At 41.3% G+C, this 121,896-nt stretch overlaps 2 protein-coding genes, 1 long non-coding RNA gene and 1 pseudogene across 7 annotated transcripts; 1 reads left to right on the top strand and 3 right to left on the bottom strand.

The window, feature by feature from the left end:
- Positions 1 to 223: 223 nt before the first annotated feature.
- On the bottom strand, positions 224 to 13,994 carry PNO1 (partner of NOB1 homolog). Its single transcript, XM_033239275.1, has 7 exons — positions 13,687 to 13,994; positions 13,299 to 13,448; positions 10,924 to 11,007; positions 10,362 to 10,422; positions 10,023 to 10,140; positions 2,992 to 3,062; positions 224 to 1,702 (listed from the first exon to the last, which is right to left on the bottom strand). Exons 1-7 carry the CDS (start codon positions 13,891 to 13,893, stop codon positions 1,635 to 1,637), a joined length of 759 nt encoding a protein of 252 aa, XP_033095166.1. The 5' UTR covers positions 13,894 to 13,994; the 3' UTR covers positions 224 to 1,634.
- A 159-nt stretch (positions 13,995 to 14,153) lies between these two features.
- WDR92 (WD repeat domain 92) lies at positions 14,154 to 68,491 on the top strand. 4 transcript variants are annotated; one of them, XM_033239271.1, is made up of 11 exons: positions 14,154 to 14,563; positions 23,697 to 23,797; positions 26,549 to 26,679; positions 30,056 to 30,157; positions 32,955 to 33,070; positions 34,493 to 34,627; positions 37,125 to 37,222; positions 40,472 to 40,640; positions 47,994 to 48,159; positions 50,263 to 50,496; positions 68,142 to 68,483. In XM_033239271.1, the coding sequence occupies exons 1-11, from the start codon at positions 14,261 to 14,263 to the stop codon at positions 68,381 to 68,383; spliced, it is 1,797 nt and encodes a 598-aa protein (XP_033095162.1). In that variant the 5' UTR covers positions 14,154 to 14,260; the 3' UTR covers positions 68,384 to 68,483. The 4 variants fall into 4 exon arrangements, with proteins under 4 accessions (XP_033095162.1, XP_033095165.1, XP_033095164.1 ...); XM_033239272.1 differs by lacking the exon at positions 14,154 to 14,563 and adding an exon at positions 14,590 to 14,857 and having other exon boundaries at positions 68,142 to 68,491; XM_033239274.1 differs by lacking the exons at positions 47,994 to 48,159; positions 68,142 to 68,483 and having other exon boundaries at positions 14,255 to 14,563; positions 50,263 to 50,355.
- Positions 22,084 to 50,310, bottom strand: LOC117099770. Of its 2 annotated transcripts, none has more exons than XR_004443994.1 (5): positions 50,171 to 50,310; positions 39,906 to 40,113; positions 30,041 to 30,112; positions 26,262 to 26,378; positions 22,084 to 23,422 (listed from the first exon to the last, which is right to left on the bottom strand). It is a non-coding gene; the product is annotated as an uncharacterized LOC117099770 (long non-coding RNA). The 2 variants fall into 2 exon arrangements; XR_004443995.1 differs by having other exon boundaries at positions 22,084 to 22,266.
- Positions 62,512 to 62,690, bottom strand: LOC117099769 (annotated as a pseudogene).
- Positions 68,492 to 121,896: the final 53,405 nt, after the last annotated feature.

Below are 121,896 nucleotides of genomic sequence, written 5' to 3'. Positions count from 1 at the left end.
CAGTTGAGTATTTTGCCAAAAAAAGCATTAATGAATGAATCACATTTTTAAAAACATTTAAGTATATCCAATCCCGCGTACTGTACAAACTAAAACAGTGGCATATGTAACTGATAGAAAGGAAATAAGCTTAACAATTTTTCTTTTAGTTCCTACATGAACTTTCTAATATCCCATCATTGAAGTTTACGTTTTCATCAAGGGTTTTAGAGATGCACAAGAGAAGTATCAAAGTCACGTTTAATAAAGTAAGTTCCTTCCATTTTACAATGTATAATCATACTATTTAAACATGCAGAAACTAGCTAATCTGAATTGATAGAGCACAGTTTTTTGGGTGGGAAAAAACATTTATCTCACCTTTACTAGAGGAAACAGACTTACGATGGTTCTATTTTTCAACTTTAGAATTATTCACTCAGTAGAAGCTGTACTTCAAGTACCCAACCATTCTGTTTTTCACTTTGAATGTAATCTTCAAAAATTACGTGAGACATTCAACATACTTTATTATAAAATAGGCTTTGTATTAGACGATTTTGCCCAAGTGTAGGCTAATGTAGTGTTCGGAGCACTTTTAAGGTAGGCTACGCTGTGATGTTCGACGTTTGGTATTTTCAACTCACAATGGGCTTATCTGGACATAAACCCATCGTAAGTTGAGAAGCATCTGTATACCCAACATTGGTTATGTATACTTTCATTAAATACTCATTTGAAAAATAAAACTTTCTTCACATCAACCCTGTGATGTAGGTCTTTAATTTTTAAAACTGCAAAACAGGTTCCAAGATGAGCTCTTATTGATGTATATGGTGTAGTACAGTATAGCCAAAACCACTGCTTATGACCTCTCAAATATTCACACATCAAGGCCAGGCACAGTGGCTTATGCCTGTAATCCCAGCACTTTTGGAGGCCGAGGGGGATGGATCACTTGAGGTCAGGAGTTTGAGACCAGCCTGGTCAACATGGTGAAACCCCATCTCTACAAAAAATACAAAAAATTAGCCAGGCATGGTGGTGGACACCTGTAGTCCCACCTACTAGGGAGGCTGGGGCAGGAGGATCACTTGAACCCAGGAAGTAGAGGCTGCAGTGAGCTGAGATTACACCACTGCACTCCAGCCTGGGTGACAAAGTGAGACCCTGTCCCCCAACAAATATTTACACATCACCCAGTAGTAAGGAAGGGTTATCATTCAGAGAGGTTTTTCTGAGATAATCTATTAAATTACAATTATAAAGAAGAAAATGTTTATACATTTTTATGAAGTTATAAATTTATAAATATAAAAGTATAAATTCATATAGAGCTGTTTTAACTTCTTGTTTAAAGAAGTTTCCCTCTGAGGATTACAGACTATGTAATCTGCTACATGTAATTTCAGATAAAAAATTATACCTAATGTGTAAGTATAACAATCAATTTTTGATATTTAAATTATTCTAAAACCTGTTGAGTGTGAATACTCTTAAATCATTCTTTTCTGTTTATGCTTCTGGCTGAGAATGGAAGAAGGGACGGAGGCCTCAAATGACTAAAATTCTTCAGACGGTTTCTTATGACCGACCACTCATAAAGTATTTTTCTCCAGAGTCCAAAGGCAAGATAAAAAGTCTCTGACTTGAAATCACAATCGATCTGCTGATCTGCTAGCCACAGCTCGAATATTGCCATAAACCTTGGAAGGAGGATTTCCTGCAAAGGGGGAAAAAAGTATTTACACAAACAGACTCACATTTATAGAGCCTACAGTCGCCCCTCAGTGTCTAAGGAAGACTGGTTTCAGGACTCTCACAGACACCACAATCCTTGAATGCTCAAGTCTCTTATATAAAAAATATGCACATTAACTACACACATCCTCCCATATACTTTGAATCATCTCTAGATTACTTATAATACCTAATACAATGTAAATGCTATGTAAATAGTTAATACTGTATTGTTTTAAAATTTGTATTATTTTTAATTTGCCGTGATATTTTTACATATTTTTCTGAGTATCTGATCTGCCATTGGTTTAATCCACAGATGTGGACCTTGCAGACACAGAGGGCAGACTGTACATGAAAAAGGGTCTAGAACCCTAGAAAGAACAGACATTTTCTTGAAATTACAAAAAAAAAAAACCTTACAGGAAATAATACCCAAATATTCTCCAAAAAATATTTTAAACTTCTAAGAGTGAAAGGCACTGTGTTGTTAAAATATTTCAAAAAGAAGCCACTGAGGCCTGGGAACCAGAGAATCCCAATTTTCTGAGCAAGCCGCTAAGATCCTGTAACTCTTATCAGAAAGTACTGACTGTGCTGCGGGATCAAGAAAATGGGTTAAGTGGATCAATTAAATTAACTGAAGCTGTTCAGCAGCTCCTCCTTGGTTGAACCTAAAATGTGATGTTCCCTGCTATTCTCTGCACCTTATCAGGAAGGCAGCAAAGATTTAAGCAGTATTACCCAATAAACACTTTCTCTTCTCTTGCAGACAAATGGAATCTAAGCAAAAATATTTCTACTTCTGGCTGGGCGCGGTGGCTCACGCCTGTAATCCCAGCACTCTGGGAGGCTGAGGTGGGCGGATCACAAGGTCAGGAGTTCGACACCAGCCTGGCCAATATGGTGAAAGCCCGTCTCTACTAAAAATACAAAAATTAGCCGGGCGTAGTGGCATGCACCTTTGGTCTCAGCTACTCAGGAGTCTGAGGCAAGAGAATGGCTTGAACTTGGGAGGCAGAGGTTGCAGAGAGCCAAGATCATGCCACTGCACTCCAACCTAGGCAACACAGTGAGACTCAGTCTCCAAAAAAAAAAAAAAAAAAAAAAAAAAATTCTACTTCCTTCTCTAGGTCCACCTTTGCCAGCTCCCAAGGGTTTCTACTTGCTATCTTTAATATTACCCTAAATTGCTTTGCAAATGTAGTTTTGACTTCCGCAATGAACTCCCTATCCCTCCCAGAGAAAACACCAAAGAAAAACTGCTATTACCCAAGATTAGGTTGCAAATGGCAGTTCTTGCCATCTTGATGTTTTGGAAGGAGCCAAGGATGTGAACTTTCCTGAAAGAAAGAAAATGAGACAAATGAGTGGCTGGGATGCAATGACTCACACCTGTAATCCCAGCACTTTGGAAGGCCAAGGCAGGTAGATGGTTTGTGGCCAGGAGTTTGAGACAAGCCTGCACAGCATAATGAGACCCCCATCTCTACAAAAAAATTCAACAGCTGGATGTAGTAGCACGTGCCTGTAGAGTGCCAGCATGCCAACCTGAGTGACCAAAACCCTCTCTTAAAAAAAAAAAAAAAAAAGACATTGTAAACAAAAAAGCACTTCCTTACCTAAGTCCTGTACTCCAAAAATGCTGGAAAATCATTATTTGAGTCAGATTCTTTAATGAGGGCAGTGGTTATGGCTGGACAACTCCACAAATATACTAAAAACCACTTTTTAAAAGGGTGAATGTTATGGTATATAAATTGTATCCCAATAAAAATTATTAGAAAAGAGAGAATTTTTTGAAAAAGTAAAGTGTGTGAAGATTATTCGTTAATGATGGCTCCCATCCCATGAATGCTTTATGTGCCAGGGCTTTCTATACATGCCCTCATTTAATCATCACATGACCTTCCTGTTTTACAGATGAGGAAAGAAGTTTAAAAGAAATCAAAAAGCCTGCCCAAGACGACACACTGGCTGAGCTGGTTACTGAAAACCCATAAACGCAACACTGTACTCAATTTCAACATAATTGGTTTTCAACTGCAACGTTTTCTAAAGATTATCTAAATTTCTTCAGGGCTCTGAGGATCATTTAGACCCTTTTAATGGACATTCTTTACTGAATGACAAAACTGACAAGATACAATTTTGCCTTTTTGAGTCCATCTTCCAAACTGTTTTCACTGTGCCCTGTACAACAGTTATCAGCTAAAGCTTCCATATCTTCAACCTCTCTTAATATTCCCTTCACATTCTGGCTTTAACTAAGGCCAGATCTCAAATGGTTGCGTTTTTCCTCCACCAACCAGGTACCTCTGGGGGCTGGGGAGGAGCAGGTGCCTTCATGCCACATCCAGACCACATGCTCTCCCTCCAACCTCCCTGAAAACCCTTTGGCTTTGGATCCGCTCTCAGGCCACATCACCCCCACCCTGCCTGGCTGCGGTCCTCAGCTGCCCCTGCAGATCACCTGTGAGGACATCAGCTCCTGGCTTGCTGTCTTTCTCCTGCTATTCCCATCACCATGCTCGATCATGTCAATACCCACGAAGATGATAATCCCAACATGCCAGTCTCTGAGGTCCTTGATATTCTTTATGCCAACATGGGGTACTGTCCACCCTACTCCGGCCTCTTACATCCATGGTCACAACCTGGACTAAGTCATTACCAAAAACTGCAACCCCTCATCATTTCGATTTCAAACATCCAACTCTCCCTCCACCACTTTCTGTCATTCCAGCTCCTATCAACACAAGTAAGCCTTCACTCCCACCCCAGGACCTCCCATCTATGGATCCTACCCACCTTCACTGCCCCTCGCCCTCTCATATCCCACCTCCTTCCTCTGCTCACAATCACCAATGACTTTCTATTCACTCAGAGTAAAAGCCGAAGTCCTTATGAGGACCTGAAGACCCTATTATTTTTGACCTCATCTACCACTCTCCACTCTCTCCCTTTTGTCCTTGGCCAAGCCTCCTCGCTCACTGCCAGATGTGCCCTCTACTTAAGATCTTTGTGCTTTCCCCTTCCTCTGTAACACTCTTTCTCCAGACACCTGCAGATGAACCAAACAAACATTTACAAATGCTCCTTCCCCAAACTCCACTAAAATGACAATAAAGATATAAGCCCAAAAGGAAGAAGAGAGTGATAACAGTAGCAAAGTCCAGAAAGGTGGAAAGCAGATGGAGGAGATGGAATTGACTGTGCAGACCCAAGTCAACTGCTGCCTGAATCAGCAGCGGGAATATCAAGAAGCAGAACTCCGGGAAAGAAACTCCAAGAGGCAGGGGACAGGAAACCCAGGATGATGGCTGTGCAGCCAGAATGCAGGCAGAGAGCATGGGGGGGTTTTGGGAATAGACATCTCCAGGAGAGATGTCTCAAATATTAGATGCATTCAAATACATCAAGAGGAGATACAATGTATAGCTTCTTACTGAATTAGTACGATGAAAGATGAAAGTGAAGAAAGGAGATAGACACAGAAGAGTTACTTCTTCAAGTAAAAACAATGCTGCAAAAGAAAGATAAGGCAGTCACAGTATTTCACCTGGCTCAGCTATAAGTACACTGAGCACTGATTTCTGTTTTCAGGTAATACTGAACATTAATCTAACAAAAACCACAAGGGGACCATCAGGAGGGCAAAGAAGAATAAATCGGAGTGTCAGAAAGGCTGAGTGTGCGTGGTCGAAGTAAGGGAGTGAAACACAGCTAAATCTTCATCTTTGATGGTAGAATGTCAATAGTGAATCTGAAAAATAAAACTGTATATGAACTGTATATGAAAAGGCTGTATATGAACACAATATCTGGAAATACAGAGGTAAATAATTTTTTAAGATAAGCTAAAAGAGTTGAAATTGGTTCCCCTGAAAAGGGTGAAACGGAGGTAGGCAGCAGACTTTTTTTTTTTTTTTTTTGAGACGGAGTCTCACTCTGTCACCCAGGCTGGAGTGCAGTGGCCGGATCTCAGCTCACTGCAAGCTCCGCCTCCCAGGTTCATGCCATCCTCCTGCCTCAGCCTCCCGAGCAGCTGGGACTACAGGCTCCCGCTACCACGCCTGGCTAATTCTTTGTATTTTTAGTGGAGACGGGGTTTCACCGTGTTAGCCAGGATGGTCTCAATCTCCTGACCTAATGATCTGCCTGCCTCGGCCTCCCAGAGTGCTGGGATTACAGGCGTGAGCCACGGCGCCCGGCCAATTTTTAGCTTTTTAAAACTATGTGTATGTTTAACTTTTATTAAAATTATTTAAAACAGAGCATGACAGATGAGGAAATAAAGACGAAAAGAACAGATAAAGTGGGAGTAGTTTTGCTGCAGAAAGCCAAAGTAATGGGGCAACAGTTGGAAAGGAATGGAGGCTTCAAGATACAGAGGCAACATCGTTTCCCATCTGCTATGTTAAATATACCTGGAACCAATTGTTTTTAGTTTTCTATCTGGCTCACATTATACTGTATTTTATCAGGTTATTAGCAACTCATCAAAAATAACTTTTATAGGTACATAACAGCCCATCTTACAGCTTTATTATAATTAATATAAACTTTTAAACGTGGATTTCCAACTAGCCTGTCTATAGCAAAAGCAAGAGATAGTACATCTCTTAAATTCAAGTGGTCTGTAATTTAGTTTGTAAGAAAACACAAAAGATATAAGTAATTCAGTAGCGACATTATTCACAATAACCACAAACTGAAAACAACCCAAATGTCCATCTACTGTGACTGGACAAACAAAATATAATACAACTGACTTTTGAGTAACAGATTTGAACTGCACGGGTCATTACACACAAACTTTTTTCAACACATATACTGGAAGATATTTTAGAGATTTGAAAAAACCCCAGAGAGGAGCTGAGTATTGTAGAAATGTAAAAAAAAAAAAATTAGAAAAAGCTATGTCATGAATGCATAAATTATATGTAGGTACTAGTCTATCTTATTTACTACCATAAAAAAAGTTAAAATTAATCAAAACTTACACACACAAACACAAGCCATATATGGTGCCATCTGTAGTCAAGAGAAATGGAAACAAATGCAAAGATGCAGTATTAAATCCTAACTCCATAAAATTATCTGTAGTACATACTGTACGACAATTTCACAGCCGCCTCCTACCGCTCTTGTGGTGAGCTCAGGTGTTTCAAGTATCCACTCAGAATGCCATGTGATGCTGATCATCTCCCATGAGCAGTTTTGACTCTCCAATAAATTGTCTATCACAGTAGAAAGTGATCTCTCACGGTTCTTGCCTATTTTTAATCTTAGTGCATACTGCAAGCTTTGGGACCATGTGACCTGCACAACGTGGGTCCCACACAAAGTGCCACTCGTGATGTTGGGAGTGCTCCAAAGAAGCACACAAAAGTCATGACACCTCAAGAAAACGCTGAATTGGCCGAGTGCGATGGCTCACACCTGTAATCCCAGCACTTTGGGAGGCTGAAGCGGGTGGATCATGAGGTCAGGAGATTGAGACCATCCTGGCTAACACGGTGAAACCCCATCTCTACTAAAAATACAAAAAATTTAGCCAGGCGTGATGGCACACGCCTGTAGTCGCAGCTACTTGGGAGGCTGAGGCAGGAGAATCCATTGAACCCAGGAGGCAGAGGTTGCAGTGAGCCGAGATTGCACCATTGCACTCCAGCCTTGGCGACAGAGGGAGATTCCATCTCAAAAAAAAAAAAAAGAAAAGCTGAATTGCTGGACACGTACTGTTGACTGAGGCCTGCAGCTGCAGCTGTCACCACTTCAAGATAAATGACTATACCATAGGACCCATTGTAAAAAATGAAAACAAAATTCATGAAGGTGTCACTGCAGCTACAACAGCAGATGTGACAACACCTGCAGTTTTGCCAAATACCCCTTTATCTTCCCCTAGGCCCCCAGGCAAGACAGAACAGACCATGGCAATAAGACACCAAATTGTAAACAAGACCTAAGACCACCCGGGCAAGGGTTGTCACACACCCTACACTTAAAGAGTAAATGACATTCTAACTGTCACAGGATATTTTTTTCTCTAGCAGCTTAACAAGCACTGGCCTTGTGATAAACAATATTAAAACAATTACAGCTCACCAATAGCTAGATACAGATTGACCCCAGCTTCCCTCTTCCCACACTCTGTTCCACGAACCGTAACTACAGCTTTGATTCGACAAGAGACTGATCCCAGTAACATTCTCCTGATAAGAGATCACTGACCATGGACTGGTTCTACCAGCTTCCAAAGGCAGTGCATTCAGTCTTCACATCCTTGTCCCTACTTCATCTTGTACAGGACCTAACTGTCACGTATTTTAAATGTTAAGTCTCCACCCCAAAGCGTCCAGGGGTCGTATGTTACATTTATTCGGTATACAAGCATTAGGACCCCTCTTATATTCATAGCTCCTCCTATAACCTGTTAAATAAGTATACTGGCCAACCCATTCAGCATAAATTCCTGTCTCATTCTTTCCTCCTTCAAAGAGCCTGCTTTTGGTCTCTGCTGAAGGCTATACTTCAGAATGGCCACCCTGCAGAATGCAACCCTTTATAAGAAATAACGTTTCCTCTCCAAATTTATAGATCTTGTGATTTTTTTGTTGACAATTTCAAATTGGAAATGCACCTTTTATGTGGGTGCAGGATTGTTCTAAGAAAGACTATCTACAGACTCTAATATGATGGAGAAAAAATTAAGTCATTATATGACAACTTACAGCAAAAGGAAAGTGAACGATCTAAAGCTGGAGAACTTAATGCCAGCAAAGGATGGTTTGATAATGTTAGAAAGAGGTCGCTTTAAAAATGTCAGGATAACAGGAGAAGCAGCTTCTGCTCACCAAAGGGCAGCAGACAAGTTCCCAGATGCCATTAAGAAAATCATTGAGGAGAAATAATATCTGCCTGAACAGGTTTTTTGTGCAGATGAAAAATGTCCTATTCTGGAAAAAAATGTCACAAAGGGCAATTATTAGTAAAGAAGAGAAGCGGCTGGGTGCGGTGGCTCAAGGGCTGGGCGCGGTGGCTCAAGCCTGTAATCCCAGCACTTTGGGAGGCCGAGACGGGTGGATCACGAGGTCAGGAGATCGAGACCATCCTGGCTAACACGGTGAAACCCCGTCTCTACTAAAAAAATACAAAAAACTAGCCGGGCGAGATGGCGGGCGCCTGTAGTCCCAGCTACTTGGAGGCTGAGGCAGGAGAATGGCGGGAACCCGGGAGGCGGAGCTTGCGGTGAGCTGAGATCCGGCCACTGCACTCCAGCCTGGGCGACAGAGTGAGACTCCGTCTCAAAAAAAAAAAAGAAGAGAAGCAAGCACCAGGATTTAAGGCAGGAAAGGCTAGGCTAACTTTACTGTTTTGTGCAAATGCAGTCAGGTTTATGATCAGGACTGCTCTTATCTATAAAGCTGCTAACCCTGATCCTTGAAGGGAAAAGGTAACACCAGAGGCCTGTTGTCTGGATGTACAAGAAGGCTTGCACAAGGAGAGCTCTTGTTCTGGATTGATTCCATCGATGCCTTGTCCCTGAAGTCACGAAGTATCTTGCCAGTAAGGAATGCCTTTTAAAGTTCTTTTGCTATTGAACAATGTCCCAGCCACCCAGAACCCCATGAGTTCAACACTGAAAGGCAACAACGTGGTCTCCTTGCACCTAAACACGCTCTAATTCAGCCCCCAGAACAGGTAGTCATAAAGATCTTTAGGGTTCATTACACACAGTGCTCTATGGAAAATAGTCTCAATGCTATGGAAGAGAACTCGATGGAAAGAACATCATAGTCTGGAAGTACTACACCACTGAAGACGCTGTCATTATTATGGAAAGAGCTGTGAAAGCCTCATGCCTGCAACTATAAATTCCTGCTGGAGAAAACCATGTCCAGAGGTTTTGCATAACAGTGCAGGATCTACGACAGAGCCAAACAAGAAATCATGAAAGAAACTGCGGATATGGCCAAAAATGAGGGGTGAAGGGTTTCAAGATACAGATCTCAGAGAAATCAAGAGCTAAGAGACACTATGCCAGAGGAATTAACAGAAGACGACTTGATGGAGGTGAGTGCTTCTGAAGCAGTGTCGGGTGATGAGGAAAGATGATGTAGAAGCAGCACTTTAGACTTATGATATTTTCAATTTACAATGGGTTTATGAGGAGCATCTGTACTGACAAAAATTTAGCAGCAACATTATACATAAAATACAACTGTTACGACTTTCTTAACACAAAAGATCAAATATAAATTATGACAATAATTTTCTCAAGATCAGATACTTACACATCAGCCAAAACTATCCGCGTCCGTGTCACATTCTCTATGGTGAATTTGGTTTTTCCTCCTTTGCCAGCGATTCTTCCTATTGCCCTGGATAGATGGTCTCCCTTTAGGGGTTTAACTAAACAAGAAAAGCAAGATCTTAGGAGGCAAGCCATTCTAGTGCACCACCCACATCCACATGAAGTTTAATTATAAACTAAATTTCTCTAAATGACACAAAGTGTATATATACATATTGAAAAGTTGCTAAAAATACAGCTCAATTGATGCTATTAGAAAATTGAGTCACATCACAATACAAAGTCAGCGACACAAGAGCACAAACCACCACACACTCACCATCTGTAATTTCAAAAGACTCTAGGAAGAGGTCATCCAACCTGATAAGGGCAAGTGCATCCTATAATATAAAACAAACACTGTGAAGCCCTTTCCATTTGCACACCTGAAAAAGAGTAAAGTGCAAAGCACTATGGAACGAAAATCCACAAACTGTAGAGCTAGAAAGCTTTTTTTTTTTTTTTTGGAGACAGTCTTACGCTGTCGCCCAGGCTGGAGTGCAGTGGCGTGATCTTGGCTCACTGCAACCTCTGCCTCCCTGGTTCAAGTGACTGTCCCACCTCAGACTCCCGAGTAGCTGGGATCACAGGCTTGTGCCACCACACCTGGCTAATTTTTTTTGTAATTTTAGTAGAGATGGAGGGCATCACCATGTTGGCCAGGCTGGTTTTGAACTCCTGGCCTCAAGTGATCCACCTGCCTCGGCCTCCCAGAGTGCTGGGATTACAGGTGTGAGCCACTGAGCCGGGCCATTTTTTTTTTTTTTAAATGCCTAATCCATTGAGATGTTCACACTGAGTATTTTTCAAGTCCCCATTTTAGACATCATAGAATTACTCACCTCCACCTGAAAGCCTAGAATAAAAGCTTTCACAAAATCAGCTGCTTTTGTCAGAGCACTAACATCCTTGGTTTCTTTACAAGTCTGTTAAAAAACAAAAAAGGGTACAAAATACCATTGAGAATCAAACAGAAAATGTCCTAACAAAATACTAGAAATGTCCTTTCCCATTATCAGAGAATTTCCTTCACCACCACCTTTCCCTAATATATTCTGTATGACATAGGTTCTGGTTGGATAAGTGCTATATTTTATTGGCAAAACAAAACCTTTCCAGCTCCAAAGCTTGGCTGTTCCACCCAAAGAGTGTTAAATAACTAACCACATTATATGATCAGATTTTGGAGTTAACAGCAAGACTCCTCTGGCACAACCCAATTTCTCGCATTCTGAAGAACCTCTACTTTCTGTCCATCCCTTCAATGCCCAAGCTTGTCCTCTTCTCTTCTCTCTCAAGGCAGTCTTCCCTGGGATTCCTGACTTAATCTTCTTAGTTATCATTTACATGCTGATGTTTCTTAAACCAATAGCTCCAGGCCTAACTACCTGCACCCGCTGACTGGGGAAATAAAGAATGACAGAAGCACTGAATCTGTCCTCAAAGTTTATTTGAGAAATGCAGAAATAACTGTTATTCATAAAATGCCTACCACTGTAAATAACACACACTGTAAATAACATGCACTATAAATAACATGCTTTACACACCATAACTCTAACCTTCACAACAACTTTGAATGTTAAGTCATACGACTACCTTTGCGTGTGAGGAAACTAAAGTACTAAAAAGCAAAAAAGCTAAGATTCAAACACAGGTCTGATTTCAAAACTGTTCTTTCCACTGTACCATGCACATTCACAATCTAGTTGAGGAGACCATGTACTCAACAAATTTAAAACCATATGGGCTTGTGTAATGGCAAAGTCCTCCGGGCTTTCCCATTTAGAACTAGACCCCAGTTCCAATCCTACATGTGACCTTAGACAAGTCTCCTAGTTACTTTAGGTCTTGAGTTTTCTCATCAGTAAAATAAGGAGGTCAGAGTAGAAGATCCTGAGTGTTCCCTACTAGTATAATAGGAAGTTTCTCTTATTAGCCTGACGACTATGGCCAAGTTTCCTCACATCTTTAAGATGGGAATATCCTGAAGACTAAATGATGTAGAGCATGTTGTAATACCACTACGTGTCTGGTATATGGCAGCATCAATAAATGTTAGTGGAATCCAAAGTGATTATCCTGCAATAAATAGGACAGTAAAGCACATGAAAAGTTTAGGCACTGAAGATATGACTGAAAAATGGACATTCTGGTATGAAATTGGTACCCAGAAAAGAAAGCCCAAAGTAAATTAATTTTAAATGTCTAGTTCCTGGATTGATGGCATGGAATTTAAAATACACATATATAGGCTGGGCAGGGCAGCTCACACCTGTAATCCCAAGCACTTTGGGAGGCTGAGATGGGCGGATCACCTGAGGTCAGGAGTTCAAGACCAGCCTGGCCAACATGCTAAAACCCAGTCTCTACTAAAAATACAAAAATTAGCCAGGTGTGGTAGCGGGCGCCTGTTAACAGTGAGCCGAGAGCGTGCCACTGCACTCCAGCTTGGGTGAAAGCGCAAAATTTAAAAAAATATACACACACACACACACATATGTGCATATGTTTCTTATCAAATAATAGTTTTATCAAAAAAGCATCATTAAAACACAGTCATGCACTGCATAATGACATTTTGATCAATGACCAACTGCTCATACCATGGTGGTCTCATAACTGTATAATGGAAAATATACAGAAATCTGATATATGGCACTGGATACTGGCAATGCAGATCAAGTAGATGAAATGACTGATATTCAGTAATGGTGCTGGAACATTTCGTTTTCCATATGAAAAAATATATAAACAAATATACATATACCATCTAGGTTTGTGTAAATACACTCTACAATGTTCGCACAAGGACTAAATCATCTGACAAAACATACCCCAGAACATATCCCCGACGCTGACTGTATATACTTCTTGTAAAGCAGCAAGTACTTATGTTCATTATTTACTTATTTCTGTTTATGACAATCTCTTTACTCGACCTTTTCTCAATTTGACACAGAACATTACAAAAGATACACAGAAGCAGAGCCAGTATTTTGGTATGATCGCAGAACTATTTTACAAATTCAATTAATAGTTGTATCAAATGCAGATTTTAAGGCATTTGGGAATTCAAACTCAGTATGGTAAGTTTTTAAACTGGACAAAAACTATTCAACAGAATAAGTCCCATTAACTAAAGTCTATTCACGCCTTTTCATCTCTGTAGGAGAGAAAGCCTGGTGTATTGGGAAATGGTTGAGATTTTCCTTACCCTGATTTCTACATTCCTTGATTTCAAGTTAAAGCGTATCTGAAGTCCCAAATGTTCCACAATAGGAGTAAATATCTTCATCCAGTTTTCTTTCAACGGTGTGTATCTGTTAGCTGGGACTGGAATTTTCCTTGTTTCTTCTTTTCCACTCTGTAATAAAAGAACACACAACTCAAAAGGCTATGGAGGGATGGTGATGGAGTTGTAAAATGACATCTGGTCCATAAAGGGCTGCCTTTAACTGAACTAGTTACACTTCAAAGAATCACTTCTCTCTGAGCATCGCGGTAGAACAGCCCCACCGCAGCTTCAACATTCCCCAGAGGCCACCGGCTTGATCCGCGTCTGGCCCTTGCCTGGTTGCTGTCCTAGCGTCCTAGCCACATACCAGGAGCTCGTCCCCACAGAGGGGTGGGAAGACGGGCCTCTTCGCCGGCCTGGCCTCCTCTGTGTCCATCCGGCCCGCATCCCCGCCCTCTCCCGCTGCGGACAGCTGTTCAGCCCGTCGTTTCTTCGCCCGCCGGCCACCCTTGCGGGTGACCTGGGTAAAGCCCTCCTCTGCCCCGGCGCTCTGCGCTTCCATTTCGGATTCCATCCCCCGGATTCCTAAGGCGCTTCCGGCTGAAACACGTGCGCTGCTGCACCTCTCAGGAGCCAGCCTATGCCAACTAACCCCGCAGCTCCGCCCCTTTCCTAAAACGTCACAGGCCGGGGACCTGCAGGATTTGGGGCCAGGGGGAAAACGGGATTTCGGCTGTCCTAAGGTATGCCTGATGCTCATGGTCTCACTCCAGGCGTCCAACTCCCAGCCCATGTATTTTATAATCTCTAATATGTATGTGTGCGAAAGGCAGTGGGTAAAGGCAATAAAGAAATTTGTGCTGTTGTGAAGGAACTTTCTGTGCGATCGCCGGAGCACATATGGCATTATCTGGAGATAACTACAGCCAACTTCCTAGGGCATGTGGGGCAGAATACGGAAAGCGGGAGGGACAAATTGCCGATGTTTGGAGTCTGGTTTCCAGGTTGGTGTTTTGGGGGCTCTGGGTGTGGCGGTTGGCGGAACTGAAATCGGCTGCACCATGTCGGCCTTCGAGAAGCCTCAGATCATCGCCCATATCCAGAAGGGCTTCAACTACACTGTGTTTGACTGTAAATGGGTGCCCTGCAGCGCCAAATTTGTGACCATGGGCAACTTCGCACGGGGTACCGGCGTCATTCAGCTGTACGAGATCCAACACGGGGACCTGAAGCTGCTTCGAGAGGTGGGTGCCGGGTCGACGATCCGGACTGCCGTTGGGCGCGAGTGCGGATCCTGGGGTCTGCATTCCTCTTTGCCAGCGCCTTCGTCCAGCGTCCCCCAAAGCATGGCTTGAGCCGCGCGAGACCAGAGAAGCTGACCGCCGACTGAGGAATGTTTCCCATTTAAAACCTCTTTCTCATCCGCGGGGTAGTTCCTCCGCGCCCACCCCTCCTGCCACCCCAAGTGCATTTCAGCCAAAGCGGGCACTAGGATGCCTGCAGTGTGGTTGGAAGAGGCAACCTAACACATTCGACAGGTATCAATTGAGTGCCTGGTATTCCTAGGCATGTGAATGGCAATGTCCCCGATCTCATGGAGTTTGTTTTCTAGTGGGAGAGATACTCAGTTCAATAATCAAAGCAACGATACATAAGTACAAACCGAGATGAGTTGTCTCACACAAAGGAACACGGTTACGGTTCAGTGAGAGTGAAAACAGATTTGGGATGGGTGAAAACAGATTTTGGTATGTGCGGGAGCTAACTAGGCCAAACTAGGAGTAAAGGACAAGGTTTCCAGGGCTTCTGCACATGCAGAAGCTCAGTGATGGGAAGAAGTTTATCCTCTTAAGAAACTAGAGGGATAAGCAGGAACCAGACATTGCAAGATCTGTAGGACATTCAAAGGATTTATGCCTCTTTTCTAAGAAAAACGGGACACGATTGAAAGGATTTAAGCAGGGTGTGGAAAGATTAGGTTTACAAGTTTTTGTTTTTGTTTTTTTGAAGATTACTAGTGAAAGAATTAGAGAATAATGACAGTAACTAGCATTTTGTAGCTGTTTATAGTTTTTAAAAAGTCTTGATTTCGGTTACCTGAAAAAAAAAAGGTCAGTCATAATCAGATCAGAGTTGTAATAGACTACAAGTGCAGGGTAGGTTAAGAACTCTGGGGATCAAAATCTATGGAGAAAATCGGCTTGGAGGAGGTAGGATTAAACTGGTAGATAAAGGATGGATACAGTTTGGACTGTTAAGCCTAGAATAAAAAGTATGTAAGACCCCATTCCGCTTTAAATTTCCCTGAATGACAAACATGAAACATGGCTTATTCTTTTCTACCTTTCCTTATATTGGTCATCACTTAGCTTCCAGTAACCAGTGGCTTTTTTTTTTTTTTTTTTTTGGAGACAGGGTCTCAATCTGTCACCCAGCCCGGAGGGCTGTGGTGCAAACACAGCTCACTGTCACTGCAACCTTCGCCTTCCCAGATCAAGGAATCTTCCCACCCCAGCCTCCCGAGTAGCTAGGACTACAGGTGTGTGCCACCACACCTAATTTTTTTGTACTTTTTTTTTTTTTTTTGGTAGAGATTGGGTTTCGCCATGTTGTCCAGGCTGGTCTCCGACTCCTGGGCTTAAGCAGTCTACCTGCCTCGGCCTCCCATAATACTGGGATTACAGGCGTGAGCCACCAAGCCTGGCTACCTGTTGCTATTCTAATGTCCAGTTCAGATTATCTAATGTATGATGCCCTTCCTGATTTCTACACAAAGTAAAATTTCTTTACATTGCATTTTGGGTTGTTTTTGTTTTTTGTTGTTGTTGTTTAGAGATGGCGTAGCTCTGTCCCAGTCTGGAGTGCAGTGGTACTGTCATAGCTCATTGCAGCCTGGAACTCCTGAGCTCAAACCATCCTCCCGCCTCTGCCTCCCAAAGTGCTGGATCAGGTGTAAACCACCATTTTTTTAAAAAAAGGCATTTAAAGGATTTATTCCTTTTTCTTTTCTTTTTCTTTTCCTTTTCTTTTTTTTTTTTAAGACGGAGTCTCGCTCTGTCACCCAAGCTTGAGCGCAGTGGTGTGATCTTGGCTCACTGCAACCTCTGCCTCCCAGGTTCAAGTGATTCTCCTGCCTCAGCCTCCCTAGTAGCTGGGATTACAGGCGCCTGCCACCATGCCCAGCTAATTGTTTTGTATTTTTAATAGAGACGGGGTTTCACCATGTTGGTCAGGCTGGTCTCAAACTCCTGACCTCAGGTGATCCACTCAGCTCGGCCTCCCAAAGTGCTGGGATTACAGAGATGAGCCATCGCGCCTGGCCATTTATTCCTTTTTCAAAGAAAAATGGGACATGATTGTTTTTCTTTTTTCTTTTTTTTGAGACAGGGTCTCACTCTTGCCTAGAATGGAGTGCAGTGGCAGGATCAGGGCTCAGACTTGTGACTTTTTAAAATAAGAACAGGCCTGGTGCCGTGGCTAACGCCTGCAATCTCAACACTTTGAGAGGCAGAGGGGTGGATTGCTTGAGCCCAGGAATTCAAGACCAACCTGGGCAACATGGCAAAACTCCGTCTCTACTTTTTGTATAAAAAAGAATACAAAAATTAGCTGGGCATAGTGATGCGAGCTTGTAGTCCCAGCTACTTGGGAGGCTGTGGTGGGAGGATCTCTTGAGCCCAGGAGGTCAAGGCTACTATGTTTGCACCACTGCACTCCGTCCTGGGTGCAGAGAGAGATCCTGTCTCAAAAAATAATAAAATGAAAATATATGATTTGTACGTATTTCAAAAGTACACTTACTCCATCAAGTGGAATAGAGTACTTTGTCTTTCATAGAGACTCTGGGAAGTTTCAGCAAATTTTAAAAAGATAATTTTCTTTTGCAGCAAAAGTAATATGTATTCATGAGAGAACATTTAGAAAATAGGAAAATGAAATATCACCCATAATCTCAATGCCAGGAATAACCACTAAGTGTGTTTTCACCTGGATCATTTAGATCTTTCTTTCTACCATGAATTATCTGAGAACACACTATTTCAAGGTACTGTGTTTAACAAGGACCAAAGGTATTTAAAAGTTGAGTCCTTTCTTCTAAAGAGCCTACTGTCCAAAAAGAGGGTACAACTAATACAGAAATACCTTTTAGAACTTACAGTGGGCCGGGTGCGGTGCTCACGCCTGTAATCCCAGCACTAAGGGAGGCTGAGGCGGGCGGATCACAAGGTCAGGAGAGTGAGACCATTCTGGCCAACATGGTGAAACCCCATCTCTACTAAAAATACAAAAATTAGCTGGCCGTGGTGGTGGGTGCCTGTAATCCCAGCTACTCAGGAGGCTGAGGCACGAGAATCACTTGAACCCGGGAGGCAGAAGTTGCAGTGAGCCGAGATCCGCCGTTGCACTCCAGCCGGGCAACAGAGGAAGACTCTGTGTAAAAACCAAACCAAAACAAAAAAGAACTTACATTGTATTTGGCTGCTCTGGTGCAATGGAAAAAAAGATTAAAAATATAGGTTAAATACTGTTCCAGTAACTCCCACTCCTTACTGTGCATCAGGATCATTTGAGTGCATTTTGTGGCTTGTGTGTATGTGTGTGTGTTTTAAAACATTTGTGCCTTGGTCCCACCCCTAGAAATTCTGACACAGTGGTACGTCTTTATTGCATCTAAGTAAGGTTTAGAAATCAGAATTTTTTTAAACTTCTGCGAGGTGATTCTAATGAGTCCCAAGGCTGAGAACCATTGAGCTAGATGGGTCACTTATTAAAACATTAGGAAACAGACTTGATTTATCATTGTAGAGCTACCCGTAAGTCATGTGCTTCAAAGCTCATGCATCTATTTTTTTTTTTTTTAATTTATCACTGACTTGGAGCTCGCAAAGCCCGTGCATCTAAGAAAAAAAGATGTAAAGGAAGCATATCAGTCTTTGTCGAAGTCTTCTTTATCTTAGTTCTAAAAGGATAGATAAGGAGTGGAGGGCAGGGCCTCCGTGTTCAGTTGAGCAGTTTTTTGCACCACACAAAGGTGTCTGGCTGAGTGCTCAAATGGGAGTTAAAAGCTCTTTTTCCTTCATTAAGGCTTACATGTGTGAGGCTTCATCAGCCTCTAAAGGGCAACTTTTTTCTAATTGGCACAAAGATACCATATGGTCTAGGGATGGCCCTGAAAAACGGAATCACAGTTGTAGATGTTTATATTAAAAAAAAAGCAATAAGCTAATAAAATTCTGCTTTTTTAGTCCCTGTGCTACTAATTTACTGCTTATTAGCATTTGGTTGGCTAGATCTTTTAATGTTAATTAAGTATTGCCAGGATGTGGAGGAGGAAGTACTGACAAGCTGTACTAGACCCACCCACATGCAGAACAAAAATAGCTCACACAGAAATTATTGATCTTGAGCTTCTTTATAATCATTTTAACTTCTTATTATAGCAAGAAAACGAACAGCTAGGTCAATTATGACCATCATTGATGGCCATTTTCAGTATCATATAGCAAAAATTGTTAGTATATACAGATTTTCTTTGTTGAACAATTTTTGCAAGATAGAACTTTTTTTTTTTTTTTTTGCCAGTTAGTTTTCTAGCAAGAAAAATTTTGATTTACCACCAACTTATTTTCATCTTTTCTTTTCCGTAGATAAACTATCTAACGGGGCAAAGAGGGAACCCTTTTGTGAACTATGAAAAATTAGCTTCACCTTTGTCCTGTTAATTTAGCTATTATTATTATTTCCATGAATGTCTGAGGAAAGAGGAAACATGCCTACTTTGTAAGTCCATTTTCCAACAGAGCTCAGCCCTTCTGAGCAAAGTGCCGTCCTCAGTGCACACAAATAATCAGTTTTAATACGTTTAATATGTTCAAGATGTACAATTTGAGTTTAATTTGGTTCTTACACAACAGACCACTAGTGTCTATAAATATCTTTGGGTTTCTTTAATATAAGAAAAGAACAAAGAACATGAGGGAAGCATAATATCTTATATTTATATCTTGTAAAGACATGAATGAAGGTAAAAACCAAAGGACAGAGATCTGAAAGTAGGTTTAATTCATGCCATTGTACCATTTACCTTAGCAATCAAGATTGGAACATTCCTTTGATACTTCCAATAACTCTCAGGTTTACAGAATGAGGACTCCAATAATAAAATATTTATTTAATCGATTTACATATAAACCTGGAGGCAGCCTAGTTTAAAAGAAAAAGCCTGGGTTCTACCTGGCTCTTGGGACCTTAGGCAAGTCACTCAGTCCTCTGAACCTGTTTTGTCATGTTGAAAGTGGTGTTCTGAACACTTAGTTTGCGGTGTTCTATATATTAGAAAAGGGATGGTCTAGACTGGAAGAATATCTAAAACGTATCTGATATGTAGGTATTCAATAGCTAGACGCTATTTTCATGATTGCATGTCAATGACACCAGAAACTGAACAGTTTGTCAGAACCCTGGCACATGAAAGTATGGTAGGAGAAAAGAGAGAACAAAGAAAGTGAACTCCAGCCCTGGTTTGTCCGTCCCTAGTCTCAGGGCTGAGAGATTCATGGATGGTCATTTATACCTTCATTCAACAGATGTTGAGTGCCTGCTATGCGTTAAAAAAATTAGGCAAGGCTCTGCTCTCATGGTGCTCACATTTTAGAAAGGGGGACATAATTGCGTGAATAAAATATTTTTGTACAGGTGTCAAAGAATCTGTACATTGCGGTGCTGTTTTTGGAACACCATAAAATATTGGAGTAGTCAGTTCCATCTTTGCACAGGGAAGAGATTTTCAGCAGAAAAATCTGACTCTATATACATATAGATATCTGATTTTTACATCACAAGTAACCACACAGTTTTTAAGTCTTAACTTCCAAGGTTTTTTATTTTTATTAATTTTTTTGTTTTGTTTTATTTTATTTTATTTATTTATTTATTTTTTGAAACGGAATCTCTCTCTGTCGCCCAGGCTGGAGAGTGGTGGTGTGCTCTTGGCTTACTGCAACCTCCGCCCTCTAGGTTCAAGCAGTTCTCCTGCCTCAGCCTCCCCAGTAGCTGGGATTACAGGTGTCCACCACCACGCCTGGCGAATTTTTGTAGTTTTAGTAGAGATGGGGTTTCGCCATTTTGGCCAGGCTGGTCTTGAACTCCGGACCTCAAGTGATCCATCCTCCTTGGGCTCCCAAAGTGCTGAGATTACAGGCATGAGCCATTGCGCATGGTCCAAGTTTTTTTTAACTGGTGTTCATTTGCTAGTATTTTCTACCAGGCAAGCTAAGAAAATTATTTTTTTAAAAACTTTAAAATTTGAAAAAAACACATCCATCGGCTTTTGTTCTTGGCGAATTTTCTAATTAATGTATTATGTTAGTAACAGAAGATAAGTGTGTTCCAGGAGTATAGTTTGAGATTCTCTAGTCTACAGGGTCTAAAAGTGAAAGCCGAGTAAAAGAATAACAGGGAGGAAAGTTTTTGCTTCCAGTTTTTTATTACCAACTGTAAAATTTTAGAAGACTGTAGGGACCAAAGAGTGTAGGTTAGTTTTTACCTCTTCCATGGCCTAGGAAGCACAGAAACCCTCATCAGAGGTTTCAGGGGATAGCAGTGGAATTCTGGGAAGCAGAATGCTTTAGTTGGTTGGGGGGAAGAAAATGGGTGACCAGTCTTCCCAGTGCTTCTCTGAGAAAAATGTTCCCAGAGAATTGGGTCAATAGATGATGCAAGCTCTGCACGGCTTCTAATCCCCTGTCTCCTGGAACCACATTGCTGTGCATCAGGACTACCAGCTTCTTACCTCAGAGGGTCTGCTTCCACCCTCTGCCTCAGAACATGGAAGACATTATCAATGACTTAGAGCTGGCAAGACCCAGGTTCAGTGTGAGACCAAGGGGAGGGAGAGGTGGATAGCTGTTTCATCAGTTGGTGTAGGTTGGAACTCTGAATTAATTTCACCGTAGAAATCATGCCCTAATAGTGATTAAGTGCTTTAGCACTGTATATATATATATATGGTTTTTTTTTTGAGACGGAGTCTCGCTCTGTCGCCCAGGCTGGAGTGCAGTGGCGCCAGCTCACTGCAAGCTCCGCCTCCCGGGTTCACGCCATTCTCCTGCCTCAGCCTCCCGTGTAGCTGGGACTGCAGGCGCCCGTCACCGCGCCCGGCTAGTTTTTTGTATTTTTAGTAGAGACGGGGTTTCACCGTGTTAGCCAGGATGGTCTCGATCTCCTGACCTCGTGATCCACCTGTTTCGGCCTCCCAAAGTGCTGGGATTACAGGCTTGAGCCACCGTGCCCGGCCAGCACTATTAATATATTTTTAGGTACTTTGAGGAGAGCGGAAAGGTGAGGAAAACATAAATTGGAGTTAGAAACTGTGTGTGTTGTTAAGTTGACAAAATTTTGATCCTCTGTGTTGCCCCATTTTAAGATACTCTTTTTCATAAAATTGGGGGAAAATGGGAATAAACGAGTATTAATTTTCTGGTGCAGTGAATAACTGATGCCATCTCAGACCACTTGTGCATTAAAAAGAGAAACATTCTGTGGTTCTGTGCTTCTCATCAATAGGGTCTTTTACAGACGTTACTGTAGATGACTGATTTCATTAACTAGACAATTCTGAGGAGGGTATGAATGCTTTTAGACTTGGCCATAGTAACTCCAATTTATCCAGATCACAAATAGTAGGAAAGTTCAACAGTCTGGGAGTTTCCAAAGCCCTATGACATATAATGGTATCTTCTGAATCAGAGAAAAAAAGTTGTTATAGTTTGTGTTAAGTGACTTTTATTTTATTCATGGAAATTGGTATGTATACCTATATGGAAATGCCTGGATAAACACTGAAAGAGGCAGGGAAATTATTTTTAAAATTATTTGAAACAGGCCAACCTGGGAGGGATGAAAACTGCAGAGTTACAAGGGGAGATGTCCTGGAAACTGGAGAACCCTGCAAAAGGAATAAAGTTTATCTAGATGTATTGTTAAGTGAAACAAATCAGATGACAGTGTACTGTGATTTGCCTTGTATTGAAACAAACGCGTGTTTGTAAATGCGTAGAAGATCTAGAAGGATGGGGATTACTTCTGGAAAGTGTTAAAGGGACTCACTTTTTCCTTCCATCCTTTTGTTTTGTTTGAATTTTTATAGGGAGCAGGTATTACTTTTATAAACATTAAGAATTTAAAAATGTAACAATTGTTAGAGACCAAGAGAGATAGTTTTGCCCCATTGAGGCTGACAGTCAGTGGGAAGTGTTACATGGCAAGAGTGTGGTGTGGGACAGACATCAGTGGCCTCATCTAATTCCAGATTCCAGAGATCTCAGGAGCCAAGGCAGCAGGAAAAGCAGTTAGACTGTAGGAGGGACTTTAGTGACCTGGGCAGGTAGATTTGGCGGCGGGAGGGGCCGTGGAGAAACCAGAAACATCAGGAAGTAAAAGAAGGTGAATAGAAGACCCAGGGAGGTGTAGGAGTAGTATAATGAATAAGTATATTTTGGAGCAACCAGATGGGAACTGATATTTGAGTTGTTAGCTTTTTGAGGGACTGGCCAATCTCATTCATCTTTGTATCCTTTTTTGCCTAGTTCAGTGACTTGCATGTAGTAGCAACCATTAAATGTTGAATGTTGTATGAGTTGGGCAAATCTGTAAAGCCCTATGCTTTGGTCTCCTTTTATGACAGGAGAGTATTGTATTAGATCCTTTCCAAGGACCTTTTTGGCTACGTAGTCTTCTTCACCTGATTTCCATAAGCCCCATACCTTAAGTAATATATTTGTATGGGATTGTTTTACTAATGTGATTATATATGATACTTGGAGCAGTAGCCTTTTAAAGTAAAGAAACCTTAAAAGATTGGCTGATCCATACCAATAGTAGTGCCTTGATACACACAGGTTTATAAATCTCTCCGCATTGAAAAGGTCCCAGAGAAAGTGGGACATAAACATCTTTAGTTTATAGGGTTCTGCAGGGAAAACTGTAAGAGACACGTAACATTTTTGTTCCCATAACCATCTGGAAAGATAATATCTTCATTATGTTCTCATTTCTGCTGAGGATCTTAAAGAATATCACATGAAGTGCTGAAACTTTCATATCTGCAATAGAGATTGTAGAGCTGTCAGCATTTGAATGTCTCATTAGTGAGAGGAGAGGAAAGGCAAATTAACACTTTTTCTTTTTGACAGTTACATACTTTAAAGAAAAATGACTAAAGGAAAAAGTGTATGATTATTTTCATCAGAAGATGTTTTAATTGCCTTTTATATTGTCTTATTTAAATGCCATAATAGAGCCGTAAATATGATATTAATAGATTATAAATATCTGCTTACATAAATAATATATCCTGTCTTCCTCCTTTCTATCAAGATTGAAAAGGCCAAACCTATTAAATGTGGAACATTTGGTGCAACATCTTTACAGCAGAGATATTTAGCTACTGGAGATTTTGGTGGAAACCTTCATATATGGTAAGATGATTTAGTCAGTATTCAGACAGATGAGACAGGCAATTTATTTGATAGTTTTATTACTCTTTCTCTGAAAGAGAGAATTTTAATTTTAAAATCTTTCTTTATATGTTCAATTTTAACTATAAAAATATGAGAATTATCTCTTAATACATATTTCTAGATTTCATATTCAAAATCCATTTAAAAATACTAACCTATTTTTCTTTAGATATTTTGGATAATATTATCAATGCTTATTTTCACACATGCTGTTTGGTGCTAGCATTTAATGCCGTGTATTTGTAAATAAAGGTCTATTCCCCCTCCAACTTTAAAAATACAGTGTATAAAAATGCACATGAATAACATTGAAAAAGTAAGTATTAATTATTTATATTTCAGCAATAGATTTAGCACTGCAGAATGTTTGTTTTTTCAAGCTTTAACATCTAAGCACAACTTTTTAGAAGCATATCTGTTGAACAAATCAAAATAAACTTGTTTTGAATGAGCAAAATCACAATTCTGCCAAATGCCTTTTTCATATTTTACCTAGAGTTGTTTCTTATTTAGAGTGGAATGAATTGAAATTCCTTTTTAATTACTTTGCAGGAAAATCTATTATTGTAATCATTTATAGTATACAGCAGTGTTCTAAAATATTATGGAGAAAGTTCTAGAGTGTTCTAGAAAAACTATCTTTCCTGCATCATGTTTTCTAACATGACCTTTCTTGAGTCTCACTTAGAACCTGCTACTTTATAATTACATTACTTTAACATATTTATCTGTCTTAGAATCATAACATTAAACAAAATGAAACTATTTTAATTTCTCCTTGCTTTAACTCCTTAATAATTAAATTAACATGTATTCGTTAGTTCTTAGATGCTTTGTCATATGCTTTGAGAGATACTGGGAGAGAGGCAAGTTTGAATGCTATTTTAAAAAATAAATATATTTCAACACCAGAGTATTCAAAATATTAAATAGTACCATTGACCATCTTTCTAATACAGTTTCCTAGTATAGTACAGATATTACCAACTTACTTTCATTGATAAATCTTATAATTTCATGTTAAAAAATAATGTTTTAAAGTCTATAAAATAGTAAAATAGTCATTTCAAGTAGAACCACAATCTTGTTTAATCTCTTGATTAGTTCATAGTGATGGTAAATGTAATTTCTAAACTAGGTTGAAATATCTCAAAAAATTTTTCTTGTTTTTGAGATGTAGTCTTGCTCTGTTGCCTAGGCTGGAGCATAGTGGTGCAATCTTGGCTCACTGCAACGTCCACCTCCCAGGTTCAAGTGATTCTCCTGCCTCAGCCTCCCAAGTAGCTAGGATTACAGGTGCCCACCACCACGCCTGACAGTTTTTTGCGGTTTTAGTAGAGACAGGGTTTTGCCATGTTGGCCAGGCTGGTCTCAAACTCCTGACCTCAGGTGATCTACTTACCTTGGCCTCCCAAAGTTCTGGGATTACAGGCATGAACCACTGCACCTGGCCACAGATTTTTTTATTAGTAAGGTTTTACTAATAAATCTTGGCCCAATAATAAATTGGGATTTTATTTCATGAATAGCCACATTCATTTTAAATATCCGTAAGTTATTGAAAACTAAATTATTAAGAGAAATATAAATAGAAGTTCTAGTAGAAAAGCAAAAGAAGGGGAGAAATGGAGATGGGCAAGAAAAGGAATGTGTGAGGATCACCTAGTCAAGCCATTCATTGCCCAGTAGTGCAGCTGTGGTAATCAATACTTTCCTGAATGCCTTTCTGTGAATTGACCTATTAGATGAACTTCAGCCTGTCTTTCAGTAGTACATATTGTTGTACGATGACACACTGAAAAATACGTCAGTAGATAAAAATCAGTGTGGACTTCAGTGGGAAAATAGTACCTTATAAAGGAAGAAATGTGTACAAAGTAAGCACTACTCATATTTTATGCTTTAAAAAGGTCATAAGATCCAACTACTGAGGCCTACTTTGGAAGAATTCTATATCACTTCGAATTTACATATATATATTTTTAGATAGAAATATACTAGCTGCATTTTAACAAAAGCCTTTGCATATTTGGTGGATGGAATTTAACAATGAGTATGATGATTTAGTAAGGCCAGCTAATGGTGTCCATCTTCTGTTCACTTCCCATATTTTTGTAACAGCCACTGAAATCCAGAATTGAAAAAAATTGTCCTGAGAGCCAGGTCCTCAGATACATGGTTGGTTTTTTTCTTTTTTTTTTATTTTCCTGAAACAGGGTCTTGCTCTGTCACCCAGGCAGGAGGGCAGTTGCATGATCTCAGCTCACTGCAGCCTTGACCTCCCTGGACTTTACTGTATATTTGAAGCAGTATGTTTTCAGACTTCAGTGTACCACAGTCATTGTTTTGGGGACCCATCTGAGATCCTGATTCCTTATGTTTGGGGAGAAGCCCTTGAGTCCACATTTATCAACAAGCATACCTGGTAATTCATCTGTGGGGGTCTTGGATAGATCGTCTTTGAACACTACGTATAGTGAGCTCAGGATTGGAATTTCAAGTTGAATGATGACAGTTCTCATTGGGGACTTGAAAGAAGCTGAATGGAGAGAAAATTTCAAAAGTGTAAATAAATGTATAAACTATCTTCACAGCAAAACCTTAATTTCTATACAAAAAAAAATCTAACTGTAATATGTATTTTTGAATTTCAGTAGCAGACTTAAATGTTTGGGACATGTGGTGTAAAAAGCTGTGTTTGTTGTTTAGGAATTTAGAAGCTCCAGAGATGCCAGTATATTCTGTAAAGGGCCATAAAGAAATTATAAATGCCATAGATGGCGTAGGTGGACTAGGAATTGGAGAAGGAGCACCTGAAATTGTGACCGGCAGCCGAGATGGTGAGTCCATGTATTCTATGTATTTTGTTTATTTATTTTAATGGAAATCTCTATGCAGCAGTATGTCCTCTCTGAGTAAAAATCCCCTTCAGTTACCTTGACTCCCTAAATCTAACAGTCTTGCTGCTACTTTTTTAACAGGCAAGTTTGATTGCTTATCTCTCGATTGTTTCAGACTTTTGGGTATTTGGAGATAGATTCATAGCACTTCTTAACACTATTTTAGTGTTGAGCTGGTTCAACTACTAACAATGATGGTTTCCTCTGAACCCTGAAGGGTTTAAAATGTCTTTACAGGCTTTTGAGGCAGCTGACGATATAATGTGGGTGGCAGCTTTTCATTTTCTTTTTTTAAAAGGCAGAATTAGTACTTGTGAAAACTGTCATATTGACAGCTGGTTGAAAACTGAAGTTCTGTGATCCATCCACTGGAGAGTTCCAAAGGCACCAGCTCAGCTCTTCCACCCTCCAGTGACCAACAAGGAAGGGACAGGTCTTTTGGTGTCCAAAGTGGTACTGCATGACTTTAATAGAGTCAGAAATGTTATTGCTTCACGAGGGGTACACGAGAAATTTGGTACCTATTATAATTGATTTGGCTAGTTGTTTAATGGCTGCTCAAGACCATGAAGAAATTGCTTTAAAAGAAAAGTGAGATATAATTTTCTAATAGGTACTCAAGAGCAGCTGTGTTTTAGAAATCACTTATTTTTTTTTACTCATAAAAGCAATATCGAGTATAGAGGGAAAAAATAGTATTCAGTCTACCACGCTACCACAACCATTAGATTTTTCTTTTCCTTTTAGGTCTTATATATAATTTTGCATAGTTATAAGTGTGAATATGAATTTGTATCTTAGAAACTTTTTTCATTTAATGTTTTGTCATATGCACATATTGCTGTTTCCACAGTTATCATTTTAATGACTATATAATATTCCATCATATGGCCATTCCCCTATAAGCCTTCAGTTTGCTTTTTTAGTTGTCTTATGAGAGTGGCTTAAAAATAATGAGTAAATGAGTATTGTCATATGTGTAACTCTTTTGGAATAAACATATTTTATTTTATGATTTAAAAAAAAATTTAGTGGCTCGAGCCTGTAATCCCAGCACTTTGGGAGGCCGAGACAGGTGGATCACAAGGTCAGGAGATCAAGACCATCCTGGCTAACCCGGTGAAAACCTGTCTCTACTAAACAAATACAAAAACTAGCCGGGCGAGGTGGCGGGCGCCTGTAGTCCCAGCTACTCGGGAGGCTGAGGCAGGAGAATGGCGTAAACCCAGGAAGCAGAGCTTACAGTGAGCTGAGATCCGGCCACTGCACTCCAGCCTGGGCGACAGAGCGAGACTCCGTCTCAAAAAAAAAAAAAAAAAAAATTTATTGGGCCAGGTACAGTCGTTCACGCCTATAATCCCACAACTTTGGGAGGTCGAAGCAGACGGATAACTTGAGACCAGGAGTTTGAGACCAGCGTGGGCAACGTAGTGAAACCCTGTCTCTACTAAAATACAAAAATTAGCCAGGTGTGGTGGCACACATCTGTAATCCCAGCTACTCAGGAGGCTGAGGCACAAGTTTTGCTTGAACCTGGCAGTGGGAGGTTGAAGTGAGCTGAGATCACACCACTGCACTCCAGCCTGGGCAACAGAGTGGGACTCCGTCTCAAAAAAAAACAAAAAAGTTTAAAATTTATTGGCAAACGTTCCAAAGTGCTTATTTATAGTCAGCTACAGTAGATGAGGTAGATTTCAAGTCTACCCTGTTAGCGTTGATTTTCTTTTTTTCTATCTTACTTTGTAGACAAAATGGTATTCCTTTCCAATTTGTGTTTTTTCTATATTTACTGGTTAATTTTGTTTTATGAATAGTCTGTGTTTTTTGCTCATTTATCTTTTGCAAACTTACTGTAAATCTTATCAATGTGTATAAATCCTGTAGAGAAAGATAATCTCTTATCTCTATATATAGGTTTTTTTTTTTTTCTTTTTTCTTTTTAAACAGGCTTTTGCTGGGTGCAGTGGCTCATCTCTGTAATCCCAGCACTTGGGAGGCTGAGGTGGGAAGATCACTCGAAACCAGCTTGGGCAACATAGGGAGATGCCATCTTTACAAAAACTTTAAAAATTAGCCAGGCATGGTGGTATAGTCCCAGCTACTTGGGAGGCTGAGGTAGGAGGATCACTTGGACCCAGGAGGTCGAGGCTGCGGTGAACCATGATCGCATGACTGCACTCCATCCTGGGTGACAGAGCAAGACCCTGTCTCTAAATAAATAAATATTAAAGTCAAGCAACCTCTTAATGATCTTTATTTTATCCCTGGAGGTAAATCTAATGTTGTACCTCCACCTTTCCTGAGTTATTTTCCTTTTAAGGATTTTTTTTTTTTTTTTTTTTGCCCTTTTCTTATTCTCTCTCAGGTACTTGCCTTTTAGCCATTTTATTACATACATTTGCATTTCTTGTAGGTAGTGACACTATTTTAGTAAGTAGTCCCATAACATGAATTAAAACGAGGGGGTTGAAATTAAATTGGGAATTTGTTAGTTTCATTTAACATTTTCCTCTTCACTATTGCCACAGGAAAATTAAACTTAATTGTATATGAAATAGTATTCTAGACCAGGCACAGTGGCTCATGCCTGTAATCTCAGCACTCTGGGAGGCCGAGGCAGGTGGATCACCTGAGGTCAGAAGTTTGAGACCAGCCTGGCCAACACGGCAAAACCCCATCTCTACTAAACAAATACAAAACTTAGCTGGGTGTGGCGGTGGGCGCCTGTAGTCCCAGCTACTCGGGAGACTGAGGATAGAGAATCGCTTGCACCTGGGAGGCGGAGGTTGCAGTGAGCCAAGATCATGCCATTGCACTCCTGGGTGACAGAGTGAGACTCCATCTCAAAAAAAAGAAAAGAAATAGTATTCTAGAACTCAAAACATAAGAAACCATTAATTCAAAATTAGAGTGTATTCATGCCGATGGTTAAATGGGTAGTAAGGAAAAAAGCAAAAATGAAAGCAACACTGGTATTTTCCCTAATAAATAACACATTTGTTTTAGGCTCATGATTTGAATTACATAACATTCACATTTGCCTTGTCAGTCATCACTTGTAGATAACTTAGGAACACTTGTTGGCTTTTCTGTGTGTCTATTAATTTGGAAACCAAGCCAGATAGTCACATATGGGTGATATCTCTGATATTAAGTAAAACTTACCCAATTAGAAGTCAGAACAATGTGGATATTTTCAGATGTCATAACATCTGTCATATTGCCATGTACACAGGAAGTCATAGAAGAAGAATGTAGTAAAGAAACATGATCATTCACTTTTGAATTTTTGCCAACTCACTTTTATGCATGGCAGGAACTGTGAAGGTATGGGACCCAAGGCAAAAAGATGATCCTGTTGCTAATATGGAACCTGTACAAGGAGAAAACAAGAGAGACTGTTGGACTGTGGCATTTGGTAAATTATTGAAGAATTCTTGCATTTGAATTATCAGATGGTAAAAAGCACGATCCTGCAATAAATTTCACACTAGTCTCTTTATAGTCTGTTTTGTGGATTATTTACTGAGGCAAATATACATGGTGGTTAGTGTCAGCCTCTGGATCCTGGATTTGAATTCTCATCTGCAATAAGTATATTGGCTGTGTGGCCTGGAGCAAGTTACCAAAGTTATCTGTTCCTTGGTTGTTTCATTTATAAAATGGAATTAATAATAGAATTTACTTAGTTGTGTCGTCATGAAGATTCAATGAGTTAATTACATGTAAAGTGCTGAGAATTGTGCTTATTATTATGTGTTTCTGTTTAATTAGATAATATTGACCTAATTTAAAATCAGACACCATTAAAGGGGATAAACCAAGCCTCAGATGCAAACGGTAACCTAACAAATCATACATTACACTGTATACAGAGTATGTTTATTTTCTAGAAAATAGTTTGCCATTGCAAAGGTATTTCTTATCATTTTGATAACTGTGTTCCTTTATTAATTTACTTAAAATGAATATTGATTTTGTAAGACTAATTGACATTTGCCCTTTGATATGGTTTGGATCTATGTCCCCACCAAATCTCATGTCGAATTGTAATCCCCAGTGTTGGAGGTGGGGCCTCGTGGGAGGAGATTAATGAGGGCAGAGTTCTCATGAATGGTTTAACACATCCTCCCGTATACTTTAAATCACCTGTAGATTACTTATAATACCTAATATGATGTAAATGTTGCGTCAATCGTTGTATTGTTTAGGGAATAATGACAAGCACAAGAAGTCTGTATATTTTTAGTGTAGATGCAAATTTTTTTCCAAATATTTTCGATCCATGGTTGGTTGCCTATAGATGCAGAACCCATGGATAGGGAGGGCTGATGGTAGAAGAGAATAATAGTAGGAATATCCTTAGAGATGGCTCAGGACGATGGCCAGAGGTGTTATGATGGCCTGAAGATCGTTCTAAGTTTTTGACGGTTTTTGCAAGGAGGAGATGAAATCCGAGCTTTAGGACAATGAACTAATGGTATTTAGCGGGAGTGATGGCTGGCACAGTGAATATGAGTTCAAGAGCGCTTTGCAGTATTCCAGGGAAGACCTAAGTTACAAGCACTGAGAAGGGAGCAGAGTGGATGATTCAGAAGATAATATTATGCAGAATACATAGAATTGGGGAATTTGGGAATTTTTTTGGATATGAAGAACAAAGAAAAGGATTATGTCCAAGATGACTGAGTTTTCGGGCTGATTGTGGGGTGAATGATGTTATTATACAAGGGGTGGGATAATTTGTAAGGGAAAATGGTAAGGTCATTTTGGGACATCATGAGTTAAAGATGATGGCATACCATCTAGTTGGGGCCCACAGTGGAAACGCAGGGCTGGAGTTTATGAGAAAAACAAAGTTAGAGGCAGTAGAGAATGAAAGCTTGGGGACAGGATGCCCAGAGAGCCTAGCACAGTGACAGGGGCCGCCTCCTCACTTAACACTCTTTCCTCAGCAAGAGGTACTTGGAAAAAATCCTTGAATTCCAGGAGGATGAGTTTAACGACAGATTATAAACTTACTTCAGGTATGATCTACTAAAAATATGTTACAGTGTGCTACAGCTTATTTTCAGATTTCCTTGTAAAGATGGGATCACACCAGAACAACATTTTTCAAGATAAATTAGTTTTAAAATTTCTGTTTGCGTTCAACTATAATTACTGCCAAGAAAGCAACAGAAGTATAACTGTGTTTATTCTCTGAGACCCCTTTGTGTTTGAGTTATAGTTGGCCTGCTAGCCTTTGCAGATATAGTATAAAGCATTTTTTTTTTTTCTTTTTTTTGAGACGGAGTCTCGCTCTGTTGCCCAGCCTGGAGTGCAGTGACGGGATCTCGGCTCACTGCAAGCTGCACCTCCCGGGTTCATGCCATTCTCCTGCCTCAGCCTCCCGAGCAGCTGGGACTACAGGCGCCTGCCATCACGCCCAGCTAATTTTTTTTTTTTTTTTAAGTAGAGATGGGGTTTCACTGTGTTAGCCAGGATGGTCTCCATCTCCTATAAAACATTTTCTTTAAATTGAATTCAATAAACGCTTTCACATATCCTTTCAGTATGGAATTACAGTGAATGAGCTTGTATTAGTCCGTTTTGCATTGACTTCCTTTATTGCTATAAAGGAATACCTGAGACTGGGTAGTTTGTAAAGAAAAGAGGTTTATTTGGCTCATGGTTCTGCAAGAGTATACAAGAAGCATGGTGCCAGTATCTGCTTCTGGTGAGACCTTGGAAGTGTCTGCTCATGGCAGAAGGCAAAAGGGGAGCAGGCATGTCACATGGTGAGAGGGGGAGCAAGAGAGAGGGGAGGAGGGAGGCGCCAGACTCTTGAACAACCAGGCCTCGCATGAACTGGAAGAGCGAAAACTCATTACCACAAAGACAGCACTGAACCATTCACGAGGGATCCAGCCCCATGACCCAGCACCTCCATCAGGCCCCCCCTCCGACATTGGGGATCTTACGTCAGCATGAGATTTGGGGGGACAAATATCCAAACTCTTATCAGAGATTTAAACAAACCAAAAAACTAATGGGTGATACCACATTAATAATCTTGATGTCCTGTCAGGACTGGTAAGATGGGATTCTACCCAGTGTGATTTTTAAAATCTGATTTAGTATAAACTGTATGTATAGTTTCATAAGATTTCTTTTAAGCAACCTTTATAAGAATGCATTTATAAGGATGTGAAATGTTGTATCTTGATTTCCAGGCAATGCTTATAATCAAGAAGAACGTGTTGTTTGTGCTGGTTATGACAATGGGGATATCAAACTATTTGATCTCAGAAATATGGCATTACGGTGGGAGACAAACATCAAAAATGGGGTAAAGTACATTCTGATGCTTTTGGTTTCTCTGCGCATGTTTCCATTCACCTCTGAACTACTACAAAAGGAAGACACCTCTAGTAACTCATCTCAGTCAACCCCTCTGCCAACGGTTCTTAACTTTTTGGGGCCAAACCCGTTTGAGAATCTAATGAAAATCCTGAATCCTCTCTTGAGAAAATGAGCTCACACCCACATGTGGTATGTACAGTGCTGGGGGAGTCACCAGGCTCACACCCACGTGTGGTTTGTACAGTGCTGGGGGAGTCACCAGGCTCACACCCACGTGTGGTACGTACAGTGCTAGGGGAGTGACCAGGCTCACACCCACGTGTGGTATGTACAGTGCTAGGGGAGCCACCAGCCCCTTCAGCCTGTCTGCAGACCCCTGTGGGCCATGTAGTAAGATTTCACAATAAGCAAGTAAAAGGCCTTTTTATGCCAATACAGAAAGCCTGAAACAGTAGTCACCTCCCCAGCTCAGTTTTTGGTTCCTCAGTTGTACACCCTTAGCAAAGAATATGGTTTCCTCCTGTTTTCTGTCAGCCTTTACTTAACTGTTAAATAACATAAAAAGTTAAATAATGATTCCCCAAAGGCATTCATTGAGCATGGGAACCCAAGATAGTTTTGTTGATCTTACTAATGGGAAAAAAAAAAGGTTTTTTCTTTTTTTTTTTTTGAGACAGCGTCTTGCTCTGTCGCCTAGGCTAGAGTGCAGTGGCGTGATCTTGGCTCACTGCAAGCTCTGCCTCCCAGGTTCACGCCATTCTCCTGCCTCAACCTCCCAAGTAGCTGGGACTACAGGTGCCTGTCACTATACCCGGCTAATTTTTCATATTTTTTAGTAGAGACGGGATTTCATCGTGTTAGCCAGGATGGTCTCAATCTCCTGACCTCATGATCCACCCTCCTTAGCCTCCCAAAGTGCTGGGATTACAGGCGTGAGCCACCATGCCTGGCCAGAAAAAAAGAATTTTTTTTTGAGACGGAGTCTCACTCTGTCACCCAGGCTAGAGTGCAAGGGCGTGATCTCAGCTCACTGCAACCTCCGCCTCCCAGGTTCAAGGGATTCTCCTGCCTCAGCCTCCCAAGTAGCTGGGACTACAGGCACACGCTACCACACCTGGCTAATTTTTGTAGTTTTAGTAGAGACAGGGTTTCACCATGTTGGCCAGGCTGGTCTTGATCTCCTGACCTCATGATCCACCTGCCTTGGCCTCCCAAAGTGTTAGGATTACAGGCATGAGCCACTGCGCCCAGCTGGAAAAAATTTTTTATGGTAAAAGTTAAAAGAGAAAATGATTGTTGGAGTGCTTTCACATTATCTGACCATTTTAAAGCTGTTTTACTTAGTTTAAAAGAGCCTCCTGAGTTAATACTGGTGAGATTACCAATAATAAATATTCTCTGTTTTCAGGTATGTAGCTTGGAGTTTGACAGAAAAGACATAAGTATGAATAAGTTAGTAGCCACATCTCTGGAAGGAAAGTTCCATGTTTTTGACATGAGAACACAGCATCCAACCAAAGGTTTTGCCTCTGTTTCAGAAAAGGTAAATATGAGGGAAATGTCTTTATATGAAGAAGAATGATAGCTTGGTTTAGACTGATAAGTAGAATTAGTCACCAAGGTTTCTTCCAGGTCTTTATGTGAGGGGAGCTATTTTTGATATATTCCTGTGAGATCTTGACAAGTTTTTCTGTGCAAAGAGTACTTCCCCAAAGTTTATCAACTTTAGACTTCTTGATTATAATAAAGATCTCAGTTAGGTAGGAATCTTATTTTGTAGTTTAGGAGCAATTAGAAGAAGCCTAGCTGTTAATAGGAATTTGATCAACAAAACCCATCCTCGTGTTTCCTAATAAGTATATAATATTTGTGCTAATACCTGGTTATATATTTTTCAAAATATAACTATATGTACATGATGTCATTACATTTTATTTTATATTCCAGTTTGCTATATTAAATGAAATTATTGAAAGCACTGAGTACTATGATTATAGTAGATGTTCGAAAATATTTTATTTACTTACTTAACTTTGCCTTGCATTTGAGGTAGCTGAGAGGGAAATATGGTATTACAGCATTAGACCAATAGATGAGGAAAGCAGGGCAAAAGGAAAATACTGGTTTAAAAAAAAGATAGTTTCTGGACTGGGGGGATTACAGAAAATTCATGCAAAAAGATCCTGTCATTCACAAGAAATGGATTGGAAATGTGATTTGAGCTTCCTCAAGTATAAAAAGAAAGAAATATCAATTACGGATTCCTTGTTTCCATAAGATTAAAATATACAAGTTGCTCATGAAGTAAGAATTTCCTCCCTTGCTTCTCTCTCTCCTGTGGATTCAGTAGAATTTTTGAACCTTCCTATTTTGTCTCATTATTATAATTGTGTGTAAATTATTGTCACTGCCTTATGAAAATGAAATTCTTAAGATAATTATAAAGTATTGGTTTGCTTTTGTCATTTCAGAATATATTAAATATCTATCAACAACATAGATCGCTTTACTAAACTGTTACATGTATAATTTGCAACACATATATCATTATCTATAAATAATAGTGTCATCTCCAATTTTTTGTTTTGTTTGTTTGGCTTTTATTTTTTTTTTCTTCTTTTTTTTGGAGACAGAATCTTGCCCTCTTACCCAGGCTGGTGTGCAGTGGCATGATTATGGCTCACTGCAGTCCTGGGCTCAAGTGATCCTCCTGCCTCAGCCTCTCAAGTTGCTGGGAGTATAGTCACACACCACCGCATCTGGCTAATTAGAAATTTTTTTTTTCATAGAGACAGAGTCTTGCTGTGTTGCCCAGTCTGGACTTGAAACCTGACCTCAAGTGATCCACCTCAGCCTCCCAAAGTGCTGGGATTAGAGGCGTGAGCCACTATACCTGGCCTAGTTTTTAAAAATTATATTTAGTTAACTCAGTAATTGCCAAATCTGCCAAATAGATGACTCTGGTATATTTTAAGAGGTCATTTCCCCTCTTGCTTTTTGTGTTTTTCTCAACTTCCTGAAGCAGAAGAGAAGTTTAAGCTACAAAATAAAATGTTTCAACAGCTTGAACCTAATCACTGGGAGACCGTTACACACTTAAAATATGTGTTTTGAGATATGAGTCTTTATCAGCTAATGGTAATTCTCTCAAAAGACTATTGAAATCAAAGGTCAAGACTAATCACTCACTAAAATGTGGTGTTCTACAATAGCCAGCCCCGCTGCTTCTACAAAGCAGCAGTCATTCATTCCCTCCCACCTCCTTTCTCTCCCTCCCTCTGTCTCTGTCTGTCTCCTAAACTCCCCCCAGTTAATGCAGTATTGCCAGGATGGATTTACGGGTTGCTATTGAGGTGCTAACAAACTGTTAACCTTCCAGCTGCTGGTTTTTAGTCTAATGTGAATGATAAAGACCTTAGCTTATTATGACCGTAAACATTGTCTATAAGTCCTCATGGTCCGTATTTTGAAGACTGGACAGGTCAGTGGCAATACGTTGAAAATAAGGCTCTGGGAGCTGTTAGTTAAAATCCAGTCTATAAATTTTAGTTAAAATTCAGTCTAGAAGAACTCTATACTTATTGCTGAGTTTTGCTGTGAACTTCAAACTGTTCTCAGAACTAAAGTGCATTTTTAAAAATTCAGTCCACATTTTTTGTATATATAAACAAAAGTATATATTTTTATATTTTGAGTGTTTTCCCCCTCAGAATGAACTAGAGGTATTAACATATGTAAAATCTATTCATAATGTATTTGGTACTGTAAACTTAAATGGACTTTAAATTTAATACCTGTCTTTTTTAAAATGCAGTAGAACTTTGTTTTATAAAGCAATAAAAAAAAAATGATGCTTTTTCTAATTTCTTATGTGCTCCTATAAATCTCTATAGCCATTATAAAGAAACATGCCAGAAAATAACCTTAATTACTTTTATAACCATTGAAATTATAGTAGTAAAAGTTCTTTATTTGCAGAGTTTCTCTTCCAGGGCACCATTTAGCATATAAACCAGTTGTGTGCCTCTTGTTCTGTTTAGGCTCATAAATCTACTGTGTGGCAGGTCCGACACCTGCCGCAGAACAGGGAGCTCTTTCTGACAGCTGGAGGCGCCGGCGGCCTTCACCTCTGGAAGTAGTAAGTCTGCCAGTGCACACTGCTCCTTTTAAAGTTACCTGTGGGTGTAAAGTAGGATTAGATTGAACTTTTTTGTCTTTTTTTTTTTCCTGCTTTGACTTAGTTCATTTTGATATGATTTAAAATTTCATGGTATTACATAACTTGTTTTCTAAGCATTTTGTATAAATACACTACATTTAGTAAAGTGTACACTAATCTTCTTTTGATACATTAAGTCTATTTATCATTTTAGTTGTGTCTTCTAAGGATGTAAAAGTTGGCCCAAGACTTTTATCAGATATTATCTTGAAGTGATTAGAACACTCACTGCCTCTAAAAGATGGGGAAAGGGTTCCTTGCCTAAATTTAGTAACATCATTGTGATAGACCCCAACAGAGCCTGAGGCTCCTGATTGGTCTTCAGGAAAGACCTTATTACTGAGTTTGCTTTCTGCATATCTAGGCTGGGTGAGTTACAGTGAATGCTTTACTATGCACGCTACTCTCTGAATCCCAAGGGCGCTAACATTGTAGCTACTAGATCATTTGAAAGGTCTGATATACTTGCTCAGGGTTGGCCTGTGAAAAGGAGAAAAAGCAAAACAAAACAAAAATTAAAGATCTGATAAAAATTGAGTTAGTGGTATTTCCGAATACTTTATTAGCTAAGCAATATGTACTTGGAGGGGAAAAATTACATCTTTCTTAAACATCACTCAGGGAAAAAATAGCAAGCCTATAAATGAAGGATCTTTCAAAAATAAAGTTTCATTAATAATGTAAGAAGAAAAACACGATCCTCAATATATCTGGGACTTTCACATTTATAAAATTCTTCTCTGTTAGCTCCTTTGAGAAGCTGGAAGGGGTTCTGAAAAACAGGGCTACAGTTGGAAAGTACTTGTTAAAGTACTGTGTGCAGGGATACCGCTGACAAAAAACCAGAGTGAACGCTTTATTTTATATTTTCTGACAGAGTCTTGCTCTATTGCCCAGGCTGGAGTGCAGTGGCATGATCTCATCTCACTGCAGCCTCCACCTCCAGGTTCAAGGGCTTCTCCTGCCTCAGCCTCCCGATTAGCTGAGATTACAGGTGCCCACTACCATGCCCGGCTAATTTCTGTATTTTTAGTAGAGACGGGGTTCCACCATGTTGGCCAGGCTGGTCCCGAACTCCTGACCTCAGGTGATCCACCTGCCTCGGCCTCCCAAAGTACTGGGATTACAGGCATGAGCCACTGCGCCTGGCCAGGGTGAATGCTTTAGATCGAAACAGTATGGTTATGGCAAAACTCTGTCTCTACTAAAAATACAAGAATTAGCTGGGTGTGGTGGCACACGTCTGTAATCCCAGCTACACAGGAGGCTGAGGCACGAGAGTTGCCTGAATCTGGGAGGTGGAGGTCTCAGTGAGTCGAGATCACACCACTGCACTCCAACCTGGGCGACAGAGTGAGACAGAGCAACAGAGACTTTTTCTGTCTCAAAAAACAAACAAACAGTATGATTTCTGTGAGTGAAAAGCAGAGGAAAAGTTTGAGGCGTTCTGGGAGAATGTGGGGTAGACAGATCACTTGCTACTTTCCCTTCTTCTAGCACCTTTGCCCGTTGTTCTTCCCTGATTCCACCCCGGTCTCCTCCCTACGTTAGGCTCTACCCGTCCCCTTAGTGAAGCTATGTGGTGGCACATCACTATTTTACTTGGTGACCAAATCTTTAGGCTGCTTTCTTGAAGAACTAGTCCCAGTTTTCTTTGTAATCCACACGTGGATTTGTATTCCATGAGACACACAAACACTTTTGCAGCTGGAAGTTTTTACTACAGTGGATTTAGTTCTGTCAGTCAAGTTAGGTCTGTATGTAAATTTGAAGTTTAGTGCAATGTAAACTTTACACTTAACCAGAACAGATGTGCAGTCTAATCTTCAAATCGGTTTGGAGTTTTACTGTCAAGTATTGTACCAGCAAAGGGAATTGGTTTAAGCACAATGATATTTAGTTTTATTTTCATATGCCAGTCTGTCTTGGTAGTAATGCAATTAAATTGTAAATATTTATTGGCCACTGAACCAACAGCTCCTAGAAGAAATCATCTAGTTATTCACAACTTGTTTTTTGAATAACTTCAACATGCTGATTTTTTTTTGAGTATTATTTGAATCATATACACATATTCTTTTAAAACTTCAACAGGTAATATGGAAGGTTTTAAAAAATCTTTATGTTATCTTTTGAATACTAAATAACTGCAGCCTTTGCCAAGAGATATGTGAAAGATGTCTGTATTTAAACCGTTTATTCATCTGAATGTTTTATTTCTTTTCATTAGATTGATTTGTAGGGTTTGAGAGGAAGAGAAAATAGTAGCTCATCTACCTGTAGATTCTTCTTCCATTTCCATTTTGCTTCTGATTGGCTTTGTGCTTCTTACGTTCTTGGCCTTTGCCAGCATTTATGAAATAAAGATGTTGTCATAATTGATACTAGTAGGTTTTAAAAGCCTTCTGAGGAGTGATGCTTCTGTATTTTATTAGGAACACATCTCCATTGGGGAGGAGTGTTTTCTTTCCCCTTTTCAAATCTAGACCAAATGGGATTTATGACTTTAACCTTCTGCTTTTCTTACCATATAAATTTATATTTTCAGCTGAAAAAAATCAAATGTTCTCAGAACCACTTTTTTCTTGTTTGAAACAATTACATTTAGGTCTAACATCTCCACTCTGTGACGCCTTCCCATAGAGGTGGTATACAAAAGGTCCTTAGGCTTGGGTCTGTGTAATGGAGCTTGGGGGTTAGAAGCTGGCATTAGTTTTTCATTCTGGAAGTGTTTAGATGAAGTTCTGCAAATGTTACTCATAGCCATTGCCTTTGCACATTGTTTGCCTGTGATATCCAGCAATCTAAATCTGGAGAAAAATTACAATAAATAAAAGATTATCAAAAGCACCAAGTAAATGTATTAAAGAATCCTAGATCAACCTAGAACTTTCATATTAAAAGAGAAAACGTAGATACATGTTGAACAGAAATGACTTTTAGAAGTTTTTAGTAGAACTAATAACCCTTTTTATGACATGTTTTGGGGATAGGATTGAGGTTGAAATTGTCTCTTTATTTGCAAACAACTCAGTATTAGAAAGATTCTGTAAGTATTTATTAGTCACAGTAACCAACTGAGAAATAGAGTCATTGAAGTGTATGTGTAGAAATAAAATGGTGAAAGCTAAGATTTATGCGCTCTTAACATTTTGATCTTGTTTTCAGTGAATACCCTATTCAGCGGTCAAAGAAAGATTCTGAGGGAATAGAGATGGGAGTTGCAGGTTCTGTAAGCCTTCTGCAGAATGTTACGTTGTCCACCCAGCCCATTTCAAGTTTGGATTGGAGTCCAGATAAAAGGGGTCTTTGCGTCTGTAGTTCATTTGACCAAACGGTAAGAGTACTAATCGTTACGAAACTCCATAAAATTTGACTTCAAGACTTTGGACTCACAGAATTTAAGATAGGTTCTGGAATCTTCTGACCCTCATTGAACAAAGCTGGATTTGGCTGATGACAAAAGACCCCAGACACAAGCCCCTGGGCCAGCCTCCAGCCTCTCGGGGCGTGTTTGCCGACTTGCCTGCTGCTGCATGTGGGTATCAGAAGCACCGAGTAAACTGTCTCCAGGGCCAGTTCTTTTCTTCTGTCTTCCATTTCTAAGTCAATAGTTGTCTATAATTAAACATATTTCAGTTTTGTTATATGTCCCTGAAGTTCTATATTTTATCTTTATGCTTGTGTTATGTTTTAGTGTCTATAATGTCGTGGTGGGAATCATTTCATTTGGTTTAAAAGAGTTTGCCTTGGAAAAACTGAATTAACCTTCAGAAATACATTTTGAGAGATTTCAGTGTCAGTAAGTTTGTGGACATAATATTATTGTATAAAATATCAAAATGGTGGGCCAGGCATGGTAGCTCACGCCTGTAATTCCAGCACTTTGGGAGGCTGAGGCGGGCGAATCACGAGGTCAGTAATTCGAGACCAGCCTGGCCAACATGATGAAACCCCATCTCTACTAAAAATACAAAAAATTAGCTGGGCGTAGTGGCGGGCACCTGTAATCCCAGCTACTCCGGGAAGTGGAGGTTGCAGTGAGCCGAGATTACACCACTGCACTCCAGCCCTGGCGACAGAGTGAGACTCTGTCTTTAAAAAAAAAAAAAATCTCTCTCTCTCTCTCTCTCTCTCTCACAAAATGGCACGGTTGGTCTAGATTTGGGTACCTGTTTTCAGCAATTTAATTCATAAAACAAAATGCTATGATTTATAAAGCTCTTTTTTACTTAAAATACAGGAATTGAATTGGTGAGACTTTTCGTTATTGACTGTGGTAAGTGGTGGTGAAATGTACAAGATTGTAGGGGTTTTGTAATCTTATTTTTGGTCATACTTTAAAAATGCGTTTACGAATAAACTTCTGTTTTTGAGATCTACGGAAGCTTTGATTCTGTTACCTTAACAGTAGTAATAAAGTTAACATTGTTACATCATTTTGCCTTATAAATACTTAATTAGTAGTTAATTCACTTTGTTTCTTTAATGTTCACCTTTAAGCCTTTGGAATTATTGACTTTATCACACTTTCATTAAGCCTACCCTCCCCCACCTCCATTGAAGAGAATGCAGCCACCTAAAACATTCATAATATGTGAAATATATGTGATTTCAGGGGATCATGGAGAGTCACTTATTTGGAATATTAAGAAAATAAAGGTTTTTTTTGTTTTAGTTTCCCAGTGTTTTATAGAATAATGCTGTGGATATAATTATGAAGGTAAAAATTAAATTGAACTTTAAAAAAGCTTATATCTGCAGGTTTTTTAAAAATTTGCAATGAAAAAAAGGAAAATTCGTAGAAGTCTCTCTTAGAACACTTGTATTTGGTAATAGAGTCAACAACAAGAAATACCTGTATTTTATGAAATCTAAGATGTCATCGATACCACTGATGCTATGCCATTCAAGAAAACGGAGCCAACTAAAACATTCATAATATGTAAAATGTATGTGATTTCAAGTCATCATGGAGAGTCACTTGTTTGGAGTATTAAGTTGAGAAAATTAAGCATTTTTTTTGTTGTTGTTTCCATTTTTTTTTTTTTTGAGATGGAGTCTTGCTCTGTTGCCCAGGCGGGAGTGCAATGTCACGATCTCGGCTCACTGCAACCTCTGCCTCCCGGGTTCAAGCAATTCTCCTGCCTCAGTCTCCCGAGTAGCTGGGATTACAGGCATGCGCCACCATGTCCTGCTAATTTTTGTATTTTTAGTAGAGATGGGGTTTCGCCATGTTGGCCAGGCTGGTCTTAAACTCCTGACCTCGTGATCCGCCTGCCTCAGCCTCACAAAGTGTTGGGATGAGAGGTGTGAGCCACTGCCCCCAGCCCCAATGTTTTATAGAACAATGGGATATAATTATGAAAGTAAAAATTAAATTGAACTTTAAAAAAGTTTATATCTGCTTTTTCTTAATTTGCAAAGAAAAAATGGAAAATTTGTGGAAATGTCTCCTAGGACACTTGTATTTGGTAATATAATAGAGTCAACAACAATAAACACCTGTATTTCATTAAATCTAAGATGTCATTGATACCACTGATGCTAGGCTGATATGATGAAACTATGATCAAATGCTTTTTTTTAAAATCACTTACTGTTTGCTTTATATTAATTGAGTGTTCTTTTTATTTACACATAGATTTTTTTTCCATTATGTATCACTTGTGTGCATCCTTAAAAAGAAAAATATATACAGGAGACTATTATTCTAAGTAAAGTAACTCAGGAATGGAAAACCAAACATTGCATTTCTCCTAAGTGGGAGCTAAGCTATGAGGATGCGGAGGCATAAGAATGACACAATGGGCTTTGGGGACTTGGGGAAAGATGGGAAGGGGATGAGGGATAAAAGACTACAAATCAGGTTCAGTGTATACTGCTCGGGTGATGGGCGCACCAAAATCTCACAAATCACCGCTAAATAACTTACTCACGTAACCAAATACCACTTGTTTCCCCCAAACTTATGGAAATAAAAAAATTAAAATAGAGGAAAATTTATACAAAATAAATTTGGTGTGCTATTCCTCAGATTCCTTCATATTCAGAGTTTAATTCTTCTAAATCACTTTTTGAATTCAGAGCCATCAGTGTTCATGGTTTTCCTTATAATATTGTCCTTTGTGCATAAAAATGTTAGTATGTAGCATTTCTTTAAAACATGTTCCACTATTGCCTTTGGGGTTTTCTTTCAATTTACTTACACTTCTTCAACATGTTTTTGTGTATACATACATGCAGGCAGTGACAACTGTCAAGACCGCAGCCTGGCTGATCACGATTATTTCAGTTGTCTTTTGCTGTATAACAAACCACTGCAGACCTTCATATCTTATAACACTAACGATCATTTATTTTGCTTAGGAGTCTGATTTGGGCAGGGTTCAGCAAGGAAGCCTCGTCTGTGCCCCAGATAGCGTGAGGCAGGCAGCTCTACTAAAGGCTGGTGGACCTGCTTCCAAGGTGGCACTCACTCATACTATTTGCAGGTTGATGCTGGCTGTTAGCTGGGACCTCAACCAGATCTGAGAAGCAGGGGCTGAGCTTAGCACATGGCATAGGGTTTCTGAGCATGGTAGCCAGGTTCCAAGGGTGAGCATCCCAGGAAAACACCAGGCAGAAGCTATCTTGATTTATTAATGACCTAGCTTCATAATTTACTTAGCATCACTTTGCCACACTCTTATTAGTTGAGGCAATCACCACCTCCTATCCCAAGTTCAAGGGCAGAGGACATAAATTGTACTTCCTTTTTCTGTGTGTGTGTGTGTGTGTGTGTGTGAGAGAGAGAGAGAGAGAGAGAGATACAAGGTCTTACTCTGTTGCTATGCTGCCCAGGCTGGAGTGCAGTGGCACTATCATAGCTCACTGCAGCCTCGACCTGGGCTTAAGGAATCCTCCCACCTCAGCTACCAGAGTAGCTGGGACTACAGGTGTGTGCTGCCACGCCCAGCTACATTTTTAAATTTTTTTGTGGAGATGAAGTAAATTCTACTTTTTGATGGGGTCTTGACTAGGTTCTGAAAGAGCATGTGAGCTGGATGTGGTGGCTCATGCCTGGAATCCCAGCACTTTGGAATGCCAGGGCGGGCGGATCACGTGAGGTCAGGAGTTGGAGACCAGTCTGGCCAACATGGTGAAACCCCATCTCCACTAAAAATACAAAAATTAGCCGGGCATGGTCATACACCCCTGTAATCCCAGTTACGTGGGAGGCTGAGGTGGGAGGATTGCTTGAACCTGGGAGGCGAAGGCATGTAGTGAGCTGAGATCATGCCACTGGACTCCAGCCTGTGCGACAGAGTGAGACCCTGTCTCAAAAAAAAAAAAAAAAAAAGCATGTGAGACTTGGAACTATGTGACTAGTTTTGGAAAAGACAATCTGGTGCAGTGATTATAAGAGTCATCCTAATTTCAAAGATGCATGAATGGACAGAAGGATGTTCTCATTCGAATTGATGAAATGCATTGCTTCAAATGCAGATACTCCTGTCCCACCCATCTACACACACCCCTCCCTGCCCCTAATTTATTGCAGACATGACTAATCAGTCATGCCACTCATTCTCCCTGAGCCTCACAAGCTTTATCACACTCTGCTAGGAGCCACTACCAACTGCTGGCAAGTGAGTTAAAAAGTATTTACTCTCCTGAATCTAGAGAGTGAAAAACAGGTAGCCTCCTGGACCAGGAGTCACTGGACACCCCTCTCCCCCAGTCCGTGGCTTTGTGTTTCAGTATGCCAGGAAATGATGAGGCTCTCCAGCACTAGACCATGTAAACCAAACTGATGCAAAACCCAAAATGGCACTTCATTCATACGTAGTGAGGGATGAACCCTTAGGTGCCAAAATGCCTAGGTTTGCCAATGAGAACCTTCTTCGTGTCCATTTATCTGAGATTCTGTGTAATTGTTTTGAAGTCTTTCTGTGAGAGTGGAATTAGAGACAGGTGTTGACAGTATTTAGAATAATGCATCCAGGCCTTAGTGAAGTCTAAAAAAAAAACCCGTCTCAGAACCATGAAGTTGTAGGCTATTGTGCACTTTTTACTGCAAATATGTTTCCATTCTTTAACTTTGCTAGGTGTGGTGGTAAATTGTAGACTGTTTTAGTAAGGGATTTCTGGAATAATTCTCATGGGGTGGTCGGGAACCTTCCAGGGAAATGCTACTTTGTAATGACTTTTTTTTTTTTTCTTTTGACCACCAGACTGTCCTCTAAAGTAAGTGAGACATGCAGGCTTCAGATATGAAGCTGGCTTGTGCAACCTGATTATAACATAGCAGTCTGCAATCAGGTGCTATGGCTCGTTTGAAAAATATGTGGGCAATTGGCTTTTAGCTATGTTTTTGTTGCTGTTGTTATTATTTGGTTTTTATTTCATAATCATAAACTTAACTCTGCAATTAATCCAGCTAGGCATGGAAGGGAATAAGGAAGGCATGGAACTGCAGCAAGAGCACAAAGATTCTAGGATACTATGAGCAAGTGAGGTGGAAGGGTGCTCTCCTGAGCTACAGAAGGAATGGTCTGGTGGTTAAGACAAAACATGAGTCAAACTGATTAGAGTTGTCCACAGTCAGCAGTGGTGATCTTGCTGGTCTTGCCATTCCTGGACCCAGAGCGCTCCATGGTCTCCACAATCTTCATGCCTTCTTTCACCTTGCCAAAGACCACATGCTCGCCATCCAACCACTCAGTCTTGGCAGTGCAGATGAAAAACTGGAAACCGTCTGTGTTGGGCCCAGCATTTGCTGTGGACAAGATGCCAGAACCTCTGTGTTCTAGGATGAAGTTCTCATCATCAAATTTCTCCCCGTAGATGGACTGGTGCCATTATGGTGTGTGAAGTCACCACCCTGACATGTAGACCCTGGAATAATTCTGTGAAAGCAGGAACCCTTATAGCCAAATCCTTTCTCTCCAGTGCTCAGAGCACAGAAGTTTTCTGCTGTCTTTGAAATATTGTCTGCAAACAGCTCGATGGAGATGCGGCCCAAGGGCTCACCATCAATGGCGATTTTGAAGAACACGGTGGAGTTGACCATGGCTGGTAGTGCTGGGCTCCTGGCGGCGTCGGCATCTGCTAGCTATGTTTTTTAAAAGGCGGGTTGGTTACGCTTACCCAGGAAGCCTCTATCTCTGAATGTCTGGCCACTCTCACTGTTGTGGAGCCCCACCTCCCTGCTTTGGATGAGACTAGACTGCCAGGCACCATTCTCAGGGCCATACCCAGCCGTCCCAATAAAATGGGGCCTAATGCTGCTCTTCTGAGAGCTTGGAGGCACTGGGCCCACGCTGCACTCAGACTTATCAGGACCTGCTGACAGAAGTCCTGTCCCTTGTCCAACCAGCTGAGGACTCAGAGCTGCTAGGACAATGTCCTCTGTTATTCCACCCTAAGTACCTGCATATTGCCTGGAGTGGTGAGAAATTCTTTAACCATCCGTTTTCCCTACCAGGTTTAGGATGAACAAGTGGCAGTATGAAAACTCTGTGAATCTTTGTCACTGTGTAGGGATCTAGAGGCTAAGCCCTTGTCCTCAACTCCAGAACCAGAAAAATGGTTGTTAGTAGAACAGCACAGAGGAAGCAGATGCAGATTATCCTCACAGTGCCATGGCCATGAATGCAGTTGTCCATAGGTTTTGTATGTTTTACATCAAACATCAAGCTTGAATGAAGGAACAGGATTTTGACTTTGTGTTTTTAACTTAAAGCATAAGAGGAGATTCTAGGTAAAAGGTCTGTGACCAAATACAGCTGCATTTATATAGTCATGGTGGATCAATTTTATGAAGGATTCTTTAACAACTGAGCTTTGCTTATGGTGTTCTGATCCAACTCTATCCCTAAGCCAACTTAAAACCAGATCACTCAGCAATACCCTTTATACAACACTTTTTTTTTTTTTTAATTTTAATTGAGATTGAGTCTCATTCTGTCACCCAGGAAGAGTGCAGTGGTGTGATCTCGGCTCACTGCAACCTCTGCCTCCTGGGTTCAAGCACTTCTCCCACCTCAGCCTCCCAAGTAGCTGGGATTACAGGCGTGTGCCACTAAGCGCAACTAATTTTATTTATTTTTAGTAGGGATGGGGTTTTACCATGTTGGCCAGGCTGGTCTCAAACTCCTCACCTCAAGTGATCTGCCTGCCTTGGCCTCCCAAAGTGCTGGAATTATAAGCATGAGCCACTGCCCCCGGCCCCTTTATACAACATTTAATAAATGTTGGGCCAGGCACAGTGGCTTATGCTTGTAATCCTAGCACTTTGGGAGGCCAGGAGTTCAAGACCAGCCTGGGCAACATAGTGAGACACTTGTCTCTACAGAAATTGTTTTTTAAAAAGTAGCTGGGTGTGGTACCATAGCCTATAGTCCCAGCTGCTTGGAAGGCTGAGGCAGGAGGATCGCTTGAGCCCAGGAGGTTGAAGCTGCAGTGAGTGGTGACTGTGCCACTGCACCCCAGCCTGGGCAAAATGAGAGACCCTGTCTCAAAAATAAATAAGTAAATTAAAATGTTGATTGGTGATTAAAATGATAAGTAATTAGAAAAAATAGTCCATCTTAACCCCTGGCCTGTTTTCTGAAGGCATTGTTATTGATTAGGGTTAGGTTGAGCTGCAAGTAACTGAAAACCCAAAACACAGATTTTTTTTTTTATGTCTGTCATCAAAATCTAGGTAAGCAGTCTGGGCTGCTCTAGTGGCTCCACAGTGACCAGGGACCTGCCGCCCTGTGTCTTCTTCCCCCGCCATTCTCATGAGGTATCTCCCAACGCATCATCCAGTGTGCCTGCTCCAGTTGAACCATCACATCCACATTCCAGACAGCAGAAAAGTAGGAAAAGTAAGAAAAAGAACATCTTGCCACTTTGAAGAACACTTTTGCTTGTATCCATTGATCATGATTTGGTCCTATGTTCACACCTATCACAGTGAGACCGAGAAGAATAAACCTGATTGTGTGCAGTCATATACCCGGCCACCGTTTGTGAGTTCTGGTACTGAAGAAGCAGGGAAATGGATGTTGGCCACGGTTTGGGAGTTCTGGGACTGAGGAAGCAGGGAAATGGATGTTGGGAGGGGTAAGTGGATTCTGCCGCTGCCTGACAGAGCCATCAAACACAGCCTCCCTGGCTGCTCCTCCCATGAGGTGACAACTAGGGCGTGACCAATATATGCTTCTTTAGGCCAGATCTGGGTCCTGGCACCCAATACTCCCTTTTAGCAATTGTATCTTCTCCATCAGCTGTTGCAAACGAGACACCGTGGAATCCCTTGGTTTTTTAAGTTACTTTTATTATCCTTTATGTGCACCAATGCAAGCCCAGCTCAGTACAAAAATAGGAAAGGAAAACTCCCCCTAAACACTCAAATTGATTTTTCATACTGCATTTCTTTTCTTGCAAATTTATTTTTACTTAATAACTTTTTTCGAATTCCAAATACCTTTTTCACTCAGGGTCAGTACAAAGTCACACGCAGTAGAACATGAACGGTGCAGCTTACCTCATGCGTGTGCATAAACTCACCAAAGGAGCTTGAAGGGAGAGCAGTGTCTTTATGATCCGGCGTGTCTTGGTACCTGCTTAAAATCACTTTTGCTTGTGATTTAGCTGGATACACTTTGTATATATACATGAAAAATATTTTTTTTTCTGGGAATGTCTAAGAAATTTTGTTCAACACACAAAATGATTTCATCCTTTTTTGAATGAGAACAGCCCAAAAGTTTCTGGCAAATACACAGAGTTCGTGAGTCATGAAATTCAATTATGTCGTGGTACATCAGGTCCGCCTGTTCACGACTTGCAGTGGATTTTCTTCCTCTGGGAAGGAGGCCCTCCAGCCGCGCGTCCCAGGCTGTCCTTGTAACTGAAGACCCAGTGGTGCGCTGCCCCCTTGTGGGAGATGTGGGCATTGCAGACCTTTCATCACAAGGAAACGGAATTTGTCTTTCAAATGCAGCTGGAAAAATCTGTCCTTTTTAATTCCCAGGAGGCACGCAAGCCAAATTGGACCTGGAGAAAAACATTATCTTACAGAAATGTCTTCCAATAAAAAATGTGATTGAGTTTATGAAAAAAACCCACTTTGTACTGCATAGCATGCCTATGCTTGTTTTTGCAGAATGGGTTTTTTAACCAAAAGTTGGATCATTAGCTTTATTATAGATTCAGCCTTACTGGTAGCATCACAAGGCTGACTTCCAAGAGAAAATATTTGGCTTTTTATAAAGTGAGGAATTATTTTGTAAAGTAAATAGTACTTGCCTCTATCTTCCACCAATCATTTATTCTGTACGTTCTGATTTTAATGAAGTACTTCTCAGAGTAAGGACTTCTTTATACCATCACTTAACTTCCTGCAGGAATTTTAGAATTTCTCCCCATCTTCTTTGCTTCCCAGATTCACGTGGGATGTAGCCACTTTTTTTTTGAGATGGAGTTTTGCTCTTATCGCCCATGCTGGAGTGCAATGGCACAATCTCGGCTCAACACAACCTCTGCCTTCCGGGTTCAAGCAATTCTCCTGCCTCAGCCTCCCGCGTAGCTGGGATTACAGGCATCCACCACCATGCCCGCCTAATTTTGTATTTTAGTAGAGACGGGATTTCTCCATGTTGGTCAGGCTGTTCTTGAACTCCTGACCTCAGGTGATCCGCCTGCCTCCGTCTCCCGGAGTGCTGGGATTACAGGCATGAACCACCATGCCTAGCCATATAGCCACTGTTTTTAGAAGCCATTTCCACACTACCAAGTTAGTGAGTAGCAGCCCTCCACCTGCCCACCTTTGGCTTATGGACCATGCAGCTAAAAGAAGCAACACAAAATAAACTGTGGTCAAAAGAGACTCACAGTTCTCCCTCACACAGGAGGCTGAAGACACTCACACTTCCTCCTTTTAAGTCTTCAACTTTTCTTCTTTATCACACCCAACCCTTTCACAGTCAGAAAACGTCAGTGCTGGAAGAGGCCTTTGAAAACTCTGCTCTCAATTTCTGCATTTGAAGACGGACCCAGACCCTCATCTCCTGACCCCTCACCCAGTGCTGTTCTCCTGCACCTCCCTGAGGAGCCGCTCAACACTCCAATCCCTCCAAGAAGCTGGGGTGCCTCTCAATTTAACAAGTCAGAAACTGAGAACTCTATGCAAACAACACCACTGCTCAGAGGTGATAAGGGTAAGCAAATAAACCACCAGGGAGAAACAGAAGCAGAGTTTTGGCTCTCACCACCCTGTAGATAAACAAGTGTTTGATCTGGGCTGAGCACCTGCCTTATCTGGTGCGAGATAACATTCACATGCAGAGGGAGTCTGTGTTTGCAGCCAACAGGTTTGGAACCCTATTGAGCACTGACCTGGCCAGCCCGGCACATGAACTGAACTAGGGCTCAGGAACGATGGACCAGGGGAAATTTTGTTACCACGCAGGGGGAAAGAGATGGTCTTCCTGCACTCTGAGAGTTCGTAGGCTAACGGGCCATAAGAAAACAGACAGAGAAGCCTCAGCTAGGGGAGTCCTGATGGCCACAGTCCCCACGAATCCACTAGGGGCCACTTAGGGCATGTTACTGATTTGTTTTTCTAAGACCACCAGAGCGAGCACAAAAGAACCAGCGAGTAGGCAAGGGTAGGAGCAAAACTGCAAATTTATTTTTGGTCACCCAGCTTCAGGGAAGAAGGTGTGGGGGTGAGGTCTGTCGGCCTCTGGCAAAGGAGGCCAAGAGAGTCACCCGGTGGAGCTCTCGGGCGGAGTTCCTGATGCAGTCCCGACAGGAGTGGGGGCTGGGAAGTCCGTGCCGCGGGCTCGGGGGCGTTAAGGGGCGTCGTTAAGGTCGGGGCCTATGGTTGGTATTTGGACGCACGGATGAAGAAGCATTTGGTTGAAGGTGACGCGAGTGATTTCTTGAATCTTGGCACGGAGAAATTTGATTAAAATGGGGGCGAAACATAAAATAAGGCACAGTATTAGTATAGGAATGAGGAATGGAAACATTTGTTGGAATATGGGCAAAACCCAGAAGGATGGTCCCGGCAAGGTTGGGGTATTAAGGTTCTGTATTTCAGTTTTTATTTTATTGAGGGTTTGAATGTTAGTGTCTACTAGGCCTGACTCGCTAACGTAATAGCAGCACTCTTCTCCAAGGAAGAGACAAGTGCCTCCTTTTTCAGCTGTAAGCAAGTCTAGGGCTCGCCTGTTTTGGGCAGCTACTTGGGCTATTGAGGTAATTCGGCGCTGCAGGGAGGCCAGGCTTTCAGCTGATTCCAATAACTAGAGGGAGGAAAACAGCCCGTTTTTGTAAGCGATTGGCAGGAGGGTGCAGCTGCAGTGTCAGTTCGACTAGTTCAGCCTTGCTATACAGGGTGAGGCTGGGCACTAAGGATACTGGGACACAGATTGAGATTGAGTTTTGACAGTTTGGTTAAAGGTTTTAGAAAGGGACCCCTTGTACCAGAAATAGCCTCCAATGGGAGCTGTTTGGCCTCCATTGGGCACCTGAGTATGATTACACCAGGATGAATTTGGGGTTGAATAACAAAAAGGAAGGATTGGGCTATTTGGATTTTGGTATAGTGGCGCCTGGAGTGTGAGTGAATTGTGGGATGTTTGCCAGTTGTGTTGAAGGCCATGGGCAGGGGGGCTGCCACTGGGCAGGGGGGCCTTCTAAAGCCTCACAGAGGAAGCAATGGGAGAGATTGGTTATATTCACAGTGTAAGTTAAGTTTAGCCCTTGGCGGATAAGTGTGAGCCATGAGAAGGGGTCTCTATTGTCCGGAGAGAAGTTTGACAGCCTTAAGGAAGACAACTGGCAGAACTATGTATTACTGAGTGTGTTTGGCTGTCTTGTGACCAAGGTTCAGTGATGAAAAAAATTGCCATACAGTAGGCGGACTAGCAAAGGTCTGAGTGTATGAGACAGCAATATAAGTATAAAATGAGACTTCATTCTCAGTGTAGTCACAAAGTGTCCCTTGCCACTGAAGATGTTCGATGAAGGTTAGGAGACAGGAGAACCACTGCTCTGGACTATTGTCTGGAGGTAGATATGGGTCTGGGGTTATGTATTGAAAGTCTGATAGGTTTATGTAGAGGATGGTGAGAAAGCGAGCTAAGCGCCAGGGGTCAGGGAGCATGAGATAGTTAAGGAAGTTTTGTAAGTTTGAGGCGAATGGGGGAAAGTTGAACTGATGTCCACTGATTGTTCTCGGTGGGGGCCCTTTTTAGCTGGGAAATATGAATCCAATGCGTGTGTCCTAGGAGTTTTGCTGCTGTATGTGTAGACAGGAGGACAGTGTATGGGCCTTTCCACCTGGGCTGTAAGTTTTTGGCTTGGATATCTTTTATGTATACTTGGTCTCCGGGACTGAGGGAGAGATGTGGGTTGTAGGTGTCTGTTGGAGGAGGGTGTGCTAACTCAGCGTGTTGTCTTAGGAGTTGTCTGAGAAGAGTGAGATATGGGAGGTAGTTCGCCAAAGGGGCAGGCAGGGAAGGTATTTGCTGGGGGGTTAGAGGCCGTCCGTAGACTAATTCGAACGAACTGAGGCCTGTTGGGCTTCGAGGTGCTGCCCGCAGCCGGGTCAGGGCTAAGGGAAGGAGAGTTACCCACAACTGCCGGGTTTCGATTGAGAGTTTGGTGAGCTGTTGTTTGATGAGTCCGTTAGCCTTTTCCACCTTACCAGAAGACTAAGGAGTGGAGTTTCCAGGTGATGTGTAGGAGGGCTGCCACCTGTTGGACTACCTTAGAGATGAATGCTGGACCGTTGTCGGATTGAAGAGTGACCGGGAGGCCAAACCTAGGGATAATATGTTCAGTGAGTATAGAGGCAACAATGTTAGCGGTTTCTCCTGTGGTAGGATAGGCCTCTATCCACCCTGAAAAGGTGTCCACAAGGGTTAAGAGGTATTTGAATTTTTTTATGTCTTGGCATGTGTGTGAAATCAATTTGCCAATCTTCACCTGGTTGGTGTCCTCTGAGTTGATGGCTGGGATGGGGGTTACGCAATGCGCCTTGAGGATTTGCCTTTAGGCAGGTAGAGCACTGCTGGTTGATTGTAAGTAAGTGTTTTTGTAGTGTTGGACAGTGGAGGAGGGGATTTAGAAAATTGTATAAGGCTTTGGGTCCTAGATGTAAAGAATTATGTATGTATGTTAGAATGGTATGGAGTTGTGTTTCAGGAATAACTAATTTGTTATTAATATATATCCAGTCACCTGTAGTTAGTTTGGCTGTTGGATTTTGTAATAGCTTAACCTTTTCTTCCTGAGTGTAATTAGGGGCATACTGGGGGGAGAGAAAACAGACAGAAGGAGGCTTAGGGGTGGAAAATCCGGCGGCTGACTTGGCAGTGACGTCAGCAAAATTGTTGCCAGCTGCTACTGGGTTAGGTGAAGTTTGGTGACCTTTACAATGTATAATGGCTACCTTGGAAGGTGCCGACAGTGCATCTAGTAGTTTGAGTATTTGGTTTTTGTTAATAGGGGTACCGCCGGTGGTTAAAAACCCTTTCTCATTCCAGATGACTGAATGGGTGTGTGCGATTAGAAAAGCATATTTAGAATCTGTGTATATGTTTACTGTTTTTCCTTTTGATAGGAGAAGTGCCTTGGTTAGTGCAGTGAGTTCTGCCTGCTGTGATGTGGTCCCTTGTGGTAGGGGTTTTGCCTCTAAAACTGTGGAGGAGGTAACTACTGCATATCCTGCCTGTCTGTTTCCTTGAGGGTTGATAAAGGAGCTGCCATCCACAAATAGGGTTAGTTGTGCATTCTGAAGGGGCTGGTCATGCACATGTAGGTGGCTGGGGGGTTGAGCCTCCAGGACCTCAGGACAAGAATGTTTAGTATGAGGTGGTTTAAGAGGGTCTGGCAGTAAAGTGGCTGGATTTAGAGAGGAGCAAACTTCTAAAGTAACAGTGGGGTCTTCTATGAACAAGAGATGGAAAAGTTGGAGCCGGGATGGAGTTAAGTGGCTAATACTTTTATGAGAGATGAGATCCTGAAGACGGTGTGTGGAGAGGACTGTTAGATTACTGCCTCTAATGAGCTTTTTTGCTTCCTGGGTCAGGCAGGCTGCCGCTGCTAACGCACGCAGATAGGGTTGCCAGCCTTATACAGTTGGGTCTAGTTGTTTGGATAGATAGGCCACAGGGCGGTGGTTGCTGCTGACAGGCTGGGCTAAAAGACCAACTGCCACTTTCTGCCTTTCATCTGTAAAGAGTTGGAAGGGACGCTGGAAATCAGGCAGTGAGAGAGTGGGTTGTGAGAGAAGGCAAGCTCTTAAGCGGGTGAAATGAGTCGAGATTAACTTGGGGTTGGACAAAGGCCCATGTGGGGTTTCTTTAACTGCGGCGTATAAAGGTTTGGCTAGGATTCCAAAGTTGGGGATCCAATGTCTGAAGAAGCCTATTAGACCTAGGAAGGATTGAACTTCTTTTGCATCTTGAGGGGGAAGAAGGTTTCGTATGAGGGCCATACGGTCGGTAGTTAGTGACCGGGTTGTTGGGGTGATTTCAATTCCTAAGTATATGACGGTTTGGCAAGAAATTTGGGCCTTGTGTTTAGATACTCTATAACCTAATGAGCCTAAATGGTTGAGGAGAGTCACAGTGTCTAGAAGAGAGTCTTGTTTGGTGGGCTACAGATTAGGAGATCATCTACAGACTGCAGAACTTTGCTATTAGTGAGAGGGCAGGAGGCAAGGTCTTTTGCTAAGGCCTGACCAAAGAAATGGGGGCTGTCCCGGAACCCTTGTGGGAGGACTGTCCATGTCAGTTGAGTGGAGGTATGTGTGTCTGGGTCCTCCCATGTGAAAGCAAAAAGGAACTGGCAGTCTGTGTGTAGGGGTATGGTAAAGAAAGCATCCTTAAGGTCTAGCACAGTAAAATAAATAGAATTGGTGGGGATATGGGACAGAAGGGTGTAAGGGTTGGGAACTACAGGGTGCGTTGGACGGATAGCTTCATTGACTAGCCGAAGATCCTGTACTAACCTATACGTTCCATCTGCCTTTTTAACTGGAAGTATTGGAGTGTTACAGGGGGAGTGTGTGTGGACAAGAATATGTTGACTAAGTAGCCACGTGATAATTGGCTTTAAACCTTGTAGATGTGTTGGAGAGAGAGAGAATTGGGGGCGGTTTGGAAAACGAGTGGGATCTTTGAGCTTGACAAGAACTGGTGGGTGGTGGGCCGCTATGACCGGGGTGGAAGTGTCCCACACTTGAGGGTGTACAGAAATAGGGAAGATGGGGGGTGGGGGCGACATAGGAGGAGCGTGTGCGCCTGCACAAAGCATGAGCAACAGGTCGTGAGGGGGTTGAAGGGGAGTGGATGGGTTGGTGGGAATGGATATGGAGGCCTTTAAGGTGCTCATGATGTCTCGGCCTAATAAGGGGGTAGGGCATGAGGGTATAATGAGGAACGAGTGCGCAAAGTAGTTGTTGGCCAGGCAGCAATTAAGGAGTGGAGTTTTTCGTGGAGTGGATGGCTTTCTGTCTACTCCTACTACAGAGATATTGGATGGAAGGCTGGGTCCAGAGAAGGATGGCAAAACAGAATAGGTAGCCCCACTGTTGATTAAAAAATTGTCTTACCTGCTACCAGGAGAGTTACCTGCGGCTCGGCAAGGGTGATGGGGGTCCCCGAGTCTCGGCACCTTCAATTGTCGTCATCCAGATGTAGGAGCTGGAAGAAGCTCCCAGGATCCTGGGAAAGGGGGTCACGTGGAGACGCGGCACCTGTTCTCAGGGTGGGGCAATCAGACTTCCAGTGTCCTCCCTGTTGGCAAGCAGGGCAGGGGGTTGCTTGTGGAAGAGGGTTAGGACATTCACTGGCCCAATGTCCTGATGCCTTGCACTTATAGAAAAGCTGCGTTGGGGCTCGGGGACCTTGCGGACACCTGTTGGCATAGTGTCCTGCCTTGACGCACTTATAGCAGGCTCCTTTTGTAGCCTTGGAGTCTGCGGGGTGTGTGCTCTCTGGCCTGGGGTTATGACTGGGCTGTAAAGCCGCTGCTAGGAGCTGTGCTTTCTGTTTGAGGCGAGCCTGTCTCTGTGCCTCAGCTGTCTCCTCTCTGGAGTTATAGACCTTAAAGGCTAATTTAACCAGGTCTTGTATTGGTGCCTGAGGACCATCCTCTACCTTTTGAAGTTTTTTACGAATGTCAGGAGCTGATTGAGAAATGAAATAAGACGCCAAAATGGTGGCCCCTGTGGGGGAGGCTGGATCTAACCGGGTATATTGGGTTAGAACCTTAGCCTATTTAAGAATGCGGCTGGATTTTCTTCTGGATTTTGAACAATTTCTTTTAATTTGTTAAAATTTACAGTTTTGAGGCTGCTTGCATACCAGCCAACAAACACTGGACCATTATGTCCCGCCTACGGCGCCCAGGCTGGCCTGCTTGGTAGTTCCAGTCTGGGTCTGCCAAGGGGACTGCTTGCTCCCCTAGTGGAATGGCGGCATCAGTTAAATGTAGTTGGTTGGTGTGCTGCCTGGCGGCCGCTAGGATGCACTCTTGCTCCTCAGGGTTTAGGGTAGAGGTTAGGATAACCTGGAGGTCATGCCAAGTTAAGTCATAGGCCTGACAAAGGTATCTAAATTCCTTTATGTATGTGGTAGGGTTAGCTGAGAAATGACCTAAACGCTTCTCAATTTTGGAAAGATCGGCCAGTGAAAAAGGGACATGTACTCTGACTACCCCCTCCGCCCCAGCTACCTCTCGCAAAGGTGCTAACACTGTAGGAGGGTGTGGGGCAGGAGTGGGGGCATCAGCAGGGCACTTAGAGCGGGTGTGGGCAGAGATAGGAGACTCAAGACAGCCAGTTGGGGGCGCCGAAGGAGGCACGGGACCGAGTGGATTACTAGTAGATAAGGAAGAGGAAGGAGGAGTCTGGACGGAGGGAGGAGGAGAAGTGTAGGGCGGAAGTGAGGGAAACTCTAGGTCCTCCGGCTGAACAGAAAGGAATGAAGACTCCTCTTTTTCGGGTTTCTGTGAGCCGGCGTCCTTGGCTAGCATAACTTGGGCCAAAGAGCACCGGCTACACAGGTCGGGACGAGAGCGTAAGGCCCAAAAGCCTTGTATGTAATTAATTTCGGACCACTTGCCTAGCCGCTGGCAGAAATTGGTGAGGTCGATCAGAACATTGCGGTCTAGGGTGCCCTCTGGTGGCCACTGAGACTGATTGTCTAGTTTGTATCAGGGCCACGCCACAGTGGAAAGGAAAATTAACTGCTTCCCCCTAAGGTCTTGTTCAAGCTGTAAGGTTTTTAAATTGGCTAGGAGGCACCCTAAGGGAGTGCTCTTTGGAAATTTGGACTGGGGGTTTCCCATTTGTTTCCTCTTTACTTACACAATGGACACAATGGAAATGGAAGTGGATCTCTGCCTGGCTTCAAAGTGTCCTTTGGAACCACCAAAGACAGACTGGAGGCTCTTGGAGCCAAGGTGGAGATTACCTTCAGGTGGACGTCTCTGTCCTGAATGGGTCTCCCGAGCCACGTGGTGGCTCAAAAGTGGGCCTCAGACCTGCGCAGGACTTTTGGCTGAGGGAGGTAAAGAGGAGACAAGGGCACTTACCTCAGAGAGGCCGTGAGAGTGAGGGAAGTGGGTCTCAGGTCCTGGTCCGTCCGTGGCGTGGAAGCAGGAGGAGGTTCCTCAACTCTTAGAGGCCTGAGGAGGGGTCTCCTCCCAGGTTCGACACCAACTGATTTGTTTTTCTAAGACCACCAGAGCGAGCACAAAAGAACCAGCGAGCAGACAAGGGTAGGAGCAAAACTGCAAATTTATTTTTGGTCACCCAGCTTCAGGGAAGAAAGTGTGGGGGTGAGGTCTGTCAGCCTCCGGCAAAGGAGGCCAAGAGAGTCACCTGGTGGAGCTCTCGGGCGGAGTTCCTGATGCAGTCCCGACAGGAGTGGGGGCTGGGAAGTCCGCCGCGGGCTCGCCGGGAGTGGCTTTTCCCCAGAAAAAGCCACTTTTCCCCTTTCCCAGTGGGAGGGCAATAGGCGGGGCACGGGCGTGTCGGGGCGTTCCGCAGGTGCAACCAGGTGAATCTTGGTCTCTTCAGATTGACGTCACCTGGCGCATGCCCGGTTGGTCTGCACCTTCCCGGGCGCTGGCTGCATTTTTGCGCGCGCAGGAAAAGTTGGTGATGAAGAACCCGGAAGTGCGCCATCTTGCCTCCGTTCGTCCAAACAGTCACGAATTTTATAATCTGCTCCATGAAGCTTCCTAGGAAGAATGTCAGAAGCCTTATTCTCTTGCTCACTGTTGAGGTTATGGAAGCTAAAGAAAGCAGTGTATGCCAGGCGCGGTGGCTCACGCCTGTAATCCCATCACTTTGGGAGGCCAAGGCAGGTGGATCACTTGAGGCCAGGAGTTTGAGACCAGCCTGGCCAACATGGTGAAACACCATCTCTACTAAAAATACAAAAAATTAGCTGCATGTGGTGGCACATGCCTGTAGTCCCAGCTACTCAGGAGGCTGAGGCAGGAAAATCGCTTGAACCTAGGAGGCAGAGGTTGCAGTGAGCTGAGATCACGCCACTGCATTCCAGCCTGGGTAACAGAGTGAGACTCCATCTCCAACAAAAAAAAAAAAAAAAAAAAGGAAAAGAAAAAGAAGGCAGTGAAGAGTAAACTCAGAGGGAAACCAGTGGCCTGTCTCTAGAGTCTTGATCAGGATCACCTTTTGAACATGATACTGTTGACAATAAGAGTAATAATAATAGCTGCTAATATTTGTGGAGTGCTTACTATATTGTTTCTCATATGTTATATTTTTAAATCCCCACCACAAAACTCTGGGGTAAGTACTATTTTTTGTTGTTGTTATTTTGAGATGGAGTCACTGTGTTGCCCAGGCTGGAGTGCAGTGGCATGATCTCAGCTCACTCCAACCTCCACCACCCCAGTTCAAGTGATGCTCCTGCCTCAGCCTCTCGAGTAGCCGGGATTACAGGCGTTAGCCACCATGTCCGGCTAATTTTTGTATTTTTAGTAGAGATGGGGTTTCACCATGTTGGCCAGGCTGGTCTTGAATTCCTAACCTAACCTCAGGTGATCCACCTGCCTTGGCCTCCCAAATTTCTGGGATTACAGGCATGATAATAAACTCTTAACCTCACCATTTTTGTATAGAAGTGGAGGTTGTCAGAGCACTTTTTTCATCCATTTTGCTACTTGGGCTTAAGGATGAAAGTCCTATTACAAACTGTTGTCACAGTGAATGTTGGCATTCAGAAGGGTGCTGGGGAGAACAGGGAGAGAGCACAGGAGCCTGAAAGGGAAGGAGAGGGAAGGGATTTCCACACACTCTCGCCACAGCCTGTTACTGTCTCAGTGGCAGCAGACCAGCAGGTTGCCTCCTCATGTCCACTCTCCCCTCCCACCTCAACAACAGGAGCCCATTTTAATCACAGCACAGAATAAAGACTGTATTTCCCAGTCTCCCTATCAGCAAGGTGTGGACACTGTGGAGCATGAAGATGGGCCTGTTGTCCAGAGGGGTAAAAACAAAAGCATAAGGAGTCTGTCGCTGGTGATTTGGAAGCCACCATACCTGCCCTAGGCTGTTTACCTTGACAACTTCGACAATAGACAAAAATACTTGTTTCTTGTTTAAGCCAATGAGAGGTTAGGGCTTTCCCTTGTATGCATGGATGACTGTCTTCCTCCATTTTGTAATGCTATAAAAGAATACCTGAGGTTGGATAATTTATAAAAGAAAGACGTTTATTTAGCTCACAGTGCTGCTGGCTGAGAAGTTCGAGGACACAGCCCTGGCTTCCGGTGAGGGCCCTCATTCATGCTGCCTCCCAAGATGGTGGAGAAGGTCAAAGGGGAAGCAGACACGCGAGAAGAGAGGGAAAGCCGGAGGGCTCCTGACTTTATAACAACCCACTCTCAGGGGAATGATTCCATCCCTATGAGAACTAATTCAGTCTCACAAGAGACAGAGCTCATTACTGGGAGAAGAGCACCAAGCCATTTATGAGGGATCCACTGCTATCACCCAGACACTTCCCACTGGACCCGATACCCCAACAGCACCGCATCAGGGCTCAAATTGCAACATGAGCTTTGGTGGTGACAAACCAACCATATCTAAACCATAGCAGACACCTAATCCTAACTACTAGCTACTCACTTGTAAAAATTTTTAAAGAGGGGAAACAGGCTCAGTAAAAGTAAGTAACTGTCCAAAGACATGCAACTATTACCTGGCAGCATTCGGTTTTGAATCTGTCTGTCTGATCCAAGACTTCATCTTTCCAGCATAGTCTATACTAACAAATGTAATTGGAACATGCGTGTATGTGGTGCTTTATAATTTGTAAATATTTTCTTATATATTATGGAATGTGTACAGTTGGAATGTTTTGGCTGCAAGCAACAGAAATAGACTGAATAACTTATATGAAAGAGGACTCTTAGGAAGATTTAGGGTAGTAAAATTAGTCAGGGATCAATTAGAGAAGCAAAGCACTAGGGATTTCTTTTTCTTTTCTTTTCTTTTTCTTTTTTAGTCAGAGTCTTGCTTCTTCACCCAGGCTGGAATGCAGTGGTGCCATCTTGGCTCACTGCAACCTCTGCCTCCCAGGTTCAAGCAATTCTCCTGCCTCAGCCTCCCAAGTAGCTGTGATTACAGGCATGTGCCAGCACCCCTAGCTAATTTTTGTACTTTTAGTAGAGATGGGGTTTCACCATGTTGGCCAGGCTGGTCTCAAACTCCTGACCTCAAGTGATCCACCCGCCTTGGCCGCCCAAAGGGCTGGGATTACAGGTGTGAGCCACTGCAGCCGGCCTCTTCCTTTTTGTTTTTTAAATAACATAATGGGTATTTACTATAGTACTTCTCATCAGGAGGATGTTACTCAGTTAATATAAAGTTGTTTTCTTAACATTAAATCTCTTTTCTATGTCAATGTCTATCGTGTTTTTTCTGTTTTAAAAAATTATTTATTTTTATTTTTTTATTTTTATTTTTTGAGACGGAGTCTTGCTCTGTAGCCCAGGCTGGAGTGGTGCAGTAGTGCAATCTCGGCTCACTGCACCTCCCAGTTCAAGCAATTCTCCTGCCTCAGCCTCCCGAGTAGCTGGGATTACAGGTGTACGCCACTATGCCCAGCTAATTTTTGTATTTTTAGTAGAGACGGGGTTTCACCATGTTGGCCAGGCTGGTCTTGAACTCCTGAGCTCGTGATCCACCTGCCTTGGCTTCCCAAAGTGCTGGGATTACAGGCATGAGCCACTGTGCCCGGCCTATAGTGTTTTTTGTTTTTGTTTTTGTTTTCTTTAAATATTAAATCTTTTCTGCATTTCATTTCAATATTAGATACACTGAATACATTTTTCTTTTTTTTTTTGGGGGGGGATGGAGTCTCGCTCTGTTACCCAGGCTGGGGTGCAGTGGCACGATCCCGGCTCACTGCAACCTCCGCTTCCCAGGTTCAAGCCATTCTCCTGCCTCAGCCTCCTGACTAGCTGGTACTACAGGTGCCTGCCACCACGCTCGGCTAATTTTTTTTTTTTTTTGTATTTTTAGTAGAGACGGGGTTTCATCGTGTTAACCAGGATGGTCTCAATCTCCTGACCTTGTGGTCTACCTGCCTCAGCCTCCCAAAGTGCTGGGATTACAGGCGTGAGCCACCGTGCCTAGCCCTTAAATACATTTTTCTAAACGTTTTTTCCCCAGAGATAGAAGTTTCCCTTTTTGGCTGACTATCCGATATCTAAATACAATATTACCTCGAAAGACAACAAAACAAAAATCTAATAAAAATATGGAGAAAAGACTCCTCAACGAATCAGGAGGCAGCGATTATAACTGAACAGTGATGGTTTCCTAAGATTCTGGGCAAGAACTTCCTTCTTCCTATTTCACATGCTTTGAGAAGTCTAAAACTATGAAATATTACTTGTGTCAATTTCAGCCATCTTACTTCTTTGACTTCCTTTCTAAACAGCAAATACAAATTATAGGCCGCATTTTTTCCGCACATTATTTGTTGTAAAGAAAACACTTTTTAAAAATTTTTATATATGTATCTGTTTGTTCCCATTTCATGGAAACAATGAAGAATGTAAAACTCCCTTATTTACTGATTCTTGGAAACTGTCAGACACCAAAGCTCAGGTTTAGTCTCAATAGCACAAAGGTTTTCAGGGTGAGGTTTGATTCAGTAAACCCTTCAAAGTCACATCTGTCCATATCTCTTTTCTGCATACACCTTCAAGCAAGCATAGATGCCTGTAATGCTGAGAACCACACCTATCAAGAGAGTGATTGCATCGTTGGCTTCTGCTGCTTCGACAACAGGCAGCATCAAAGGCGTGACATGAGAACTAAGTTCAACTGTGTTGAAACTGAGGTCATGATGTTGGAATCTTGAGGGCTGAAGGTTCCAAAGACATGGTGTATAGAATTCTATTTGACTTGAAATTTTCCCTTCCTGGAGCTCCAAATGCTGTAGTTTAGAGGTTCCACATGGCACTGCCTTCCAGGAAGCAGCTGTAACAGGAGTCAGCACTAGGGCTTTCTTACCCAGATTTGATCTTACCCATCCATGGGAGCTGCGGGCGCAGTCTCTGTAAGGCTCTTGCCCTCGGGTCTGATGCTGAACTTGCAGTCCGCAGGGCAAGCAGCTGGGTCAGAGAGACGGGGTGAACAAGAACAAGCTGGAAACCACCCACTGGAGACTGTGAGGAGGGACTGAAACCGTGCTTCTGATTTGGGTGGCATGGGTCTCCTGCAAACGTCAGGATCCTTCATCACAGAGCTAAGCAGACCAGTCTGGCTCAGAAGTCGGGAAAGCTGAAGGAGGATCCTGAGAAAGGCAGAGCAGTTACAGGCCCAGCCCCTGCCTCCTGCTGACCCGGTGAGCCAGTGGAAAGTGACAAGGTGTGCAAACTACAAAAACTGCTGCCGCTTCACTTCCACCCTGCAGATCTCACACCAGGAGCTTCTACATGGCCCACCCTAACTGGAAACATACAGGAAAGCGAATTCTGGGAAATGTAATTCAACCTTGCCAGGTTGGCATTTATAAAGGCACCTTAGGTAGCATGTGGAACTGAGGAGAAAGCTCAAGAATCAGGTTTTGGACAGGAAAGAAAGCAAAGAAGCTCAGGAGTTCAGTGTGGCAGATGGGCACTCATGCTCTATGTCTTTGAATTACCTCCAACTGAATTTCCTCCTTGTACTGCTCAAATTCCCAGGGCAGAGGCCAGGTGGCTCTTGTGGGTCATGTACTTACTCCTTCGCCAGGGGAGGGTGGACACTTGGTTGACTGTCCAATATCATTGCACGCAATGGGGGAATGCTGGTTCCCCAAAGGGAAACCAAAGCGCTGTCATGAGAGTGAGGGAAGTGGATGCTGGGCAGACAGCCATGATGAATGCTTACTGCCCTGTTAATGCTACAGAATAGGGAGGCAGGAGGCATTGAAAACAAATTTCTTTGCTGCTCAGGTCAGCTTCTAGCCTTACTCTGAAGTCAAGCTTTTGGAGAGTGAAGACAACATCTTTCTCGTACTCTTCCCAATGCCTAATCATGACAAAGGACTGAAGTTAGGGTGAAGACAGCAAAGCAGCCCCAGAATCAGGGCTTCTAGTTACCACTCTTCCTTCTGTCAGGGGTGTGTGTATGTGTGTGTGTGTGTGTGTGTGTGTGTGTGTGCATGTGTATGCACATGCAATTTCTAGAAGTGTACAAAACCTTTCAGATGATCAGAGTGACTCCCTAGAGGCTACCACCTACTGCTTTAGGTTTGGTGTAACTCTGCAATTCTGTATGTTCAATCAATTGATATTTATCAAAGATGGATTAAGAAGCTGTGTAGTGTAATAATTAAGTCTGGGCGCTGAAGCCCAGAATGCCTGAGTTAAAATCCTAATTCTACCACTTCCTAGCCTGTTGAGGAAGTTCCTCAACCTTTGTATGCCTTGATTTCCTCATCTGTAAAATAGAGGTAATGATCATAGTTACTTCACAGGTTTGTTGTGAGGATTTAATGATTAGTGCACGTAATGGTCTTAGGCTTGTGTCTGGTGCACAGGATGTGCTCAACACAAATTTACTTACTATTTCCCAACATTGCTTCAAGATCTGTAGAAGGGTGGGACACAATCTCTGATTTTGAAGAACTTAAAACTTAATCTAAGAGACAAGAGCAACATATGGAAACAAGAGCCAACAACTGTGGCATTAAGTGTTAAATTGTGTGGTTCCAACATATACAGAAATCAAGAAGGGGGCAGAGCAGCGCAGGACACGGAAGCTAAGGAAGGCTGGACAGAGGGGGAAGAAGCCTTGGCCTGGGGTGGAGGGATGATGGGACAGGCCAGGGGAGATCACTTGGAGTGAAGATGTTGATGATGGGAATGCATGTGGCATGTTGGGAGAAAGAGACGCTGATCACAGAGAAAGAGGCTGTGATTGTGTCAGTAATTATTTTTTGGCTTCGACACAGGAACCCAACTCACATTGAGTTAATACAAAAAGAGGAGGTGTGAAACCATGAAGTGCAGGGATAAATTACCTTCTGGCATGGCTGAATGAAACATGAAAAGCTCAAATCATGCTTCCAGGGCAGTGTCTATTAGAGTCTTGGATCTCTTTCCTCTGGGTTGACTGTATTCTCAGGCAGGCTTTCCCTCCATGGTGGCAAAAGTGACTGGGTGTATATCATCCCAGCTGAGCAACCCCAGTGGGCAGAGAACAATTTCCCTTCCACCGGTTCCTGCAAAAGCCTTGGGATTGAGGCTCATGGGCCTGGCTGGGTCACCAGCCCATCCTTGAGCTAATTGTGACAGTCAGGGAGGATGGGTGCTCTCATTATTCAGGCCCAGTCATGAGCCTATAAATTTCAAACAATAAATCGAGTATTGAGGTAGTTCCCACAGCAAAGTCAGGCTGCCACCATGAGAAGGGGAACTGATACTGGGCAGGCAAGAACAGCAGATGCCTTTGGAGGACTCAGTCCCAGCCCAGCTCTTCATAAGCTCTAGATCTTTGGACAAGTCATTCAACCTTTGCAGGCCTCTACCTGTAACCTGAAAAATGGGCGATGGAGAGTCTGCCAATCAAACAGGATAAGGTCTGCATAGGCTTTCTGAAGAGACAGAGCCTCCTGCAAATCTCAAGAGCCATTGTTAAGAGGAGACCAGCCTGATCAGACAAGAAAGAACACTTAGAGCAACTTAGAGCAAGTACATGTGTGTGTTTATTTTGTTTTGGTTTTTGAGATGGAGTCTTGCTCTGTCACACAGGCTGGAGTGCAGTGACTCGATCTCCACTCACTGCAACCTCCACCTCCCGGCTTCAAGCAATTATCCTGCCTCAGCCTCCTGAGTAGCTGGGACTACAGGTGCGTGCCACTACATGCAGCTATTATTTTTCCCCCCGTATTTTTAGTAGAGACGGGATCTCACCATGTTGGCCAGGCTGGTCTCAAACTCCTGACCTCAAGTGATCCACCCACCTCAGCCTCCCAAAGTGTTGGGATTACAGGCGTGAGTCACCACGTCTGGCCTTGTTTTGTTTTTTGAGACAGGGTCTCACTCTGTCGCCCAGGCTGGAGTGCAGTGGTGCAAACATGGCTCACTGCAACACCTCTTAGGCTGAAGCAATCCTTTCACCTCAGCCTGCTGAGTAGCTGGGACTACAGACATGCGCCACCATGCACAGCTAATTTTTTATTTTTTGTATAGACAGGATCTCCCTATGTTGCCCAGGCTGGTGTTGAACTCCTGGACTCAAGCAATCCTCCTGCCTTGGCCTCCCAAAGTGTTGGGATTACAGTCATGAGCCATGGCGCCCAGCCAGATCAAGTATATGAGAAATAAAATGCCTAGGATGGATGTCACAGAACCCTGAAGAGGACGTAGGAACACAGACAAGGGACTCCTCAAGTGCAGGGGAATATGCCCCATGGTGCCATGCTGGGCAGCTAGTGTGGGTGCTGAGTAACTATTTGATGTTAAATATGAGGGCATAGGCCAGGTGTGGTGACTCATACTTGTAATCCCAGCACTTTGGGAGGCAGAGGTGGGCGGATCATGAGGTCAGGAGATCAAGACCAGTCGGGCTAACAAGGTGAAACCCTGTCTCTACTAAAAATATAAAAATTAGCCAGGTGTGTTGGCACACACCTATAGTCCCAGCTACTCGGGAGGCTGAGGCAGGAGAATTGCTTGAACTCAGGAGGTGGAGGTTGCAGTGAGCTGAGATCACATCACTGCACTCCAGCCTGGGAGGCAGAGTGAGACTATACCTTAAAAAAAATTGTGTGTATATATATATGTATGTATGAGGGCATATGTTACCAAAGGATAAATCCTCACGAAAGAGTCAACACAGTAACAAATGCGGGCCTCAGCCCTCAGAGGCTCTCATTAGTTACCAGCGGGGAGACCAGGCTTCAGTTTGGGGCCCCAGGGCCGCCCTCTCCTCATGGTTCTGTTATGAGCAACCTGGGAAAGTGAGGGGAAAATGGGGATTGTTAAGTAGTGCAGCTCACATCTAATGGCCAATCTGCCGTGAGGAAAGGGCACGCTGAGAACTGCTGCTCCCTCTGGCTGGACTGTTATTTACAAGGCCTAGTGAGACCAGAGGCAGTGACCCTGGTGCTGGTCCTTACGGAGGAGTCTCTGAAGTCAAGACGGAAGGCAGTGGAAACCCAGAGGGTCAGGCACTGATTCGCAAGGCCTGCTCAACACCCAATAGGCAAAGCCCCCCAAAAGAAGCGGTTCAGATCCACATGCCTGTGGTGCCCCCCACCTTGGGTGACCATCTGTCCTGGGATGCTGCTGGCCTTTTAGTATGAAAAACAGAAATTCCCAGGAAAAGCAAGATGAGTTGGTTGCCCTACTCCACCTTTATGAGCTAAATTGAATTGTCCTCTGTGGAGGCTCCAAGGAGAGGCCCAGAAGTGTGTCAGGAAGGGTGGGTAGGGAGGGCAAACAGAGACAACTTGGACCTTGCCTGCCCATGCCTTGGGGGCATAAAACAAGGAAAGAAGTCAAGTTGTCTGCCTTCTGGTGCTTTGTCATTCACTTAAATGCAGGAGAGCCCATTTTGGCATTGAACATGGAAGACTTGGAAGCTAAGAGCCTACAACAAAGTCAGGGAAGAAGCAAAAATGCTGCCCACTGACATTCATGGGCCCCAAAGCAGGTACTTCTGATAAGGATGAGGAGGAAAGCAATAACACATGGAGAAGTGGAGGCTCCTGCCTCTTCCTTGAGGAATAGGGCTTGCTGCATCTGTATGTTTGATAGATTCAAAGTCAAGTAACCTTTTCTGAGTATCTGCTACGTGTCAGAGGAATGTACACACACTTAGAATGTAATTATTACAACTCTAGAAAGTAGAGATGATTATCCTCATTCTGCTGATAAGGAAACCAGGTTCTGGTTTTTTTGTTTTGTTTTTTCTTTTTGAGACAAAGCCTCACTCTGTTACCCAGGCTGGAATACAATGGTGCAGTCTTGGTTCACTGCAACCTCCTCCTCTCAGGTTCAAGCGATTCTCCTGCCTCAGCCTCCCAAGTAGCTGGGACTACAGGCACGCGTCACCACACCTGACTAATTTTTGTATTTTTAGTAGAGACGGATTTTGCCATGTTAGCCAACTTAGTCTCGAACCCCTGACCACAGGTGATCCACCCATCTCGGCTTGCCAAAGTGCTGGGATTACAGATGTTAGCCACCGCACCTGGCCCAGGCTCTGTTACTCCTGGCCTCAAGCGATCCTCCTGCTTTGACCTCCCTAAGTGCTGGGAAAAAAAGCCAATGTGCCTCACCTTGTGCTGTTTTTATTTACCAGGAAAAGTGGGATTTGGTGTGGAACTCGGAGCTTACTTGAAAGGCACTATCTACAACACCCATCACCAGCAGGGTAGGTGTTCCTGGTGTAGGAGAGAGCACTGTGAAGGGAGGCGAAGTGCCATTACAATGGTCAGCCAGAAGGATCCCATGAAGGAATATGATGAGAATCATTCCTGCCCAGTCCTCACCAGGGACAGGTCAGCTGCCAATAGAGGACCATTCATCTTCAGAAGGCTATAGTCATCACATTTGTTCAGTAGCAAATATGGATTGTTAGGCTAAACAGACCATAATTTAGAACAGCAGTCTCCCAATTATGCCATTGGTATTCATCACTGTAATAAAATTGTCTAATTGAAAAAGCTGTATTGACAAACCAACAAGCAGTACATTGATTTAGTAGCAGTTTTGAATTATTAAGTCTGCAATTTTTTATTCCATAGAATGGTTACATTTTTCATTAGATAGGCCTTCTCTTAAAAGGGGCTGAAGGGTTATTTTGGAAAACTCTTCAGACTGAAGTAAGGATTGCTTCAAGTATGGAGAGATTTGTGGATTCTGAAAAGACATTTGGTTTTCTGTATGTACTGGATGTGTGTGTGTGTGTGTGTTCGTGTATTTGTGTAGACTGATTTCCCTAGATGATCTGAGCCAAACATGAAAATTTAAAGTCTGTTCTACTAGTCCTGTGGACTGAGGTCACCAGTTGGGAAAGAAAGGATGAAGAGTCAATGTACAAGGCCACTTACCTGGTTGCACCGACCCATGCAGAAAGGACAGCCACTGTGGTAGTGAGCAAGGACACTGCAGTGACAGTCCACAGCACATGACAGGGACCACAGCAAGTACTCAGTGGAACTGGTGTATTGTTTACATGATTGAAAGGGGCGCTGTGTTATTTAGGAATAGCATTTACCTGCACGTAGCAAAGACCTGGAAAATAATGGGTTAATTCTCCCATATAATGAAAGTCAAGCTGCAGGTAGTTTAAAGTTGCACAGTGGCTCTCCATGATTCAGCCTCCATTCTTTCTTCTCCGCTACCCCTATCCTCAATATGATTACATGATTCATGATGACTGCAAGGACTTTGCCATCAAACCACTGAGAAGGTTTGAAGAAGGAATAAAGGTAGAAGGGCGGAAAGTGGCACATCTTCCAGTAAGTGGCACTCCACCATGCCCCACACAACACTTTTATTCATAGTTCAGCGGACAAAAGTTAGTCCTGTGACCACACTTAGCTCAGAGTAAGGCTGTGAAACGTTGCCTTTGGCTAGGCATACCACCACTCTGAAACAAAACAGGGATTCTTTCAGTATAGAATTCGGGAAAATTAATATTAAGTTGGCATTAGTAGTCTCTGTCACAAACACATTACATTAGCATGGCTTTTAGGGGAGACAAATTGGCAACATCCATCAAAACGTTAAATATTCATACCCCTTAAACCAATAAGTTTATCTTCTACAGAGCCTTTCTATAAATTTACTCACAAATATGCACATATACAAGTATATATATGTTTATTATGGCACAGCAGTATGAATAATATCAAAATATTGGAAACAACCTAAGGGCCTATCAATGGTAAAACTGTTTAATAAATTGTGGTACGTACCACGGAATACTCTTCAGCTATGAAGGAAGAATGAGGTGATTATAGGTACTGAAAGGCAAAATGACATATTATTAATGAAAAAAGCAAGTTGCAGAGTAATAGTATATTTCCCTTAGTAGACTTCTGTTACACACATCCCTGGGGAGGGGTCAGAATCTTTGCAGGCAGAGGAATGAACTCGTGTAATTTGAAAGAGGTCCCAGAAACTTTAAAAGAAAATAATAGTAATGAGTGCAAACCGAATCCCCAATACAAATAAATGAGTGAATTGTTACCACATATAGAAAGTGGTAACAAGCTTGTTTTCAGAAGAGCTCTGCTTGTACCAAGCTTGCATCAAAGTCTTGGACGGGTCAATCAGACATAAAGCCTTCATAACACATTTAATGGTGAAACTGGCATGGGAAGGGCATCAGTGCTGCTTCTGGATGAATGGTGAACAAACCTCTGAAGTCATTCCACTACAATGGCAATACAATCAGATTATAACATGTTTTTTTAAATACATTGAGCTCTTACGAGAAACAAAGGGAACTTTCCAATGTCAACAAAACAAAATAGAACAACAACATGCAAACATGCATAGTAAGCTAAAGCTAGCATTGCGTGGTAAACAAACTGCAAAACTTGGAGGAGAAATGCCAATGTCAGTCACAAATGAGGGATTGAAAGCTAAGCTCTGAGCCTGCTGCCAGGCCCTGTGCCCTAATTAAGGAGGCTAATGCTGTCCCCTGTTGTTAGCATATGTAATTCCAGAAATACAAAAATTCAAATCCCTTTTGGAGGAAGGTGTCATTAATTCAGGTTTTCAGGATTCCTATAGATTATGTGAAACCAAATGGATAATTACAATGAAAAAATCCCCCAATATACAAAGAAACAAAAGACATAATGATGATATGAATTAGGACTAAGTTTAGCCTCACGCAGCAGAACAAATAATGGTGGCTTAGACACACACAGTTTATTTGTTTTCACCTAAAAGACGTCATGAGGTAGGTGTCCAGGGCAGATTCATCAAAAATTCATCAGGGACCTGTTTCTTTACAGTTCATCAATCCTCCCAAATCTATGTTATGCTCCTTGTTCTTGTGACCCAAGATGGCAGCTAGAGCTCCAGATGCTCACATTCCAGGCCAGTTGTGGAAGGAAAGGGATGAAGGGCATGCCTATTTAAAAAAAAATACATTCTGAAGGTTGCACACAGTACTGCCACTTAAAATTTATTGTCAAAAATTCAACCACAATGATCACGTCTTGACGTGAACAAAAACTAGGGAGTTTTAACTGGCCAACAACAAACTTGACTAAAAATTAGTATTTTCATTACTAGAAAGGGAGTTGGGGAATGGATACTTATTGTCAACTGAGTCTCTGACACAGAGAGTGTGTAATGAGCTACATAATGGCACCCCCAAATATCTCAGTCCTAAGGCCTGGATCCTGTGTATTAAGAGAAAAACTTGAGACTGTAACATCCCCTTCCCTCCCAAGTTGGGAAGGTGCCGAAAGACCAAAGAATGATTTAGAGAAGTCCCGCTTGTCAAGTAGATGAGTTTATTGAGACATATTGGGCCGGGCACTCCTGAGTGGCAGCAGCACAGCTCTAGAGATCTGTGCCATCTCCCTTCTCTAAGCTGCTTTTAAGCTAATTTTCGGGCCCTTTGCCTGCTGTGTTTATGTGATGGTACTGTTTTCTTTGGTAGGTTCTCACACACTCCCTGGGATGTTTAGGCTCTCAGGAACACCTGCTCCTCAGCTGGGTACCATGGCCGTGGCTTACTATCTGGTCTTCCGGGTTCAGGCAGCGGGCATATACTTTTAAGTAACCTGGTAGGGGAACCTGTCACACTGCACTGTTAGTTAGTATCACTTTACATGGCAAAAAGGACCTTGCAGATGTGATTAAGGATCTTGCAGTGAAGAGATTATTCTGTATTATCACACTTGTGTAAGTGTCCTTACAAGAGGGAGGCAGAGGAAAGTGTGACTACAGAAGCAGAGGATGTTGGCTGGGTGCGGTGGCTCCTGCAATCCCAGCACTTTGGGAGACTGAGGTGGGAGGACTGCATGAGCTCAGGAGTTCAAGACCAACCCAGGCAACATAGCAAGATCTCATTTCATTTTACAAAAAGAAAGAAAGAGAGAAAAAGGAAGAAAGGAAGAAAGAAAGAAAGAAAAAAAGGAAGGAAGAAAGAAAGAAAGAGAAGGAAGAAAGAAGAAAGAGAAGGAAGAAAGAAGAAAGAGAGAGAGAAAGAGAAAGAAAGAAAAGAAAGAAAAAGAAAGAAAAGAAAGAAAGAAAGAAAGAGAAAGAAATATGCAAGAGGTTGGAGGATGGAATGATGTAAGGAAGACGTCATGGGCCACGGAATGATGGAAGCCCCTAGAAGCTAGGAAAGGCAAGGGAACATCATTCCCTCCAAAAGAATCCAAAAGCCTCCAAAAGAATCAACCTTGACTTTAGCTCAGTGCTTTTGGACTTCTGACCCCAAACTATATGATATGATATGATATCATATCAAACTATATGATAATAAGTTTGTGTTGTCTTAAGTAACCAATCTGATCATAATTTGTTATAGAAATCACTAGGAAATTAATACGTATTGAGTGTTAGCTGAAACTAAAAACAGATATAGACCCATACTCCACAGGTTTCAGACATTGTAATTATTAGACATCTAGCATTTTAAAGAAAATTTAAAGATAAAAAAATTTACTGAGAAAATATGCATAGAAGAGATTATGCAAGCGACCTGGAAAATCAGAAATGGCATTCATTTTCTGATTTGAAATAAAATGAAGAAATGAAAAATTATAACCTCTCTCTCTCTCTGTCTCTCTCTCTCGCTATATAATTATATATATATATATATAATTTTTATAATTAAAAAAATTAGAGATGAGGTCTCACTCTGTCACCCAGCCTGCAGTGCAGTGGTGTGATCACAGCTCTCTGCTGCCTTGAACTCTTGGGTTCAAGGGATCCTCCCACCCTAGCCTTCCTAGTTGGGACTACAGGCACACACTACCACACCTGGCTAACTTTTTAAATTTTTTTATAGAGATGAGGTTTTGCCATCTTGCCCAGGCTAGGTTCAAACCCCTGGGCTCAAGTGAACCTCCTGCCTTGGCCTCTCAAAGTGCTGGGATTATAGGTATGAGCCACCACACCCAGCCATAACCTAGATATTAATAACACAAAGGATTGGTTAAACAACAGATTTGAAATAGCTGACAAGAAAATTGGTGAGTTATCAAAAAAAGTAGGATGAATTATTGTTAGTGCTAGATAAGGGCATAGGGAGATAAAAAGTATGGCAGAGAAGTTAAGCAATACAAAAGATAAAATGAACAAATAGAGGAGAGAAAATATTTGACATATCATGGATTATAATTTTCCAAATAAGATGACAGCCATGAATCCACAGCTATAGGAAGACCAACATATACTAAGCAAATTAAAATTCCACACCTAGGCACATTTTTGTATAATAGAACAAAATACTGAAGGCGAAAAGAACATCTTAAAAATAGCCAGAGAAAAGGATCACCTACAAAATAAAAACAAGTTGGCTGACAGGAGACTCCTTGACAAGGGAAACTAGAGAACAATAGAATAATATCTTCCAACTGATTAACATACTGTATTCCAGGAAAAGTACTTTCCCAGGAAAAGGGGCTAAATATAGACATCTTTAAGGTAGCAAAGAATGAGATAATTTACATCCAATGATTCTTAATTAAATGAAGTTCTAAAGGATGTAATTCAGGAAGAAGAATAATTATTCCATTAGGAAGTTCAGAAATATAAGCAAAAGTGAGGAACAGAAATGTTACTGAAATGCTAGGGGTTCAGTCTGGGTCCTGTTGCTCACTGCACAGAAAGCCAATCACTGAGACAACAAACACTGCCAGGGAAGAAAGTTTCATCAGGGTGCTGCAGCCAAGGAGAAGGGGAGGTAAGTCTTGAATCTGTCTTCTCAACTGACTAAAATTAGGGATTTATATAGCAGGGAAGAAATGTAACTATGTGTGGGAAAACAGGAATTAGGGAGAAGTAAGGAAACAATCATGACAGATGAGGAGTCTGGTGTCTTATTGTATGGATGTGGTGATCTGGTAAGTTTCATTTCTTTGATACTATCTAGGAGGCCTGAGGACCAGTTTCCTGACAAAGGAACTCAGATAAGACAAATGTAAATTTCAAGCTTAAAGACCAAGAGAGTCAATTTCTATGTCTATCCAAAGACCATAAGCATCAGTTATATGGGGATATTGGGCCACTTTCAGAAATAGCCAGTAAACATGAGGGTTAAACTGAGGTAATGCAAACAAATATTGTCTGGATATGACTTATAGTAACACTAATAGTGTACAAATACAAATTGTAACCAAAGGAGATATCATTTTACTCCCACTAACTTAGCAAATACTAGAAAGCCTGACAATATCTATTGTTGGTGAGTATGTGGAGCAAGAAGGACTCTTAAAACATGACTGAAGAGTGTAAATGGGTATAAGCACTTTGGAAAATAATTTGACATTATCTCATAAAATTAAGCATGCTTTTTTTTTTTTTTTTTTATTATACTTTAAGTTCTAGGGTACATGTGCATGACGTTTATATCATGTATAACTCCCCAATGCAATCCCTCCCTCCTCCCCCCTCCCCATGATAGGCCCCAGTGTGTGATGTTCCCCTTCCCGAGTCCAAGGGATCTCCTTGTTCAGTTCCCACCTATGAGTGAGAACATGCGGTGTTTGGTTTTCTCTTCTTGTGATAGTTTGCTAAGAATGATGGTTTCCAGCTGCATCCATGTCCCTACAAAGGACGCAAACTCATCCTTTTTGATGGCTGCATAGTATTCCATGGTGTATATGTGCCACATTTTCTTAATCCAGTCTGTCACAGATGGACATTTGGGTTGATTCCAAGTCTTTGCTATTGTGAATAGTGCCGCAATAAACATACGTGTGCATGTGTCTTTGTAGTAGAGTAATTTATAATCCTTGGGTATATACCCAGTAGTGGGATGGCTGGGTCATATGGTACATCTAGTTCTAGATCCTTGAGGAATCGCCATACTGTTTTCCATAATGGTTGAACTAGTTTACAATCCCACCAACAGTGTAAAAGTGTTCCTATTTCTCCACATCCTCTCCAACACCTGTTGTTTCCTGACTTCTTAATGATTGCCATTCTAACTGGTGTGAGATGGTATCTCATTGTGGTTTTGATTTGCATTTCTCTGATGGCCAGTGATGATGAGCATTTTTTCATGTGTCTGTTGGCTGTATGGATGTCTTCTTTTGAGAAATGTCTGTTCATATCCTTTCCCCACTTTTTGATGGGGTTGTTTGTTTTTCTTGTATATTTGTTTGAGTTCTTTGTAGATTCTGGATATTAGCCCTTTGTCAGATGAGTAGGTTGCAAAAATTTTTTCCCATTCTGTAGGTTGCCTGTTCACTCTGATGGTAGTTTCTTTAGCTGTGCAAAAGCTCTTTAGTTTAATTAGATCCCATGTGTCAATTTTGCTTTTGCTGCCATTGCTTTTGGTGTTTTAGACATGAAGTCCTTGCCCATGCCTATGTCCTGAATGGTACTACCTAGATTTTCTTCTAGGGTTTTTATGGTATTAGGTCTAACATTTAAGTCTCTAATCCATCTTGAATTAATCTTTGTATAAGGGGTAAGGAAAGGATCCAGTTTCAGCTTTCTACTTACGGCTAGCCAATTTTCCCAGCACCATTTATTAAATAGGGAATCCTTTCCCCATTTCTTGTTTCTCTCAGGTTTGTCAAAGATCAGATGGCTGTAGATGTGTGGTATTATTTCTGAGGACTCTGTTCTGTTCCATTGGTCTATATCTCTGTTGTGGTACCAGTACCATGCTGTTTTGGTTACTGTAGCCTTGTAGTATAGTTTGAAGTCAGGTAGCGTGACGCCTCCAGCTTTGTCCTTTTGACTTAGGATTGTCTTGGCAATGCGGGCTCTTTTTTGGTTCCATATGAACTTTAAAGCCGTTTTTTCCAATTCTGTGAAGAAAGTCATTGGTAGCTTGATGGGGATGGCATTGAATCTATAAATCACCTTGGGCAGTATGGCCATTTTCACGATATTGATTCTTCCTATCCATGAGCATGGTATGTTCTTCCATTTGTTTGTGTCCTCTTTGATTTCACTGAGCAGTGGTTTGTAGTTCTCCTTGAAGAGGTCCTTGACATCCCTTGTAAGCTGGATTCCTAGGTATTTGATTCTCTTTGAAGCAATTGTGAATGGAAGTTGATTCCTGATTTGGCTCTCTGCTTGTCTGTTACTGGTGTATAAGAATGCTTGTGATTTTTGCACATTAATTTTGTATCCTGAGACTTTGCTGAAGTTGCTTATCAGCTTAAGCAGATTTTGGGCTGAGACAATGGGGTTTTCTAAATATACAATCATGTCATCTGCAAACAGGGACAATTTGACTTCTTCTTTTCCTAACTGGATACCCTTGATTTCTTTCTCTTGCCTGATTGCCCTAGCCAGAACTTCCAACACTATGTTGAATAGGAGTGGTGAGAGAGGGCATCCCTGTCTTGTGCCAGTTTTCAAAGGGAATTTTTCCAGTTTTTGCCCATTCAGTATGATATTAGCTGTGGGTTTGTCATAAATAGCTCTTATTATTTTGAGGTACGTTCCATCAATACCAAATTTATTGAGCGTTTTTAGCATAAAGGGCTGTTGAATTTTGTCAAAAGCCTTTTCTGCATCTATTGAGATAATCATGTGGTTCTTGTCTTTGGTTCTGTTTATATGCTGGATTACGTTTATTGATTTGCGAATGTTGAACCAGCCTTGCATCCCAGGGATGAAGCCCACTTGATCATGGTGGATAAGCTTTTTGATGTGCTGCTGAATCCGGTTTGCCAGTATTTTATTGAGGATTTTTGCATCGATGTTCATCAGGGATATTGGTCTAAAATTCTCTTTTTTGTTGTGTCTCTGCCAGGCTTTGGTATCAGGATGATGTTGGCCTCATAAAAAGAGTTAGGGAGGATTCCCTCTTTTTCTATTGATTGAAATAGTTTCAGAAGGAATGGTACCAGCTCCTCCTTGTACCTCTGGTAGAATTCAGCTGTGAATCCATCTGGTCCTGGACTTTTTTTGGTGGGTAGGCTATTAATTGTTGCCTCAATTTCAGAGCCTGCTATTGGTCTATTCAGGGATTCAACTTCTTCCTGGTTTAGTCTTGGGAGAGTGTAAGTGTCCAGGAAATTATCCATTTCTTCTAGATTTTCTAGTTGATTTGCGTAGAGGCATTTATAGTATTCTCTGATGGTGTTTGTATTTCTGTGGGGTCGGTGGTGATATCCCCTTTATCATTTTTTATTGCGTCTATTTGATTCCTCTCTCTTTTCTTCTTTATTAGTCTAGCTAGCGGTCTGTCAATTTTGTTGATCTTTTCAAAAAACCAACTCCTGGATTCATTGATTTTTTGGAGGGTTTTTTGTGTCTCTATCTCCTTCAGTTCTGCTCTGATCTTAGTTATTTCTTGCCTTCTGCTAGCTTTTGAATGTGTTTGCTCTTGCCTCTCTAGTTCTTTTAATTGTGATGTTAGAGTGTCAATTTTAGATCTCTCCTGCTTTCTCTTGTGGGCATTTAGTGCTATAAATTTCCCTCTACACACTGCTTTAAATGTGTCCCAGAGATTCTGGTATGTTGTATCTTTGTTCTCATTGGTTTCAAAGAACATCTTTATTTCTGCTTTCATTTCGTTATGTACCCAGTAGTCATTCAGGAGCAGGTTGTTCAGTTTCCATGTAGTTGAGCGGTTTGGATTGAGTTTCTTAGTCCTGAGTTCTAGTTTGATTGCACTGTGGTCTGAGAGACAGTTTGTTATAATTTCTGTTCTTGTACATTTGCTGAGGAGTGCTTTACTTCCAATTATGTGGTCAATTTTGGAATAAGTGCGATGTGGTGGTGAGAAGAATGTAAATTCTGTTGATTTGGGGTGGAGAGTTCTATAGATGTCTATTAGGTCCGCTTGGTGCAGAGATGAGTTCAATTCCTGGATATCCTTGTTAACTTTCTGTCTCGTTGATCTGTCTAATGTTGACAGTGGAGTGTTGAAGTCTCCCATTATTATTGTATGGGAGTCTAAGTCTCTTTGTAGGTCTCTAAGGACTTGCTTTATGAATCTGGGTGCTCCTGTATTGGGTGCATATATATTTAGGAGAGTTAGCTCTTCCTGTTGAATTGATCCCTTTACCATGATGTAATGGCCTTCTTTGTCTCTTTTGATCTTTGATGGTTTAAAGTCTGTTTTATCAGAGACTAGGATTGCAACCCCTGCTTTTTTTTGTTCTCCATTTGCTTGGTAGATCTTCCTCCATCCCTTTATTTTGAGCCTATGTATGTCTCTGCATGTGAGATGGGTCTCCTGAATACAGCAGACTGATGGGTCTTGACTCTTGATCCAGTTTGCCAGTTTGTGTCTTTTAATTGGAGCATTTAGTCCATTGACATTTAAGGTTAATATTGTTATGTGTGAACTTGATCCTGTCATTATGATATTAACTGGTTATTTTGCTCGTTAGTTGATGCAGTTTCTTCCTAGCCTCGATGGTCTTTACATTTTGGCATGTTTTTGCAATGGCTGGTACCGCTTGTTCCTTTCCATGTTTAGGGCTTCCTTCAGGGTCTCTTGTAAGGCAGGCCTGGTGGTGACAAAATCTCTAAGCATTTGCTTATCTGTAAAGGATTTTATTTCTCCTTCACTGATGAAGCTTAGTTTGGCTGGATATGAAATTCTGGGTTGAAAATTCTTTTCTTTAAGAACGTTGAATATTGGCCCCCACTCTCTTCTGGCTTGTAGAGTTTCTGCCGAGAGGTCTGCTGTTATTCTGATGGGCTTCCCTTTGTGGGTAACCCGACCTTTCTCTCTGGCTGCCCTTAAGATTTTTTCCTTCATTTCAACTTTGGTGAATCTGGCAATTATGTGTCTTGGAGTTGCTCTTCTGGAGGAGAATCTTTGTGGCATTCTCTGTATTTCCTGAATTTGAATGTTGGCCTGCCCTACTAGGTTGGGGAAGTTCTCCTGGATGATATCCTGAAGAGTGTTTTCCAACTTGGTTCCATTTTCCCTCTCACTTTCAGGCACCCCAATCAGACGTAGATTTGGTCTTTTTACATAATCCCATACTTCTTGCAGGCTTTGTTCATTTCTTTTTCTTCTTTTTTCTTTTGGTTTCTCTTCTCGCTTCATTTCATTCATTTGATCCTCAATCGCTGATACTCTTTCTTCCAGTTGATCGAGTCGGTTACTGAAGCTTGTGCATTTGTCACGTATTTCTCGTGTCATGGTTTTCATCTCTGTCATTTCGTTTATGATCTTCTCTGCATTAATTAATCTAGCTGTCAATTCTTCCACTTTTTTTCAAGATTTTTAGTTTCTTTGCGCTGGGTACGTAATTCCTCCTTTAGCTCTGAGAGTTTGATGGACTGAAGCCTTCTTCTCTCATCTCGTCAAAGTCATTCTCTGACCAGCTTTGATCCGTTGCTGGCGATGGGCTGCGCTCCTTTGCAGGGGAGATGCGCTCTTATTTTTTGAATTTCCAGCTTTTCTGCCCTGCTTCTTCCCCATCTTTGTGGTTTTATCTGTCTCTGGACTTTGATGATGGTGACGTACGGATGGGGTTTTGGTATAGGTGTCCTTCTGTTTGATAGTTTTCCGTCTGACAGTCAGAAGGACTGTCTGTTGGTCTGTTGGAGATTGCTTGAGGTCCACTCCAGACCCTGTTTGCCTGGGTATCAGCAGCAGAGGTTGCCGAAGATAGAATATTGCTGAACAGCGAGTGTACCTGTCTGATTCTTTCTTTGGAAGTTTCCTCTCAGGGGTGACGCCACCCTGTGAGGTGTGGGGTGTCAGACTGCCCCTAGTGGGGGATGTCTCCCAACTGGGCTACTCAGGGGTCAGGGACCCACCTGAGCAGGCAGTCTGACCGTTCTCGGATCTCAACCTCCGCGTTAGGAGATCCACGGCTCTCCCCAAAGCTGTCAGACAGAGTCGTTCGCGTCTGCACCGCCCCCGCTCTTCCCCTAATGGACTGCAGCTGTGCGCTGTCCGCAGAGGTAGAGTCTACAGAGACAGGCAGGCTTCCTTGAGCTGCTGTGAGCTCCCCCAGTTCGAGCTTCCCAGCGGTTTTGTTTACCTACTTAAGCCTCAGCAATGGCGGGCGCCCCTCCCCCAGCCTCGCTGCTGCCTTGCGGATAGATCGCTGCAGACGGCTGTGTTAGCAGTGAGGGAGGCTCCGTGGGCGTGGGACCCTCCCGGCCAGGTGTGGGATATATTCTCCTGGTGTGCCTGTTTCCTTAAAGCGCAGTATTGGGGTGGGAGTTACCCGATTTTCCAGGTGTTGTGTGTCTCAGTTCCCCTGGCTAGGAAAAAGGGATTCCTTTCCCCTTGCGCTTCAGGTGAGGCGATGCCTCGCCCTGCTTCAGCTCACGCTGGTCAGGCTGCAGCAGCTGACCAGCACCGATTGTCCGGCACTCCCTAGCGAGATGACCCCAGTACCTCAGTTGAAAACGCAGAAATCACCGGTCTTCTGTGTCGCTCGCGCTGGGAGTTGGAGACTGGAGCTGCTCCTATTCGGCCATCTTGCTCCGCCTCCTCAAAATTAAGCATGCTTTACCACCATGCAATACCCCAGGGAAATTCTTGCACATGTGCACCCATTAGCAAGTTCAAGAATGTTTATGGCGTCATTGCTTGTAACAGCAAAAACTGGAAATAACCCAAATGCTCCTCAATGGGAGAATGTATAAATAAATTGTGGTCTATTTATACAAATGGACTCTGTGAAAATGATCAAAGTACAGCTAACTGATACAACATTGACAAATTTTAGGTAAATAACATTGAGTTAAAAAAAGGTAAGTCACAGAATTGTATATAGAAGATTGACCCCATTTTATAGAAGCTCAAAAAGCAAACTAAAACTAAAATGTTAAGGATATTTACCTATTTGGTAAAGCTATTTTATAAAACCAAGAGAATGATAAACACGAAATTCAAAATGATGGATCCTACTAGGGGTCAAGAGGAGAGGGGATGAGTAGAGGCACACAGGTCACTTCAAAGGTATCAGACAAAGAGTGACCGTTCTTAAGTTGCATGATAGGTTCATGGGTGTTCATGTTATTATGATGCTGTATAACTGCTATGATTTAGATAAGGTTTGTTTGTCCCCACCAAACCTCATGCCCAGTGTGGTACTGTTGAGAGGTGGGGCCTAATGGAAAGTGTTTGGGTCATAGGGGTGGATCTCTCATAAAAAGGTTAATGCCCTCCCTTGAGAGTGAGTGAGCTCTCTCACTCCATTAGTTTCCAAGAGAGCCGGTTGTTAAAAAGAGCCTGGCACCTCTCCTCCCTGCCACTCCCTTCAGCCTGCCACTGCTTCCTTCTGTTTTTCCGTGTGATCTCTGCACATGCTGGATCCCTTTCACCTTCTGCCATAAGTGGAAGCAGTCCAAGGCTTTCACCAGAAACCAAGCAGGTACCAGTGCCATGCTTCTTGTACTCAGCCTTAGGTATTCTTTTATAGCAACACAAAACAGACTAAGACAATAACATATGTGTCTTATATATACATTGTGTATATATCAAGTATTACATACAAAATAATAAATAGTGGGAGTTGTGAGGCTGGCTTCCAAGTAGGAGCGTCTGATTTTCAGTCCGGGCACTACTACTTAAGTGGTTGTGCAACCTTGGGTAAATCACTTCATCTTTTTAAATCTCAGTATTCTCATCCTTAAAATGGGAGCAATAGTAGTTCCCACTTCATAGTTATTATGAGGCTTATATAAAATAATACTCAGAGCACTTAGTAAGTGTTCAGTAAATGTAAGGAGAAATTATTATTATTATTATTATTATTACTTCTGAATTTACCCTCACAGTGATCATTGTGTGTAATCAAGGCCATTGATTACCATCTGTCAGGGTGTCAATCTACTCATCTCCACCTTCACCTCCCCAGTGCATCTCACCTTTTTTGCCTTCATCTTTACCTTCTTCCCTCCACTCCCACCTCACAAGTAATCTCACAAATATAAACATGAACAGCATCCAGGGCTTGTCTGACAGACCATGAAAAGATGCTCTGTCTTTAAAGATGGTTGCCAAGAAGAGACTCCTAAGCACAAAAGGCCAGAATTTTCCTTGCTTTAGGCTCAGCAGATCTGGCTATTGCTTCAGAATGTGTTTGGATGGCTTTCTTTGGTCCTTAATGAAACTCTGAGTGAGTAGTATCTAAGCAGTGCATACTTAAGGGCTCCAACCGAGATATTCAACTGGATGAAATAAAATCAACAAATATCCCTCTAGGAAGATTTGGATGCTGATGGGATCTGAATGTGTTGTGAAAATGCCTCCTCTGGAACTTGGATTCCCAATAAATAATTAATGTATAGTTGGCTAGGGCATTGTGACAAATCCGGCTAGAATCCTGGCAGCAAAATCTTGAGCTGAAAGTGTCTGCTTTCATTATACCCTTGGGACTGGAGAAAAATAAGTACAAAGTTGCATTTTCCCCTACTTTTTATTTTCATTTTAGTTTCAGTACAGCACAGGCCAATTGCATTGGCCTTAGGGAACAGGCATTTTGCAGTATGTTTTGGAGTGCTTCTCTTTGTGTTCTTCAGAATTGCAGTTGGTTTCCTTGGCTAGAAACAAAGATGAAAGGGGATGCTCATATCTAGCTGCCTCCATTCTCCGCCAAACCCCTAACTCTCTAATGAAATGCAATCTACAGCATCATGACTAATGTAGTTCTTCTGTCTGTAGCTGCTGGCTCCCAGCGCTTTCTCAGGTTTTTGTCTTCCCTGGATGCTGTCATTGGATCATGTAATAGATTGATTTGTGTCCCCCTAAATAGATATTGAACTTGAAACCCACAGTCACCTCAGAATGTGGTAACTGCTTGGAAATAGGGTCACGCATCTTAACAGGAAAAGGGCAGTCCATTTAAAATGAGGGAATTAGGCTAGGCCCTATTCAACATGACTGATGTCCTCATAAAAAAGGGAAATTCAGACATAGAGATAGACATGCACAGAAGGAAGATAATGTGAAGACACACAGGCAGAAAATACCCATGTACAGATGGAAGATTGGAGCGATGAGTGTACAAGCCAAGGAATGCCTGAGGTTACAAGAAGCTAGCCTTAACCACAGAACCACATAACACTTATTGAACACTTGTTAACACCACTGTGTGATGGGCTTTTGTATGAACTACCTATGTTAGTCAGGGTTCTCTAGAAAAACAATCAATAGCTAAATGTGTGTGTGTGTGTGTATAAATTTATTATAAGAAATTGTAAGCAATTGGCTCAGAACTGGATAAAATATGTTATAAAAACACATTCTTTTCCTCATACACATAAAGATATCTAATGTCCTGGATCTAGCTTTTTTCACTTTACAAAATATCTTGGGGATCTTTCAACCTTAGTCTGGAACTGCCTCACTGATTAAAAAAAACAACAACAACTGTCTTTGGGTGAACATTTAATTAATTTATAATATTTTACTATAATAAAAAGCACAGCAATAAATATCCTTGTGTGCATGTTTGTTAGTTTTTTTGTTTTTTGTTTTTTGTTTTTGAGATGAAGTCTCACTCTGTAACTCAAGTTGGAGTGCAGTGGCAGCATCTCAGCTCACTGCAACCTCTGCTTCCCACGGTCAAGCAGAGTCTTGCTCTGTTGCCCAGGCAGAGTGCAGCAGCGCTATCTCGGCTCACTGCAACCTCCGCCTCCTGGGTTCAAGCGATTCTCTTGCCTCAGCCTCCCTAGTCGCTGGGATTACAATCACCTGCCACCACACCCAGCTAAGTTTTGTATATTTAGTAGAGATGGGGTTTCACCATGTTGGCCAGGCTGGTCTCGAACTGACCTCAGGTGATCTGCCTGCCTCAGCCTCCCAAAGTGCTGGGATTACAGGTGTGAGCCACCATGCCCGGCCTGTATGTTTGTATTTACTTAATATTGTATGGATATATTATTACATTTCACACACATGTAGGTAAAACTCATCGCTTTTAGACTAAATAAAAAATGGTTTAAAAATTGATTTAATTATTCTTAAGCCATGAACCAAAATATTCTCTTTTCCTCGACCTGTCTCATTCCTCAATATGTAGATGGACCACATCATCTGAAAATGGGCCAATTTTTGCACAGGCCCAAACACATACAAAAGTATTTCAAATCTTGGTTGATTGGTAGGAGGCATGACTAAAAATCAGACTGGTTAGATATGCTGGAGGAGATTTTAGAATGAGAAATCCCAGAGCCTCAGAATGTTTTAGCTTAAAGGGATCTTAGGGTTCAGGTAGTTTTAGATGAGGCCCTGGAAGACCAACTTATCTATACTTGATCACTGAAAATAATCACTGGTCTACTGATTGATGGATAGATTTTTTTTTTTTTTTTTGAGACAGAGTTTCAGTTTTGTTGCCCAGGCTGGAGTGCAATGGCATGATCTCAGCTCACTGCAACCTCTGCCTCCTGGGTTCAAGTGATTCTCCTGCCTCAGTCTCCCGAGTAGCTGGGATTATAGGTGCCCGGCACCATGCCTGGCTATTTTTTTTTTTTTTTTGTATTTTTAGTAGAGACAGGGTTTCACCATGTTGGCCGGGCTGGTCTCGAACTCCTGACCTCAGGTGATCCGCCCACCTCAGTCCCCAAAGTGCTGGGATTACAGGCGTGAACCACTGTGCCAGGCAGACTGATGCATAGATTTTAAGTTTAAGTTAGTTGGAACTGTACTGTCCAATACAGCAACACAAGCACTTGAAATGTAGTTTAAGTTGAGGTCTATTATAAGTGTAAACTACAAACAGGATTTTGAAGACTTAATACCGAAAAAAGTGATGTCTCAATACTTTTTTATATTGGTTGCATGTTGAATTGTTAATATTTTGGATCTATTTGGTTAAATAAAATATACTTTTAAAATTAATTTCACACCTTTATTTTGATTTTTTAAAATGTGACTTTCAGAAAATTTAAAATTACATAGGTGGCTTGCATTTTATTTCTATTGGACTGTTCCAGGTTGGACTATTTGGGAAGGGAAAACCTACTTATTTGAAGACTCAAAGGGGAGACTTAGGTCAGAACAGGGAATACATTGATTTTCTCTACTTAAAATCTATTTTCCTGTTTAGGATGAGAAAGTTTATATTGAGACTATTAAATTTCATAATCTTCCCAGTATGTGTTCCTGTTTGAGGATGAATGTGGCATGCCCTTATTTTCACATTAGCTTTTACATTCCTTGTGTGAAGCTGTTGGTGACCCATTCATCAGACAATACTTCTGATTTAATATTTATCTGACCAGTTACTTCAGAAGACAAAGATAAAATAGAACATGTTCAAGAAATTGAGAGGTTATTGTGCCGTTGCCAGTCATTCAGCCTGAGTCACAGGCTCATTGAAAAAGTACAGGAGAAGTCCCCAGGTATAAATTTAAAGATAAACAAACATTGCAATGTAAATGATTTTGTCACACAGCTATGGTGCAAAAAACTCACATTGCTTGTGTGTGTCTGTGTGTGTGTGTGTGTTTCTAACAGCTTTATTGAAATGTAATTCACATCCCATACAATTCACCCACTTAAAGTGTTTTTTTAGTATTTTCAGAGTTGTGCAACCATCACTACAATCACATTTAGAACATTGTCATCACCCCAAAAAGAAACTTTGTAACTCATTATCTGTCACTCCACACTTCCTCCAAACCTCCCCAGCTGCTGGCAACCACTAATCAACTTTATGTCTCCATAGATTTATCTATTTTTGACATTTCAAGATCCATTCATGTTGTGTCCTTTCACGGTTTGTTGACGTTGTAGCACATGTCAATACTCCATTCTTTTTTGTCGTTGCATAATATTTTGTGGGTATACCACATTTTATTTATCCATTCACCAGTTGATGGACTTTTGGGTTTTTTCTACTATGTGGCTATTATGAACAATGCTGCTATGAACATTCACCTACACACTTTTTTTTTTTTGTATCATTTCATATGTTTCATTTCTTTTGGGTACATGCCTAGGAGTGGAATCGCTGGGTCATATGGTAACTCTATGGGTAGTTTGTTGAGGAACTGTTGGACTGTTTTCCAAAGTGACTGCACCATTTTACATTCCTACAAGCAATGCTCGAGGGTTCCAGTTTCTCCACATGCTCGCCAACATTTGTTTTTTTCCTCTTGAGCATAGCCATCCTCATGGGTGTAAAGTGAAATCTCCTTGTGGTTTTGATTTGCATTTCCCTGATGGCTACACTTGTGTGTTTATAACACATTTTATCCATTTCTGGAAGTCCACTCAGCAGCCTGATTATTCAGTATTAGTATTGGGGCTCCCTTCCCTCTGTCATTAGAGCATACCTTACTTCTAGATACAAGTGGGGTGGTGGCCTACTGCTTAGTCCTTGTTGGCCACATCGTCAACAGCTTGTCTCCCACTGCGGACCATGTATTCTACTTTCACACCCATAGCTCTTACCGTCGGCTTTCCCAGCATCCCTCCGCTAGTGCCCCCATCTGGCCATTGCATGCAAGTGGCGCACAGGACCCAGCTTCCTGCAGAGAGTTGCAGCCCTCAGTCAGTCACTTCTGCTCCGGTGGGGAAATGAAACTACTTCATTATGTTCTCAGAACCCCTTTCCTTTTATGAAATTTAGGCTCACTGATGCTTCAAGCCAAACTTCAGAAAATATGACTACACTTTTTCTCTAGAGTAAGGAAATCCAAGGCGTCCATGCATAAATGCTTACCCTTTGGGTCACAATAAGCTGAAAGCAATAGAGATGGTGTCTTGGATAGAATTCCCTAGAAGCAGTGTCCACAACAGGGATTCAAATGCAGAAGATTTATTGAAGGAGTGTTCTTAAGAAACACAATTTAAAAACTTAAGAGGGGCGGTATGAAAGCTGGATAGGGAGAGGGAAACAGCTGAGCAAGGACGTTGCTTCAGGGGAAGCCTCACATTGGTCTGATCCATAGGGGTAGACACTAAAGCAGTGCTGGCCATTAGAACTTACCGTGATGATGGAAATGTTCTATAGAATCTGCACTGTTCAGTAGAATTGTCACTGGCTACCTATGGCCATTGAGCACTTACAGTGTGGCTAGTATAACTGAGGGACTAAATGTTTAATTAAATTAAATTAAATGTAAATTTAAATAGTCAATGTGGCTAATGGCCACCACATCAAACAATGTAGTTATGGAATATAAACCTCAAAACAAAATGGAGGCAAGGGGGTTGGCCTCTTGTGCTCTTATTGGCTGTGGGCTGCCTTGGCCTTGGTGGGAGGGTGGGGCAGGGCATAATTTCTCTGGTAAGTGTGTTGACACTAGACATTCACACAGCTGGGGAGGGTGCACTGGGCCAAGTAAAGGGGGTGGAGGTGCACCACAGCACCTACTACAGTTTAGGTCTCAACAGGTCACCCTGACATCCTGTTTTAATCCCAGTTCATGGTTTAATTATAGCCATAGAGTAACCTGAGGCCAATAACTGGCCATGCACTTCATGCAGCAGAACAGCCTTCCCAATCCCCAAAGCTCAGATCTCTGGCAATTTTTCTACTGGTTTGCTGGTCCTGAAAGGAGGGTCATGATGTTTTGCATAAGCATACAAAGGAATGCAGAGATAATTTTTCTGTGGACTTCTTAGTATTAGCTTTTTCAGCCATAGAGAGGAATGTATTTGAACCAACAATATTTACTACAATCTCTGAGATGGGTAGCCTCAGAGCTCTAAAAAAGAAGAAAAAAGAAAATGTTGCCCCTCCTGTGCTAACGTATCATGGATTTGAAGTTATAAATAAGGAAACTCAAGTTCATGTTTTATTTATAGCTATTAAACTTGATTCATGGTGTTGAAAAAACACATTCAGCTTAATTTATGCAGGAATTTACTTTGGTGGAGATTAATTTTGAATCTATAGCTCCTTCCTAATGTATATCATCTCTAGTCATAATTTTGGCTTGCAGACAGAGAAAATAGTGAAAACAGAAACAAAAGCCAAAAATTTCCAAAGAGAAATCTTTTGAATCCTTAAAATGAAAATAATAGGATGTTTTAAAAATTAGAATACTTTTGGGCCGGGCGCGGTGGCTCAAGCCTGTAATCCCAGCACTTTGGGAGGCCGAGACGGGCGAATCACGAGGTCAGGAGATCAAGACCATCCTGGCTAACTCGGTGAAACCCCGTCTCTACTAAAAAATACAAAAAATTAGCCGGGCAAGGTGGCGGGCGCCTGTAGTCCCAGCTACTCGGGAGGCTGAGGCAGGAGAATGGTGTGAGCCCGGGAGGCAGAGCTTGCAGTGAGCTGAGATCCGGCCACTGCACTCCAGCCTGGGTGACAGAGCAAGACTCTGTCTCAAAAAAAAAAAAAAAAAGAATACTTTTGGAGTTAGAATTTGGAATTAATTTAATGGTCCTTTCCATTGAGTTTGGACATTTGGTACAGAGTTTTACATGGCAATACCTAAAACAGGTCACGTGCAGTGTCTCACGCCTATAATCCCAGCACTTTGGGAGGCTGAGACAGGCAGATCATTTGAGGTCAGGAGTGTGACCCAGCCTGGCCAACATGGTAAAACCCCATTTCTACTAAAAATGCAAAAATTAACCAGGCATGGTGGCAGGCACCTATAATCCCAGCTACTCGGGAGGCTGAGGCAGGAGAATCACTTGAACCCAGGAGGCGGAGGTTGCAGTGAGATGAGATCACGCTACTGTATTCCAGCCTAGGTGACAGTGAGACTCCATCTCCAAAACAAAACCAAAAACCTAAAACAGAAGAAAATAAAAAATAAGACATTAGCATATATATATGTGTGTGTGTGTGTGTGTGTGTTTTAGAGACAATGTTTTTCTCTGTTGCCTAGGCTGGAGTGCAGTGGCATGATCACAGCTCACTACAGCCTTGAACTCCTGAGCTCAAGTGGTCCCCCTTCCTCAGCCTCCCAAGTGGTGAGGACTACAGGCATGCATCACCATGCCTGGCTAATTAATTTTTTTTTTTTTTTTTTTTAGAAATGGTGGTTTTGCTATGTTGCGTAGGCTGATCTCCAACTCCTGGGCTCAAATGATCCTCCTGCCTCAGTCTCCCAAAGCACTGGGATTACAAGCGTGAGCCACCATGCCTGACCGATTTGGCACATATTAATACAGGACTTGATAGTAAGGAATTAAGAACTCTGGAATGTTTAAACTAGTCTTATACTTCTGTTATCTATGCCACATCTGTGTAGACTACCAGGTGTGTGTCTGTGTGTGTGTGTCTGTGTGTGTGTGTGTCTGTGTGTGTGTGTGTCTGTGTGTGTCTGTGTGTGTGTGTGTCTGTGTCTGTGTGTCTGTGTGTGTCTGTGTGTCTGTGTGTGTGTGTGTCTGTGTGTGTGTGTGTGTCTGTGTGTGTGTGTGTGTGTGTGTGTCTGGTGTGTGTGTCTGTGTCTGTGTGTGTGTGTCTGTGTGTGTGTTGTGTGTGTGTGTCGTGTGTGTGTGTGTGTCTGTGTGTGTGTGTGTGTGTGTGTGTGTGTGTCTGTGTGTGTGTGTGTGTGTGTGTGTCTGTGTGTGTGTGTCTGTGTATGTGTGTGTGTCTGTGTATGTGTGTGTGTCTGTGTGTGTGTGTGTCTGTGTGTGTGTGTGTGTGTGTCTGTGTGTGTGTGAGAGAGAGAGAGAGAGAGAGAGTGGGAGGAACAGGAGAGAGTGCTTCAAGGTGGTTAAAAAATAGGACTCTGGATTCTTCTATTTTGGACTTTTTTCACCCAAGAGTGGGCAGAATCCTGTAGGTTTTGTCCTCCATACCTCTCTAGGAACCAAGGGTGGAATCTGGTCTGTGTTTCTAGGTTGTCTGGATTCCTTGGCACCTAATGGTATGGTAGTCTGGTTAAAGAATTGGAAACATCAGCCTCCTGAGTGTAGAAAGCATTCCTTTTATTAATGTATTACTTTACACTGCATACTGTCATAAGGATTTGTGATAAAACTTACAATAAAGGGAAAAATGCCAGAGGTAAAAATAGAAGAGCCTATGATGCTCGTATATGTGTGTGGCATATATATGTGTGTATATTATGTATGTGTGTATAAAGTGTGTGTGTACATTGGGAGAGGAGACAGGTGGGAATTAGAAAAAGACAGTTGTGTCCAAAAAAATCAAAGGGAAGCACAAAATATAGGCTTGAGCCTCTTGGAAGTCAAGGGAAAATGGGAACAATAGATCTCGTGCCTAATACAAGAAAGTATATCAGCTTGCCAAGAGGAATTAATTTTGTTTTTGTTTTGGAATATCATCTTTATTTTAATTTTTATTATTTTTATTTTATTTTTTTTGAGGTACAGTCTTGCTTTGTCTCCCAGGCTGGAGTGCAGTGGTGCAATCTTGGCCCATTGCAACCTCTGCCTCCTGGGTTCAAGCAATTCTGCTGCAGCTCCCGAGTAGCTGGGATTATAGGTGCCCACCTCCATGCCTGGCTAATTTTTGCATTTCTAGTAGAGATGGGGTTTCACCATATTGCTCAGGCTGGTCTCGAACTCCTGACCTCAAGTCATCCACCTGCCTCGGCCATCTTAATCTTTTTTTAAAAGAAATAAAACAGTCTTTATTAAAAAACAAAAACAAATAACATAGTAGATAATGTGTTCCTTCCTTTTCTTTTCTTAGAACTCACCCATTTTACTTGCTAATGTTACCTGCCAGACCCTGGCTGACACTTGCATTTATGGCTCCTGATGCAGGGAATGCTGTTCAGATCTCTTCACGCCTGCCTCTTCCTGTGCAAACCCTCAGGCCAGCCCGAGGGCCAGTAGGCAGGTAGAGAAAGAGACAGTGAGTTGGCCTCCACCCTTCCTTTGGCAGATGACGTTGTCTCTCTGCAGTTTAAGATTTCCATGACTCTTCTTTCCTCGGCCACCAGCACCGCTGTCACCCCAGCAGGCAGTGCCCAAGACTCCAGGTCATCTCTGGTAATGGGGCAAGGGAGGGTGTCTGGCAAGAGGGCAGCAAAAAAGTCTCCCCCGTAGTTGTGGTCTTGTCTGCTAGTTTTTAATTTAAAAAATTGCAGGGGCATTCTACCTGGCCATGTGTTTTACTGGACAAAAGCAGAGAGTCTAATATTAAGTTGTTGTCCGTCCAAGTGAGTGACTGGGTTTGCTTCTAGCCTGTGTCCTTGGCAGTTGCATTTGTTCTGAAAGGGAAAACAAATCTCTCTCCCCTACCAGCGCTCCACAAAAAGCAAGGCGGGAAGCTCAGCCAAGTGCGCAGATCTCTACTGTGAACCTTTCTGCCGCATGTGGGGAATTACTGGCCCTTGAAAGCCATCACAGACAGATAAGAAGCAAGGTTATAACATGATTCGACATGGAGTTTTGAAGAGTCTCACTTAGAAGTGTGGAAAGTACAGCTTTAGAACCACCATTTCAGGAGATTAAGATTTGAAATTGTGTTGCTTTATCTTGCCGTTTTCTTTTCACAGACTTTTCCTTAGTTTTCGCTGTGAAGTCCTTTTTTTTTTCTTCCTTTCTTTCCCCGGTGTACACTCGAAGGTTTGCAACGCTTCACGCTTGAAGACTTGAGAAAAACTGAGTCAATTCAATTTGACCGACTTCATAGTCACTGGCTTCATGTGCATTTGCTTGCTGTAAAAAGAAAAGCATGTGAAAAAAATACATTGCCACTGAATGAACGGATCTGTCTCAAATATAATTGCTCATTTTTACCTGTCCCTTATGTACAAACTCCTTCCAGCCACAGCTCTTCCGAATGGGCCGCACCCTCCAGGCCACTTCAGCACCACACCCGGCCACACCAGCAACATCTTTGCCAATGCCAGTGCCCTGGGTCTCTTCTCGATTCCCTGAGATTCCTGGAGCTGCTCACAAGGCTTGAGGCCCTGGGCTCTTGGCAGCTGAAACAAAACCTGAAAGAAACTCATTGGGCTTTGCAATCAATGTGCTGAAACGTCTCCAGCAAGTGGCCACATCATCCCATTTCCGGTCACACAGATGCTGGAGCTACTGGGCTCCTAGCCCTGAGTTGATGGTCTTAGAGAACTTGAGATCAGATTCTGGTCCAGAGGGAAAAGCAGATTCAGGTTCCTGAGAAGAAACCAGGAAGCAATGGCTAGCCTCAGATTTTCTGGAGCAATCCTGCTTTTGAGCATTCTTATTTTGTGGTCTACAAGAATTATTTTGTCCATATTAGAGCATGTGTTCTAACTGTGGCAGGGTGGGCATGGGGAGGTGGAGAGGTTGGGGAAGATGTAGGTGTAGCAACTGACAGAAACTGAGGTTGAGGAGCTGTTCTGGGGAGGCCACTGTCACTATCAGGATACTGTGTTATTAAGAGGGCCACTGACAGGAACGGAAGTTAAGTCTGGTTTATCTGTTTAGCCCATTCTCAGTCTTGTCAGCTAAACAGAAATCAGGGCTCTGGTGTATTGGTGGAGGAAGAAGAATGGGAGGATCTGGAGCTGGCAATACACATGAGGGCCTAAAGCTTTGGCAGCATTGCAATGGGTGTGATGCACAGCCAGAGGCTTTCAGAAGGCACTGGGAAGCTGGGATGGAGGTTAAGGGGGAAAGGAAGACCCAACGAAGGAGCAGGAGAAACTTTACCTCTTCCACTGTTTTGTTTAGGCCAACCTTAATCCCTGGGATTTAACTTCTGAATAATGAATTTAAAAAGAACAAATAAGATATGAAGATATTGATGCCAATAATGTGGCACATTGCTAGGGCCTTGGGTCAGTTCCTAGCAGTTTTGCTAGCATGCATGCTAGCAGGTGACAGGGTAACCACCGTGACCCCAGAGGGTTTTGACAATCTGGCCCTGATCTTTCTCTATTCATCTTTTTACTTTCCCATCAACCCATGCTCTTGTCTTTCTGAATTCTTCCCCATTCCCAGACACCCTGCATTTATACTGCTGTGCTGGGAGTATTCTCACTGCTTGGTGAACAACCATCTCTCTTTATTCTCTGGAAAATTCTTGTTATCTATTCTTTGCTTTCCCTTTCGGGTTCCTTTTATTTGCTTTTTCTAGCTCTCTAGATAAAATTAATCTTATCCTTCTCTGAACTTTTGTTTTTATTATATTATAACATACGTAGAATTATAATTATTTCATCCTTGGTGTCTCTCTGCTAGATCATGTATACTTTAAGGGAGGAGACCAAAGTTAAATTGAGTTGCCTTGCCTAGCATTAAACTAAATGAACGTCTGAGATATGCGGTACTCTCTCAGTATTTGGTAGGTGTTTATAAAAGGGAAAGAGAGTGGGAGTAGAGAAGCTCTGTCTCTGCTATCAATGTTGTGTGTTGGTATAAACATGTTCATTTAAACACACATAGAAATATAGAAGCATTAATACTTACTATGTGCCATGTACTGTGCTAAGAAATTTTACATGGATGTTTTAAATACAAACATCCTCACAGGGATTTCTTTTTTTTTTTTTTTTTTTTTTTTGAGAGGGAGTCTCGCTCTGTCGCTCAGGCTGGAGTGCAGTGGCCGGATCTCAGCTCACTGCAAGCTCCGCCTCCCGGGTTTACGCCATTCTCCTGCTCCTGCCTCAGCCTCCCGAGTAGCTGGGACTACAGGCGCCTGCCACCTCGCCTGGCTAGTTTTTTTTTGTATTTTTTAGTAGAGACGGGGTTTCACCGTGTTAGCCAGGATGGTCTCGATCTCCTGACCTCGTGATCCACCTGTCTCGGCCTCCCAAACTGCTGGGATTACAGGCTTGAGCCACCGCGCCCGGCCCCTCACAGGGATTTCTAATGCAGATAATGGTATTGTCTCTATTTGAGAAGTGAGAAAATAGAAACAAGTAAGGGTTTAAGTGATTTATCCAAGGTCACATAGGTCACATAGCATTGATTCAAATTCAGACAGTCTAATTCCAGAGCCCAAGACTTCATCTGTTATTATTAATTATCTCTGCTTATCGCATCTCACTGGAAACTGTCTCTCTTTTTTTAGCTGCTTGACTCCCACTTTAGGACCTGAAAACTCCAGACATTTTTAAGCCTCCCTTGCAGCTAGGATGCAGGTATGTGACCCAGGCTTGACTAAATGGATGCACCTACTATTGCCTTTGAACTGGGAGCTGGTGACACATAGAGACAGCAGCAAATCCAGAGGCACGGAGGTGCAGCAGCACCGTTCAAAGTCCTGTGTGTGTGGCTGCCAGTCAGCCTGTGATATGTATGTTCAGTGTGAGGGGAGCGATGGTTGTTTCCCCATTAGGTGGGTTAGATGGTGTGATTTTAGTTGTCCACCTGCTGCCTAGCTTCCCTTGTCTGGCCTCCTTTTCTAAGCCTGGTTTCAACACTGTTGAAATGCCTTGAGCTATTCAACAACACAGCAACACATGCTTTTCTCTGCTTAAATCAGGTAGAGTTATTTTCTGTTGCTTGCAGTAAACAACTCTGACTGGTATAATATCCAAACTTATTATCTTGAATATAAGACTCTCACATACATCATTCTCACCTGGAAGAAAAAAACACATAAGTAACCAGAATGTTGTGAATGTTCAACAGAGCAGAGGGTGAATGTGACAGATTGTGTATCATCAGGAACAATTTCTAGTTTATCCATCTGACTACTTACTTATGATTCATTTGGCAATTTGCATGGATGGTTATAGGACTTTTTAGTATATTCTTACAAAACTCGTGTCCAAAAATGGACTTTTACCTTCCAGTGTAATCTGACTCTGGGCTTTATAAATTTTTTAATAAATTTTTCCTTTGAATGATCAGAAAGAAAAATGCTAAATACCTTTCTGGCTCATTATAGGCAAAATGGCTTCCTGAAATTGTAGTAGTTAAAAAGCTAAGATCACAGAGGAAGTTGAAGTGAATTGCTGAATTATTCAATATAAGCTGACTCATTAGAGCCTTAGTTTCTGAGATGGAAGAAAATATGATGATTTACATAAATGTTACTGATAAATTCCAAGATGAAATTCACTTTGAAGGGAGTAAAATGTTGTTGGGGGTAACTAATCCCTGTGGCATAATGCAATGAAGGAGTTGAGTTTACAGTTTGACAGGGGGTTATGATCACAAGACATTTCTGAATTGCGGGAGAGGCCACTGCTTCAGATGGTCAAGTGGCCTACTGAGATGTCAGATATTAGACAGGAATAAACTTTACAGAGGCCAAAGGTTTGACCTTAGGAAGTCTAGACATGCTAATGTAATTATCATCACTCTAATCAGATTATAAAGTAAACACATGCTCTACAAAGCAAAGAATCTCATGGGGTTGTTTAGAAGATGAAGAAAAGCCGCTTCCTGTCTCTCTTAGGAAAGCAATGGGAAGAAATGGGGTGGTTGCAGCATGAGGGGTGTTGGTTTGATCAGTGGTTCTCGACTGGGGACGATTTGGCAATATGTGGAGACATTTTTGGTCTAACCATTACAACTGTGGGAGCGGGGAGACATCTGGCATTGCTACTGGCATTGAGTGGGGAGATGCAAGGGTTGCTGCTGAATATCCTGTCATACACAGGACACCCCTGTAACTAAAGAATTATCTGGCCCCAAATGTCAAAAGTGCTGAGGCTGGGAAACTCTGGGCTAGAAGTAAGAAATAACTTTTGAATCTGAAGTGATGTAAATAGAAGAATAAGGTTATAGGCCCAGGACTACTATGGACCTGCTTTAGGGAGCAAAATTTGAAAGAGTGCCCCATACCTCAGTAATAAAGAAAAATAATATTTAGAAACTCAAATTTAGTGCAAAAATATCCATGGTGTACAAGCTATCAAAATTTTAAATAAAGACAGGATTCGACAGAGATAGGATTATGGTAGGGAAGTTAACATGTTATTTATCTTGATTACTGAAGCTGTGGGCACCCCCTACCTTACATTTTGTGCCTGAGGTAAGTGCCTCAGCTGCTTCACACTAGCCCTGGCCTATTGAATCATCAATGGTAGAACACCATTTTAGCTAAAAGGTAATTTGGCTTGATTATTACAAATGACGGGTGTTCAAGCCTGGTGAAAGTAAGTGAAAAGATTCAGCTCTAGAATTTTTGACTTCATGAATATATTAAGTAAGGAAGCAACCCCCATATTGAGCTGCATGGAAATTCCCTAATATGGGTTTTTAATCTCTGTGATTTATAGCCTGGCTTTGATTATCTAAGATCATCTTCATTACGAGTGGTAATGTATGGCTGGCATCCCAAAGAAACATGTAGCATTAACTGTGGTCTTTATCAACATGTTTCTGTTGCAATTCATCCTTCCAGAAAAATAACCACTGTTATGACTCTTCCATTTTACTTACCAAGTAAACCATTACTTCTCATCCTCTCCTCTCCACGATCCCACTTCACCTCAAAACCAATTTAGCATTCTCTTCTGGGCCCTATTGATATTGACATTATTTTATATTACTTGCACCCTCCCCCACAAAAAAAAATGCCCTAGATAGATTTTTTAAGGGGAGGATTTCCTTCTAATAGGCTTGGGGAAATTGTCTATGTCTAAATTCTAAGTTTATGTATGTGGGATATAAGTACTTATAAGATAATGCTGACCCCCTCAGAAATGCCAGATAAGACTTTCAAAGATAGTTTACTATTCTGGGCAGGGCAGCATAGACAGTTATAAAAAATTATGGTAATATTACTAATTAGGAGAAATGTAGTCTTGGATCTATACCAGAACAAACAGCCTAACCATTATAGATTGCCTTCCATTAATTTCCATATGTGAGTGTCTAGCCTATTAGAGTGCCTGCATTCAGTAAATGTGGTTGTACATAAGTAACTAGATATGGGACTAGCCACTTACCACATCTGATCACTGAATCTAACTGACTTATGTACGATTGCTTTTGATCTATGCTAACTATCTTTATCTCAGGCAAATCTCAGCTTCCTATCTGTTATTTTAAAAAATGCTTTCATCAAAGAATAGCAACAGGTTGGGCTGAATTATAGGGTTCGAGTTTAGTTTTTCTTTTTTAATTCTGTTAGAAACAAAGCAACATCAAACATGGGCTGCTTCTTTCAAACCAAATAGTCATTACTAGCTTGATGAGCTAGTTTGTGCTTATTTCTTAAGAAAAAAGAGGAAGGGAAAAAGCGTTAGATGGGTAGATAAAGAATAATTCTAATTTAATTTATATTACCAAAGCTAGGCATATCCAAATGTTCTCTCTCTCTCTCTCTCTCTCTCTCTCTCTCTCTCTCTCTTTCTCTCTCCCTCCCTCCCCTCTCTCTCTCGGTTCAGAGGTGAATGGGAGTCTGCCTAATGCTTAAGCAAAAAGTACACTTGATTGTTTCAGATTTAGGATTTTTCTGAGCTGCTTGGATGTACAAGGCCATAATTATCTTGCAGTGGAAAATTCGAATCCACCGATAGGCCAGTGTTGAGTATGGAGTGGAAAGAGTGTTGCCCTGAGGTACAAGTCCTGCCCTTCCTTTGGGATTATGCATTTTGACCAAAGACAGGTCATAGAATATAAGTTACATTTTTCTAGGTTTTCCTATTCACAAAATGATGATAAAAATGCTTAGAAGTGCCTTTGAAAGAAACTGTCCACATGAATATTAGATTTGTGGGCTACCTTTTGTTCTATGGCAGAAAAGAAATTATGTCCCCTGGAGAACTGTAGTTAGATCTTCAGAAAGAATGATGGAAAATTGACACTAAATGGGGTGTGTATTCTCTTTTCTATATTCATGTTCTCTGAACAAATGTTATAGCACCTATTTTATTTAATCTTACGAATAGATACTGAACAAATGAAGAAGTCAGTGAATAAATCAAGAGAGCACTGCAAATACTAAGAATCATTTCATGAAACTTTGGTCTTAGTCATACATAAAGTATAGGCCACGTGTATATCTTACTGTGGTCTGTGCTAGTCACTGCTGATAAGAGAGTGTCATGTAACAATTTGAATAGAAACATATAATTACTTAAATAAGCTATTCATCATGGAAGGCATAAACATAGTGTTTAAATATTTTCTTTTTATCATTCTACTCCCTGCATTGCAATATAGCTTCAGGTTTTTTAAAACAACCCCCTCCATTGTACTATTTTGTTTGCTTTTGTGTGTATTTGAATTTTTTTAATAATAAAAATGTTTTGAAAACCTCTTACCCCACTGCCCTATATTTTTGTTTATGTAAAGAAATCAGGGAGAGCCTCATCTTTACCTCTAACTCTTTAAGACAAACCATTTAAACAGAATCTGGACCATCTCAGGGCTCCCAGAGGTCTGCGCCTGAAGTTGCATCTTCTGCTCAGGTCTCTGATTGAGATTAGGTCTATAGGATAGAAAACATTCATTAACATATGTAGTAAGCCAGCACCTTCTGAACGGACAATTTCACTTGCAGTGTTCTCATAGAATGCTTCCATGAAAAGCATTTTTTTCGGTTGGGGGTGGGCAGCTATTTCAAGCAGCTCACACAAAAAATATTGGGCTCTAAGAAATGAGTTAGAGGTTGCTTGTTATAATGAACTGATTTTTTTCTTCTTTATCGGTATCGGTAGAAAATCAAAGTGGGGGGTGATATTCACGTTTGCACAACAGTTATGGAGCCATGAACAGGGCGAAGGTCTGGGTGCTTTCATTCATTACCTTGTTACTCTACACGGTTACCTGGGGTGGTTTGTATGATCAGCCCTACCTTACAAGAGAGAAGTGAGGCAGCTGAAATTCTAACCCTATCAATTCTGGTGCAGAGCACCACAGAGAAACCAAAATAAGGTTAAAAGCTTTATGAGGAGCCAAGACAGCAGTATACTTATGACAGGCTACAGGATGACAGGAGTCACCGGCTCTGAGAGAACGCTTGTGAACCTTGAGCGCTCAGTTTGGCTAACCCTGGGGTAGAAGCTGCCTTTGTTATTCAAGGGCTCTGAGTTTCACACAAATCGCATGTCCTTTGGTGGGGGCTGAGAGCCCCATAGAAATGGATTATTACCATCAGAAGTGATGCCTTAGCACCCACATGTGCTAGATTCATTAGAATAACCTGCATCCCCCCAGTCCCTGCAAACTGAGATGGCTGGGTTCAAACACGGTTCTGTAAAAGTTAGTTGTTTCGGTCTGACAAACCATACTGATGCAAGTTTCATAAAATAAATCAACTCACTGAATAGACATCAACTATGTAAAGGAAGTAAGGTGTTGTGTTTACAATGACTCTTCTCCTAAAACATATATTAAGCTTCCATAAGTTTGCTGTGACAGTGGTAAAATCCAGTTGCCAGAGTTTGAGCCGGCAAATCAATGTAATCTCTGTCCTCCTTTAAACACAAGGAATTGATCTTTTCATAGCTCAGCCCTGCTCCAATGACTTCACTATTCCCCTTTGAATGAATGTGTAAGCTAAACACATACAACCTAACTTTGTGTGATACACACTATTAGATAAGCACGGAGGGTCAGGATCTCATTAAGATGGGGTGGGATGGAGAAGCCATTCCACTTGACATCTTAATAGCATTAGATTGGAAAAGTTATTCAGATCCATGCAGAGGACACAAGAACTTCATTCAACCCAGTAAGTCTGGCTGTTTGAAATAGATTTCTTTAAGAAGTCTATCTTGTTTGTTTATTTGGTATGTAGTACTACATATCAAACCCTAGAAAAGGAAAAAAACATTGGAAGTGTTTAGTAAAGTAGAGCCAAAAGGGAAAGAGCAGAAAACAAAAGGTGCACCATGATAAGAAAGGTAAAGACAGGGACAAAGAGTATGAGAATATAAAAAAATTTCTGTTTAAATATGTTAATTTATATTTTTAACCTATTCAGGCCTGGGGTTCTGCTATAGCCCAGAATATTTATTCCAAACAAGGATAAATGAGTAAGATTGACTTAATTATATAGTCTCTCTCTCTCTCTTTTTTTTTTCTTTTTTTGAGATAGGATCTGGCTCTGTTGCCCAGGCTGGAGTGCGGGTGGCACATCTCAGCTCATTGCAACTTCTGGACCTCCCGGGCTCAAGTGATCCTCCCACCTCAGCCTCCCTAGTAGCTGGGACTACAGGACTACAGGCATGAGCCACCATGCCTGGCTAATTTTTTTTTGTAGAGACAAGGTTTCACCGTGTTGCCCAGGCTAGTCTTGAACTTAGTTCAAGCAATTTATGTGCCTCAGCCTCCTAAAGTGCTGAGATTACAGGCATAAACCACTGCACTTGGCCTATAGTCTCATTTTAAAGACATGTTTTATAGTAGCTTATTCAACATTAGCTCTAGGTGTCATTTTCATTATGATTGTTTATACTATGTGAAACCCAAATAGTAAGTTGATCTTCAAGCTTTAATAACTGATTTCAAATAATTTTCCAGATAGGCAATGATTTTTCCTACTGGAAACATTTCCTCCATTATTTTTAGTAGTGATCAATATCAGGGAGAGAACTTATCTACATCCTGAAACAAAAAAGAACTTAGGTCTGTTAAATTCTGATGATCAGCATAGATGGCCCTGGTTTATTTAAATACCATAGATCTTTGGGTCTCAAAGTGTTGTCCTGAACCAGCAGCATCACTGTCACCTGGGAACCTGTCAGAAGTGAAAATTCTCAGCAACCTGCCCCACACCTGATGAATCAGAAACTCTGGGGTGTCAGGGCAGCAAGCCGTGTTGCAGCAAGCCCTCCGGGTGTTCTGGTGCATGCTCGAGTTTGAGAACCACTGCATTTGCGTGTTCTCAGTGGTGGTTTTATTTTCTAACCACGTTGTTTCACTGCATGGATAAGGTGTACAAACCAGATCAGCTGTATTCTAAGAAGTCCATCTATTCTGCAAAGGCTGAATATACCTTGCCCAGTGCTGCCTCTGATGGGCAGTGGACACCTGAAACCTGAGGAATATTTCTAGCATACAGGTCATATTTTCCATCATTATTCAATATTTGCTTACTAAGGATGAATTTCCTTAACATAAATTTGAACAAATTCATTTTTTGAGATGGTAGATCCACTTAAAAGGGTATAAATGACAGCGCCAACAACAATTAAAAGTACTTGCTTCACCTAACTAAAACATATGTGGTTTCCTGAAGCTAAAGCAGTCATTTTTAATGAGCTGAGTCTCTTCTTGGAATCACGGTATGATATAGAATAAAAATGTAAAAGGGTCTTTATTATGTCCTCACTCTTATATGACAGAGTGTAATGAAGACACTTTCAAATAAAGGCTTTGAGAGTGTGCCATTCATAAACCCTCTCTGAAAGAGCTTCTAAAGGATGTACTTCATGAAGGACACTGAATCCAGAAGGAAGAAAAGGGATAAAAGAAAGCATAACAATGTATACTCCCACAGCTACAGCATTTTTGGAAAGACTACTGTCTTTCCCTTCTTAAATGTCTCTCCACAATCCCCATGGTGGAAGTTTAAATTTCAGACACAGAACAATGTGCTACCATTGATTGAACATCTACTCTGTACCAGGCTGTAAAGGATTGTGATATCTATGTGAACATACTATGTGAATCCCCAAATAGTAAATTGATCTTGTCTCATTCATGCTTCGTAATCAATCCGTGGGGTAGGTATTGTTTTATGTATTTGGAAGCTGAAGCTGAGAGAAGTTAAGGAACTGGCCCAAGATCACATATCCAGGAGGCAGCAGGGTCAGGGTTTGACCCAGGCCTACCTGATGACATTGCTCAGGTGTTTAACTGTCGGTCTAGCAATCTCAAAGCTAACCAAGGTTCCAAATGCTAAGTAGCTTTTTGAAATAAGCTATAGAGCTCTTCTATTTTTACTTATTTATTTTTTTTAAGACAGAGTCTTGCTCTGTCTCCCAGGCTACAGTGCGGTGGTTCAATCTCGGCTCATTGTAGCCTCAACCTCCCAGGCTCAAGTGATCCTTCTGCCTCAGCCTCCCAAGTAGCTGGGACTACAGGTGCCCAACAACGCTGGGCTAATTTTTAATTTTTTTTGTAGAGACTGTGTTTTGCTATGTAGCCCAAGCTGGTCTTGACCTCCTGAGTTCAAGCAATTTGCCAGGCTCAGCCTTCCAAAGCGCTGTGATTATAGGCGTGAGCCATTATACCCAGCCATGTAGAGCTATTCTTGACCTCATACTGCTTTATTAAAAAAAAAAAAAAAAAAAAAAAAAAAAAAAAAAAAAGAAAAGAAAAGAAAAGAAAAGAAAAGTACCCTTAAAATCTGATGACCTACAAACAGCCAATAACACATGAAAATATTCTCAGCATCATTAGTCATCATGGAAATGCAAATTAAAGCCAAAATGAGATATCAGTATACACTCAATACAATGGCTAAAATCTAAAAACTGACCATGGCAAGTGTTGGTGAAGTTGTGGTTGAAGGTTCTGATTTCTGTCAGATACCCACACTACCAAGGTCAGTGGCAGCAAGAACTGACGCAGGTGTCAGTCTCTCCTCATGGTCTTCAACTGGTGTGTAAAGTCCAGTCTATTCCTAACCTCCCCCACTGTACATCCATCTTCCCTCCTGATGGCCTGCCCTGTGAATTTCAAACTCCAGGACAAGATATAGAGAAAACAACCTTACAAAATAACAAAACTTTTAACCAGCTTCCAACAATTATATAATGCCAAACTCTTGTAACAAATCCCTAATTCTATATATATCTTTTGGTGGTCCTGTTTTTCTGGTTGAACCCTGACTTGATACATAATTTTCTTTTTTTTTTTTTTTTTTTTTTTTGAGGCGGAGTCTTGCTCTGTCGCCCGGACTGGAGTGCAGTGGCCGGATCTCAGCTCACTGCAAGCTCCGTCTCCCAGGTTTACGCCATTCTCCTGCCTCAGCCTCCTGAGTAGCTGGGACTACAGGCGCCCGCCACCTCGCCCGGCTAGTTTTTGTATTTTTAGTAGAGACGGGGTTTCACCGTGTTAGCCAGGATGGTCTCGATCTCCTGACCTCGTGATCCGCCCGTCTCGGCCTCCCAAAGTGCTGGGATTACAGGCTTGATACATAATTTTCATTGGAGCCAAGTCTAACCATGGCCTGCTTTTGTATGGCACTTGACTTAAGAATTATTTTTACAGTTTTAAAGGGTTGTAAAATAAAGAAGGATATGTAACTGACACCATACGTGGCCCACAAAGCCTGAAATGTTTATTTACTCTTTGGCCTGTAAAAGGACAATGTAGGAAAAGTAGTCGTATAAAATGGTATGGTCACTTTAGAAAACAGTTTGACAGTTTCTTATTAAAATAAACATACACTTACCATATGGCCCAGCTATTCTACTGTCAGGTATTTACCAAAGAGAAAGGAAAATATATGTTCACACAAAGACTTGTATCTGAATGTTCATATCTTTTTGACTCATTTATTCACTCAAAAAAAAACATGCTGTTCACACTAAGAAATAGTTTTGGAAAAGAAAGAAAACAAACAAACAAAAAACCCATCATTCTGTGTGAAAGAAGAGAGACAAAATAGTGCATATTGTGTAAATCTATTTACATGAAGTTCTAGAACTGGCAGTATCAACCTACAGTAATAGAAGAGTAGTGGTTGGCAGCCATAGCCATAGAGGGGATTGGCTGGAAAGGGCATAAGTGAACTTTCTGGGAAATGTCTTATAGCTTGGTTGGGATGGTCTACATGTTTGTCAAAACTCATTGAATTGCACAGTTGAAATGTATGCATTTTACTGTATGTAAATTAATCTTGAAAAAAACTATTTTTTAAAAATCTGATGACCTAAAGCACTTTCCTTCTTGGTTCCTCATGACATATTCTCAGCTTTCAGTACATTTTGTGTGTATACACACCATACTGGTTTTTAGCCTAAACATCCTCTTTCAGTCACCTGTGTAGTCTGTAACAGCAGTTCCCAACCTTTTTGGCACCAGGGATAGGTTACATGGAAGACAATTTTTCCATGGACTGGGTTGGTAGGGGATGGTTTTGGGATGGTTCAAGTGCATTACATTTATTGTGTACTTTATTTCTATCATTATTACATTGTAATATATAATGAAATAATTCCACAACTCACCATAATGTAGAATCAGTGAGAGCCCTGAGATTGTTTTCCTGTAACTAGATGGTCCCGCCTGGGGGTGATGGGAGACATTGACAGATCATCAGGCATTAGATTCCCATAAGGAACATGCAACCTAGATCCCTTGCATGCACAGTTCACAATGGAGTCCGCGCTCCTATAAGAATCTAATGTGCTGTTGATCTGAGAGGAGGTGGAGTTGAGGTGGTAATGAAAGTGATGAGGAGTGGCTGTAAACACCGAAGAAGCTGTGCAGCTTGGTTCCTAACAGGCCATGGACCAGTTTCAGGAGTTGGGGACCCCTGGCTTAAGCAACAGAAATGTGTGGTCTCACAGTTCTGAAGGCCCAAAATCTAATATGAAGGTGCCAGCAGGGTTGGTTCTTTCTGAGGGCTGTGAGAGAGAGTCTGTTCATGCCTTTCTCATAGCCTGTGGTTTGCTGGCAATCTTTGGTGTTCTTTCACTTGTAGAATCATCATCCCAATCTCTGCCTTCATGTTCAATGGCATTTTCCCCATGTTCATGTCTGTCTGTGTGTCCAAATTTGCTCTTTTAATAAGAATACCAGTCATATTGGGTTAGAGTCTGCCGTAATGACCTCATTTGACTTGATTACCTCTGTGAAGACCCTATTTCCAAATAAGGTCACATACGCAAATACTGGACGTTAGGACTTCAACGTCTTCTGTGGGGACACAATTCTGGGAGTTGTTTACAAATTAATGTAGGGATATGGGGTTTGGACTTACACATGTGGTGATTTCAACAAGTTCCACTGTCTTTTAAGCCACAAGTCTTTGGAATTCTCTCCTGTTTTTCCTGCCTGCTATGTTATTTTGATCTAGGCCAAGGGATTGGCTTACATTTAAGGACATAAAGTAAATACCACCTATTTAGAAAGGATCCTTTATCTGAAACACTATGGTGGCTGTAGTTGCTTTTGCAAAGTCTATTTTTAAGACCTCTGAAGCTATAGTAGCTATAGCTTTACCAATAAACTGATGACAATTTTAAAAATCAATATACTTTTACTTTCTCTTTCACAATGGAAAGTTTCTCAGGGCTAACTTTTTTTGTGTACCTTTTTTTTTTTTTTTTTTTTTTTGAGACAGAGTCTCACTCTGTTGCCCAGGCTGGAGTGCAGTGGCGCAATCTTGGCTCACTGCAACCTCCACCTCAAGTGATTCTCCTGCTTCAGCCTCCCGAGTAGCTGGGATTACAGGTGCACACCACCACATCCAGCTAATTATTGTATTTTTAATAGCAATGGGGTTTCACTATTGTTGGCCAGGCTGGTTGCGATCTCCTGATCTCAGGCAATCCAACCGCCTCGGCCTCCCAAAGTGTTGGGATACAGGCATGAGCCACCACACCCAGACTCTGTATACCTATTTTTAAATGAAATATTTATTCATTCTAAAATTTTCTAATGAAGGAGCAGAAACATTTTTAATCTACAAAGTTGTGTCTGCCATGCTTCTTCCTTTGTATTTCTTACATTTAATATAATAAAACTTTTTATAGAATATTTGAGAAATAGAATTTAAAAACATCACTCAAATGTAATGTAATTACCTTATATAATTATATATTTTTTCTGAGTTTCTCTACACATTACATTTAATTGTACTGATTAAACAGGAGTTTTTTTTTTTTTTTTTTTTTTTGAGAGGGAGTCTCTCTCTGTCACCTGGAGAGAGTCTGGAGTGCAGTGGTTTGATCTGGGCTCACTGCAAGCTCTGCCTCCTGGGTTCATACCATTCTCCTGCCTCAGCCTCCCGAATAGCTGGGACTACAGGCGCCTGCCACCATGCCCAACTAATTTTTTGTATATATATTTTTTTCAGGGTTTCACCGTGTTAGACAGGATGGTCTCGATATCCTGACCTCGTGATCTGGCCGCTTTGGCCTCCCAAAGTGCTGGATTACAGGCATGATCCACCACATCCGGCCGAACAGAACATATTCTTTTTCTTTCAAAATACAGATGTGTTTCTTCCGGCCAACAATTGTGTTATAATAACATTTCTACTATATTTTTGTTCATGTTGAGAAAATGATGCCAGAATTCTTTATATTAACTAGTTTATATACATTTTAGAGACCTTTTTGGTATAATAGCCAGAAAAATGAATCTGATCAATCAACTAACCAGTCAAAACTATATAGAATTATAGAAACATACCAGGCACAGAAAAAGACACGAAAGAGGCAGAAAAGAGGTCACTGTCCTTAAGAACTTCAAAATCTAGTTGAGTAGCTTACAAAAGAAGTGCCAGATCTGGACTCAAAGATTGGATTTCCTGTTATATTTATCTGCACATTGTATTTTTATGCCACCTCCTTTGAAATCCTATTAGATGACTGCAGCTGTGGCCAAGGACACTGATAAAAGTGAGAGTGAAAAGTGAGTAATAGAGAAATCAACCTGGGGAGGGTCCCCCAGGGCAGTTGTATGTTGGCCACTATGGGAGAGAGTCAGTGTGACTTGATCCTTTCAAGATTTTTGCCCCTAGGGCTAATAGGTACTTGGGGAATAAGTGAACATAACACTAATAAGGTAGTGAGTTATCATTTATTACCTGATATGAAGGGAATAAACTATGCTATTGACATAAGACATAAAAACAGAGGTTTCTCGACCTCATTTGGAATTCAAGAAACACTCATCAATAACTGTTGCTAATAAAAATAAGTTTCCACTACCAACCCTATAAAATAAAGCAAAATAAGCAAATAAAACCATACAGCACTCTACTTTTCCTTTACATCAAATACTTTGTTTCTGAGTGCAGAGAATTAACTATGTTATCAATGAGATTAAGCCGATTTTGTTAATTTAGATTTTCAAACCCATTATCTCTTGTATACAGATGCAACTATTTTACTCTAGGGATAGGAGCTTTACAGAAGATCTACCAAAGGATGGGGTCCTCTTCATGAATCGTTACTTATTTTCCAATTACTAAAGATCACAGCATACACTGTACCACAGCAGAGTACATGGTACAAATTGCTACAAATGTCTCCACTTAAAGATTGCCAGGGCCAAGCATGATGGCTCATGCCTGCAATCCCAGCACTTTAGCCTGGGATTCTGTGTTCTTCCCTTTTGTGATAGCCTGAAAAAAACAAACGTAATGGTATCAGGATGATCACATTATAACTGGGTGTGGGCCTGTATCGAACTTCCCTTATGCCTGAGTGTGGGTTTATGTATATCCCTACCTTCTATGGAACCACAACTATGGGAAGATTGAAAGTTGGACATTTTTGTCATCTGTTTCTGGGAGTCTTTCTTATGACACGGCGCTCCATGGAAGGAAGAAAATCTCTGTACATAGTTTGTGCCTCTTGTTTGCATCTTTCTTGAGTCTTTTTTCTTTTTTCATCGGCTGCCAATTCTCATTAGGTGCTTTATTTCTTCAATTCTTCATATATTTACATTACAGGAAAGGTAGAAACATAAAGTTCCTTGCCTTCCAAATATTACCTGCATTCCTCTAGTTATAAGGTTATATAGGCCATTTTGTAAAAAAAAAAAAAACAAAAAAAAAATATGACTACTTAGAAAATTTGTCTCCCCTCCAACTTCTCTCCTCTCTTCACTCTAGAGTCTTATCATCTTTCAACAGGCATTTGCCTTTCAAGTGCTATGAGAAGGGGTGGGGAGCATATATTGACTACAAAGTGCAATCACAAATATTGCAAAGGATGTTAGACTTCATTTAATTGAGCAAAGTGATGTATAAAATGGAAAGTCATAGACAATGAGGCTATAGTGGACTCAAGAGCAGTTACTGTTAAAGAAGAGAAAATCTACAAGGATTATGACAAGGATTATGTGCTTCAAGAAAGGAAGATTTGTGTTTCAAGGGATTAAGAGAGGCTCTTGGGAAAATTGGTACAGCCTTCACATATTTCCGGAAAGACGAATCTCTTTATGGCTGTGCTGCTAAACTGAATGAAGAATATCACATCAGGTCATCTAATAATTTTATAGTAAATTTTATTTTAAAATAATTTTAGATTTATAGTGCAAAGATAATACAGAGTTCCTGCCTATCCCTTATCTAGTTTTCTCTAATGTTAACATTTTAAATTACCATGATATATTTGTCAAAACTAAGAAACTGACATTGGTATATTACTATTAACTACACTCCCAATTTTATTCAGATTTCACTGATTTTTCTCCATGAATGTCCTTTTTCTCTTCCAGGATCAAATCCAGGATATGGCATTGCATTTAGCACCTAACAATTTTTTCATAAAAATTTTATGTAACAAAAATCCCAATCAACATTTGATTCAGTCTTTATTTATTTTAATAATTAGTGAGTTGCAGTTATAACCAGAAGTTTGTTAAATAATGATACATTTTTAGTCATATTTAAAATTTCAATTTTCAAATTGGAGTACAAATCAAATCATTTCTTATATAAGCTACTGTGAAATTTTGCTTCCCATTTGTAAAAAAAGCTTTAATTGATTTCCATCATACTGACTTGTCTCGGACAATGACAAAAATTGTTAGAAGGGCTTTCTTAAAATATGTAAAACAACATGTTATGAGGATCTATGGATGAAAAGAATAAGTGAGTTTGATTTGTGCATAGTCAGTGGAACTCTGTAATATGCAGTCTTTGAGATATACAAAGTAATTTAATAAAGCAAAATAGTTTTGATGCATGATAGAAGCCTCAGATGAAACCCTGATAGTACTGCATTATCAGATGTTCTTTACTCTCTTGTTGCACAAATGTATACCTTCAAACAGGTATATGCAGCATTATAGAAAAAAAAGAGTCTTTCATTAATTTCAGGAGTATTCAGAAATGGCTCTGGTTTCCTAATTAAAAGATAAATTGAATCTAACAGAAATGAGCCACAAATGACTGCTAGCAAGGTTGATAGTTAAATTTATAGAAAGCCTGTGACTTTTAACATATTAAAAAGTGAAAGAAAGACTTGCTCTTGACTTCACTAAAAATAGCATGTCCTTAAAGATTGTAAGTACTGATAGGATTTTTCCACTAATAAACAGAAGGCTCTTTTGACATTTTAATAAGATTATATTCTTATGTTCTTTCGGACCAAGATTAATATTATATTGTTCCTTGAGTAGTTTGAGTGGGATATTTTTTCTTTATAAATGTTTGTGTCTTCTAAATGCAGTCATTTTCAGAATTTAAAAAATTCATTTTATACAGGATCTATAATATTATTTAAAGGTAAATTCTGCAGTAGGACTTACATACACTCAAAAAAGGAAAACAAACTTATCCTATAGAAATAATTCCTTGTACTTCAACAATGTCACTTTTAGACTGTTCTGAAATGTGCTCCAGTGGATATGTAGCTTATATATTAGAAGTAAGGCAAATCTAAATTTTTAACTTTGATAAAATATTCTCATTATGTCTTAGAGAATTAACATTTTCCAAGAAGCCAAACTCACTTCTCCATTATATATTTTTACTGAATGTGGCAGTTAGTACCACCAAATTGTTTTGTGGTGCACAATTGTTATGGATTGAATTGAGTGCCCCCAAAATTCCTATGTTGAGACCCTAACCCTCAATGTGACTGCATTTGGAGACAGGGCCTGTAGGAAGTAGTTGAGGTTATATGGGATATAAAGCTGGGGCCCTTATCCAGTAGGACTGGTGTCCTTATGAGAAGAGGAAGAGAAACACCAAGATCTCACTTCCTCTGTGCATGTGCAGAGGAGAGGCCATGTGAGAAGGACATGGTGAGAAGGTGGCCATCTGCAAGCCAGGAAGAGAGGCCTCACCAGAAACCAACATGACAGAAACTAGATCTTGAACTTCTATCCTACAGAACTGTGGGAAAACAAATTTCTGTCGTTTAAACCACCCAGCCTGTGGTATTCTGTTATGGCAGCCTGAGCAGGTGAATACAGCAATATATGTTTATTTCTCAGGAGCCTGAAGGGTTCAGCTAAGTTGTACTACCTGCTGATATTGGCTGGGTTCCCTCATGTACCTAGGGAATGGGCCATGAGTCAGCTGTGAGGTGAGGCTCATCTTGGCTGGACAACTCAGGTTTGTCCCATGGGTCCCTCATCCTCCTCCTGGGACATTGGGCTAGCTGGGCTTGTCCTTCTTACTGGGATGGCAGAAGTACAACGCGGCAAGTCCACATATTTAAGCCTCTTCTTGCATCACATCCACTATTACCCCACTGGCCAAAACAAGTGAAATGATCAAACTTGGAATCAAGGGGTGGGAAAATATACTCTTCCTGCTGATGGAAGGAATGACAAAGTCATATGGCAGAAGACATAGTCACAGGGAGGGCTGAAAGCTTATCAGTCAATGAGCTGTTTGTTTAAACTATTTAGCTTTTTCATAACAGTGGCCTAGCTTACCTACAATGCGGAAAATTCAGTAGAGCCTGGCCTTATAAGAAATCATATGAAAACATTTTCAAATCCTTAAGTTTGTAAAATATATTACCTAATTATTGGCATACATTTTAGGAAAAACACTGCTGAGAAATGTAATCCCTGAACCCTGACTTCAGCCTTTTAATTGTTTTATAACTCCTACACTGGTGGGAGTTTAAAAAAAAGGTTAATATGTGGTGTGAAAATTTGCATAGGAAACACACCACATTTTAGAAAGGATTCAACAGCAATTTAGAATTGTACTAACTTTTTTGTTAAATTATTCATTTGATAAACAATTTTGGCACTAGCTACAATCATTAGTAGATAATTCTTCTGTATATGTGAACTCATTTATGTCTTACATTTAGCTAATATGGAATTCTACATTACATCTTCTGATTTATCTACAGATCGTGTTTTCATACTAAGATTTATCCTTTAATTACATTTTCCATTTGATCTCTTCACTTTTATTACTTGCACCAGCAGCTAGATTTCTTTTTGGGGTCATTGTTCACACACACACACACACACACACACACACAACAATATGTATATTTTTCTAGAGCTACAACATATGAGATGCAAAGAGAAGAACAGAAACCTGATAAAAAGGAGATGCCCGTTGGCAATCTAGGTACACTTTCTAAGTAGCTCTGAAAAATAGTTTTCCATTCATATTTTAGAAATAGTACATATTTGGCTCATACCTGTACTCACAGCACTCTGGGAGGCCAAGGTGGGTGAATCACTTGAGGTCAACAGTTTGAGACCAGCCTGGCCAACATGGTGAAACCCTATCTCTACTAAAAATACAAGAATTAGCTGGGTATGGTGGCACATGCCTGTAATCCCAACTCCTCGGGAGGCTGAGGCAGGAGAATCACTTGAACCCAGGAGACAGAGGTTGCAGGAGCCGAGATTGCACCATTGCACTCCAGCATGGGCAACAGAGCAAGACTCTGCTAAATAATAATAATAATAATAATAATAATAATAATAATTTACAAGATTCAAGCATTTGAAAATTAAATTCATATATGCCGAGGACTTCCGGAACATTTCCAGGTTGAATAGTTTGAAAGTAAGAGTTATTGTCCAAATGATCTTTACCAACATGCGGTAGCTAAGGATCAACTGAGAGTGTTAAAACACCTTACCTTTTTATACTTTTCGGTATACTCCTACATTCCTTTTCTTTTTTCCTCCAACAATTCTCCCAACTGCTAGGCGAGGTGTCAGAGGCCTGGCATCAGAAAGTGGTTGACTCCCAGGTTGGTATAAAGGATTTATCGACAACCGTATAGGTTTGAAAAGGAGTTTTATTAAATAGAAAGAATGTTGCAGAAGGGTGGAGTAGGCTGTCTCAGCAAGAGAGGACTGAGAGCGCCATGGTGGATTTTCCCTTAGGGGTACCTATGGACCTTAAAGTGGGAGCATAAGGGTAATTGGGACCACGTTAGCCATGTAAGTCATGATAAATGATTACATTTGCAGATATTTTGGTGCCTTAATGTCAGCAAGGGCTGCACAATGAGTTTCTACATGCATGCATTCTGAAGATGTACAGAAATTCTAGTTACTTATAAATTTCTGGGAAAGAAGCCTGGAACCAGATGCCTGCTTTAGATAATGGGGAAGTCTAATTACTTCTAAATTCCTCAGATAACGTTCAGCTTGATGGCCACCAGGTGCTCTCCTCACTAACAAGAAACAAAACTCTCACTTTTCCTTATAATTAGTAGGTCAGGAATCAACGATTTTATAGATTGATATAGGTTCAGTGTACTTCATTGAATCACACACACCCACACTTCTGGTAAGATCCAATCTCTGGACTCTGGATCAACTGGATCAAGGCTTTTTCCCTGAATACCCTTAAGAGTCAGTCCAGAAAACTCGGGTGCTTTTTGTTTGTTTGTTTGCTTTTGTTTTTTGAGACAGGGTCTCACTTTGTCGTTCAGGGCTTGGAGTGCAGTAGCATGAACACGGTTCATTGCAGCTTTGACATCCCAATCTCAAGCGATCCTTCTGCTTCAGGCACCTCCCCATGCCCCGCCCAAGTAGCTGGTACTGCAGGTATGTGCCACCCTGCCCTGCTAATTTTTGTGTTTTTTCGTAAAGGTGGGGTTTTGCCATGTTGCCTAGGCTGATCTTGATGTCCTGAGCTCAGGTGATCTGCCTGCCTTGGCCTCCCAAAGTGCTGGAATTACAAGTATGAGGCACCATGCCAGGCCTTCAGGTTATTCTTGATGTGGGAATGGTAGGAGGCAGTTTTGGAATTACAGCACACAACTGCATGCAGTTTACAGGAAGAGTTTACTTGGAGTAATAAATAAATATATTTATTTTCATTATGCCTATAAACATTGATTTTTTTAAGGATGTTATTATGCGGCAAGGTTTCAAGGGGTTTTTAAAGGAGTATGGCAAACCAATTTCTTAAATAAACATTGCCTCTTCACAATTATCTTTTGAAATGGTGAATTCTAGCAAGGTTTTGAAACCTTGTCTTTAGTCCACTTTTTGATGTAAACCATTTGGGAAAATAAAGCACAGAGAGGTGAAGATGAGTGAACAAATACAACTTTACAGAGTTTTTAGAATAATTTTTGAGCTGGCAACCTATCTTAAATTTTCCTACTCCACCAGAATGTTTCAAATGAATCAAATAGTCATGAACACCCAGACTAACAAACAAACAAACAAAAAGTAGGAAAAAGAGGAAGAAGCCCATTGTATTATCCTGTTTTCATGTTGCTGATAAAGACATACCTGAGAGTGGGTGATTCATAAAGAAAAAGAGGTTTCATCGACTCAAAGTTCCACGTGGCTGCGGAGGCCCCACAATCATGGCAGAAGGCAAAAGGCATGTCTTACACGGATGGCAGTAGACAAAGAGAGAGCTTGTGCAGGGAAACTCACCCTTATAAAACCATCTGATCTCATGAGACTTATTCACTCTCATGAGAACAGCATGGGAAAGACCCACCCCATGATTCAATTGAGATTATTTAGACAAACCAAAGAGAGGGAACAGCATCAATTGCTCCTCTCATTCTTGGTTTCAAGATAGACAGTTCTCATTATTGGGCTATCTTCCTAAGGATGTCATGGAACTTTAATCACTTCCATTGAACTTATTGGCTACTAAAATGTTGTTCTCTGGAACTTTGCTAATTCTTAGAGGAAAAGTCAAATCAGATAGAGTGGATTTCCAATTGTCTTCTGAATAAGCAGGTCATAACACTTAGTGGGGCTAAGGCTTCATACAGGGATTTCCATCCCTCAGCACCCGCCTGTGTGAGAAAAGCCTGCTCTCCTGCAAGGATAGAAGATGGAATGGGATGAGGTGAGGTTGAGTGTTAAACCAGCTTTCACTTGTCTATTTACTCTTGATACCCAACCAGAGAAGGGTGGGGGAGAGTGATTCAGCTACATATGGCTCAACAATTAATGAATGAAATTAGTTAATGAGTACATGCTTCCAACAGGGTCGTGCGGACCAGTTCAGAGTTATCTTTGAATTCATGTTACATAGAAACAAAGCTTGATATTGGAATTCTTAACATTAATATGGCCTGTGCTTTTCTTTTTTAAAATTGGGGAGGATTATGGAGAGTGACCATGGAAAATATTCTGCAAAGTAATATTTTGAATACACAGGCTGTAACCTGTGGTACTTTTTTCACCCCAGGTCCTCAAGGTCAAAAAACCAAGACCAGAAGAAGTCTTGTACGCAAACTATCCATAAAGCTAAACAACTGTCTGTCAGCAGAGGCTTGCTCTGCCTCTCGTCTCCTGACTCCTCATGATTTTTATTTTTAATTTTGTATTTCAAATGTATAGGCAAGTTGCAAGAATAATAGGTTGGCACAAAAGTAATTGAGATTTTGGCCATTTTAACGGCAACCTAATATAATGAACTCTGACATACTCTTGACCTAGATTTGCCAATTATGAACCAAACATTTTGCCACATTTGATATCTCTCTCCACATATTACTATTAAAAATTTTCCTGAACAATTTGGGAGTAAATTGCAGACAATACCTCTCTATCACCAATCTAAATACTTCAGTTTGCATCTCCTAGGAGCAAGACTATTCTCTGACATACCACAGTACAGTGATAGAATTCAGAAAATACTGATTTGAAACTATTATTCAATATGCAATCTATCTACAATTTTCTCCAATTGCTCCAATAATATTATTTATTAAGTTTCTTTTTATTGATTTGGGATCCCATCCAGAACCACACATTGTCTTTAGCTGTCATGTCTCTTACTTTTTAAATCTAGTTCTCTAGACTTTTTTTTTTCTTTCATGACATTAACATTCTGAGTTACATTCCAGTTTTTTTTTTGTTGTTGTTGTTGTTTAAAGAATATTCAGCTGGCCATGATGGCACACACCTGCAATTCCAGCACTTTGAGAGGCTGAGGCAGGAGGATCACTCATAGTACCAGGAGTTCAAGACTAGCCTGAGCAACATAGTGAGACTCCGGCTCTCTAAAAATCAAAAACAAAAACAAAAAAATTTTTAAAAAGCTGGGCATGGTAGCATATCCCTGTGGTCCCAGGTCCTCGGGAGGCTGAAACTGGAGGAGCACTTTAGTCAAGGAGTTGTAAGCTGTAATGAGCTATGATCACGCCACTACTCTCCAGCCTGGGTGACAGAGTGAGATTTATCTGTAAAAAGAACAACAACAACAAAATATTATTCTTCAATTTGAGTGTGTTTGATATTTCCCGAGGATCAGATTCAGGTAATAGCTTTTTGGAAGCTGGTTGGAAGCAATGTTGTAGTCTTTCCTGGCATATCACAAAAGGAGGCACATGACATCAGTTTGCCCCATTTTGGTGATGTTAACATAGAACTTGGTTCTGTCTCATTGGTTCTATGTCTGTGTTAGAACTTGTTTCTATGTGTATGTTAACTAGCAGATTTATCTACTATAAAGTTAATTTGAAAATAATATGTGATGATTTAAGGTGGTATAAATATCCTGTTCCCCATCAAACTTTTACACAATAATTTCAGAATCTATTGATGAGTCTCACCCAAGTCAATTATTGTTATGACAGCTGTAAGATGGTGATTTTCTTATGCTATCACTCAGAAAATAAAAAGAATTCTAATATTTTACTCTGATGTTGTTTGGGAGTTAATTTTGTTGCTCATAATTTGAACACTAAGGTTTAACAAACTTCTGAAATTCGACATCAGAAGTTTCTAATTTCCTCCGTTATAGTGATAACACAGTACCACTACTACTGTTACTCATCATGTTTATTAACGTTTATTAAGTGTTTACTCTGTGCCTTGCACTAGGATTAACATGGAAACACATAGTCTCATTTGGTCCTCATAGTACCTAAGAAATAGATATCATTATTGTTTTATTTTCCAGAAGAGGAAACTGAGGATCAGAGAAGTAACATTTTATTTTTCAGAGACGTGCCCCCTGCCCCTAACCTCTTGTACTCCTAACACCATTTCAGTGTTTTCTTCCTGAAGGACTCAAATGACACAAGGTGTGACAATTTGCATTAAAGCCTCATTATCAGGACAAACCATCAGATTCTAAGTTATTTTGAGTGACATTTAAGTCTTCCCAGGTCTTTAGTCTTTGTGGTGAAGTTTGTACCTAACTCTTTAGGACAGCACTGCTCAAAGTATGGTCTATGGATAAGTGTCAGTCCATGAGCTATTTGTTATTACCTCTCTAGAAGGTGAGAGCAGAAATTGAGAAGAATCACTTAGAGAATTGTATAGCAATTGTACATTGCTGAAACGCTGGTGATCAGCGAACCGGTTATCTTGAATACGACGTAAACTAGTTTGGATGTTGCTGAACTCATATGGTGAGTCCCATGTCATATGAACTGTGTACTAGTCATGTGCAGTACGACCACATTAAAGTTTGTGATATTTTCAGCTTAGTTTAGTAATCGTGATCCTAACAATGTCTAAAATCTGGAATTGATGTATTTTATCAAAATACAATTTAAACATAATGACAAATTTAAAGGATAAATTGTTGGAAATGGCAACTGATGAAGAACTAAATATGAATTCTGAAAATATGACATGATTTGTTTCATTGTAGTTAAAAATGAACATCCTTGGCTTGCTAAAACAGCTTTAAAATGTTCCCTTTCATTCCTGTCAATGTAGTGATGGGAGACTGGTACCCACTACAGTGTTAAAACGGAGGAGACGTTTAAAATATATGCTACCCTCTGTAAGCTCTGCAAGAAGCGCTGTCTTTAATCCAACTATACAATCATCAGGAACGAGCTTATTTGCTACTCAAAAACTTTATTTTTTTTTTGCCTTTTAGAAATTTTATTGTGAAGTTTATATTTCATTTTATTATCTGATTTTAAAAATTGAAAAGTAAAGAGCCCAAATAACAGTCTTGATTTTCATACATAATCAATAGTTTAGTTACCATACAATTGAAAGGTATTATTCAACAAAATCATGAAGTATATTTTCCCTTTTATGGTGGTATGAACGTGAAAACTTAATTATTTTTCCCAGTAAATTAGCAATTTAAAGCTCTTTGCCTTTCTTTTTTTTTTTTCCAAGTGTAGTACATTTTATTATTTTCCAGTAAATCCTTATTTTCTGTGAACACTTGATATAATTATAGTTTTGTCATTCATTAGAGTACCAGGAATTTACCATGTTGATAAGGATTAAATATAAATACTTTTTTACATTGATATATTTTTACTTAAAAAAACAAAATGAAATCATTGTATTTTATAACTTGCTTTTCTTTAACAATATACTATAGGATTTTTCTTTTATGCTGTTCTATTTTCTTTTAATAATTATGAATGGCTGCATAGATTCTCATCAATGAAACCATAGCTTATTAAGGCATCCACTCTATATATCATTAAACTGCATTTAACTCTATTTTTATTCCTAATCAATAAAATCACAGTTAATAACTTTGAGTTTAAATCTTGGGCATATTTTTAATTTTTTTTTTTTTTTTTTGAGACGGAGTCTGGCTCTGTCTCCCAGGCTGGAGTGCAGTGGCCGGATCTCAGCTCACTGCAAACTCCGCCTCCCAGGTTCACGCCATTCTCCCGCCTCAGCCTCCCGAGTAGCTGGGACTACAGGCGCCCGCCACCTCGCCGGCTAGTTTTTTGTATTTTTTTTTAGTAGAGACGGGGTTTCACCGTGTTCGCCAGGATGGTCTCGATCTCCTGACCTCAGGATCCGCCCGTCTCGGCCTCCCAAAGTGCTGGGATTACAGGCTTGAGCCACCGCGCCCGGCCAATTTTTGTTTTTAATCTATATTTCTCTAAGTCCAATCAGAAGATCTACCGATATGACCATTATTTTCTTTCTTTTCTTTTCCTTTCCTTTTTCTTTTCTTTCTTTCTTTCCTTCCTTCTTTCTTTCATTTTTTATTTTATTTTATTTTTTACTATTATACTTTAAGTTCTAGGGTACATGTGCAAAACGTGCAGGTTTGTTACATATGTCTACATGTGTCATGTTGGTGTGCTGCACCCATTAACTCCTCATTTACATTAGGTATATCTGCTAATGCTATCCCTCCCCATTCCCGCCACCCCACAACAGGCCCCAGTGTATGATGTTCCCCACCTTTTGTACAAGTGATCTCATTGTTCAGTTCCCACCTATGAGTGAGAACATGCAGTGTTTGGTTTTCTGTCCTTGCAATAGTTTGCTCAGAATGATGGTTTCCAGCTTCATCCATGTCCCAACAAAGGACATGAACTCATCACTTTTTATGGCTGCATAGTATTCCATGGTGTATATGTGCCACATTTTCTTAATCCAGTCTATCACTGATGGACATTTGGGTTGGTTCCAAGTCTTTGCTATTGTGAATCGTGTTGCAATAAACATATGTGTGCATGTGTCTTTATAGCAGCATGACTTATAATCCTTTGGGTATATCCCCAGTAAAGGGATGGCTGGGTCAAATGGTATTTCTAGTTCTAGATCCTTGAGGAATCGCCACACTGTCTTCCACAATGGTCGAACTAGTTTACAGTCCCACCAACAGTGTAAAAGTGTTCCTATTTCTCCACATCCTCTCCAGCACCTGTTGTTTCCTGACTTTTTAATGATCACCATTCTAATTGGTGTGAGATGGTATCTCATTGTGGTTTTGATTTGCATGTCTCTGATGGCCAGTGATGATGAGCATTTTTTCATGTGTCTGTTGGCTGCATAAATGTCTTCTTTTGAGAAGTGTCTGTTCATATCCTTTGCCCACTTTTTGATGGGGTTGATTTTTTCTTGTAAATTTGTTTAAGTTATTTGTAGATTCTGGATATTAGCCCTTTGTCAGATGGGTAGATTGTAAAAATTTTCTCCCATTCTGTAGGTTGCCTATTCACCCTGATGATAATTTCTTTTGCTGTGCAGAAGCTCTTTAGTTTAATTAGATCCCATTTGTCAATTTTGACTTGTGTTGCCATTGCTTTTGGTGTTTTAGTCATGATGTCCTTGCCCATGCCTATGGCCTGAGTGGTATTGCCTAGGCTTTCTTCTAGGGTTTTTATGGTTTTAGGTCTAATATTTAAGTCTCTAATCTGTCTTGAATTAATTTTTGTATAAGGTGTAAGGAAGGGATTCGTTTCAGCTTTCCACATATGGCTAGCCAGTTTTCCCACCACCATTTATTAAATAGGGAATCCTTTTCCCATTTCTTGTTTTTGTCAGGTTTGTCAAAGATCAGATGGTTGTAGAAGTGTGGTATTATTTCCAGGGGCTCTATTCTGTTCCATTGGTCTATATCTCTGTTTTGGTACCAGTACCATGCTGTTTTGGTTACCGTAGCCTTGTAGTATAGTTTGAAGTCAGGTAGCATGATGCCTCCAGTTTTGTTCTTTTGGCTTAGGATTGTCTTGGCAATGTGGGCTCTCTTTTCATTTCATATGAACCTTAGTTTTTTCCAATTCTGTGAAGAAAGTCATTGGTAGCTTGATGGGGATGGCATTGAATCCATAAATTACCTTGGGCAGTATGGCCATTTTCACAATATTGATTCTTCCTATCCATGAGCATGGAATGTTCTTCCTTTTGTTTGTGTCCTCTTTTATTTCATTGAGCAGTGGTTTGTAGCTCTCCTTGAAGCGGTCCTTCGCATCCCTTGTTAGTTGGATTCCTAAGTATTTTATTCTCTTTGAAGCAATTGTGAATGGGAGTTCACTCATGATTTGGCTGTCTGTTTGTCTGCTATTGGTGTGTAGGAATGCTTGTGATTTTGCACATTGATTTTGTATCTGGAGACTTTGCTGAAGTTGCTTATCAGCTTAAGGAGATTTTGGGCTGAGACGATGGGGTTTTCTAAGTAACAGAGACAATTTGACTTCCTCTTTTCCTAATTGAATACCTTTATTTCTTTCTCTTGCCTGATTGCCCTGGCCAGAACTTCCAACACTATGTTGAATAGGAGTGGTAAGAAAGGGCATCCCTGTCTTGTGCCAGTTTTCAAAGGGAATGCTTTCAGTTTTTGCCCATTCAGTATGATATTGGCTGAGGGTTTGTCATAAATAGCTCTTATTATTTTGAGATACATCTCATCAATATCTAGTTTATTGAGAGTTTTTAGCATGAAGGGCTGTTGAATTTTGCCAAGGCCTTTTCTGTATCTATTGAGATAATCATGTGGTTTTTGTGTTTGGTTCTGTTTATATGATGGATTACATTTATTGATTTGTGTATGTTGAACCAGCTTTGCATCCCAGGGATCAAGCCAACTTGATTGTGGTGGATAAGCTTTTTGACGTGCTGCTGGATTCGGTTTGCCAGTATTTTATTGAGGATTTTTAACATCAATTGTTCATCAGGGATATTGGTTTAAAATTCTCTTATTTTTGTTGTGTCTTTGCCAGGTTTTGGTGTCAGAATGATGTTGGCCTCATAAAATGAATTAGGGAGGATTCCTTCTTTTTCTTTTTTTTTCTTCTTTTTTTTTTTTTTTTTTTTTTTTTTGAGATGGAGTCTAGCTCTGTGGCCCAGGCTGGAGTGCAGTGGCGTGATCTTGGCTCACTGCAAGCTCCGCCTCCGGGGTTCACGCCATTCTCCTGCCTCAGCCCCCCGTGTAGCTGGGACTACAGGTGCCCGCCACCACACTCGGCTAATTTTTTGTATTTTTAGTAGAGACGGGGTTTCACCGTGTTAGCCAGGATGGCCTCAATCTCCTGACCTTGTGATCCTCCCGTCTCGGCCTCCCAAAGTGCTGGGATTACAGGCATGAGCCACCACGCCCGGCCACATTCCTTCTTTTTCTGTTGATGGGAATAGTTTCAGAAGGAATGGTACCAGCTCCTGTTTGTACCTCTGGTAGAATCCGGCTGTTAATCTGTCTGGTCCTGGATTTTTTTGGTTGGTAGGCTATTAATTATTGCCTCAACTTCAGAATATGTTATTGGTCTATTCAGGGATTCAACTTCTTCCTGGTTTAGTCTTGAGAGGGTATATGCGTCCAGGAATTTATCCATTTCTTCTAGACTCTCTAGTTTATTTGCATAGAGGTGTTTATAATATTCTCTGATGGTAGTTTGTATTTCTGTGAGATCGGTGGTGATATCCCCTTTATCATTTTTTATTGCGTCTATTTGATTCTTCTCTGTTTTTTTCTTTATTAGTCTTGATAGCAGTCTATCAATTTTGTTGATCTTTTCAAAAAACCAGCTCCTGGATTCACTGATTTTTTGAAGGGTTTTTTGTGTCTCTATCTCCTTCAGTTCTGCTCTGATCTTAGTTATTTCTTGCCTTCTGCTAGCTTTTGAATTTGTTTGCTCTTGCTTCTCTAGTTCTTTTAAGTATGATGTTAGGGGGTCAATTTTAGATCTTTCCAGCTTTCTCTTGTGGGCATTTAGTGCTATAAATTTCCCTCTACACACTGCTTTAAATGTGTCCCAGAGATTCTGGTATGTTGTGTCTTTATTCTCATTGGTTTCAAAGAACATCTTTATTTCTGCCTTCATTTTGTTATGTACCCAGTAGTCATCCAGGAGCAGGTTGTTCAGTTTCCATGTAGTTGTGTGGTTTTGAGGGGGTTTCTTAATCCTGAGTTCTAGTTTGATTGCACTGTGGTCTGAGAGACACTTTGTTATAATTTCTGTTCTTTTACATTTGCTGAGGAGTGCTTTACTTCCAACTATGTGGTCAGTTTTGGAATAAGTGTGATGTGGTGCTGAGAAGAATGTATATTCTGTTGATTTGGGGTGGAGAGCTCTGTAGATGTCTATTAGGTCTGCTTGGTGCAGAGCTGAGTTCAATTCCTGGATATCCTTGTTAACTTTCTGTCTCGTTGATCTGTTTAATATTGACAGTGGGGTGTTAAACTCTCCCAGTATTATTGTGTGGGAGTCTAAGTCTCTTTATAGGTCTCTAAGGACTTGCTTTATGAATCTGGGTGCTCCTGTATTGGGTGCATATATATTTAGGATAGTTAGCTCTTCTTGTTGAATTGATCCATTTAGCATTATGTAATGGCCTTCTTTGTCTCTTTTGATTTTTGTTGGTTTAAAGTCTGTTTTATCAGAGATTAGGATTGCAACCCCTGCTTTTTTTTTGTTTTCCATTTGCTTGGTAGATCTTCCTCCATCCCTTTATCTTGAGC

The sequence above is a fragment of the Trachypithecus francoisi genome, unplaced genomic scaffold, assembly GCF_009764315.1.
Source record: "Trachypithecus francoisi isolate TF-2019V2 unplaced genomic scaffold, Tfra_2.0 Lachesis_group17, whole genome shotgun sequence".
Classification (NCBI taxonomy): Eukaryota; Metazoa; Chordata; class Mammalia; order Primates; family Cercopithecidae; genus Trachypithecus; species Trachypithecus francoisi.
The sequence above is the reverse complement of the archived record's forward strand: the minus strand, read 5'-3'. Positions and strand labels throughout refer to the sequence as shown.

Coding starts and splice junctions, on each gene's coding strand:
- PNO1 (XM_033239275.1), bottom strand. CDS start 13,893: ATGGAATCCGAAATGGAAGCGCAGAGCGCCGGGGCAGAGGAGGGCTTT. Junction 13,449..13,686: donor TCTGTGGGGACGAGCTCCTG/GTATGTGGCTAG, acceptor CTTTTATTACAG/AGTGGAAAAGAAGAAACAAG. Junction 11,008..13,298: donor CAAGGAATGTAGAAATCAGG/GTAAGGAAAATC, acceptor GTTTTTTAACAG/ACTTGTAAAGAAACCAAGGA.
- WDR92 (XM_033239271.1), top strand. CDS start 14,261: ATGTGGGGCAGAATACGGAAAGCGGGAGGGACAAATTGCCGATGTTTG. Junction 37,223..40,471: donor GGCCTTCACCTCTGGAAGTA/GTAAGTCTGCCA, acceptor TCTTGTTTTCAG/TGAATACCCTATTCAGCGGT. Junction 48,160..50,262: donor ACAGCAGAAAAGTAGGAAAA/GTAAGAAAAAGA, acceptor ACCCTTTCACAG/TCAGAAAACGTCAGTGCTGG.